This window comes from Urocitellus parryii, chromosome 8, assembly GCF_045843805.1.
Source record: "Urocitellus parryii isolate mUroPar1 chromosome 8, mUroPar1.hap1, whole genome shotgun sequence".
Lineage (NCBI taxonomy): Eukaryota > Metazoa > Chordata > Mammalia > Rodentia > Sciuridae > Urocitellus > Urocitellus parryii.
In genome coordinates, this window is record NC_135538.1 from 115,710,121 (window position 1) to 115,826,007 (window position 115,887).

The window sequence follows — 115,887 nt, forward strand, 5'->3', positions numbered from 1 at the left end:
AAGAAACTGCTTCCAAATGACCTTTAGGTCACCAGGGTGGCACGCCTCTGTTGATCACTTCTCTGTTCCCAGCATGGAAGAAATACCAGCCAACTGGTGTTGAGCAGCCGGCAGCCATTGCGTAGGCCTGTGTGCCCAGCGCATGGCATAGTGAGATGGCAGAGCAGATATCTGGGCACCTTGCCTATCCGAAGAGCAGGCAGGACAGGGCTGTGGAGTCCTTGTCCCCACCTGGGCCCCTGGCTTCCTAGGTGAAGGTGGAATGCATTTTACCTGGTCCTGCAGTGGCGGGGTGTAGTTCCTGGGTGCTTAAAGGTCTCCTTGTGGGTTCATGACGGACTTGGGCTTTGGGGGGTCTGAGAGATTGAGCCCACATTCTCGGTAGTTGACGAGCCCACCCCACGTACTTCCCTGAGACAGCTAGACTTTATGGGGTTCAGGGAGCAGCCTGGACTCAACTTTATCAGCCAATACACGGCACATGGTGGGCTTCCTCACTTCACCCCTCCAGGTGGGTGGTATCTTCAGCGTCACCCCCTGTGAGAAGGAAGGAAGGGAGTCGGCCTTGGTCTCCACAGCTCAGGGGAGTAGGCAGGCTCAGACCATGGCCTCTCGGCTGCTGGCATCATTTTCACTGATCAGAAAAGCAAGACATCCACCTGCAGGGTCCTGGACTGGGCCTCCCCCTGCCTGGCAGAACCGAGTTCCAAGTGATGATGTTCGCTGGGGGCCTGTGGTGCAGGAGTTGAGGGAGGAGGTGCCTTGGCACCTCCCGGTAGGCAGCTTAGGAACTTCTGGCCGCAGAGCGCAGAGCGCATGAAGGAAACAGGCCCCACAAGGAGCCTGCCCCAGGGCCTGAAGGCAGGCCTGCTGTTTCTCAGGGAGCAACCTGATACAGAGCCCTGGGTGAGGAGCCTGGAGACCCGCCCGGAGACCCCCCCGGGGCAAGTGCCCTCCACCTAGGGCAGTGCACCTGCATCCTGCTTCCTTCCAGGTGCCCACAGCTGTTTGTTCTCTGCAGGGGAGGGACCTCCACCCAGTCACCTGGGTCTCCTGGCCGCTCAGGCCCACTCCCAGGCCTCCCAGCACCCCCACTGCTGAACAGTTATTTGCTTGGCAGAATCTGTTTGTCTTTGGGGCTGTAACCTGTCAAGAAGTCACTGGGCCCTGGGAGAAAAGAGCAAATTTGGTGGTAGCTTCTGGCCTGAGCCATTCCCACGGGGGCTAGGTGACAGGGAGGGGGCTCTCAGCTGAGTCTGGGGGACGGGAAGGGCAGTGGCAGTGGTCTGGGCCCAGCCCTCCTGGCAGAACAAACCTGCTCTCGGCTCCCCTCCCTGCCCAGCTCAGGCTGTGCCTGGTGCCTCCCACCCTGTTCCTGGGAAGGCCCTCCCTCACCTACCTGCTGTGACCCAGCCATTTCCCAGACGCCACCTAATGTCCAGCTCTGTCTGGCTGCCAAGAGAGTAAGCTCTGGGGCCACTCACGGTAACCCCAGCTTTCAAAACTGAGAAGATTGCTTTGAGGCAGGGGAGACAGTGTGTGAGTTCCAGGGTCCAGGGGTGTTCAGAGAGACAGCATCATGTCTGACAGGTGTCTGTCAGATGAAGATAGAAACCAGGACTGCACTTTGTTGTTTTTAAGCCATTGGTTCTGAGATTGTGTGATCTGGGACAATTCTTAATTGAACTCGAACGTATTAAAATGCACATTTCCAGTTTAACAGATCTTGGGGGAAGGGCAAGATTGTACATTTCTAGCAAATTCCCAGGTGAATGGATGCTGCTGGTCCTGTGGACAGCCCTTGGTGCACAGGGAGTAGGGGTGGCCTGAGACTTAGCCAGTGCTGCAGTGGCCGGGCCCTCTGCAACTGGCAGGAGCTGACATCATCAGAAACAAGTCAAGTTGTGGCCGGGGCTCAACCAAGCTGTACAGTTCCTGGTTGAGCTCTTCCTTCTCAATGATGAGCGGGTGTCCACTGTAATTATGGTTGACACCAGTTGACTGATCAGCTCCTGCTAAGCGATTTATTTATGTGAATGACCTCATTTAATCCACAGCCGTCCACAGGCGGCTGTGTGGGGCAGGCAGGCCTGGTGCTGAGCTTGTGAATACCTAGCTCCTAGGGTCACAAGTCCTGGGGGACATGGAGTCAGGGACCATAAGTCAGGCCAGGAGGAAGTGCCACTTAGCTGAGACCTGAAGAATGGGGAGGTGGTAAGGGGGCGGAGGAGACCCCCTTGGCCAGATGGGAAGATGGTGGCGGACTGGAGACCCTGGTGGAGACCTGTGCTTCTGGGGAGTGTTTGTTCCCTCCCAGTGGGCCTGGGGCTTGTCCCTGGGGCTGTTGCCTGTCAAGAAGGCACCAGCCTAGCCCCAAGGAGCTCCGCTCGCCCGACCACCCCTTTGCAGTTCGTTTGTGTTTATTGAACATCATTTATGTACCAGGCTCTGTTTTTGGTATCAGGAATCTAGCAGTGACCAAAGAGACAAACCCCTGCCCTCGTGGAGTTAATCCTGGTTGCAGTTGACAGATGCAGACATCATAAGTCAAGAGATGGCAGGTGCTGTGGGCACAGGGCGCAAGGAGGGTCGCGGTTTCATCCTGGGCAGGAGCAGGCCAGGGGTCTGTGGGTGTCTGGGTGGGAACACTCCAGGCAGAGAGAACAGCAAGCACAAGCACCAGGGTGGCGGGAGGAGGGTCTGATGGTGTCTGAGAGCTTGGCTTCCTGCAGGATGGGGAGGGAAGGACTGAAGGACCGTGGGAACAGGCATCCCTGCACCCAGCGTCCCCACCAGAGCCCTCTGGCCAAGGTGCTGAAAGTGCACTGTTGGGGGCCAAGGCAGGAGCTGGGAACCAGAGAGGTGGCTACTGGCAAGTGGCGGAGGGGGAGGGTTGGATCCAGCGAGAAGAGGGATTTGGGCCTGAGGGTTACCAAAGCCTGAGACGAAGCCTGAGATGGTGGGCCACATGGGTGGGCTGGGAGGCAGAGTCTGAAAAATCTGTCTGGCCCTCTCCCTGGGCCATAGCTCTCTCTCTTTCCCCCCAAACTCTAGCCTTATGAGTATTTCTGGGATTGAGGTGGGAGCTGGGATGCAGGAGAGGACCGTCCCGAAGAGGCACAGTTAGAGGTCTCAGCTAAGCCCCCGATCTCCTGTGATGCTGAGGAGAGGCGCTGCCCTGCGGCCATGTGCAGGGCTCCCCCATCCGACCAGGTGGGGTCCTCCTGGGACCTGCATCTAGGCTGCCAGAGGAGGTCCTGGTCCTGGTGGGTCAGAGCTGCAGTCAGGGCTGTGGGGAGTCAGCAGTGAGGTGGAGCCTCGAGGCTAGTTGAGATTGTCACAGGAGGGAATGGTGGCCCTGGTCTGTCACCAGCAACCCCAAAGTCAGCTTTTTGTCCCCCGCCCTCAGACCCAGCATCAGTGCAGTTGGCCTCTCTTCTGCCCTGGCGACCCCTATCCTGTCCCTAGACCCTGTGCCCCGGACTTCTCCCTGCTGGTCACAGTGGGTGGCTGTGGAGAGGATGAGGGCTGGATGCTGCCCAGGCCGGGGGTGGCCCCAGTCAGGAGCCAGCAGCCAGGGCAGGGAGCCAGAGCCCATCAGGTTGCAGCAGTCCCCGTGGCCCTGTCCTCCCAGGACAGTCTGGGGCAGCTGGCAGGAGAGAGGAGCCCTGTCTGACTTGGGGTCACCTGTACCACGCCCAGTCACATCAAGAACCAAGACACCAAGGTCACTGCTCCGTGCCTCAGAGCAGCCAAGGCCCACCACCCCTGTCCTCTTGTCTCCGGGGACAGCTGCCCTGAACCAACTCATGGGTGGGACAGGGATCTCGGGCTGGAGAGCAGGGGTGGGGACGTTGACTGGGAATGAGACGCTCAGCTGGTACAGTGTGTGCCGAGGCCAGCAGAGGGCACCAGGAGGCCCGGCCTCCCCAGCTATTTCCCACACTCGCACCCAGGACAAGCTCCCGGCTCTCAGGTGGGCAGGCTTGGGCTTGACCTGAGTGACTGTTGTCAGGCACTCGGGACCTCAGTGCCCTCATCTATAAAATGGGGACAAATCCTACCCCAGAAGTATTATGAAAATTCAAACCATCATAAAAAGTTTAGCATGATGGCCTGGCCCCTGGTAAGCATCCAGTATGTGGTGACCTTTGTTACACTGAGACCTGCTAGATGGCAGGGACCCAGGGACCCCAGGAATGGAGACTTGGGATATTGAACATTTGGGAGGCAGAGTCTGAAAAATCTGTCTGGCCATCTCCCTGGGCCATAGCTCTCTCTCCTTCCCCCCAAACTCTAGCCTTATGAGTATTTCTGGGATTGAGGTAGGAGCTGGGATGCAGGGGAGGACCGTCCCCAAGAGGCACAGTTAGAGGTCTCAGCTAAGCCCCCGATCTCCTGTGACACTGAGGAGAGGCGCTGCCCTGCGGCCATGTGCAGGGCTCCCCCGTCCGACCAGCATGGAGGAGGGACCAGGAACCTGCCTCCTGTGGGAAGGAGCTGATTTCTGGAGACGGCACTGCCCAGCCCTGATCAGACAGCAGACAGTGGCAGGCTCCTGGACAGGGAGGGTGTCACAGATGTGCCTGCGGTTGAGAACGACAGCCCAGAATCCCAGGCACAGGAACTGGTTTGGCCACTGTGGTTGACCACTTCCGAGGGTGGAGACGGGCGACACGTCTGCAGCCAGGTGCCCACAAGGAACCACACGGGGCCACAGCCAGGGCAGGAGGCCAAGGCCACAGGTGGGCACCAGGGTGGCCGTTGCTGGGGGCTGATGGCACCCAACCCTGCACATCCCCAGCTCTGCGTGTCCTTGCTTGGCTCACTGGCTTTCCCCACCACTGTCCCCAGACATCGGTTCCTGTAGTCGAGGACACCTCACCCAGGCACCCTGGCCCGCCGAGATGGAGGTGTGGGTTGGGGCCCTTGGTGCCAGGCTTGTGAAGGAAGTCTGTTGAGCCCCCTCTGTGCCCCCTGGTAGGGATCATCCGGGTCTGATGAGGGCCCCTGTCTCCGATGGAGACACAGAGCCTCGAGATGGGACAGTGAGCACTGTAGGGCGAGGTCCCAAGTGAGCCACCCTCCCCAGCACATGGGAGGGGACCACAACCAGAGCACACTGCGTTCCCCAGAGTCCCACCGTGTCAGCCACTTCCTGCCCTGGTTCCCTCCCTGACACCTGAGCCCGTAAGGAGAGCCAGGCTCCCAAGGGAAGAGAAAGTCAGTGCTTGGTTGGGAAACAGGATCCCCGAGCCAGGCCATCGCTGGGGACATGCCACGGGGTCCGATCTTTGTGGTGGTGGTTGGGCCCGAGGGGCCACACTGCTGGCTCTCGGGATTGGTCTGCCCGGTGCAGGGGGGTTGCACCTATGGGAAGTCAGCGTCGGGGGGAGGGGTACGGGGAGCCTCCACCAGGTCTTCAGCCTCTGGCCTCCTCCAGTGGGTGGTCCTGTGGCCACTGGACCCGGCCTTCACTCTCGTGGGTCCCTGGGCCTCCAACTCCAGGGACAGTTTTGTCCTGGTGTAGAACGTGTTGGTTCCTGAGCGTGGATTCAACACATCTGAGCTGCGCATCCATGTGTCCCGCTCCCGAGGACCGAGGCTCATGCAGGGCAAGGTCACCCCGCGCTCCTTCCCTTAGTTGGTGCACAGAAAGGCTGCAGGGCAGGAGATCCCACACCTGCACGGCCTCACAGGCAGCCTTGCCACGGATCGCTTTTACTAGATTTTTCTGTAGATCACGTTTGAATTCTTTCTGTTCCGTCCTCACAACAAGGTACGTGCTAATTTTGTTCTGTTTTTGTACTGGGGATTGAACCCGGGGCTTAACCACTGAGCCATATCCCAGCCCTTTTTATATTATTTAGAGACAGGGTCTCACTGAGTTGCTTAGCACCTCGCTAAGTTGCTGAGGCTGGCTTTGATCCTCCTGCCTCAGCCTCCCAAGCCTCTGTTATTACAGGTGTGTGCCACTCGTTTTCTGTTATTGACGTTTCAGTTACATATAGGAAGGAAGGCAAGGCGGTGACTCAGCCCAATGGCCTCTTTTCTCCACCTGGGCATACTCACGGGTCATCACCCAGGTCTCAAGGTTTGGAATGTGGTCCAGGGTCCCAGCCCGCGTGTGCCTTCCAGGAGCCCACGCAAGAGCAGCTTAGCTCTGGACACCTGAGTGCTGCCGTCATTCCCATTTACCAGGTGGGAAAACAGGCGAGGCCCGAGTCACCCGCTAAGAAATGGCGGCCTGGTAGCTCTGTGACTCTGGAGCCGGCAGCCGCCACATGCATCGCCCCACGTGAACAGAGGACGGACCGCCAGGGGCCTGGGGCCTGTTTGTCATGCTGCGAGGAAGGCAGCAGAGGACCGCGAGCTCCACTACCAGCCCCTGTGCCAGGACCTGGCTTCGGTCCCCACCCAACTTGGTCCACGTCCTCTTGGCCAGAACGTGGCTCCCAGTCCCTTCCGTCCCCAGGGTCCTGGCTTTACTTCCTCCTGGAAGAGCTGGCTCCTGTGTGAGGGAGGACCCAGAGCAGCCGCGGCCCGGGAAGCTGAGCTGAGCCGCAGCATGGAGGAGCCCGCCCTGTGACATGCTGGTGGGGACAGGGACGTCCCCGAGCAGACCCGAGCTGGAAGAAGGTCATGGCTCCTCTGATGCCAAGGGGATGAAGGAGAGGCAGCAGGTGCCCGGAGCCCCCAGCAGGAAGCCCTCAGGGCGGTGGCCCCTCCCAGGACCCTGAGCCCAGCTCCAGACACAGCAGGTGTCGGGAGGTGCACGGCCCAGGAGGGGACCAGAGGGTCCTGCTGCAGCCCCAAGGTGCTCAGAGGAGCAGGTCCAGGGCGGGTCCTCTGAGTGGGCCTCGCTCAGACCAGGCCCAGGCCTGTGCGCTCCACCAAGTGGAGTCCCCTGGAGGAGGCCGGGCCTCCCAGCCAGGCCGCCACAGCTGTCCATCCCCTGAGCCAGGCCTGCGGGAGAAGCGACCCTCTGTGGCCAGGGCGCCTCAAGCCCTTCTTGGGGAAGAAAGCTGCAGAGTGCTGGGGAAGGGCCCGCCTGTCCCTGGGGTGTCTCAGGCCCTTGGGAAGGTCACATTGTCCCTTCCCTCGGGGCTGCCCTGGCCGGGGCTGTGTTTGGAGTATGGACGCCTGCTGCTCGGCCCCGAAGGCCTCAGACAGCCCAGGGATGGCAGAGGCTGAGGCCGAGGCCGTGGAGGACATGATGCAGAGGACCTCTCGTGTGGGGTCGCTACGAGAATTCCCGGGACAGAGCCCACCCCACCCCATCCCTGAGGCCCGGAGGCCCACAGGAAGCGCTGCGCCCACTTTGCAGACAGGAAGCTGAGTCTCGGGAGGCCCGGCCCCTTGCCCAAGGTTTCGGGATGCCCCTTGCAGCCAAGCCTTGGTCCCAGCACCAGTGTGGCAGGGGGCAGGACACAGGCTCCTACGTGACGTCACGACTGCCTGAGCGGACACCCAGCCCCACCGATGGCTAGCTGTGACCGGGGCAGGTGGCCGACCTGCTGACCTCAGTGTTCTTGGCCCTGACGTGGGGCTCGTCCCCACCTGGCCGTGTGGACTCCGGCTCGCCCCGGGCCCCGCCCTCCGGAGGGCCAGGCAACAGCTGGGGGGCAGCCCTCGCTGTGCAGTGCCCCTTCCCCGCCCTGGCCCTGTGCCAGCCGGGCCCGCCCCACCACATCTCCCAGATGGCACCATAAAGCCACCGAGCCTGGGCGGCCCGGGAACAAACAGCCCCTCCCCGGAGCCCCACCTATGAGAGCCCGGCGCCCCGCCAGCTGTGGGGCAGCAGGGCCAGGGCCGGCCTCCCCCATCCCTGGGCCTCTCCTCAGCCTCGGCCCTCCCTCCCCCTGCCCTCCCTCCCCCTCGTCCACGGCCCGAGGACAGCCGCTCCTGGGCTCGAGTTTTCCTCTGTGAAATGGGGCTGAGAACCCAGCACCCCCCGGACTGGCCCTGGACTGCAGGCTGTCACCTGTCACCTGAGGCCCCTCCCCTACGGGTGCCAAGAGGGTGACTCTCCAGGGCCCTGGGGTGGAGCCCCAGGGAGCGGGGGCCCGGACCAGGCACAGCCCGCACCCCGACCTCTGGCCCCAGGAACTCACTGTCCTGCAGCCCGATTCAGCGCCCTGCTTCTCCGGGGCCCTGCGAGGTGGGCCTCAGTTTCCTGTCTGTGCAGCAGAAGCAGCAGGACAGGGAGGGGGTGGCAGGGGTGCCAGCTCCCTGGCGGCTGGACCCAGATAGCAAGTGGGTCAAATGCCTTGACCAGGGTCAGGCGCAATGGCACACGCCTGTCATCCCAGGGGCCCGGGAGGCTGAGGCAGGAGGATCTCAATTCGAAGCCAGCCTCAGCAAAGATGAGGTGCTAAGCAACTCAGTGAGAGCCTGTCTCTAAATAGATAGAAAACAGGGCTGGGGATGGGGCTCAGTGGCCGAGTGTCCCTGAGTTCAATCCCCAGCACCAAAAAGAAAAAGCCTGACCAGGAGGGCTGAGCCGCTACCTGCCCGTCCTGAGCCCAGGTGGCCCCTGCTCCCTGTTTCACGGGATGGGGGATGGAGGAGCCCACAGGGGTGTCCTGCTCGCCAACCTCCCCTCCGCCTCCGTCTCTTCATCCACAGGATGAGGCAGGGCCTGCCGGGCTGGTCCTCGGGCAGGAGCCCCCAGGAGGACGGAGCCCCCAGGAGGAAGGTCTCCAAGGAGCTGTGCCGAGGAGGTGGCCTGGGTGACTTGTTGGGGTAGCTGCCCTTGGCCCCTCTGTGTGAATTGCCAGCCGTGCAGAGGGGAGCTCGGGGGCCCCAGGTGGTGTGCCGGCAGAGGGCAGCCCGCGTAGTCCCCCTGGGCCGTGACCTTGGGGGAGAGGCAGGGCCTGGAGCTCTGGGCTTCTGAGCCGCTGTGCGCAGCCTGAGCCCCGCCGCCTTCTGTCCCCGTTTTCTCTTCTGTAAACTGGAGAAGAGGCCTCCTCGCGGGGTGCAGGGAGGAGGCTGCAGATGTGAAGAGCTCTCCCAGGGAGTGACCTCCGCGTTGCTGGGGTGGCCTGCGGGCAGCTACTGGAAGGGCCAACCAGGGACCTCATGACAGTCTGTCGCTGCTGCCCAGAGAGGGAAAGGGACTTCCGGGGTTGCACAGTAAGCCCAACACCGCTGAGGCTCCCCAAAGACACCCAGACGTCCCACTCTGACCCCGGATGCCCTGGGGCACCTGGTCAGGCAGGGCCTCTCTAATCAGCTCTGCCACTGCCCGGCTATGGCGGCCACCTTGCACGGAGCCTGCCTCCGTTCGTCTATCTCTAAAATGGGTCGTTGGGAAGACTGTGGTGACCCAGGCCCCAGCACACAGCCTGTGTCCCCAGGGAAAAGAGGTCACGCCAGCTGTCCACCAAGGTGTGTGGAGCGGTGCCCACAGGAAGCTTGGCTGCCTCCCTGTCCCCGGGCCTGGCCCAGTCCTGGGAGCCACTGTCCCCAGGGGAGCCCCCCAGCCCCAGCCCCCAGCCTAACTGGACAGAGAAGCAGCTTGTGGGCATGGGAAGGAGGCAGGGCGGGGCAGTGACGGGCAGTGACGCTGGACGGTTCCTGAGTGACACCTGAGATGCAGGCAGGTCCTGCTTCCTGCAGCTGCTGCCAAGAGCAACCCAGGCTGGGTGCTGATCCTGGCTCCTCTGGGTGACGCAGGAGCCACGTCAGGGAGCTGAGAGTTCAGGGGTCACCAGCAGGGGGTGGGGCAGTGTCTGGAGGCCACTCAGTGCCGCTGGGACAAGGCAAGAGCACCGGGGGCCAGAGATGTCCAGAAGTGGAGGAAGGAACTGGACAGAACAGCTTCCCCAGGGGCCAGCTGACCCTGTGACCCCCCTCATCCAGGGTCAGCTCATGATCACCACAGAGGGCTGGTCACCGCATGGGCAGGACTGGCTCGCTCCTACTAGCTGTGTCTCCCTGGGCAAGTTAATTAACCTTTCCGTTTTCTCAGAGGTAAATGGAGACTGTGATACCCGTCTTGTAGGGTCATCCTGAGAATTAAGTGACATTTGTAGGAAAGCCTTAGTCCACTGTGCTTGCATCAGAGAAAGGGTTCAATAAATTTAAATCGTGATATTATAATTCTGTCCTATGAAGGCATGGAGACCATGAGAGACTGCAGTGAAGCCAAGAGCCCAGGCAGGAGCCAAGGCAAGACAAGATCCATACTAGGTGACTATCGCTGGAGCCAACAAAGCATCACGTTACTTAGAAGGCTTTGGAGCCAGGCTGCCTGGGCTCATAAGCTGTGTGACCTCAGGTAACTTCCTTGACCCCTCTGTGCCTCAGCAGCTCCATCTGTAAATAGTGATTATGTACTGCCTCCTAGGGCTGCTGGAAGGATTAGGAGTCAGCATGTGTAAGGCACTTGGAAGAGTGCCAGGCTCAGAGAGCATAAGCCCAACGGCCATGGGGCTGCGTGACAGTGAGCAAGTCCCTTCCTGTCTGGGCCTCTACCCAGTTCTGGAAAATGGATCATGAATTTAAAAAGCTCCTCTGGGTCCAGCCCCCAGCCCTGGGAGCTCCGCTCGGGGCTGCCTTGGGCTCGGAGGTCCACGGCTCTGCGCCAAGGAGTCACGCAGGGCTCCTACCAGACCACGTGTGACAACCTCCAGATGCCTGAGGACAGGGCCACTGCCCAGCCGCTGCCTGTCGTCCCCACAGCAGGATGACCAGGATCAGCCCATCAGCCCAGCAGCTCAGGGGCCTGAGGCAGGGGGCTCAAGTTCAAGGCCAGACTCGGCGCCTCAGCCAGATGCTGCTCGCGACCTGGACGGGCCAGGGCTGCTGCGCAGCGGCCACCCCCGTGGTCCCCAGCTCCAAGAAACCCGCCAACGGGGCAGCAGCTGAAGGAAGGGGCATCGGCCAGGGAGGGCTCGGTGGTCACAGAGAGGCCGCTGCTCAGGATGGACAGTGGGGCCGTGGACAGCCCTGTCCTCTGTGGGACCCGTGGGCAGCACTGTCCGCCGTGGGCCTCAGGCAGACCCCTCTCTGAGCCCGCCTGGGGGCCTGGGCACAGTGCTGGCCGCATCTTAGCCCCCCCCCTGGAGCTGGTGACAGGTGACAGAGGTCACCACTCTGGGAGGGGGACTCAGAGCCCTCTTCGGGCCTGGCTTGGGGGTCAGCCTCGCCCACTCCCACAGGGCCACAGGGCCCCGAGGGGAGCCTGGGCCACCTGGGGACGTGTCCTGCCTGGAGCGCAGTGGGGGCAGGCGGGGGACACCCCCACCAGGAGGCAGACACTCCCTCCACCCTCCCTGTTCCCACGGTCATGGCCACTGCTGTCCAGGTCGTGGGTCCCACGGGAACCAGGAGCAGGGAGGCTCCCCCAGCCTCGGCCCTCCCTGGGGCCATCCCACACCCTCCACAGATGCCCCGGCCACCGCCCGCCTGCCCCCTGTGACCCTGTCCCGGGAGGAGAGGGCCGCTCCTGGGCTGGGCCGCACGCATGGCGGTGAGATGGCACCCGGTGGCTGAGTGGCTTCTGTGCCCCGTGAGCTCTTCCCCCTCCCATGGGCCAGTGGGAGCCACGGAGGGTCATTGGTGAGGGTCGGCCCCACCCCAGCCTCCTGCCTGCCCATGGACCCTGGCTCTGTCCTGCACAGTCCCGCCCCGGATGCCACCTCCTCAGCCGAGCTTTTACCTGTTGATTGGTTGAAGGAAGCACATATTGAGCACCTACTCTATGCTTGGCGGGAGGGAACGCAACTCAGAGGTTGAGGCCGGTGCCTGGTGCAGGGCTGTGTGTGCCTTGGGTCTGAGGCCCCTCTGTTGCACCCCTGCATGTGTCCCCGGAGGGGAGGGGTCTGTCCTGCTTGGCAGACCCTCCGGGGTGGCAGCACCTTGCAGGTCCAGGTCGGCAGTGGGGGAGGCTGCTCCACTGCCCGGGCCCCGCCCTGTCCTGCCCTGCAGGGGATCTGTCCCTTCCTGGCCACAGGCGAGGCCACAGGCCAGGTCTGGGAACCCCCAGGCTGTCACTGTGTCTGGGAAGTTGCCTGGGGAGGCCAGGGCGGGGCGTGGGAGCCGAGGGCCAGCGGACCTGCCCAGGGCTCGGGCTCCTGTGTGGCCAGGGCTCGGTCTCCCCAGTCACAGGAGAGGACCCCCAGGTCCCGGGTGCCAGGCCCAGCAGGGGGCTGCCTCTGGGCTGGAGGGACCCAGCCTGTGTCGGTGACGCCCTCTTCTAAGCTGTGGCAGAGAGCAGGGGGCCGCTGGGGCCCACGGGGACGTCGTCATCCTGGGCTCTGCCGGGACTCCCTGGAAAGGCCCCGCGCATCTCCAGCGTCCTCTTCAGGTGGACACTTGTCCTTAGGATGGGACACCCAAGTCCAGGCCCTGCACCAGCCAGCGCAGGGGGGACGACGGAGGGTCAGTGCTGCTGTTAGTGGCCCCCCACCCGGCTGGCCTTGGGCTCTGTGTTGTTGAACATCTCGAGGGGGCCGTGATGGACCCTGTGGCCGTGTCACAGACCAAGGACCCCAGTGGCCCTCTGTGCACCGAGGCCCTAAAGCTGTCCCCAGAAGAGCTGGGCACACGCTGAGGGCCAGGCCGTCTGCGCCCCACGCTCAGCCACCAGCTGGAACCGCCTGGCCCTGCGCGCCCCGCGTCCTCCCCCACGACGCCCCTCCAAGGGAGGCTGGATCCTGCGCACGAGAGAGGTGACGGAGGGCAAGGGGCCAGCAACCCGCCGAGGACACGCAGCAAAGCTGGACTCTGTCCCCAACAGCCCCGCTGCCCCAGGACCTCAGCTTCCTCAGCCCAGCGGAACTTCCACTCTGCGGGCTCCGGACACATCCCTACAAGGGCCCCAAGGCCACCACCCACCGGTGGCCCAGTGACTTGCAGGCCACTTTCTCTTTGGTACCAGGGATGGAGCTCGGGGCTCTCGGCCACTGAGCCACGTCCCCAGCCCCACTTCGCACTGTATTTAGAGACAGGGTCTCGCCGAGCAGCTGAGGCTGGCCTTGAGCTCCAGGTCCTCCTGTCCCAGCCTCCTGAGCCGCTGGGATCATAGGCGTGGTCACCGCGCCTGGCCCCGCCCCCTCTCCTCTACCTTAGAGCTCACCTTGGTGGCCCCCAGCCGGTGCCCACGGGCCTCACAGCCCCCCCCAAGACAGCGCCTCCTCCCCGGCTCCTGGTCCCCTTGCAGACAGCACCCTGCATGGGGCCACGTGAGGCGAGACAGGGGCTCCCCCGGAAGAGCAAACCCTGGCGGCTGTCACCGGTGGACCAGCGCGCCCATGGGGCACCTGGAGAGCACGGGGTGGGTGGGGGGGTCCAGGCGACAGGGAGGGGGAGGGGGAGCCTGGGTTGCTGGAGTCAGGCCGTCACGGCCCCCTGCAGCCTGGAACCTGCGCCTGAGCCTCCTCTGCCTCGGCCCCTCCGCGGGCTACGACCCAGGCTGCACTCCCACCCTGTCCCCACTCTAAGAGTGACCACAGCTGTGCTGAGCTGGGACCTGGCAGTGCCTCAGCAGTGCCCCGTCCCTGCCTTTGGGGCACAGGAATGGGGGAAAGGGTCCTCACAGGGTCACAGAGCTCCTAGGTACCAACTCCTGCTTTGCTGTCACTGTGCTGTGTGACTTTGGACAACTCACCACCCTCTCTGAAACGCACAGAAAAGGGAGTCTGTTGGGGGCCGAGGGCTGTGGCTGGGGCAGAGCGCTGGCGTCACATGCATGAGGCAGGGTCCTGAGCACCACGTAAAGACAGAAAACAAATAAAATAAAGGCATCTGTCCACTCACAACTACCAAAAAATAATTTAAATAAAAGGTGGGGGAGCCCGTTGGACTCCACCTTCCCCCTGGCTCTGCCTCCTGGGTGGGAGGGGGTCAGAGTCCCTCAGATCTTGATTCCAATGCGGCCTGAAAAGGCAGGGACCCCCTGGGAAGCGCACACCTCCAACCTTGTCCTCGGACCTCCTTCCTTTCCTGCCTGACTTCTGCCCACAGTGGCCCTGCTCACCTCCTGACACTCTGGATCCTGCTCACCGGGTGTTTACCGTTGGTCCCCGGCCCGAGAATGTCCGCTCCACGGGGGACCAAGATTGCTGGGTCCCCGGCCCTGCCAGGCCCCCATACCTGGTGTGTAGTAGGTGCTCAATAAACATTTGCTGAAGGTGTGACTTGGCCGTGGGGGGCACATAACAGGCCTGGGCTCGGCGGGAGAGAAGCTGGACTGTCCACCGGGCCCCAGGGAAGGAGGGCCCAGGCTGAGGGTGACTTGCTCAGGCGGGAAGGGGGGTGCCTGCTTGGCAGCGACTGTGCCCCGGTCCCTGCGTGTGACTGGGGGTGGCCTGCTCCCCCGGTCATCTCCTGGGTCAGGCGGAAGGCAGCGGCTGGACACAAAGGCTGGGCCCTCCTGGGGAGCTGCCCACTGCTGAGGCCCTGATAAGGTGGGTAAATTTCAAAGGGGCTCCCGGTGAGGCGAGAGCTGCTGATAGCAGGGCCCAGGCTGCGGGGCCTCCCCCACTGCCCGCCACCAGGTGGCCCGGCCCCGCCACCACCGCGGGCGCAGAACAGGCTGATTGTGCTCTTATCTGGGCTGTGGTTTGCGGCCCCGCTGCTCTGCGCTAGTGGGGGAAAGGCGGCGGCCGGCTCCCGGGTGTGTGCTGTGACGTGGGCCCCCCACCTCCACCCCCCATGGCCAGCCTGGGGGACACCTGGTGCCCTGGGGGGCCAGGAGGGGGGCTGTCCCAGTGCCCATGCGGGGTGGGGCTCTGTGGCGGCCCAGAGCAGCGCCTGGTGCTGGTCCTGCTCCTCCCCTTGCAGGGCAAGCCCTGAACCCCCAGGACCTCAGCTTCCTCACGAGGTGGCACAGGAGGCTGTGGCGGCCACGCCCGTAATCCCGGGACTCAGGAGGCCGAGGCAGGAGGCTCACGAGTTTGAGGCCAGCCTCAGCAATTTAGCGAGATCCTGTCTCAAAATGAGAACTAAAAAGGTCTAGGACGTGGCCGGCGGTGAGCACCTACGGTGGCCAGGGAAGGGTGCAGCCTTGGAGGGCCGCTGAGACATGGGAGGAGCTGAACCTGACCCCTCAGGACCCCGGAGGGCCGCTGGGCTCAGGCCGTGGCCCCTGCACCATCCCGGGGAGGCCCCCAGCCGCGGCCTCCGACATCCCTTCCCCGAGGCTCCCTGCTGACCCCAGGACCTGGGCCTGACCTCAGCGGGTGTGCAGGGCCCTCTGGTGACAAGGCCGAGTTCACAGGGGCAGAGCCCAGGCCAGGGCCCCTCTGTCTTGGGACATGCCCCCCCAACATCGGAAGGGGTCCCAGGAGGCTGTGTGTTCCCTCTGTCCCCCCAGGTGGGCCTGCAGGGTCCCCTGGGATAGCCCTTATCTCGGGCAGCAGCCCTGTCTGTCCAGGTCCCCAGGGAGCCCTAGCCCTGGGGAGGGGCAAGGCCACCTCAGATGGCCTCCCAGGTGAACGGCCAAGGGCGTGGGCAGCAGGGCCCAGCGAGCGCGTGAGGTGGACACAGCCAGCCTGGGCCACAGGGCACCTCCCCGGGGCGGGCCTGGGTCCCTGTCCTGGGTCCCTGTCCTGGGTCCCTGTCCTGTGGCTGCCATGGCCCCAGCTGTGGCTCCTCGGAGGATGGGACCAGGGAGGAGGGGCCCCGGGAACTGGGAGATGCGCAGGAGGTTAGGGAGCAGTCGGACAGACAGTCGGCTCTCCCCAGGGTGTCTCCACGCCAATGTCATTACCTCGTCACGACGGCCGCTCTGGTGGGCAGGGCTGGCACAGTCTCTACACTCACAGGGAGGTGACAAAGCCCAGGGGGTGACCTGCGCTCACACCAGTGACCCTCGGTGGCACCAGCGCAGAGCGGACCTGGCTTGTGTCCCCTGCTCTGTGGGTCCCCACTGGTGGGCAGGTGGCTGGACAGAGTGGACATGGCAGGGCCCCACTTACCCCCTCAAGGTTTGGAAGAGCCCGTCGTTGAGAAAGGACGTGTCACCCGGGGAGGTGGGAGGAAAGTTCCAACACAGAGTCACCTGAGGCCCGTGGGTCTGGAGGGGTGGCCGTGGGGTCTGGGGGGAGGGGACTGGGGGCAGCACGTTTCACCTGACGGGGGCTGGCCAGAGAGGCCGAGAGAGGGGACCCGCCTGGGGAGCTGCGGGCTGGAGGCCGGAGGCCTGGTAACCCCAGGTCCTGGGCCTTGACCCTGGGGCACAGCGGGGGGCACAGCGGGGACACAGCAGTCCTGACCAGGAGGCTGAGGTGCTGTGAGGGGTCAGGTGACAAGTGCCACACCCGTGGGCTTTGCCGGGTGGACAGTGGGCGCTGGGCCAGGGCGTCCGGGTGCTCCGAGCACCTTCACCCCGTGATCTTCCTCCTCCCGCAGCCCTGAGGGGCCTGGGGTCCCGGGAGGGGACCGTCCAGCAGGCGTCAGACTCTTGCCCAGACTCTCAAAGCTGGAAGGTGACAGAACCCGGGTGTGAGCTGGGCCCGACCCGGATCTGGAGCCAGGACACTGGCTGGGTGGTCCAGGTGTGAGCAGCCTCCCCTCGGGGGCCGGGTGGCATCCGTCCGTGCTCCTCCCCTGGTGGCCCCAGCCCGCCATGGGCTCATCACTGGTCCATCCCAACGCCCAGGCCAGCACCTGCTGTGCGCAGGAGTCCCCGCCTCGCCCCCTCCCAGTGGGTCCTCTCCCCTCCCAGGGGCTCCCAGTGCCTCCCCCGCTGGTCTGGGTGTGGAGCCCTGGCACACCCAGCATGGCCCTGGCCTGGGCTCCCTGGGGGCCCAGCCTTCCAGGGGCAGGTTTCTCAAGGTCAAGGTCTTCTGTAAAATGCCCAGGCCCCTTCCCAGGCCACCAGCGTGGCAGATCCTCTGACTGCAACAGTGTTTTGTCTTCGTATCCGTCCATCTCTGAATAACAGACCACACTTAACCAAAGGACAACCCGTGTCGCTCTCAGTGCCAGGTGTGGTGGCCCACACCTGTGATCCCAGCAGCCGCTCAGGAGGCTGAGGTAGGAGGAGCACAAGGTTGAGGCTACCCTCAGCATTTTTTGTGAGACCTTATCTGAAAATTAAAATGAAAAGGACTGAGGATGTGGCTCAGGGATAGAGCGCCCCTGGGTTCCATCCAGTGACGGGGGCCGGGGGAGTCCTGAGGTGGGCATTCTGAAGCTGCTACAGGGGTTTCATATAGTCCTCAGTGAGACCCAGGCTCATTTCAGCTCATTGCTCTACCATCCTCATGGTCTAAGATGGCAGCCACAATGCCAACTATCACAGACACATTCCAGGCAGCAGATGGAGGAAGGATAAAGAAAGAAAGAATGAGCCAAGTGTGGTGGTACACGCCTGTAACCCCAGCTAGTTGGGACACTGAGGTGGAAAGATCACCAGTCTGATGACACCTGGGTCAATTTAGTGAGACCCTGTCTCAAAGTAAAAATTAAAAGGCCTGGGGCGGTAGCTCAGGGGTAGAGCACCCCTGGGTCAATCCCTCGTACAGGGGGGCAGGGAAGCTGGAGAGAGGGCGACAAACAGGGCCGCTTCCTTTAAGATTTTTTTTTTTTTTTTTTTGGTACTGGGGACTGAACCCAGGAGCACTCGACCCCTGAGCCACGTCCCCGCCCTATTTTGTATTTTATTCAGTGACAGGGTCTCACTGAGTTGCTTGGTGCCCCACCATTGCTGAGGCTGGCTTTGAACTCGCGATCCTCCTGCCTCAGCCTCCCGAGCCCCCGGGAGTCCAGGTGTGCTCCACCAATTGCTTTTCCTAAGTCATTTTCTGTTGGTGGGTGACCGGGTCGCCTCAGGATGGGTCCGCTGCGGAGCTCACGGTCTGCTCTGATTCGTCCCCTCATACTCATGTCCCACGGTGGCGTTTGAAGTTAGAGAGTGGCAGTGAGTAGGGTCTGAAACTCGCTGACCCCCCGGAGCAGGGAGGCACTCAGAGGTGGCGGGTGCTGGAGTGGGTACCCTCGGCCTGCACAGCCGTCCAGCTGCCACCCCGCAGGGACTGTGGGACAGCAACCTGTGCTGGCTGACCCCACCTGGGGACTGGGGACGTGGGCTACAGACCCTTCCTCACCACGGCAGCGAGGGGCCTGCAGGAGGCCACCCAGGGCCCAGGGTAGCAGGGGTCTCCATCTCTGGTCCCCCAGCCCCCTGGAGCCCCTCCGTCCCTGGCCCAGGAGCCGAGATCACCTCCTCCAGGAAGCCCTCGCTGACCTCCCGGGCCGTCCCCACTCCTGGTGCCTGGCAGCCCCCATCAGGGCTCCGGTGGCTCTGGATTGCACTGCTGCTGGCTTGGCTGTCCCTTGGCTGTCCCTCTGAGAGCCCCTGCCCTGGGGTGCGGGTGCGTGAGCGGGTCCCGGGCAGGGCGCGGGCACAGGGCCAGCGGGGAACGGCAGGGGTTAACGGTGGCCTGCGTCTGAGGGAGGCGGGCACGTGTTTGTTCAGGTAAATCAGGAAGGATTACAGGGTGGCCGCTGGCCGCTCCTCACCTGCACACTTCCTCTCGGCACATTCCTGCACTCGCTGGTGTCCACGCTGCCGGCCACCGTCCCCGGTCCCCCGAGCAGCTGCCCATGCCTTCCACCCCGTGAGCCCCTCGGGCTGGGGTGGTCACAGTGTCAGTGGGTGCCCGGGGCCGAGGCCAGGGAACCTCCTGCAGGTGCGTGGCCCTGAGTCCTCAACCGGCTGCCCCTCGAGGGTGGCTGGGCCCTGGTGGCCACCCGAGGGCCATCTCTGCCCCAGCTCTCCTGGCTCCTGGTCCCCCTGGCCCCGCGAATGCCTGGCTGAGACACGGCGGTGGCCCCAGCTGCCCACAGCTGCTCCTGGCCCCGAGGCTGGCACTGCAGTGGACGACTCCTTGGGCACCGGGAGGCTGACGGGTGAGTCTGGGAAGCAGAGCTGCTGCAGGGAGGCCGGGGACCCCGGGGGACACTGTGCGAGCTCAGGACGCATCTTCCAGGGGGCAGTGACCTGGTCCCTTTGCCCGCAGAATCCCCTGTCCCTGTCCACATTCTGCCCTCCTGGCCTCCCTGGGCCCAGCCAGAGCCTGGGGGAGCCTCCTGGCCTGGGATGCCCGGGGCATGGGCTCTGCACTGAGGGCGGGCAGCGGGGCAGGTGCACAGCCCAGGGAGGGGGGTGTCTCTGTCACTGCCAGCCCAGCTGCTCTGCCCAGGGAAGGGTGTCCCTGGCCACAGTGGGCCTGAGGCTCAGGGCCAGGGCTGGGGTCCAGGTGGGGCAGGAGGGACAGGCCTGGAGGGACCGGGCAGCCTGGGGTCCCTGGGGAGCAAGCCCCTGGCACTCGGGGTCTGGGGAGGCTGAGTCTGGGGCCTGGGGGACAGAGAGAGCAGTCGGGTGGGTGCCTTGAAGGTGCTGGTCCCTGAGGTGTGCCAGGCGCCTGGAGGAGGGAAGGGGCGTAGGATGGCCAGGTGGGGACCTGGGGCTGAGGCAGGGGTCCCTGAGGCTGGCCAAGCGTGTGCGCAGCGGTGCAGCCCCCTCAGAGCCACCCAGGTCCCCTCCCCTCCCCTGCCAGCTGCAGCCACCCAGCAGCCCAGTCCCCAGGCCACAGTCCCCTCACGATGGTCGCGTGGTCCCCCTCCTCCCTGGCCGGGGCCGGGGCTCATTTCCGGCCCCCACCTCCAGCCTCACAGCACCCCAGTAAAGCCCCGGCACCAGCTGCTCGGCTGAGTGACAAAGCAAACAGGCCCGAGCTGCCCCGGCCCAAGGTGGAGGCCCAGTGGGGCGGAGAGGCCTGGCCAGCGCAGAGCCTGCCACCGGCCGCCACAGGGGGCTGACGGCCAGGGGCTCAGCCCACGGGGCACTGGGTGTGGGGAGCAGGCGTCCCTGGCCGGGGCCTCCCCTGTGCGCCTGGCGAGTGCGCCAGGGTCTCCTCAGGCCAGGCACTAGGGGACATCCAGAGGCCAAGACGGGCTCCTTCCAGCCTGGACCTTCTCCTGTTGTCCGTTCTAAAACGATGACACTCATTCCCGGGAACCCTCTAGAGACGGGGTTCCTGGTCAACCAAGAGGGGATAGGGCTGCACCCAGTAGGTGCTCAATGGAGGCGCAGAAAGGGTGGGGCTGGCAGTGAGAAGAACCAGGAGAATCCACTTGTCGCTGCGCGTGCAGCATCAAGGGCCCTGGAGCAGACAGAGCCCAGTCTGGGGCCCCATGGCCTGGGGTCAGCTGGGGGGGCCTGGGGAGGTCAGTGGAGGCCGATGCAGACAGAGGCCCCCTGAGTGGGGCCCTCGAAGGCTGAAGGGCTGTGGGTGCCCTGTTGAAGGGGGCTTCGCGCAGGGCACAAAGGGACGGGGCTCTGCAGGCTGCGTAGGAGTTGGCTGGGGGCAGCCGCGTGGCCAGGGATCTCCTCACTGATGTGGGTGAGTGGGTTAGAAGCTTCCGGTCACACGCCCTCTTGGTCCTCGCAACCCCCGCAAGCCAGGCAGGTGACAGCCCATCTCACAGGCAGACCGCCCCAGGTGGAGGGACAGGAGAGCAGGAGGCAGGCTCCAAGCGGCTGTGGGACCCTCCCCTTGTCCCCACCCTCTTCCCCACCCCCACCCCTGCACCAGGGCCAGGTGAGTGGACCGTCAGGTGGAGCAACTCTTCCCAAAGCAAACTGTGCGCCGGCCCAGCCGCGTCGCCCTGGGCCCTTCCTGACATTTATCGCGGTGCGTGGCTCCTTTGCATGTTCCCACAGGAGGCCTGGCGCCCCCCACCGTCTCCTCCCACCTCTCAGCGGGGGGTGGGCCCCTCTTCCCACCTCCCACCCTCCTGCCAGCCAGGGACCTCTGTGTGCCCCCTGGAAGAGAGGGACAGCGAGGCCTCCCTGGACTCTGCCAGGATGGCAGTGCCCCTGCCCCCCACCCGGGCTCTGGGACTGGGGAGAAGGGGCTGGAGGGACCGCCCTGGCCGGGGTTCCAGCCCTGGGACTTCAACAGGGCCGTGTCTCTGGGGCTGCCAGGATCCAGCTCTCCCACCCACACTTCCAGCGCAGCCACCCCCAGGACTAAGGGGATGTGTCCGCCTCTGCTTCTTGGCTCGGAATGGGTCCTAGTGCCACCCCCAGTTCTCCCCTTAGCATCTCGGGGACAGTTCATTCTGGACTCTCCGTGTCCTGCCATGTGGCCTTCACCTTGCTCAGTCGCCCTCCAGGTCAGGAGGTGAGGTGGCCCTGGGCAGGCTCCGGGCTCCTTTCCTCCTTCGACCCGCAGAGGGCACAGCCCCCCGCCCCGTCCCCCCTCTGTGCTGGGCCTGGAGGAGGAGGAGAGCGGACTCCCCCTGCGAATGTGCCCCTGAGACAGTAGAGGCTCCCGCACCTCCTGCTGCCCCGCTGGGCCATGTCCCTGGGGGACACCCGGGGGACCTTTCAGCCCTGGTGCCCGAGCAGCGTGGGGGAGAGGGAGCTGCCCCCCAGGAGGGCTTGTGGGGTTCAGAGCAGAGGGGAAGTGGGACTGTGCTAGAGACAGGAGGGACAGCCACATGTCACCAGGGCATGGTGGACCTGGGGACCCAGGGGTCTGACTGGGAGGCTGGGAAGAGAAACAGAGTCACACACGGTCTGAGCTCAACCAGAGCAGAGTGAAGGAGGGAACTGCAATTTCTGGAAGATTCCAAGGGTCAGGAAGCTGGGTTCTGTCTCCACGCGGCCCCTCTCCTCCCCCAGCACTCTGGGCGGGGGTCCTGGCTGACCGGAGCAGGTCGGGGGCCGGTGCTACTGGGGGGGAGCCGGGCTGACAGGCCTCCGTGGGCACAAACTCCAGGGACACGGGGATCCCCAGCCCTGAATCGGGTCTCTGACTGCAGGGGAGTCCCTGGTGCCCGCACCCTGTCTCCACCATCTTCCTTCTAAATCCCCAAAGTCAGGCCGAGGGGCACGGTGGGCGTCATGGGTTGGAGAGCCCAGTCAGGACCAGGGCCAGAAAAGTCCCAGGAGATGACCCACCCCCTCAGAGCTCAGAAGAGGAGACTGAGGCTCAGAGAGGATCCGGGACCCACCCAGGGTCCACACAGAGTGGGTCACAGCAGGACATTCCTCGTCTCCAAGGGCTGAGGTCACATCCGATCTTTGGAGCAAGCTCAACATGAGGGTGTACTTGGATGAGGTGGGTCCCTGTCCCTCAGGCTGCAGGCACGTGTGCCACCCAGATCCACCAGTGTCACCACTGTGGGGCTGTGATTGCAGGGGCCGGTGGGCAGGTGGCGGGAGGGGTGAGAAGTGCCCGTCCACCCGTGGCCTCTGAACAGAGGCAGACCTGAGTCTTCAAGTCCCTGCTCGGTGGCACATGGCCACATGCCCACAGCAGGTCACAGCGCCCTTGTTTGTCAGGTGGGGATGATGCTGGCTGCCCGGGGACGTTTATTTGGCTTGGCCTCCGCCTGACCCAGAGAGCTGGAAGCTGGGTCAGCAAGGGGGTGCATAGGGGCCAGGGACGTGCAGAGAGGTGGGACCGGAGAGTGGTGGGTGCCACAGAGCCCTCGTGGGAGCTGGAAGAGTGGACGCGGCCAGGTCCCCCTGCTGTCCTCCCTGCCCCCTTCCACCTTCTGGGCCCCAGTCCCTGTGACCTGGCCCTCCCCCTGGCTCCCACCCACCCTCCCGCCCCGACATGGCCTCTCTGCACACCCAGCCCCAGGGGGACGCTCCCACGGAGCAGGACTCCTGCAGGACACAGTCGGTGGCCTGCCTGGGGTGCAGGTGGGTGGCTCCAGGGCCCAGGGAGAGCCCCCGCCCTCCTCTCCTGCGGTGTCCAGGGCAGGTGAGCCCCTCCCCGCCCCAGGGACCCTCCGTCCCCTCTGCCCTGAGGCCCTGAGGACAGGCAGCAGGAGTGTGGGGATGGCCGCAGCGGGTGCTGGAGGGAAGGCCCATCCTGGACCTGCCCAGGCCCCAGGGCGCCCTCCCCAGTGAGCAGAGGCTGGCACCCGGGCAGCGGGGCGGGTGCTAAGGTCTGGGGGTCAGTTCTGAAGGACCCTGGGGCACCCCGGGAGGCAGGGCCTCGAGGAGCGGGGGTGGCAGGAGGGTCAGAGAAGCCGGCGGCCACCCAGTGGGCTGTGGGCAGTGGCCTGGGCCACGCCGGCTTCTCTCCAAGGTGCTGACCAGCTGCAGGGGGTGCGTGGAGTAGGGGCGCAGGCCCAGGCACCCCCTGCCCAGGCGGGCCGTGTGGCTGTTGGCTGGGCCCCAACCCCAACTCGAACCGCAACCTTGGCTCAGGGGCTGAAGGGGGGCTGCAGAGGGAAGCCAGGGGACCCTCCCTTCCACCTGGGCTGGCTGGGGGCTGAGCAGGGAGCCAGAGGGGTGGGTGGCTGTCACCTGCCCCGCCCATGCTCCTGAGTGCCCTTCTCCAGGGGCCTGGGGCTGGGCTCCAGTGTCCTGGTTGGGCCCGGGCACCTCCAGGGGACTGCAGGGGACTCCAGGGGACTCATTCCCAGGAGGGGGGCAGGCTGTGTGGGAGGTGGGGACCCACAGGCAGGGCTCCAGGGCACACTCTGGCCCCAGAGAGTTGGCAGAGAGGACACGGGAAACAGCCACACAAACCTGCCTTTGGGCCCCTGGGCCTCCTCCTTGGCCTGGCTTCCTGGGGGACAGGGAGGAGCAAGCCAAGGGGCTCAGGGGCTAATCCCCCTGGCGGCCACCCTGCCACTGTGGGCGGCAGATGGACTCAGGGGTGGCCGTCTCTGGGCCTTGGCCTCCACCAGCTGTTGCCACACTTTCTTTGTCTCAGGGGGGGCGGGGGCTCAGGGGCAGGAGGGGGCCGGACACGCTGATCCTTAATCCTGACGGTGGCTTCATCCACAAGGATCAGCTCGCGGTTTGGGAACTGGAGGCATCGCTCAGGAGACGCGGCCCCGGGCAACTCGGGCAGCAGGGAGGGCTGGGCCTGTGTCCCCAGGGCCTGGCAGACACCAGGACCCCAGGCCCATGGAGCAGGGGCCCTGATGTCAGGAGGCCCCTGGTCTGGCCCTGGCCCTGCTGTGTGACCGCGGGCAACTTCCCACCACTCTCTGGGCCCAGCTTTCTCCCTGGACGGGGAGCTCCACTGGGGACCTACCCTGAGGCCAACCTGCCCCACCCCACGGTGCAGGCCCGGGAGGCTGGAGGGGGCTGTGAGGGGCTCCGCGGGAGGAGCGCTGCGGCTGACGGTGGTGGGAAGGAGGGGCACCCTGGTCGGGGGACAACGACGCAGGTGAAAAGCGCCAAGTTGTGCCCGGAGTGCTGGGACCCGTGGGAAATGCCTGGAATCTGAGTGTGGGGTCGCCATGTTGGCCCCTGGTTCTGGACCAGACCCTGCCAGAGACCAGCACCGGGACTCCTTCCCCCTGGGGCCGGATGGTTCCCACCTGGAAGACATGTGACAGCACGTGGCCCTCGGCTCTGAGGCTGGGTGAGAGGTGACTCAGAGATGGCCCCAGCCCCTGGGCCAGGCGGGCAGTGGGGAGCCAGGTCAGGGTCCTGACCAGGGGAGCAGATGACCAAGGGTGCTGGAGGGGGTGACCTTGACAGTGAGGTGCAGTGAGGGGCCGGGGCGGGATGGAGGTGATCAGGAGGTGAACAGGACCCCACAGGGGGGGGCGGGGACATCGCGGCAGGAGCTGGGTCTCCTCATCCAGTGGTCAGAGTCCCCGCACGACCACGCAGACCTCAGGCCAGCTGCAGTCCCCCAGCCTCACTGTCTGCGCCTATGGGTCAGGGTCCTTGCGTGTGTCCCCAGCTTTGGGTAGTGAGTGGACACCCTGGGGACAGCCCTGGGGAGGGGCTCCCTGTGCAGCAAACTCCTCTCCCGAGCCAGCCTGCAACCTGGGGGTGGGGGCGCCAGGACCCCAGCGGGGCGCATCAGCCCTGCCCCCTGGCCAGCCAGCCCAGGCCCCTCAGACCTGGACCGCCGGGGGGACCGTCCTCCACCGCAGTTTACCATCAACTTGGGTTTCAGCAGAAAGTGCTAGAACTGGGGCCCAGGCTTGGTGGGCAGCAGGTTCCTGGGTGGGTTCAGGGGCGAGGCGGTGCAGACCCCTGGCCGAGGTGAGGACGCACCCCCGACCCTCGCCACGGTGCCCTGGCCCCCGGCGCAGCCTCCCCTCCCACCTGCGGCTAAGGCTGAGCAAACAGGAGTCACGAGGGAAGAAGCCTCCTGTTTCTTGGGAAGGCCGCCTCCCTGGCAGGAGGCCCGGGGAGCTGGCAGAGGCTGCCCTAACGTGGCAGGCAGGGGGTTCTGGGGACGTGGACCGGGCGGGAGGCTCGCAGGAGGTGGAGGAGAAGGTGTGGGGGCTCTTCCGGGGTGGAGCTGCCTAGGGTTAGGGTGTGGGCACAGGCTGGGGTGGGGGCCCAGGGGCACCGAGGGCTGTTGGCGCGGCCTGGGTAAATAGCATGGGCCCATGGCACACAGGAGTGTTTGCACAGAAGGACTTGAAATGGTTCCAGACCTGCCCTCTGTCCCCCACCACCAGCCCCCCTGTCCCTGCCCACCCCACCCACCCTGACCTCTTCTTCCTTGTCACTTAAAGGAGCCCTTGAAAGGAAGAGTTAGAATCAAAGGGAACACCCTTCTCTCCTGTTGGCACTCTCGCTACCTCAGGAAACTGTAGGGCTGCCATGGAAGGTTGGGAAGGTTGGGCACTGAGTAAGAGGAATGGGTAGAGGGCACTGAAATTCTAGCTGGGCCCCATTCACCAAGTTTTGCTACCTGGAGAGGAAAGGACATCATTTCAAGCCAGGTTCTTTGCCTTGCTCCACCTGCAGGGGCAAAGGCCAAGCGCACACTGAGGTTGAGCAGATCAGTCCACAATGGAGATGGGCTGGGAAACACCCACGCCCTCCATGCTGTCCCAGCGAACTCCTATAAATTTGGCCCTTGAAGAAGCTATCAGTCCTCAGATGAGTCTCCTCTTCCCGCCGGCCAGATACCTTTAAAAAAGCAACTCAAGCCAGGTGTGGTGGCGCAGGCCAGTGATCCCAGCAGCTCAGGAGGCTGAGGCAGGAGGATCACAAGCTCAAGCCCAGCCTCAACAACTTAGTGAGACCCTGTCTCAAAATGAAAAATAAAAAGGGCTGTGATGTGGCTTGGTGGGTACGCGCCCCTGGATTGGCCCAGTGCAAAAAGAAAGGGCAACTCAAACTTGAACTCTGAGAGGCCCGGCGAGTGGGCATCCAGCTGCCCCAGGGCTCCTGACTCCGCCTCTGTGAGGGGGTCTGAGAATTCGGGGCTCCACCCAGTTCCCAGGCACTACTGCTGGTCCGGGCGCCACATTCCGAGACCCTTGGTTTTAACATCTGCACGGCCTGGAGGGAGGGGCGAGTCCCCCGGCCCTGGCCCATTGGCCATCTCTGTCCCTCCTGTCCTTTCCCTTCCTCCTCCGCCGCAGCACCTGGGTGACCTTCCGCCTGTGTCAGATGTGTGCTGAGCCTCAGGCCCACACATCACCCACTGTCCCCAGGAGCCTGGTGTCCTAGGGGACACTCACCTCTCCTGTCCCTGTCCCCCGAGCCGGGTGGTCTCACACGGCCCCGGCAGCTGGCCGTGGGGGGCTTCTGAGTTGGTGCCAAGGCCAGCGGAGGCTGGGGGCCCTGGGGCAGCAGTGAGGAGGGGGCATCAAGATGCCGAGGACCCTCTTGTTCTCTGGAGCCACCTGGTCACCCACCAGGAAAGCCCAGCACTGGGCACCACCCCAGAGGGCCGGGGAGCTGGGGGGCCCTGGGCAGCGCTTTCCAAGGAAGGGTGAGGCGGGGTGGGAACCAGGATGCGGGGGTGGCAACTTAGAGCTGCTCCCTGTGACTCCATCCGACAGCCCCTGGGAAGGGGAAGGGACAGCTCCCAATTTGCCGGGGGCTCCTGTGTCCACCCCGGGGAGGGAGTCTCTTCTTTCCCGGGGCTGGTGATGCAGGTAGCCTTGGGTAACCTCCTCCTTCCACACCCTGCCAAGGGCGGCATAGAAGGACGGGAGGTGAGGCTTGGTGGCAGAGCACCCACGTGGCATGGGTCCAACCCCAGCATGGAAACAAAAATCAACAAAATTTTAAAAGACAGGATTAAAAACAAAAAGAAAAAAAAAAAAAACACCTTGGCTACAGCAGGAAAGATTTAGGCTAGATGAGCAGGACAGGCTGAACATCAAGGGCTCCCGTCCAGCCCTTCTTTGCTCATCTGCCCGGTGGGGCTCCTCCTGCGCCTCCCACCTGGCCTCGCTGCCCAGTGACCCAGAAGCCCAGCCCCCAGGCCGGGCCCACTGCCCACCGGCCTCGTCCCTAACCGGCTTAGCGGCCCCGGGACGGTCCACGCTGACTCTGCCTCTCGCTCCGCAGGCGCCGCCGTCCGCCCGAGCCCCGGCGCCATGGGCAGCGCCAGCCCCAGTGCCGCGCCCCCCGGCTGCCTGCTGCTGCCCCCCGACGGCCTGGAGAAGGGGGCCGCGCCCGAGAGACGGGCCTGGAGCCCCCGCCGCCCGGCCACCCCCGACCAGGGCCTGTCCGCCTTCTACCTCTCCTACTTCGACATGCTCTACCCCGAGGACGGCACCTGGGCCGCCAAAGGACCCGCGGCCGGCGCTCGCGAGGAGCCGCCCGAGGAGCCCGAGCAGTGCCCCGTCATCGACAGCCAGGCGCCGGGGGGCGGCCTGGACCTGGGGCCGGGGGCGCTGGCCCTGGAGGAGCACTCGCTGGAGCAGGTGCAGTCCATGGTGGTGGGCGAGGTGCTCAAGGACATCGAGACGGCCTGCAGGCTGCTCAGCATCACCGCAGGTGAGTGGCCTCCCTGGGCAGGGCAGGGCAGGGTGAGGAGGGTGGGCACCACTGGCCGGGGTGAGGCCACCTGCCCCAGCCCCCGGCAGCCCCAGGGACCTGGCATTCCCCACACAGTCAGCCCACAAGGCACATCAGCTGAAGCCGGGTCTGGGAGGGTTTCTGCCCAGTGTCCCCAGTGGATTCAGGCTCTGTCACCTGGCCCACCTCCTCTGGGATTCATCCCTGCTGTCCCCTCATTCACTCTGCTCCAGAGACCAGCCTGTCCGCTGTTCCCATGACACTCACCACTTTGCACCTGCTGGTCCCTCAGCATAGAATACTCTTCCCTCAAATACCTACTGGGCTCCTTCAGGTCCTGATGACAGACACCCTCTCAATGAGGCCTTCTCTGGTCCCTCTATTGGAATTGTTGCCCACAGCCAGGTGCAGTGGCACACGCCCACAATTGCAGCAACTTGGGAGGCTGAGGCAAGAGGATTGCAAATTCAAGGCCAGCCTCAGCAACTTAGCAAGACCTTGTCTCAAAATTAAAAAAAAAAATAAAAAGGATAGAGAATCCGGGGATGCCGTTCAGTTGTAAAGCATCCTTCAGTTCAACCCCCAGTACCAAGAAAGAAAGAAAGAAATTGCTGTCCATGTTCTGGCTCTCCTTATCTCTCGTAGTTCTCTTTAGATCTCTCAAGGCGGGCCCGACCGTCTGACATGCTGCTTCTTTCCTCTCTCGTTGACTGTGTGTCCCCCACTGTGATATGCACTCCACAAAGGCAGGGGTTTTCCTCTGATTCTTCATTTCCAGAGCCCTAGTTCCTAGGATAGCACCCTGAACATAACAGATGCTCAATAAACAGCTGTGGAACAAATCCAACCACAGGTGCTTCTTCCCAGGCCAGCCCTGTTCTAGCGCTGGGGAACCGAGTGGTGCCGCAACACAGAGGTCACTATGTTCATGGACTGACCTTACAGAGAGGAAAGCAAGTCACAAATAGAATGTGTCCCCGGACTGGTGGCAAGGAGGCTCTGAGGAGGAGGGGACACAAGGGGCCGAGCATGTGTGTGCCGGGCCTGGGGTGGTCACCATGGGTCTGGTCCCTGGTGCATCGTCTCCCTGGCACTTCTGTTTGGGGGCTGGCGTTTGAGCGTCCCTATTCGCCCTGCAGCTTCCACAAGGGAAAGGGGTCGTCACACCCCTCTGACCCGGCCCTGCCCCCCAGTGCCCCAGGGGTGCCCACACTCAGGGGCACCCCGTCTTACTATTTCCAACACCTGTGCCAGCCCCAACACAGAGCCTCTCCCAGGACACCTCTTCCCCCACACTCGGCCTGGCAGGGACGGCTCTCAGAACAATGGGGACAGAAACAAATTGCTTTGACCTCGGGAGGAAAATGGGTTTATGAAGCCGGGGCAGCCTAGCCTGCAGGTCACCTGCTGGGGCTCGGCCTCGGGCCGTGGTGTTCCCCTGGATGCGCCCATCTTTGTACCCAGCCCGGGCTCCCTCCAGGGCAGCTTCCCACGGGAGACTGGGACCGAGCCAGTGTGCCCCGTAGCTGCCCCATCACCGCCCTGCCCCCGGCCACTTCTTTCTTCCACCCGTGTGCATTGAGCAGCTACTATGCAGCCCGCCTGGGTTGGGTCAGTGTCCTTCTCTGTAAGATGACGGGGATGGTGTTGGGGTTGTCACCCGCATTCCTGATTAGGTTCTCCTCTGGTCTGGGGAAGGCAAGAGGCGTCCAGGGAGTCTAGGGAGAAGCTCCGGTGTCTCTGGCTTATTGTCACCATCTCCGCCAGGGCTGGGGCTGCCCTGAAAGGTCCTCCGGAGGCCAGAGGGGTCCGGGGGGACCGAGGCCTGGGTGAGAGGCGGGGCAGAGGCCAGGCCCTTCCCTGAGCCAAGTTTGGTCCAGGGCCCAGCTCCTCCCCTCCGTCCCCTCCTTCCTGGGGTGCCTGCTTCCACAGGGCCCCCCCTCAGGCCCGTCTGAGTCTGGCTTGTCCCCATCCGAGGCACGCCTGGCCCGAGACCACAGTTTCCCATGGGTGAATCAGCTGTGGATGGGGCACCCGTGGGTGGGGGCACCCATAGGTGACGCCTAAGCAGGAGCTGAGGGGCCCTTCCCACGCAGACCCTGTGGGCTGGAGCCCCGGCAACGTGCAGAAGTGGCTGCTGTGGACCGAGCACCAGTACCGCCTGCCCCCCGTGGGCAGGGCCTTCCAGGACCTGGGCGGCAAGGAGCTGTGCGCCCTGTCGGAGGAGCAGTTCCGCCAGCGCTCCCCCCTGGGCGGGGACGTGCTGCACGCCCACCTGGACATCTGGAAGTCAGGTGCGTGGTGCATGGGGCCCCCCTCAGGGCTCCAAGCCGGGGGTGCCGAGTGGGCGGGTGAGGCCAGGATGCTGGCCAAGAGATGGCCCTTGACCAGGACCGCCCCAAACCAAACCCCCTCTCTGAATCTCTACCCAGGGACAGCAGCCTCCCTGGACCTTGGGCATCTCACCAACTTAGCACCCCAGCCTGGTCCAGGGCAGAGAACTGTAGCCCACGGAAGGGAAAAGGTAGAAGGTTAGACTTTTCCAGGGGACTTTTCCAGGGGACACGGAGTATCAGAGCCGAGGGTGACTAAGGGCAGCAAGAAATCCTTCTTTTTCCTTTTTAAAGTTTGTTTATTTTGCTTTATTTTCCATTAGAGAAGTCATGAAGTAACAAATATGCACATTTAGAAAAAAAATCGCAGTAAGGCGGTGGGGTGGGGGGTGGTAGCACATGTCTGTGATCCCAGCGACTCCAGAGGCTGAGGCAGGAGGATCGAAAGTTTGAGGTCAGCCATTCAGGAGGTTGAGGCAGGAGAATGACAAGTTTGAGGCCAGCCTCAGTAACTTAGGGGGACCTTCTTTCAAAATAAAAAGAGAAAAGGTCTGGGGTGTAGCTCAGCAGTAGAACATGGGCCTAGCATGTCCACAAGGCCCTGGTTCCAATCCCCAAGCATCATTGAAAAAAAGAAAATAAAGGCTGGGGCACAGGGGCAGAGTGCTCACCTAGCACGTGCAAAGCCCTGGGTTTGATCCTCAGCACCCCATAAAGATTTGAAAAATAAAATAAAGGTACTGTGTACAACTACAACTAAAAAGTAAACATTTTTTTTTTAAAAAAATCAAGACCATGGTGAGAAATAGTAAATAGTATACTTTGAGCATAAGCCCCCCCCCACCCCCGGCCTTAATGCTAAGTGCTTCCCAGTGGCAGCCACTGTCACCAGTTTCCGGGGTGTCTTTCCTGAGAAAGTCTATGCATCTTCAAGCAAATGTACGAACGTAGTTTTAACTCTCAAAAACCAAACCAAGGGGCTGGGGCTGGGGCTCTGTGGTAGCACACTTGCCTGGCATGTGCGAGGCCCTGGGTTCGATTCTCAGCACCACAGATAAATAAATAAGGTCCACCAACAACTAAAACAATATTAAAAAAAAAAAAAAAAACATAAGGAGTCCTGTGGGTCACGCTGCTCTTGGCTCCAGTGTGTCGGACCTGCTTCCCATCAGCAGCCACACAGCTGCCCTGTTCTTTTGGTGGCCATTTGTCAACCCCTGCGTGTTTAAATTGTCCCCATCTCTTTGGACACCAGTGTGTCCTGTGCAGATCGGCTCTTTGGAGGATGTGGTTTTAGCTCAATAGTCCCGACCCGTCCGTCCCTAGGGACCTGCAATGAATACGGGGACAGGCCCCACGCAGGATTCCATCAGAGACCCGTGCCTGCCCAGCCCAGGCCCCTGGTGGGTGGGTGGTGACCTCCTGGTCACTAGCCAGCTGCCTCACCCAGGAGAGACCAGAGGGCCAGGTGGAGAGCTGGGGCGGCTCTGCTTGGTGCACTTGGCAGCTGGAGGGCAGGAGCTGGTGTTTACGATGCCCTGCGCTGAGCAAGGTGCAGACCTCACACCCACTCCAGGCCAGGCCTCCGCAGGGGTGCCCCGCCCCTCCAGCGAAGAGGGGGTGCCCGCAGGGGTGCCCGCCCCTCCAGCCGCTTCCCCCAGCGGCTTCTGGAAAAGCAACCTGACTGTGCACGTTGGCAGGAGGCAGGGAGCCGCAGGGACCCCCCATAATCCTACCCACACGCCTCCCTCCCCCCTCTTGGGGCCTCTCCTGGGTCACCAACCTCCTCTCCTTGTCCCACAGCGGCCTGGATGAAAGAGAGGACCTCCCCGGGCGCCGTTCACTGCTGCGGTGAGCCAGGCAGGGCAGGGAGGCCAGGGCGCGGGCGGGTTGAGGGGCCGCAGAGGCACTGACGGCTGCTGCTGCGGCTGCCCACTCATCGCCCCTCCCCGGCCACCAGCCTCCAACAGCGAGGAGAGCTGGACCGACAGCGAGGTGGACTCGTCCTGCTCCGGACAGCCCATCCACCTGTGGCAGTTCCTCAAGGAGCTGCTGCTCAAGCCCCACAGCTACGGTCGCTTCATCCGGTGGCTCAACAAGGAGAAGGGTGAGCGAGGGGGCGCGGGAGGGGGGAGGGGCTGCCCCACGTTCACCCTGGATACCAAACTTGCCACGGAGGGTCTGGTTGCCGTGGTGACCTCATCTGTCTCCTGGTTAGACTCTGTCCTGTTTAGGATTCTCAGTCTTTGTCCTCAAAACATCACAGCGTCACTAAAGGAGACTAAAGATGCCCAGGAACAGACACAATGTGAATCCCATGTGGAACTTAACCCCTGAGCCTCGTCCCCAGCTCTTTTTCTTATAGTTTAGAGACAGAGTCTCACTGAGTTGCTTAGTGCCTCACTAAGTTGCTGAGGCGGGTTTTGAACTCAAGCCCTTCCTGCCTCAGGCTTCTGAGCAGCTGGGATGACAGGCATGTGACACCCTGCCTGGCTGTCACTTAGATTTTCTTGCAGCTGCATTTTGGAATATTTAAAAAGATGTAAATTTGGGGCTTGGGATGTATCCGATGTAGCTTGCCTGAGGCCTGGGTTCCATCCCCAGCTCTGCAAAAAGAAAAGAGATATATATATAGAGAGACAAGAAAATAAAAACAGATTTAATTTTAATAATGGAGGTTGTGCATCCCTAATTCAAAAATCTGAAATCTGCTCCCTCCAGGCCACTGTGGGACAAGGAGAGGAGTTGGTGACTCAGGAGAGGCCCCAAGAGGGGAGGAGGGAGGCAGATTCGGGGTTTTCAGATGAGGGATGTCCAGTGGGGAAAGCGTGTGCCAATATTCCAAAATCCTAAAAACTCCAAAATCTGGAACAGTTCCCATCCCAAGAATTTCGCAGGATGCTCGGCCTGGATTTGATCTGCTGATGTAAATTACTGTGATTTCATCGTGTAGCAAACAAGCAGCTACTGAGACATTGGACTACGTCTTAGAAACCTAGTGTGTCCTTCACACTCTGGGCACATCTCAACGTGGACAGCCACATCTCAAGCGCTCAACAGCCACCAGTGCCTGGTGGCCACCATATTGGACAGTGCAGGGCTAGATGGCGAGTGCGAGTTTCCATCAAGACCCAGAACCAAGGAGCCTGACTGTGGGAGGCTGGGCCTCACGGAGGCCTACCCCGACTGTGCCTGGGTGTGGGGCGGGCACAGCCACACTCTGTCCTCAAGGGACCCACAGTCTTGTATGAAAAATAGCAGTGAAATGGGCTTTGTGGGGACCTTTTGGGGACTGTTAAGAAGGAGGGGATCGGCTGTGTCGGTCAGAAAGACTTCAGAGGAGGGCAGAGGGACAAGCCGTGGGGGCAGTGCTCCTGCGCAGGGTGTGTGGGCCTCCGTGTGCACTGGAGACCGAGGGACGAGGACTGAGGGTGGTGACAATGGAATGCTTGTCCCGCGGGGCCCTTCCTCAGGCTCCTCTCTAAACACCGCTGTAACGACTCCACCCCATGGTGGCCACTGCCACCCCCTCCCAGAGACAGGGCAAAGAGCCTCAGCAGGGCCGGGGCTCCAGCCTGGGGACTGCTCCAGACCTGCTCTCTGGCCACCCTGGTGTGGAGGGTCTGCGTGGCTGGGACATCAGAGAAGGGCCGAGGTCGTTTCAGGCGTGGGAAGTCCAGGGGTGCGGGTGGCAGGGGCCCCGAGATCTTGCCAAGTGTGTCACAGACACAGAAAGGGGCCCAGCAGGGCTTCCAGGATCCTATGCCATCTCCACAACAGGAGTGGCCGTGTGACAAGGGCCAGACCCGCAGATCCCCAAAGACCCCACCAATTTCCCAGGCCACACTGGGAGGCTGGAGCCTGCAGAGACTCCTCGGCCATTCGTGGGGGCTGTGGCGCCTGTCCTAGGCTCCTTTAGTCCTCAGCACATGCAGGGGCAGGGGTGTTACGGTCCCCGCAGCCTGCCCCCCCCCCCCGGCCTGGAGCTGAAGGGGGCCCGGGCCCCATTCCCTTGATTTGCAGACTGACCTGTTGATGTGGTCTTTTGCTGCTGTCCCCACACTCACACTGACTCTCCGTGGGCCCTTCTGCTCCCCCAGGCATCTTCAAAATCGAGGACTCTGCCCAGGTGGCCCGGCTGTGGGGCATCCGCAAGAACCGGCCGGCCATGAACTACGACAAGCTGAGCCGCTCCATCCGCCAGTATTACAAGAAGGGCATCATCCGCAAGCCCGACGTCTCCCAGCGCCTCGTCTACCAGTTTGTGCACCCCATCTGAGGGCTGCGGAGGGCCCAGGCCTCACACCACCCTCAGGGCCCTCTCGCCCGCCGGCCTCTGCCTGGGCCAGAGCCTGAGCCTGGGGAGAAGGGCCGGGCAGCGTGCTGCTGGCCTGCAGGAGTCCAAGGTCAGGGAGGGGATGGCCCGAGCTCCCAGGGCCACGTGAGCTCTCCTGGACCCCTGGGTGGGGGTGCTTCCTCCTCGGGCCTCACTGCTCACGTGCATCCTCCTCTGGAGGACAGAGGGAGAGGGAGAGCCTCCCTCCACCCAGCCTCTGACCCCAGAATTGCGGAGCAGAGCCCACAGAATGGCAAGGACTTGGCCAAGTTCACGGGCAGGGCCGCGCTTCTCTCTGCCACATCCCCTGCCACACCCCCGCACCGTGCCTCTGTGGTGCGCCCTGAGTTGGGGGGTCAGATGTGACCCCAGGAGTGGATAATAAAGACATGAGTGAACTGACAGGTCCCCAGTGTCCTGGCAGTGAATGGCGCAGCCTGGAGGCCGTCTGCAGCCCAAAGGCTGTGGTCCCAGGGGCCTGGGGTGGTGGGGGAGGCTTCCTGGGGGAGGTGGCATTGGGCTGGCATTGCCGGATAGAAGCTTGTGCGGGATGGACCGTGAGTCCCCAGGACCAGGGGAGTCTGGAACCGGCCACTTCATCTTTCCCTCCTGATGGGCTGAGGGCAGGAGGCAGGGCCGGGGCCGAGGGGGCTCCGCCTGTGTCCTGTGGAGAGGGGGGCGTCCTCTGCAGCCTGTGACGGTGGCAGGGAGCCCTGGGCCCTGATCTCTGCTAGGCCAACTGAGGCCACTGGACCTGCAGCGTGGTGGACAGGGGAGAGGGTGGGCACTTCAGTCCCCTTATGGGACACTGGCTCTGTGAAGATGGCAGGAGAGAGGTCAATTCCTCGAAGTTTCTGTCCCCTGAAGGCCACAGCAGTGCCATCCGCAAGGCTGTGAGTCCCAGTGAGAATGCATGAGAGCTGCACCCATTGCCGGGGAGGTTGTGGGCACCTGAGCTTATTTGGGGGGACACCAGCCTCACCGTCCATTCTTCTGAGCAAGTAGCTCCCTTAGCTTCTCTTTTGGTACCGGGGATTGAACTCAGGGCCACTCAACCACTGAGCCACATCCCCAGCCCCATTTTGTATTTTATTTAGAGACAGGACCTTGCTGAGTTGCTTAGCACCTTGTTTTGTTGAGGCTGGCTTTGAACTCGTGTTCCTCCTGCCTCAGCCTCCTGAGCCCCTGGATTACAGGCGTGCGCCACTGCACCCGGCTTCCCTTAGCTGCTGCTGCTTCTTCATATATATATGTGCTGTACTTGGACACAGTATCTTTATTTTCTTTATATGCTGAGGATCGAACCCAGTGCCTCACACATGCCAGGCAAGCACTCTACCACCGAGCCACAGCCCCAGCCCTTCCCTTAGCTTCTTTATGCTCTGCCCACATTGACTCACCAGCTTATGTGTCCAAGCGTCTACCATGTGCCACGTGTTCCCGCTGTTGTTGTTTTTTTTTTTTTTTTGTCATTGACCGTCCCAATAAAGTTTTGAAGCAGAGTTCATGCCCCCATTTTGCAGATGATGCAACTGAGGCTCAGAGCCATTAAGCCACTGGCTTGCAATCACACAGCTGAGTAGCAGCAGAACCAGAAAGGGAACCTTGGTCCATCTCTCCCCAAGAACAGGGCTCTTCCTGTCCCTCCATCCTCCTGTTCCATGACTGCTCAGCATCCTCAGTGTCCACAGCCTCTGCCTCTGAGGCCAGGTTTCCAGAAAGCAAGCAGGAAGGAGCGCCACCAGCCCACCAGGGTCAAGTCCTGCCCCGTCCCCTGCCTTCTGCCTCCAGCAGCTTCATTGTCTTCAGGAGAAGTTGACCTTGGCCGTGAGCAAACAGCACCCTGGCGTCTGCCAGCTGGGATGGGTCCTGGAGAAGGAGGGGCCCTGCCCCGGGCCTGTGCCTCGCTGGGCCCTGGCTGTCACCCATCCCTGGGGGAGGGGGCAGACTGGGGCCCTGGCCAGAACCAGGCTCAGCTCTGCGGAACTGGTTTTGTCTCCGGCCCGCCCTCCCCACCCCCAAAGAGTCTTGGAGCCACCTGCTTGGATGTCCCGGCTGGGCCAGGGCCTGGGCAGGCCTCAGCTCAGACGGGCCCAGGAGCAGGAGGGGTGGGGGAGTAGGGCTAGGAGTGGGGAGATGGAGCAGCTCCAGAAAGAGGGGTCCTGGGGGCCTCAGGGGGCAGCCCCAGCACAGGAACGCTTGGCAGTGACACCTCGTGAGGGGCCACAGGGGCCATGTGGGCTCCTCTTCCCCCTCCACACGCCACCCCATCAGCACCCCCCCCAGCCAGGGGTCTCCCTGACCTCTCCTCAAGGCGCGCGCCTCCAGGGCTGCCCATCACTAAGTGGAACAGTCTACACAAACAGGACAGTGTGACTTCTTGTCTTTACTGGAAGATTCCTCCGGCTAAAACCAAGGCTTCAAATGGAAGTAGATTAGGGAGTAAGGGAAGTTGGGCGGCCGGTAGATGCGATCCCCATCCGACCTCTCCTGGTCCTGAGCACGCCCCGGGGCAGGAGGCTGGTGGTGGTGATGATGGGGTGAGGGGCTGTTTCGGGTCCCTGCCCAGCTGCCAGGACAGAGGTGCCTCAGAGACCTCATTGGATGGGGGAGCTGAGACCCAGGGCGGGGGTGGAACACAGGGAACTGGTGGTAGAACAGGACTGGCCGGGACTCCTGCTCTGCCCAGAAGACACCCACCAGGGGTGCAGCTGGTGTCGGGGAGCTCGGGCTGGGGCTGGAGTTAGTGCTGCGGCAAGGCCTGAGGGTGCCTCTGAGAAACATCTTCATTCAGCAAACATGCTGTTAGGCCAGGGAGCCTGGGCCTGGGCAGCTAGAACCACAGGCCCCAGCCGGCACTTCCAGAATATTTTTTCTCTTTTTGTTTTTGGTACTGGGAATTGAACCCAGGGGCACTCAACAGCTGGGCCACATCTCCAGCTCTTTAAAACATATTTTTATTCAGAGACGGTCTCACTGAGTTGCTTAGGGCCTCACTAAGTTGCAGAGGCTGGCTCTAAACTCTCGATCCTCCTGCCTCGGCCTCCCAAGCTGCTGGGATTACAGGTGTAAACCACCATGCCCTGCTGGCTCTCAGAATTCTGCTTTAAAAATAAACAAACTATTCAGAGGCCGAGTTCACCCTTAGACCATGAGTTTGGGACCCTAAATGCCCCAACTTTCCCTGTCACCAGACACCAGTACCCAAGAACCTCCAGCATAACCTCCCTGAATAGACAGGATCTGAGACCCTGGGAGGTGGAGGGACCAGCCCTCAGCCCCCCAGCCTCATGGTGGTCAGCCAGGACAGCATGGGGGACCTGCTGGGGGACCGCTTCCCTGACAGATGTCCAGTACGAAGAGCCTTCACAACCCTCAGGACCCAAGATGCACGCAACTCAAGACGAGCACGCCCAGCCAGGTTGACACAGTTCTGGATTTTATCCACAGTCGGACAGTCACAACTTATATATATATATATCTTTGTATTTATATACCTTTAAATTACACAATCATGTACAAAACAGGTGCATTGCTGAGACCACAGCACTTCTCAGAGTTTCACAAGTGTTGAACTAATGGAATCAGGAAGCCTAAGTGGCAGACGGTGGGTGGCGGGCGGCGGGCAGCCCTGGCCCCTCACAGAACCAGGCTGTAGAATGGTGCTAACTGGGGACAAAACACATGACTCGCCGGGCACCCCCTCCCCCGGGCACCCGTGCAGCATCGAGGGTGGGTGGGGGCCATGGGAGGCGGCTGTGGGCACATGGGCACCCCAACACCAGCTCTGACAGGTGGGGCTGGGCCCCAGGGGCTCAGGGGGACTTCCAGGTGGGAGACCCTCCAGCGCCAGGGTCCTGAGGAGCTCGGGGACTGAGAGAAGGTGGTCCCAAAGGGGGCGGTGGAGGTGCTTGCCCCAAAGGGATGTTTCCAGTCCCTGCCCTGAAGGGGCAGCGGGAATGCAAGGGCAACAGCCTAGGGTCCAGCCAGGGCCGCAGCCCCTCCCCAGGTGCTGGGAAGCCACGGGCACAGAAAGGGGGAGCCCAGGCCCCAAGGTGCAGGTGTGCCAGTGCCCTGCCTTTTCAGGGTAGGTGGTGAGGGGCAGAGGCCCCGGCCCAGCTCCTGCCCGCAGGGGCGGCAGCAGCTTGGTCCCGGAGCGGGGAGGGCCGTGGGCTTCTGGAGCTGTACCCCAGCTCTGAGGTCCAGGGCACATCTCAGGCTGCAGCAGAGACTCAGAGACCAGAAGTGATAAGGAAGGGGTGCTGGCAGCTGGGGGGTGCCTGTGCCTGGGGTGCCTTTGCCCCTGGCCCTGAGGGAGGCTTGCCCTAGCTCAGGCGGCCACCACAGCTGTCACGATCCTCTGTGCCCACAGGAAGAAGAGCAGAGCCTCATGCCAGGGCCCACCACCTCCTAACAGTGGGCTTCTGGGAGAAGCAGCAGGAGAGAAAGAGGACTGAGGGGGTCTGAGGGGCTGGGGTAGGATGCCATCTTTACCTGGAGGCCCCGGAGGCCACCTGAGGCAAAAGGGAGGACCACAGGTGTCTGCAGTCCAGAGGCCTAGAAGTGGCACCAGCTGTGAGCAAGCCTTGCCCAGGGCAGCAGGACTTCTGAGGGCCTCGCCCCAGAGACTTCCAAGAGACTTTTCCTCTAGACTTTTCTACTCATCCAACTTTGGGGGCCTTGTCAACCTGGTCTTGTTCTCAAGCTCCCCCTACACCCCCACCCCAAGGGAGAGGCTGGCACTCTGCACCACTGCTCTCACTGAACAGATGGACCCTTTGTCCCCTCCCACACCCAGAGTCCTTTAATGGGGACCCGTGTTTGGACAGTTGGGGTGCTGCCAGCAGGGGGAGTTCAGGGAGCTGGGAGGACAAGGAGGAAAGACTGGAGACCATCCTGCTCCTGAGGGCCGGGGTGCCTCCTTCCTACCAAGCTCAGCTGCAGGCTTTCTCCTGTGAGTCTGAGGCTGGAAGCTCCCATGGGCCCCCAGTGTGTCTCCCCCGGCAGGACAGGAGAGGGGAGAGAGGGGTGGTTACGCCAGGAGCCTTGCAGGCACCAGCCTTGGTTTTACGGGGGCCCAAGATGAGCCTAGTGACCCTATAGTTTTGATGAACACGGAGGGAGGGTGTAGGGGCAGGCAAGATGCCCTTCTCCCCAGGAAATGGGAGGAGGCTGCTACTGTTGCTGGCTTTGCCCTGGATTGGGGGGCCCCTGCCCTGTGCCAAAGGACTTGTGGGAGGGGGCAGGGTCTTTGCAAGCTATCAAGGGGTGTGGCTCTGAGGAAGGGTGAGTGCCCACAGTGCTGACAGCCAGAAAGCCGGGCCCAGACAGGGTCTTGGTCCTCCAGATGGGCCCGGTGTTGGGAGGGCTGGCATGGGCCGGGTTGAGGGCCCACTCTCCCTTCACTCACCTTCCTGTTCTCCAGAGACAATGTCACTTCCTCCAGCTCACCCCTCTTCATGTCTGGGGGAGTCTGGGGACCCCTGGAAACCTCTATGGGGAAGGAGGGTGACCATTTCTCCAGTAGTCCCACTGATCCCAAGGGATGGGGCAAGGAGGAGGAGGGCACTCCTGGGGCACAGTGGAAGACTAAAGATTGGGAGGCCTCCCTTCTTGGGGTTTTGAGGGGAGGCCTTTGAGAGTGGGGTAGTGGTGGAAGGGGGTGGGGGTGAGGAGGAAGAAGAGGTCAGGAAGCCAGGCTCAGGGAATAAGGACAGTACTGGCAGTCTGGGGTGGGGTAGGGTGGGGTGAGGAGGGTAGAAGGGTCCAGAAGATGTCCCTCGGGGCTCAGGAGACTCTTTGGTGGACTCTGAAGAGCAGATGTTGTGATGCTGGGCTAAGTCCTAAGACCCTCACCCACCCTGGGGCCATCCTGTCCCAAGCCCCACCACCCTGGCCTCCAGGTGGCCCTGCAAATGCTCTGTCTCTTTGTATTTTTTTGTTTTGTTCTGTTTAGACTTTTAAAAAAATAAAAGCTTGATCGGAAAATATGTCTGGAACTCTATGGCGAGGGGGAGGAGACGAGAGTGGGAAGGAAGGGGAGGCGGTGGGTGCAGAGTGAAGGGGAGAGGAGCCAGCAGGGCAGCTAGATGGCCTCCACGTAGTTGGCGGGATAGAGGCCCAGCTGCCCACTGTCCAGACGCCCGCGGCACCAGCCCTGTTCATCCTCCTCGCCCAGCTTGGTGAGCTCGTCTCCTGGGAAGGGAACATACACGGGAGCTTGTTGACAAGGACAGGAGCTCAGAGAGGGGCCGCGCCTCCCTCAGTAAACTCGCGGCCAGGCGAGCCCTTCAGGGCCTCCACCCCACTATTGCTCCAATGCTCCGATTGTTTACCTGGGCATAGATTCTGGCCACGACCCCGCCCCTGTCCCCACCCAACATCCACGCGCCGTTCCTGGAGCGAGAGGCCGGGACCTACCTCAGCCACCACCTAACCCGCTCTCGACCCCGCCCCCGCGCCAGGCTCCGCCCCAGCGCACTTCTCGCAAATCCTGGCCACCCTGTCTCAGGCCCCGCCCTCGCCCCACCCAATCCAGGCCCAGGCTTCTTCCCAAGCCCCGCCTCCGACTTCAGGCCCCGCCCCCGCCCAGGCGCGCCCGCCCCGCCCACCGTACCCGCCTTGAAGCTGAGTTCGTCCTGCTCCTGGCCGTCGTAGTCGTAGAGCGCCCGCACGCGCACTCCCTTGGTGTCATCCTCGAAGGGGTTGGCGCCTCCGTTGGCTTCATTGCCCCCGAAGGGGTTCCCGCTCTCGTCGTCCGACCACTCGGCGGCGTAGGGCTGCCCTCTGTCGTAGCTGCTAACGCTGAGACGCAGAGGGAGGACCCCTCAAGAGTGGCCCCAGCTGCGTCCTTAGTGTTAGCCCCCTCCTCCTAACCAGAGCTGGAGCCCCATAGTCCACCAAGCCTGGAGCGGGGATTGGCCTTATGGGAAGGGGTCTGGAGCCGGTGACTCTCAGGACCGCTCAAAAGCGAACTGAGGCAGGGCCATCTGCATTATTATTTCGGCTCTTTTATTTATTTATTTTTTTCTAAAGAGGATCCCAGAAAAGTGGCTGACCCTTCATCTGAAAGGAAAAACACCTCCTAATGTTTCAAGAGCCAGGATGCTGAAGCCAAACCTCCTGGCATCATTTCCTGGCTCCGAGGTTTACTAACTAGCTGTGTGACCTTGGGTAAGTCATCTAAATTCTCTGGGTTCCAGGTTCTCCACCTGTCAAATGGGAATATTTACACACTTCCCAAAGTGGTAGAAGGCTTGAATGAATTAACATAAGGAAAATGCTTAGAGGAGTGGCCACTGACACCCAGCAGATATCTAGGATCAATACTTCTACATTATGTTTATTTATTTTTGGTACTGGGAATTGAACCCAGGGTGCTCTACCCCTGAGTTACATAGCACCACATAAAAAAATAAACAAGTGAAATAAAGGTGTTGTGTCAACTACAACTAATATATATATATATATATATATATATATATATATATATGTGTGTGTGTGTGTGTGTGTGTGTGTGTGTGTGTGTATGTGTGTTATAGTTGGAAACAATACCTTTGTTTTTTATTTATTTATTTATTTTTATGTGGTGCTGAGGATTGAACCCAGGGCGGCACATGTGGGAGGCGAGTGTTCCATCGCTGAGCCACAACTCCAGCCCCAGCCTTTTTTTTTTTTTTTTTTTTGAGGAAGGGTCTTGCTAAGTTACTGATGATAGCCTCAACTTTAAATCTTCCTGCTTCAGCCACCCAAGTGTCTGGAATAACAGGTGTGTGCCACCGTGTCCGGCTTGCATCTTCTCTTTTAAAAGAGACATGCTTGCTATGATCTAGACCATTTCTTGTCTCCTCAGGAGCTCCATGGGAGACACTCACCTGCCACGGTCCCCAGCCTGGGAGGTGGACTCCACTGCCCCCGTGGCATTGCTCGGTGCCACTCCGTCTGCCTTCTTGGGCTGCTTCTCCTTCTTGGCAGTGGTGTGGGGAAGGTCTGGGTTCCATTCCTGGGGGGCAGGGAACAGTTAGGCTCAGGGGTTATGCTTGAGGCCCCTTTTGGTCTTTCCAGGCTCCTCTCCCATATTCCCACACACCTCAAACTGGGGCCAGTTCATGGGCATGCCAGGGCCGCTGGTGCTGCGGAACCATCTGAGGTCCTCCTGGGCATCAGCCCCCCGGATGGCCTGCTCCAGTTCACGGTACACATGGATGTAGCTGCATGAAGGGAGATGGGAGAGGTGGAGGGCACAGGTTCACCATGGCCTTGTCTCGTTCCATGCAGGGGGCAGGGGCACTGGGCACGCCCCCAGTCAGGAATCAAGCAGGCTTTCCAGCAGGCTCCTTCCTCCACTCCACCTCGGCCACTCACCCGTCCACCCAGGTGTATGTTTCTTGGGTGCTTAGTACACATCTCTTCCGTGGCCCCTGCAGCTCTGCCCTCCCCTTCCTGTCACTGGGCCTGAAACACCCACATGCCAGCTGTGCTGTGCCCTGCGTGCCCATCCTGCCCAGGTACCTGCTGTTCTCAGCCAGGTTGAGGTGCCGTTTGATGTCCAGCAGCACCTCCTTGAGGAAGACCAGCCGCTTTTCCTCAAATTGCTGGCACTGTTCAAATACCTGCTCCATGCCCTCCATGTACTGGGGCGTGGTCTTGCCCACATCTTCCAGCACCTTCTCATACTTCTCCTGAGTCTGCAGGCACCCAGACGGAGGGTGGTGAGACCTTGCCAGATCTGCAGCTCCCAGCCACCACCCACTCATGGCCCTCAGGTCCCTGCTGCCACCCCCAGCCCAGCGGCACCTTCTGCACGTCCTGCTTGCACTTGTCCACTTTGTCCTGCAGCTTCTTTTGCTGCTCAGGTGTGACCGACTGCTCTGTCTTGCTGTTCATCTCCCGGGTCATGGCCAGCTTCTCCTCTTTGCAGGCCAAATGGTAGGCCTTCTTGGCCGCCTCCAGCTGTGGGCAGGGGAGGCAGGGGACAGGGCTCCCACAGGTCAGCAGGAGCAAATATGGTAAATCATCAGCTCCGCCCACTGCCCACTCCTGGGGAGCTGGGAGCACACAGCCCTGGCTCCAGGCATTCAGGAACAGTGTGTCCCTGCAGGCACCGTCCTGTCAGTCAGGTAATGCAGAGCACGCCCTGGATCTGTGGATCCAGGGGGCAATGCACCCTCTTACCCCTGCCTGAGGACAGTCTCCTTCTCCATGGGTCTCTCTACCCATTGGGCACTGGCCACCCATCTGTTCTTCCTGGACACGGGTGCTTCAGCCCTGTGCACAGACCCTAAGGGCAGTGCACTGCCTGCCCCCTGCACAGACACCCTCCCTGCGACCGGCAGCCCTGACCATGCTGCCCACCCCCACCCCATGTGGGCACCTCCTTCATCTTCTTGGCCCAGGGCTTCTGGGCCTTGCGGAATCCATCTTCAGCCTCCTTGGTCTCCTTGAAGCCGCCCATGATCTGCTTGTGATAGGCGTCCTTCTGCCAGTTCTTGACCTTCTCCAGGTCCTCGTTCAGCAGGTTGTTCTTCACCTCCTGGTGCAGTTCGCTCACCTTGTCCGCCTCTGTCATTATGGCACCCCAGGCCCGCTCCAGGCTGCCATACTGTGGGCCTAGGGAACAGCCGCACCAATGAGGACCCATCACCCTTTCCCTGGTGGCCCCCTCAAACCTTTGTCTAGGCCTTTCACTTCCTTCCTGTGGCTATGGAATCGCCCCCCTCTGCTCTCCCTACATTCTATCCACCTTCCAGGGCCCCAACACAGCCACCACCTCTAGGACGCCATCTTTGATTCTCGGCCTTCACACCCCTCTGTAGCCCCACTGGTTCCTTGGGCAGCGTCTGCCCTGTACCCACTCAGTGTCTCCTGCATCAGCACATGAGCCCCACAGGGTGGCCAAGGCTCCCCAAGTGTTCAAAAGCCCCACACAGTGCCAGGCGCACAGCAGGTGCTCTAGAGGGTTGCTGAATGGGAAAATCAAGAACCCACTGTGACAATGCCAGAAGGTCACGGGGACCAGGCATTCACCTTTGTTGCCTGCATACTGGCACCAGCCAGGCACTGTACTATGGGGTACAGGCTCAGCCCTGCCCTCAGGAGTTGAGAGCCTAGTAGGAGAGAAAAATACTAACAAATGTGTGTAAACCTCAACTTGAAACTGTTCTGGGTGACGGGAATCTAGACTCTAGAGACTTGACAACTAGACACAATGCGTGATTGTGGCTTCCACCGTGGACCAGCCTGTACCATTGCTATAGTCAAATTTACTTAGGGGCTATTAAATGTCCCAGATTTGGTAACTGGACAAACAAGAATATTCTTGTTCTTAGGCCCTACATGCAGAATTTAGGGGGGATGATGGCTCCAACTTCCTCTCAAATGGTTCAGAAAAAAAATATGCAGGGACTGGGGTTGTAGCTCAGCGGTAGAGCACTCGCCTAGCATGCTCCAGGCCCTAGGTTCGATCCTCAGCGCCACATAAAAAATACATGAATGAAATAAATGTATTGGGTCCAACTACAACTAAAAATATATATATATTAATTTAAAAAAAAAGAAATACAAACCAACAGATCGGCAGAGAGGTGGTGACTACACGAAGGGTGCCTAGGATTTCTCTGAATTATGGTTTGCAACTTTTCTAGAAACTTAATACAAAAGGTAACTAAAAAGAGCTGAACCGGGAGGCCTGGTTTGGTCTAGGAGGTTACAGCCCTGAAAAGGCCCTGGTGGCTAGAGGACGTAGGGCGCCTCCAGGTGGCTGCTCCCGGGACCCGCCCTTACGGGGGCGGTGACCAGGGTCTGGAACTGCGCTGGGGACGGTCCTAGAGGCACCTTTCTCGATGAGCTGGCGCCAGCGTTTGGCCCAGTCGGTGAGCTGCTGCGCGTACGCCTTCTCGATTTTGGCGCGCTCCTGCACGCAGTTCATCAGGTCGTTGCACAGACGGTGGCCGTCGTCGATGCGCTTCACGGTCCGCTTGTAGTTCCCCACCTGGCAGTCAAGCAGCGCGCGTGACTCCCGCCGCTCCTGCCACCTCGGCCCTGCCCTGCAGGGGGCGCCCGCCTCGCCCCAGCCTCCAGCAAGGTCGCGCCCGGGGCTCCGGACTCTCTCACTTGCGGGGGTCCCAACACCCGCATCACACCCCGCCAACCCTGCGCACCCGCATCCCACTTCAAGCATAATCTCACTGTCACGAATGCAGAAGGAATTTTATAATTTGGACTTGGGCTAGAATGAATTATTCATTTTGCTCTTGCGGAGCTAAATCTATTATATTTATACAGAGTCATATAAGCATTGAGTTGAGCTGCAGCTTCTTGACACAATATTATGTTTTGTAGACATCTCATTAAACACTTATTAATTTAGGTCTGGCAGTTTCCTTTTTGCGTTTCCGGAGCCAAAAGCAGTTTTTTTCCCCCCAAGTATCACAGACTTCTGGAAGCTCCCGAAACCTGGAGCCCCCAGAGCAGAGAGTCAGGAGGAGCCTGTTTCCACACTGTGAAAGGTCACCGGGTCCCTGGAGGTAGTGCCAGAGGGCAGAGGGGCTCTGGGATCCATGAGCAGCAGTCTCACCCCACTGTGTGGCCTCAGCTGCCAGGTGAACACTGAGGGTTTTGGAGGAGTCTGGGGGCTAGGGGCCAATGCCGGAGGCATGGGCAGGGGCCTGGCCTTCCACATCCGGGTGGTCTGGTCCCCAGGACATAGGGATCATCAAACACTCACCTCCCAGAAGCTATCAGTGGTCTCCTCCGGAGCCAGAGAGGCCTCATCGTAGGAACCGGACATGGTGTGGCCGTGGGGAGATGAGCAGGTGTGACACTATGGTTAGCGGGCTCTGCGGCTCATGCACTGGAGGGCAGAGGGGACACAAGGGGGTAAGGAAAGTCCCCCATCCCCCCTTCCAGACTCCCCAGCCTGCTGAAGGATGCGGGAGGGCAACCTTGGGTTGAAATGGGGGCTTCCTGCCCAGCAAAAGGTTCTCCATCCCTAAGGTAACCCCAATATTCAACTTGTAACGCCCTGTGCCGGCCTCCCCATCTCCCCCACACCTGCTCCATCCTCCTCCCCAAGTCCATCCAGCTCCTCTGGGTGGTCCTCTCAGAACCCCAACCCCAGAACCAGCGCCTGTTTCCCTTCCTAAGCTCCTGGACCCCTGCAGTCAGTGACAGCCACATACTGTGTATTCGTGCTGTGTGAATCTGTGGTTTATGTCACAGACAGCACAGCTCCTGGCAGCCAGCCTCAGGCTGATCTTTGTGCATATGCCACAGGCTGTCCCTGAGGCTGGCATCCTGCAGGGCCCCCTGGGGATTCCCAGCGGGCTTCTCAACCCTGCCCTCTCAGATGGGGCTGCTGGGCTCTGTGTGGTCCTACCAGCTTTCCCCTCAGCGTTCCCACAGTGACCCAGCTGGGTGGGTCCCTGCACTAGGCCCAAAACCCCTCCCCAAAACCATCCCCCTGGGCTTCAAAAACCCCTCCAGCCAGTGCAGTGCCTGGTCTTGGCCCTAAAGCCCCCCAACTCTCTACCGGCAGCTAGAACCCACGCTCCCCGGGAGGCTGGCAGAAGGCTTTCTCTCACCCCCCGGCAGGGCCACCAGCCATCAGCACTCCCCTGGTGGCCTTCATACCAGCCCCCGCAGCCCCCATCAGCAGCTTGTAAGTCTGAGCATCTAGGGCGCAGAACCCCTTGGCCCACGGGTCAGACCACTGTGATCTGTACAGTGTCTGGGGCGGCTGTGGCTGCCCTGGATCTGTCAGCTGGCATCACCATTGTCCAATCTAGGCCATGTGCTGCCCCGGGGCCGGGGGCACTCCCCTCCCCCACCAGGCCTTGCTGCCGCCCCAAGCAAGCATGGCTCAATAGTGAGAAGACAGGACACGGAGGACCAGGCCCTGGTCTTCCAAGCCAGGCCCTCCAGCACTAGGAGCTGCTGGCCTCCAGCTGGACCCTGGTTCTGCTCTGGGTCACCTCCCCATCTCTATGCTGCAGATCAGGGACTGAGGATCCTGACCAGTGAGGTTGCTCAGAGAGGGTGGGGTGTGCAAGATTCAGTCCAGCTAATTAGTCCAAGAACCCACAGGCTCAGGCTCAGGGCTGTGGCTGTTAAAGAGGCTGACCAGGGGAGCCCTGCCCCTTAGCAGCAGCTGGCCCTCAGGTTCAGGGCAGGTGGTACCCACCCAGGAGGATCATTGCCAAAGATGTGCCTTTCCCTGGCCTTGGTCTCCCTGTCTGTCCAGGGCCTGGTGCTCTTTTCCCGGCGACAACCCTGTACGGCCTTCTCGTGCCTCATGGGAATGAAGGTGAACCCCAGCAGCGTGCCTCCCGCCTGTGGTAGTGGGGAAGTGACTTGGCAGAACACAAGGGATCAAGTTATTGGTACAGTTTCTTCGGCACACACTCCGCCCTGCAATACCACTTCTAGGAATTTCCCGCCCAGTCGCAGGGCGCACCGAGATGCACAGGGTTATTTACTGCAGCAGCGCTGGTCAGCGCCGAAGGCTGGAATCAACCCAAGTACCTGCCTCCAGGGCACCGGCTAAGTCAAGTGCAGGCCTGTGCCAAGTGCCCTGGCACTGAGTGGAACCCTCCCCACGTCACACCACTGAAGCAAAACGAGTGCAGTATGCAATGGATGGACCAACAGAGAAGATTTAGAAGATGGCAAAGCAAACTGGTAACGGTGGTCACGTTCAAGGGACTGGAGCATAGGGGACAGGGTAGGAGGGGCACTTCTTATTTTATATCATTCTGTGCTCTTTTAATTTTGCCTGTGGAAGTGGAGCATGTGCTTCAAAACCCCCTCCAGCCTGTGTCAGACGAGAGGAGGGTCAGGGACCAGGAAGGAACATGCACTCTCAGCCTGGGGAAGGGGCACCATGCAGCTAGGATGGGGCATGCAGACCAGAAGGGAATGCCCCGTGGCTGGGACCACTCTCCTCCTTGTCCAGACAAGGAGTCCAGGCACAGAGCAGGTGGGACCTGCTGGGGTCGATCCTTGGGGTCAGCAGGTGACCAGCTTCCCGGCTCTCAGCTGAAGGAGCACGTGTAATGAAAACTGCTCCAGCTGTCACTGCTCCAATTCTAATCTGCTGTGTGACTGTGGGTAATTCACATAGACTCTCTGGGCCATTCTGTGAAATGATCTGACTTCAGGATGAGATGAGATGTGAATGTGAAGCCCACAGTAGACTCAGGCTCTCTCACTGCAGCCCTGGGCTGGGTCTACACAGGGACGGGCTCAGGAAGGTAGGCAGGCAGGGTCCGAGAGAAGAGTCAGGGAGGCAGGCTGTGTATCCCCAGTGCCACATGGCCAGATGCATCATCCCACCCCTGCCTCCTCCACCCTGGGAGCAGGCGAGAAGCTCCCTCTGGTCAAATGCTGTGTCCTTCTGAATGGCAATCAACAGCTGTCCCTGAAGAGCTGCACCTGATGTGGCTGGCATCTGGCACTCCCTGTGGCCAAGTTGGGGACACAATCAACTTTCTTCAGCTCATCAAGTGGGCACAAAGCCCATCTGATTTTTCTTACCAGTGGTCATAAGGCTATTGTGACCCTGGAAACCTTTACTTTTATTAAGCAGCTGGTGTTCAACCAACCCCGTCCGGCAGGTTCTACTGTAGACAAGAAGCCACAGGCTCAGGGATGTGATTGTTAAAGAGGCTGACCAGGTGGCACGGGAAAGCTAGCCAGGGCAGTAGGACAGGAGGCCACCCGTGTGCTAGTAATGGTGGTGGCCAGCAGGTGTCGAGGGCTGGACTGGTCCAGGCACTGTGCAGAGCACTTCATGTGGAACTCGATATCACAACAGCTAGGGGTGTGGCTCAGTGGCACAGCACTTGTGGAGCATGTGCAAGGCCAGGGTCTGATCCCCAGCATGGGATTGGGGGTTCCCATGGCCAATCAAGGAGCCCCAAAGCTACCTGCCCAAGGGGGCTTAGTGACAGTTAACGTTAGGTGTGGACGTGGCCTGGGTGAGGGACACCCAGATGGCAGGCAAAGCAGTATTCATATGGAGGACTGAAGCAGAGGACTGGGAAAGGAAGATCTGTCCTCACCCAGGGTGGGCCCAGTCAGCCCAGGGCCCGGACAGGACAAAAGGGCAGAAGAAAGGCAAATCAGCTGGCTCTCCTGCATCTGGAGCTGAGACCATTTCTGTCCTTGGACATGAGAATTCCAGATTCTCTAGCCTTCTGGCTCTGGGAGGCACACCATGGGCTCCCCTGGTTCAGAGCTGTCTGGACTGGAACTGAGCCACATTACCCACTCCCCTGCCTTTTCAGCCTGTCCTGTCCTGGGACTTCTCAGCCTCCAGAATGACATGAGCTGAAGTCCCCTAAAAACTTATCCCTATCCATCCACCCACCCATCCATCTATCCATCCATCCATCCACACATCCACCCACCCCCACACACCCACACACCCATACACCCACCCACTCATCTATCCACCCATCCATCCACCCACCCATCCATTCATCTATACATCCATCCACCCATTCATCTATCCATTCACCCATCCACCCATCCATCCACCCATCCATCTATCCATCCATCTACCCACCCATCCATCCACCCATCCACCCATCCATCCACCCATCCACCCATCGCCTGCTGGTTCTGTCTCTCTGAAGAACCCTGATTGGTACCCCTAGGCAGGGAAGGTGGGACTGGGATTTGATCCCAGAGTTCAGAGGCAGGAATTCAGTCCTCTTTGGGGGCCATGGCCCTTTCTGCACTGGTCTTTTCTGATCCTCATCCCCCAGAACCTCTGGCAGGGATCAGGACGAAGCAAGAGGCAGGGAAGGAAAAGAGAAAACAGGAACAGAGGGAACCAATGTTTTATGTGGCAGTCACTGGGTGCCCTCCCACCCAGTGACCCCAGAGGAGAGGGCAGGAAGACTGCAAGTTCAAGGCCAACCTCAGCAACTAAGTGAGACCCTAAGCAACGTAGCAAGACCCTGTCTCAAAATAAACAATAAAAAGGGCTGGGCATGTGTTCAGTGGTAAAGCATCGCTGAGTACCAAAATGAAATAAAATAATAAAGAAAAGAGCTTTGAGGGGCAGGGACCTTGTCCCATCTACCCCTGGCTTGAGAAATTCTGTATCCCAAAGCCAAATCCAGTTAACTGCACATTGTGGGCACTCCATGATCTAGAGCCAGCGTCCCTCAGGAGAGGGAATCCAAGTTCCAGGAGAAGCCTCCTGCCCTTTTGGTCATCCCTGGGGTCCTGTGCCAGGGTCTCCTCCTCCCCTGTCCCCAGGCTGTTCTGTCCTCAGCATAGCCTCCTTCCCCCGACTCAGAGCACAGTAACCACAGCCCAGTGACCCCCTGGCCCCTCTCCACTCTCCTTTTGAATCAAGTACAACCGTTTTCGAGCACCTACTATGGGGCAGCCGCTCCATACACATCAGCTGTGATTCTCACGACAGTCCGCAGCAATGGCGGGGACAGCCCTGTTCTACAGACCGGCATCTGTGACTCAGAGCTCAATAACCTGTCCAAGGTCACACAGCGGGGAAGAGGTGGAGCAGGTTCTGGACCCAGGATTGTGTCCTTCCCATGCCATCCTGCCAGGCACCCAGTCCAGCACTGTGGTCCCTCCCATCCTCCTGGCCTCTGGCCTTCTCCCAACTCATCCCTAGGCAGGGCCATGGGGAGCCAGCATGGCCTCCTCTGTCCAAGTTCCCACACACATTCCAGCGCTCCCTGGTCCTCGCTTCCCAGAGAAGCGCGGGCTCATCGAGTTGAGGTGCGGCCACACGAGACCAGCCTTGGTTGGGACTCCACGTGGAGCAAGGACTGGGGTTAGCTGTGAGGTGCTGTCCCCGCTCCTCCCTGTGCCCCTGTGCCTGAGGAGCCCCCTGCCAGGCTCCTCCCCGTCTGGGGTGCCTGCCATCCCCTCTTCCATCACCCTCTCCCCCCAGAGCCCTACTTCCGGTCAGGGGCCAGCCCTCTCTAAACCCCAACCTGGCCCACCCCTCCCTGCCGCCTGGGGCCATTCTGAGTCACACCCACCGGCTGGGAACAATGCCTCTTGGGCTCCCGGGTGGCCACTGCTCTCTCTACAGCCCAGAGATGCCCCAGATTCCCAGGGTCATCAGGAGCATGGCCCACGGGCCCAGAGAGGAGGACTGGACACTGGGTTCACATCCTGGCTCTGCCACTTCCTGGCTGCGCCCTCAACAAGTCATTCAAACTCCCTGTGCCTCTGTGTCCCCTTGTGGGGGGGCAGACGCAGAAGGCAGTGAGTGGCCGTGCACAGGAGGCCGGGTCAGCCTGGCTCCTACTGCCCACAGCAGAGGCCTCGGATGGACAGAGGCTCATCTCTCCTGGGGACCCACTGGCCCCTCGGCTCACACCCCAGGACCCCTTCAGGGCTGCTGGACCTTACCTGGGATCCCCAGCCCCCAGGTCCCCTGCAAAAGGAAGACCCCAGGCCTGGCTGCCTCTTGTTTTCTCTCTGGTTCTAAAATCAGGCGGGGACCTCCACCTCCTCTGTCCTGAAGCCCCTGGAATCCCCAAGGGGACTCCCTTCAGCAATGGTAAGGAGGACAGGGAGGACGGAAACACAGACGGGAGGTGGTGTGGGGCTGGGGGTCCAGGGAAAGCCAGGGCACAGCCAGAGGGTGGGTTCAGGCGTCCCAGTGAGGAGAGGGTTGATGGCTGCCCACTGTGACCAGCCTCACGGGCTCAGCTGGCAGCCCCCCGGCTGGCCTTGGCCCTGCCCTTCACCCTCCCACCCTTAGCAGCCCAAGGCCGCAGACTCACTCTCGCCCCCTCTGGAAATGCACCCCAGGGGCAGCTCCTATGCCCCCTGCTCCCAACCAGGGGACCCAGGCTCTGCTGCCCACAGGCCTTAGGGGACCCCCAAGGCTGAGTCAGTGGCCACAGGCTACAAGACACCTCCTTTGGGGACCTACATGTCAGAGCAGGCAAAGCCACACAAGAAATATCACCAAGCTATGGGGCAGGGCAGGAGCAGCCCGGCCACTGACCTGCCGTCATGAATGGGCACCAGCACCCGCCTCCGGTTCCCAGTAGGACGAGGCCGTGATGCCCAGGGTGACAACCTGCTGGACAGAGGGCCCTCTGGGCGGCCTTCCCTCTGTCTCATTCTGTTGCCACTCCCAGGGGTCCTGCAGGCACCTCCCACAAGAACACACCCTCCTCTCAGGATGGCTTCTGGGGGCCCGAAGTGAGACACCCATAAATTCAGAAGCAGGAGAGAGGCCCCCCAACTTCTGTTCTGGGCGTCTCCTTCCTCAAGACCAGCGGTCACTCACATGGGCCCTGTGCAGGGCTCTGTCTGTCTGTCCATTGATTCTGTGGCCATCTAGAGAGCAGAGCAGGCCTGGGGCTCTGGGGGCCCTATTGGCCACGCCCCTGTCGGGGTGGCAGGCAGCATGCTTTCCCCAGAGCAGAGAACCAGGAATGGCCAGAGGGGGCCATTGGCCTCTCCCGTCAGTGGCACTGGGAGAAGATGCCAAGGCCAGCTCTCCTCCCGCCCAGCCTTGCAGAACTGTTCTGGCCGGAGCAAAGGCAAGAAGCAAGAGACCCAGGCCATGCTCAGTGTCCCCTTTGACCCCATGTCCCTGGGTACTGCCTGGGGTTGGCATCCTCCATGAGGAACAAATTCCAGGACCCCATAAGAGCACAGGCGCTGAGAGCCAACCCCCAAGGCCCTGGTTTACCAGGCAGCCCCGGTCCTCACCTCAGAGGCTACAGAAGTGAAAGGGTGAGAACATTCCTGAGCCTCGGCACTTCCATGCTAAAGGGTCTGGACCGACAAGAAATCAGGTAAAGGATAAAGGGTGTTGGAAGGTGACAGGACTATGGAGAAAAACAAGACAGGGAAGGAGTCTGGGAGGGGTGGTGGGGGCTGGGAGTGGTGCTCTTCTATGCAGGATGGTCAGAGAAGGTCATTCTGAGGTGACATTTGAGCAAGCACCTGAGGGAGCCTTGCAGAGCATGCAGCCAGAGGACACTGCCGTGAAAAGGCCCTGGGGCAGAAGCAGGACTGACACAAAACAGGAATAGGTGGGTGCAGGCAGGAGGAGGGGTGAGGTCGGGGAAATGGGGGGAGCTGAGGATGCAGATGATGACTTGGGCCTCACAGGTCAGAGGAAGTGCCATGACTTTCTCCCAGTGAGATGGGAGTCACTGTAGGGCCGGAGAAGGGGGATGGGATCTGGCTTCAGTTTCCCAGGCTCACCTGCAGCTGGGGAGGACAGTCTAGAGCGGGTGAGGAAGGCAGGGAACTGAGGCCCTGGCTGCATTCTCCTGGTGAGGGCAGACAGGGCTCAGCCAGGTGGTAAAGCCAGGAGGGGGCAGCAGGGGGTGGGGCTGGATGTGCGGGGACACCTGAGCCAACAGGATTTGCCAATGGTTTGGAGGTAGAGAAGGAGTCGGGGGTGGCTCTGGCCTGAGCAGCTGGCAGATGGAGTGGCTGATGGCTGGCATGGGGGAGGGCCAGCTTTGGGGGAGAGGAGCCCAGTTTTGGAACCTTGAGATGTCCATGAAGAGCCTCATCTCTGAGCTCCTGCGCTGGGGGTACAGAAGGACAGCCAGACTGGGGCCAGAGTGTTCTTCCAGTCCTGGCCCAGGCCTCCGAGTTACTCTGGGCCTCCCTTGGGCTCGCTGTGAAGTGGGGACCGCTGGTGGGGGAGGCAGGTGCCCTGGGCTGTGTGCACATGAGTGTGAGAGAGAGACGGGGACAAGAACAGGCCTGCTCCAGAGTCTCGGAGAACAAGAGTAGGGGACGGCCAGCAGGAAAAGACAGAGCCTGACAGGAGCAGGGGGCCGTAAAAAAACCAAGGAAGGCAGAGATGGCTTGGAGCAGGGAGGGCAGGAATGGGACGGTGGCCTAGAGGAGCTTGCTAAGAGGACCTACCCCAGGCCTGACCAAGGCCCTCCCTGGGGGTGGAGGCAGCACCTGACTCACACAGGCCAGGGAGCCAGGCTGCTGGAGGGCAGAGGGCGGTGGACAGATGTCAGCCCCAGGCCTGGTGGAGGAGGGCCATGGGGTTCAGAGCAGCAGGACTTGGGATCGAGGGTGTCAGTGTGCACAGGCAGCTCTGTATCCCCCCCTGTCCTCCACCCCCCAGGCCTGCCCTCTCCCCTTCAAGGCCTTGGACCCCCAAAGTGGGAGCCCCCCGGCCAGCGCTCAGCAGTGTGCACCCAACATTGGCAGAAGCCAAGCAAACCTATGAGCTGCTCCATAGGTGTCCCCTACCCATAACAAGACCCCCTTGGGTCCCTTATCACATCCTCTGACCCCGAGTGCTCAGGGGAAGAAGACGCCTCACTATGGTGCTGGGGCTTAGTAAAGGACTCAGCCAAGCTCTCAGGGGTGCTGGGGGGAGGAGACCGGTGGAGAGGGGGTAGGCTCTTCAGCTTACCACAGCCGCATGCCAATGATGCCCTCAGGCGGGGATCTCCTGCCCCTCATCGGCCATGGCCCCAGAGCTCCAATCAGGGCCAAGCCGGCAGCCCACCTCCCACACCTGCAGCCCCTCCAGCCTGCTCCTGCCCAGTGCGGGGGCAGAGCGCCCAGTTCCTCCCCAGCCCCACCCCACCCCTCCAGAGCAGCGGGCAAAGACTCCTCCGCAGTGCCCGAGCTCCCCTAGCAGCAGGAGACTGTCCCCAGGAGCAATGCAGCAGAGGGACAGCAGAGAGAAGGGGAGGGAGGGCCAGGCACCCCCACCCCACCCAGAGCCCGCTCTTCTGTACCCAACATGAAGACCCTGGGGACGGCAGAAGGGTCCTTTTGGGGACCTGGGGTGAGAAGAGTCCGCTCGGTTTGGGGGGAGAGCAGAGGGGGAGGGGCTGAGCTTGGAGCAGGAGAAGGTGTCTCTTGCCTGAGTAGGGGGCTCAAGTCCAGTGCCAAGACCATCCAGGGTCACCTGAGAGGGTGGTCAGACCATTCAGGGTCACCTGTCCAGGGTGGGAGGTGAGTCTATTTGTTCCAAATGTCCAGAACCTAGCAGAGCCCTGAGTGGGGGTGGGTGACCACTTCTCCCTGCTCCTGCCTCCGTCCCTGGGGAAGGGTGGCACTGTGGGTCCCGGGAGGTTCCAGCCCTCCTCCGCCCACTGCCCTCGGGGCGGGTTGGGGGCATGTCTACAAAGTCAGGACCTGTGGCTGTGGTGGAAAGGCGACAGGGGACAGTCCTCCTGATAAGACCCGGGTCCTGACCAGAGCCTCTCCAGATGCTGGTTGTGTCCCAAGCCCACTCCCCAGCAGGTCACTGGCCCCTGTACCTCCCACCTGCTCGCTTCCTACCAGGTGCCGCTGGCAGGAGGACAGGGACAGCCCGCGTCCCCACTCTCCGCGCAGCCCCTTCTGCACGCTAAAGCCTACCTGAGCAGGTCCGGGCACCAAGCCTGCGGCAGGTGGGACCTTACTGCCCCGGCTGGGTCGGGCCAGGGCCGGAGGAGCTGGCCGTCCTCCTTCTGCTCCGTGGTGGCAGGCGGGGAGGGGGCCTGGCGCCGGGGTGGGGGCTCTGTCCTCTAGGGTCCCCTCCGCCGCTCGCTCGGGAAGGCAGCAGCGCCAGAACTGCAGGAGCCAGCTCCCCGCCCCCCACCGCCGCCTCCTCCCCGCTCCCTCCTCCCGACCCGCCTCCTTCTCCAGCCACCCACCTCCTTCTGCTCGTTTCTATGGCAACTGGGCAATGCTCCGCAGCGACAACCTCCCTCCGGTGTACGCCAGGGGACGCCCGCCCTCCGCACCGCGCGGCGTCTACAGGGGCGCACACACCTCCCTTTACAGACAGGCTGGCGGGGACGCGGCTCGCCGCCCTTTCCTCCATCCCTACCCCCAAGAGATCCTGGCTCCCAACTTCCCTCCCGGACAGCACCTTTTCATGCACTCCCTTTGGGTGCTTAAAATCTTAGGGCATGCTGCTCTGTAAAACACTGCTATTTTCTTAATTATTTATTCTCTCATTCAGTTATTTTGAGTCTTTTTTATTCTAAGCCAGGCTGACTGTGACAGGCTCATCTACAATTTCATACCCATTTTACAGATTGGCTCTGAGGCCCACAGCAGTAAAACGTCCAGAGTGTTTGAACACTCGGGGTTCCTCAGGACTGGCCACTGTGGGACCTGAGGCCTTGTGATTGCAACTCTGATGCTCCTCCCACAGGACATGGCTGCCACACATCCCTCAGAGCTCACATCTGGGCTTGCACTGCTCATGGGTGTCAGTGCCTGTGTGCACCCCACAACACACTTGAAGATACAAACGCCATTACACGTATTTGCACACATGCATTTCCAGTCTGTGTGTCTACCTACACATGTGCACATAGCACACATACACATGTAGCACTAACATCCACACACAGAGATCTTTAAGACCCCCACACACACACACATCTACAGGCATCAGAACAAATGCACACAGTTGCACACACACACACACACACACACACACGCCCTTGGGAGGGACCCATAGGAGTAAAGTGTCCTGTGGCTTCCATCTTCCCAGAAGAGGATTTGACTGTCAGCTCCACCCACCCCGGATCAGGCACTAATCTGCCCAGTGCAGTGTCTCAGGCTGCTGCTGGCAGGCGAACTGGGGGGAGTAGAGAAGGGCTCCACCATGACCCCCATTCTGAAAATCCTCCTTCTGCTCCAAACTAGATCCTGCTTAGAGCCCCACACCAGCCTAGGGGACTCACACAGATCCCCTCCACCTCCCTCATCGCTGGCCAGTCCTGGCACTTGAAGTTATGACGGCGTAGAGTGAAACAGCGCCTCTCCCTCTTCAGAGGGAATTCTGGAATTTAGACAGCCCTGCTACTCCCTCATGAGGGACAACATATACAAGGGGGGAGAGCGGCAGGAGACTTGAGATGGGACTGGGATCCAGGGTGCACAGAAGGACCCAGCCCAGCACCACCTGGGGGCCTCAGGCAAGGGGCAATGCAACCCCTGTGCCCCAGGGCAATTCTAAGGACATGGCCACCCCCAGAGAGGGCAGATACTGCAGAACAGAACCAGAAACTCTCCCAACATGAAGCCAAAGCATGCCTCTGAATAAAAATGATAGTCTCATCCATATTCATCACATCTAAGATCCTTCTCAATCATAAGATTGCTGCCAATTAAACTAAGACAGCCGTGCATGGCAAGAAGCATCCCAATATCGGAGATGTCAAAATGGAAGGGGAACATCATCTTGGAACAGATGAAATAGGGAATTTTGTTCATTCAACAAGTGCTGACTTGGCACCGCTGTGTGCCAGGAACTGTTCTAGGTGCTGAGATGCAGAGTACCAACACAAAGCCCAGACTCAGGGGCTGGGGTACAGCTCAGTTGGTAGAGTGCTTGCTTCGCATGCACAAGGCCTGGGTTCCATCCCCAGCACCCCACACACACACTCACAAAAAAGCCCCGCCTTTGGAGGGGAGTTACTGAACGCTGTCCCAGTTCCTGGCCTCTCCTGCAGTCACAGCAGCTCAACATGGTAAGGTCACTGGACTGACTAGAAACAGGCTTAGAGAGGGATCAATCATCCCTGGTGAGGGAGTCAGTAAAGACCTGGGCTGGGATTTGAACCCTCGGCCTGACAAGCCTTTTCCATGTGCCACGGAAATTCCATTAAGAAAGACCTCATGGGAAACATGGCCACAGCCGCTAGTGTCTTAAGGTTTCACTCAAATTAACTTCTTATCCTTGGATCAAAGGCAGGATAGGCTTTATTTTATTATTTAATATTTTTTGTGGTGCTGGGGATTGAACCCAGGGCCTTGTGCATGCAAGCTCACCCAGCCCTATCCCCAGCCCTCAGAATAGGCTTGTTTGTACTTAAAAGTACCAGTCAAGTTGTGGGAATGAAGACCCCCCAAATGACATCAGAGATGACTTCTAGCCTTGAGAAAAGACTAACACCAGTTGTCCCCAGGTCTGTGGGTGCTCAGCAAGGTTCAGGAAGAACCCAGGACAGGATGGTGGGGAGGCCAGGCACCCCAGAGCAGAGGCTTCCTGGACAGGGAGGAGGCCTCAGCCTGGGTGGGGAGGAACTGAGTCCCCAAGTGCTGTAACAGAGCCTGTGGCCCACCTGCCGACCCCAGCCCTGGATCATCTTTCTCCTAAAGAATGGGCTCCTCTGGGGACACCAAAGATAGCCCACCCCAGTGAGCCTGGCCCAGCCCCATCTGCCATCTGGCAGAGCCAGAGTCCTGTCCTTCCACTCTGGGATTCTAGAAAGACCCCATGGGAGAAGCTGACCCCTTCTGTCACCCTCTCCTTCCTCAGCCCAGAGAGCATCCACCCCCACTGGCAGCCTAAGCTGGCCCCATCTGCTGCTGGGAAGGCCCTGAGTCACTGCAGCCCTCTGCTCCCCCACCTGCAGGCCAAGGGACAGCTCCTGCCCCATGCCTCACCTCAGCCCCTCTTTGTGCAGCTTAGTCATGCCCAGCCTCACAGTGGGATTGGCCCACACAGGAGAAAGGTGTCAGGCTCAGGCCACCGAGCAGCTGCCCTCATGCCTGCCAGCTCTTCTTTGCCTACCCCAAATTCACTGCCCTCCCCCATCTCAGCACAGCTATCCACGTGCTCCCCACCACCAGGGCAAATGCAATCAGGGCTCATTAGATGCTGCTTTGCATCCTATTTGCATAATGTTCCATGACTGTCAAAATGCCAGAGTCCTCCCCAATCCCTACCGATGCATGACGGGTGGGACTGGCCAGCTCTGGGCAAATAAAATGGACAGGGCTCCCCTGAGGGTCTCAAAGGGGGCTGAGCAGATGGGTGGGTGCTAGGGGTGGGCAACTCAGAAAGAGAAAATGTCAAGTGGCCCTACAGGACCCAGAGGTGGCCAGGGATCCTCACAGAGCATCTGCTGAGTCCCTGCCGGGAAAGCATGCATGGAGATTCACTGTTTCACAGTGAATCGTTGTATGGTTGTGGAGACTGAGGCTCAGGACAGTTAAGGCCTTGACACTCAAAGCTTGGGTCCAAGGCTGGGCACATGGCTTCGTGTTAGAGCTCATGTTTAAGTGTGCACGAGGCCCCTGGTTCCATCCAGGGCCAGTACTGCAAAATAGACAAACAAGCCAGCAAGAACCTGGATCTAAGGAACAGCAGTTTGGCATCACCTGTTATCTGGTAAGAAACGCAGAATCTCTGGTCCCACCCCAGATGTCCTGCATCAGAATCTGCATGTTCACAAGATCCCCAGAGATAGGTGTATGAGAAGTACCAGGTTGATGGGCAGTTGGGTAGATGAATGGATGGCAGGTGGAGTAAGCTAGACAAAGAGGTCTTAAACGAGGCAAGGTAGTCAAGAGGAAGGAGGGAGCCAGAGGATTACATGCTGGTAATCCCAGTGACCACGGAGGCTGAGGCAAGAAGATGGCATGTTCAAGGCCAGCCTAGGCAACTGATCGAGATCCTGTCTCAAAAAGTAAATAAAAAGGGCTGGGGTGTGGCTCAGTGGTAGAGGAACCCTGGATTCAATCCCTAAATACACCCCCCAAAAAGAAAGAAGGCAGGGGCTAGATCCTGTAGAGCCTGGGAGCCCATGGCGAGGACTCTAAATTTGACTCTAAGTGTAAAGGGAAGTCACTGGTATTTTATTTTGAAGTTCATTGGAAGGGCTTAATAGCAGAATGGACATAGGAAAGGGAAAGTCGGTGCACTTGAAGTCGAACAGTAGAAATTACCCAAGTCAGAACAATAGTCAGAAAATGGACCAAGTGTGGGGGAGAACAAAGCCTCAGGAACCCGTGGGACTATAACAAAAGATCTGACATCCGAGTTTTCAGAGTCCAAGAAGCAGAAGAGAAAGAGTGGGGACTAGAAAAGTATCAAAGAAATAGTGGCTAAAAAAAGTATATTCTAAATTTGGCAAAAGATAAACAATGGATGTAAGAAGTGACAAGGAAACAATCTGTAAGCAGAGAGAAAAAGAGAGAGAAATGACACCTTATCTAAAAGGGTAAAATGAAAGACAGCGGATTTCTCACCAGAAACAATGGCAGCCAGGAAGCAGTGGCAGACCCAGGACCCTGTATCCAGAGGAAATATCCCAGGTGCTCCCAGAGGAAGGTTGCAAGATAATGGTCTTCAGCAGATTTTAGAATGGCTGAAGGGAGTTCTTGGAACAGAAAGGAAACGATGAAAGAAGGAATCTCAGAGCATGGGGGGGAGTGGAGAACAACAGAAAGAGTAAAAATGTGGGTAAATAGAGATCTATGTTATGTTTGAGGATTGAAGCAAAAAACGAGGATGTGGTCAGATGCAGAGGGAATAGTCAAGACAATTAGATTTAAATGGGGAGGATACAGGGGCTTAGAGTGTGAGTGAGTCTCTACACTTCACTTGAACTGGTAAAATGTTGACACCAATAGACAGATGGACAGATTGGATGGATGGGTGGGTGGATAGATGGACAGACAGATGGACTGATGGTCAAACTCATGGATGGATGGGTATAAAGACATACAGATATAGGTAAATATATATGGTAACACCTAGAGTAACTACCAAGAAGTTTATACACACACACACACACACACACACACACACACACCACACACACACACAAAAAAAAACTGCAGATACATCAAGAATAGGCCAATGTACTTTTTAGCGATTAAGGTCAGAACAGCAGTTGCTTCCAGGGGACCCAATAGGAGGGAGCATCCCTCTGGCCACTAGAAATGTCTTCTATCCTACTTCATTTAAAAAATATATGTAAACTTATGTTATATTTCAATTAAAAACAAAACAAACGGCTACAGGTGTATCTCAGTGTCAGAGCCCTTGCCTAGAATGTGTGAGGCCTGGTTCCAACCCCAGCACCACAACAAATAAAAATAAACAACAAAACCAAAAACCAAAGAGGCTCTTGTAATAGTCCCGGTGAGCCAGAGTTGGGAGACGGCAAAGGCTGGGAGCCAGGCACCCGCTAGAGGTGGAGCGGCAGGACTTGCTGTGGGTTGGAGGGACTGTCCCCCACCACTAGCCACAGGACAGCCCTAGTCCACTTCCTCACCTCTGGTATCTCAGGGAACCAAATTGGGCCAAGATGCCAGAATCACAGTCCCATAGGGTCACAGGTCAGCACCAGGCAGGCTGCAGTGTCCCGGGCCTGCTCCAGCACAGCCGGCAGGGCTAGCAGTGACCTGTCCAGCTAAAGAGCAAACAGATTCTCAAAGATCGTGTCTCTTCCGGAGCAGCTTGACGGCACTGCCATGGGAATATGTGTGCCATGGTAAGCTCTGTGCTTACTCAGGGAGGCTGAGGCAAGGGGACCTTTTTTGAGATGTGTGTATGATGCTGGGGACTGAGCCCAGGGCCTTGAGCACGCTAAGCAAGTGTTCTGCCACTGAGCAACATTCCAAGCTCAAGGGGGATGTTTTTAAAGGCAAGAAGAGAGAGATTACATCAGATATTTTGAAACAGTATTCCTTGGCCAGAGGATTATTACACGGGTGGTGGCGGTCTGAGGCTGAACAGTCAGCTGCTGGGTGGACGTCTTTGCAGAGTATTTTGTGTGTGAAGTTGTCATTCTGGCAGAGTCTGTGGCTAGCCCTGGTTAACAGGCACACAGGCACGTGGTCCCTCCCTTTGGAACCTCCCAGCTTTATCTATTATTGTTTTGTTTTTTGGTATTGGGATTGAACCCAAGGGCACTTAACCACTGAGCCTAATCCCCAACCCCTTTTATATTTTGTTTCATTAGGGTCTCACTGAGTTACTCAGGGGCTTTTGCTGAGGCTAGCTTTGAACTCTTGATCCTCCTGCCTCAGAGTCCCAAGCCACAGTAATGCCACTTTGACTCTTACAACTTTTGCAACTCGAAGCTCCTCATTTCTGTCTCCCAGTTCCAATTCACGAGCACTTTCTCCCCCTGAATCCCTAGACTCTGTCCTTAGCTCTTTATGACACACAAGGACATGGAGCCAGAAAGAAGCTGAGAAACGTCCAAAGACCTAAGCTCATGGCTACTCGAATCCGGCCTTGGGATTCCAAATGCAGCTCCTCTTCCAGGACTCCACGGGCTTTAGGAACACCAGGACCTCCCGGAGGTTTGCTCAAAGTATAAATTCCGGCTGCAGCCGTGTGGATTCAGATTCAGCAGGGTTATCAGTCGTCTGTTGCCGATTAATAAAGCTCCCAGAATTCAGTGACGTAAAGGGGCAATGATTTATTATATTTTATTCTATGTTGCCTGAGCTCCGTTGGATGGTTCTGCTCTTGCCTGGCCCCAACTGAAAAGTCCAAGGCGGCTTCTTTATTCACACACATGACTGACCCCCAGCTGGGACGGCAAGGGTACCCGGCTGGGTGCCTGTCCTTGTCGCTCTCCCTTCCTCTCCTGGTCTCCCTTTCTCCATCACAGTCTCTGCAGCAGGGTGGCTGGACCCGAGAACCAGCAGCCAAATGACACGTGCCAGCCCTTCTCCAGGAATCCTCTGCAGGTCAGGTTTTCTGATGCCCCCATTGGCTGGAAGAACTCGCAGGGCCACACCCAGATGGGAGGAGCTACACCAGGGCCTGAAGTCTGGAGAGCTGTGGGCCCAGGGACGGCAGGAAGCACTAGGTACTCATCCACCCCGGGTCTGGGGGGTCCCAAGAATTTGCATTTTCCCCATCGTGATGCCGGTGCCAGCTACCCTACAGGATGGCCATCAGAGAGACTGTTCCCCTGTTCTGGATCACAGAAGACCACAGACACCATCACCATCACCATCCTGGGAAGCCGGTGCACCTGGAGCAGGCAGACAGACAGACAGACAGACACACACACTCACACACTCACTCACTCAGTCTCAGATACTGGATATTTTTTAAAATTTTTATTTTATTTATTTATTTATTTTTTGCTGGGGAGCAGTTTGAACCCAGGACTGAGGCATACTGGGCCCGGGCTCTACCCCGAGCCCCCTGCCCACACACTGGCTTCTTGTCCAGGCCTGGGCTCTGACTTTCAGCCCTGTCTCTGTCCACCTAAGTTGCTTTCCTCTGGGTGTCAGTTTGAAACTAAGCAAGTTGGGCAGATTAGCAAGTTCTAACCTCTTCACCACCAAGGGACTCTATGTATACAAGAACCCCAGGTCTTGGAAGATTTCTGCCTACCAAATAACCTGCGTGCTAAGTAGTTTTTTAAAAAACTGGAAAACAAACAACATTTTTGTTGTTGTCGTTGCCATATTGGAGATGGAATCCAAGAGTGTTCTACCACTGAACTACATCCTCCGACCTTTTAATTTTTTACTTTAGACAGAGTCTCACTAAGTTGCCAAGCTGGCTTCAAACTTGCAATCCTCCAGCTCAGCCTCCAAGTTGCTGAAATTACAGGTGGGCGCCACCACACCCAACAAATGACTCTTCACTCAATTAATTATAAGATAGAGTTTCCGGGAAGCCTAGGATAACCAATGTTTCTACACTGAATTGAGAAAGTTTCCATCAAAGCAAAAAGTCTGAGTTTCTACATGGATTTGACTACCCCAGCTTGGAAAATGTTGAATTTGGATACAAATTTTTGCAAAATTCAAAATACTGAGCCCCTCTCTGGAGCTTAAGGGACCTCCTACTGAGATTAACAGGACACATCATCCTCTAAATCACAATTCATCCAGCTCTACGTATCCTGTGTGCTGAGCCCCTCTTGAGGCCCCCCTGGGCCAGGAGACTGCCAGGGGCCATCGGGAAAGGCTGTGTGGCCCATTATAGAAGCCCCTCGTGTAATGGGACTATTTAAATTTAATCAAAATTGAATAAAATTGGAAATTCAGTTTTAAAAAAATCAATTCCTCAGTTTCATTAGCCAAATTCCATGTGCCCAATAGCTGGTGGCCACTGACAGAACAGCACTGATGTAGAACATTGCCACCGTCACAGGAAGTGCCAATGGACGGTTCTAGAAGGTATAGTTGAAAAACACCAATGCAGGCATACCCCAAAGGCAGGTCCTGCACATCCCAGTCTAATTCTGTGGCTGCCTTTCTTGGAGGAAAAAAAAAAGCCCAAACGGTACAAAAATCACACTTCGGGAAGCAGCCAACCTTTCAGATCATGTACTAAATTTAGAGAGATGATTAAGCTCTTGATAAAACAGCATTAACAATAATTCTTAAGACTCAGCCAAACTCGACTCCTGCCACGGCCCGGCTCCCCCTCAGGACTCAAGGCCGAGGGGTGAGGGCTGGGCTCGGCCTCATCCTCACACTCAGAGGCCTCAGACCTGCAAGTCCCGTGCTTAGATTTTGTGCTATTTCTGTGTCTATTTCTGAAGAAAGAGCTCACCCAGCAAGAAGGAGCTCACTGTGCAGCAGATGGTGGGGATGCCTGGTCAACGTGGAAGTTTGGGGGGCAGGCTCTGTTGGGGCCTCACGACCAGCCCCTTTGCCCTGGTTAACCAGGTCCTGGTTGATACAGACGGGATGTGGGGCGCGCGCCCCTGGAATGCCAGCTACTCAGGAGGCAGAGGAGAGGCCACCACAAGCTCAAAGCCAGCCTGGGCAACTAGCAAGGCTGTCTCCAAATAAAAATTTAAAACTGGGCTGAGACTGCAAATTGGTGCAGCCATTGTGGAAAGCCGTATGGAGATTTCTTGGAAAATTGGGAATGGAACCACCATTTGACCCAGCTATCCCTCTCTTCGGTCTATACCCAAAGGACTTAAAAACAGCATACGACAGGGACACAGCCATATCAATGTTTACAGCAGCCCAATTCATAAGAGCTAAACTGTGGAGCCAACCTAGATGCCCTTCAGCAGATGAATGGATTAAATAAATGTGGCATATGTACACAATGGAATATTATTCAGCAATAAAAGAGAATAAAATCATGGCATTTGCAGTTAAATGGATGGAGTTGAAGAAGATTATGCTAAGTGAAGTTACCAATCCCCAAAAAACAAATGCCGAATGTTTTCTTTGATATAAGGAGGCTGATTCATAGTGGGATAGGGATAGGGAGCACGGGAGGAATAGACAAACTCTAGATAGGGCAGAAGGGTTGGAGGGGAAGGGAGGGGCAGGGGGTAATTAATGATGGTGGAATGTGATGATCACTATTATCCAAAGTACAGGTATGAAGACACGAATTGGTGTGGGTATACTATGTATACAACCACAAAGATGAAAAAATGGTGCTGTATATATGTAATAAGAATTGTAATGGAGCTGGGGTTGTGGCTCAGTGGTAGAGCACTCACCTAGTACGTGTGAGGTTCAATCCTCAGCACCACATAAAAATAAATAAATAAAACAAAGGTATTGTGTCCAACTACAACTAAATAATAAATATTTTTTAAAAAAGAATTGTAATGCATTCCACTGTGATATATAAATAAAAAATAAAAATAAAGAAAGACAGACAAATAGATAGATAGATAAATAAATAAGGCTGGGCTGGGTGTAGCTCACTGGTAGAGCACCTACCTAGCATGCATGAGGCCCTGGGTTGGCTCCCCAGTACTGGAAAAAAAAAAAAAAAAAAGGTAACTCAGGGCAGGCACGGTAATCCCAGTGAGTTCAAAACCAGCCTCAGCAACTTAGGGAGGCCCTAAACTACTCAGAGAGACCCTACCTCTAAATAAAATATTAAAAAAGGCTAGAGACATGGCTCAGCAGTTAAGCACCCCTGGGTTCAATCTCTGGTACCTAAAAAAAAAAAGTAACTCAGGGTGGGGATGCAGCTCAGAGGCAGAGCGTGGACTTAGCGTGTGCCAGGCCCTGGGTTGTATCCCCAGCACCAAAAAAAACAAGGCTCGTGGGAAATGCTACTCGGTGTAAACCAGGGTTTCTTAACTTGGACACCATGACACTTGGACTGGCTGCTGCTTCGCTGTGGGCTCTCCTGCACGTCACGGGTGTTTAGCAGCACTGGCCTCAATTCACTGATAGAAGCAACACCCACCCCCAGTCGGCAGACATGCCAAAAAAGTAAACAGACATTGAAATCAGCTGGAGGACTTGTTAAAACACAGATTGCTGGCCTTGTTCCAACATTTCTGATTCAGTAGGTCTATTACAGGGCCTAAGAATTTACACTTCTATCAAGTACCCAGGAGATCCTGATGCTCTTGGCCAGAGACCCCATTTTGAGAACTGTTAAGCCATTTGAGGTACTTCTGATCTTTAGACTAATCAGACCAAAGTGAAAGTGCTGAGAGACTTCCAGAAAGTTTCCTTGTTGATGAAAAGAGACACTTGGGAAGAAACAGTCCCTTATCTCTAGACCTTGTGGAGTCTGCACATGATATCCGGTGCCATGGCAGCCATGTTGTAACGCCAGGGGGAGCTAACTTGAGGGCCAAACCTCCTCACTGAGGAGGAAAAGAAGTTGGTTCTTTGAAGTTGAGTCACAGAGTTAAACAACTGGAAGCCATCTTTCTCAGGAGATCCTTGTAAGAGGGATGACGAATCTTTCTTCTTGTTTAAGCAAGTATTTCCTAAACTTTCTGCCTAGTTACCTAGGAAACCCCACACCAACTAAATCAGAAACTCTGAGCGGTGACCCAAGCACCAGTCATCTAAAACATGTTTCCAAGTCTCACAATGGAGGACCATGTTTGAGGACCCTCACTATTGGAATTCTGGTTGTTAGATCACCCACACCAGTGCTACCCAAAGCCTGTTGGAAAGGGAGAATCCCAGGCCTCTCCTTACTCCGGACCCGCTGTCGGGGAGTCTGTATTTTAACAGGGGACATGTGATCCAGGTATGCAAAATTTGAGAAGTGGTTTAAGCCGTTCCAAGTTGATTTTTTTTTCTGGTTTTGGCCTCCTTACCACTACCATCTTTATCAAGTCTGTAGGGTGAACACATCGGAACCCAGAGGTCACGTCTTCCAACTGTTCCAGAGAATTCTTTCAAGAGAGACCTGAATACTCTTTCCAACACTGCAGAGCACGTGGCATGTCTCATAAATTCGACCACATCCATGATGCTATGTTCACACCCGGATCTCATGAGCTGACACTGACGGAGTGGATGCGGTTCCTATAATCTTACCTGGATCACCCAGTTTAGCACCCAGCACACACCTGCCCCAGGTACTGCACAGAACTCCACGAGCCAAGGTGGGGTTGGAGCCCAGCAGCCGAAGGACCTGCCAATCACTCCACCAGCCTGCCTGCTTCATGGGGCGGGGGGCATCCTCCCTGACCCTGACCTTTCCATGCAGATGTGGCTGTTCTCCCCCCACGGCCACACCTAGGACACTGAGCTCCAACAACTCTTTTCACACCAACACGCTGGCCTCTCTCAAGCCACCCGGAGCAATTTTCTTTTAATCAAGGTAAAATATGCATGACACAAAAAAAATTTTCAATTTAATCATTTCCAATTGCACGATTCCGTGACATTAAGTACATCCATGGGGCTCTCCAACCATCACACCCCCCGTCTCCAGAACTTTCCTTCCTCCCAAATAGAAACTCCGTACCCATGCAAAGCCAACTCCCCGTCCTCCCCCCGCCCCGCCCCGGCAGCCACCGTTTTATTTTGTCCCTGTGGATTTGCCTCCTCCAGGTTCCTCACGTTAAATGGAATCACTTATCCGTCCATTTGCCTCCAGCTTCTTTCCCACAGCACAGAGTTCTCAAGATCATCTGCATTGCGGCATCTCTCAGGATTCTCTTCCTTTTTAAGGGTGAGTACCTTTCCATTTTATGTCTAGACCACGCTTTGCTTATCACTCATCTGTTGGTGGCTCGTCTTGACCTTTTGGCCACTGTGCCTAATACTGCCATGAACACTCATGTTCCAGTGTCTGAGTCCTAGTTCTCAGTTCTTTTGGGCAAAAGCCAAAAGCAGGATTGCTGGATCACACTGTGATTCTACGTGTAACTTTTGTTGTTGTTGTTGTTTGTTTGTTTTGGGGAATGAACCCAGGGGCACTTAGTCATGGAGCCACATCCCCAGCCCTTTTTAATATTTTATTTAGAGACAGGGTCTCACTGAATAGTTTAGGGCCTCAGTTGCTGAGGCTGGCTTTGAACTTGCTATCCTCCTGCCTCAGCCTCCCGAGTTGCTGGGATTACAGGTGGGCACCACTGCACCTGGCTCTATAATTAACTTTTTAATGGACCAACAAACTTCTCCACAGAGGCTTCTCTGTTTTACATCCTCACGAGCAATGCACGAGGGTTCTCATTTTTCTCTCCAACACTTGTTTTCTGTTTTTATAATAATAGCTGTGCTAATGGGTATGCAGTGGTATCTCATTGAGTATTGATTGGCATTTCCCTAAAGATTAGTGACACGGGACAGTGATTTATGTGCTTGTTGGCCATCTGATTATCTTTGGAGAAAGAGCTATTCTAGTCCTTCGCCTATTTTTTAAAACTGGGTTGTTTGGCGTTTTGTTGTTGGATTGTAGAAGTTCTTTATTTATTCTGGATAATAATCCCTTATCAGATATATGATTTGTCAACATTTCCTTCTATTCCCTGGGCTGCTGTTTTGTTCTCAACAGTGTCCTGTGATTCACAAAAGCTTTAATTTTAATGAAGTCCAATTTATTTTTTTCTTTTGATGCCTATGCTTTTAGTGTCATATCCAAGAAACCACTGCCAAATCCAAATTCCTGACGATTCTCTTCTATATTTTCTTCTAAGAATCTTATAATTTTAGTCCTTATATTTAGGTCACTGGTCCATTGAGTTAACGTCTGTGTACGGTGTGAGGTAAGGTCCAACTTTATTCTTCGCATGTGGCTACCCAGTTTTCTCACCTGGGAGACTATTTTTTTTTTTGCAGTTCTAGGGCCTCACATGCTTGGCAAGAGCACTACCGCTGAGCGCCAGCCCTTACTTTGGACACTTCAAAAAATCTTCAGGTCCAGGCTGTACCCCAGGATCTCTGTGGTGAGTCCAGGCATTAACTCAAAGTTCCCGGGGTGATTTCCATGAGCACACTGGCTGGACACCCACGGTCCACTGTCCTGAGATCTTAGTCTTGGGGCCGTCTAGTCCTACCCTCTCCGTTCCCAATCTCTAGCCTGAGGAGTCACTCAATATGCTGGGCACAGGGGTGACTATGGGAGAGTCCAGCCCTGAGATTTCTCAAATAAACAGGCTACCCCACCTTGACGGGTCGTGCTAGGTACATCTGAGGGGCTGAATGGGAATCGGCCATGGTTCAGCTCCAGGGCCCCTTGGGAGGCCTAGGGACAGACCAGAGCCCACTGGAGACAAGGGGATGGCAGCCGTCCACGCTGCAGAACTGCAGAGACCTGGCCCCCAGGGCAGCTGCAGGACGGGCCAGATGCAGCTGTGGAGCAGAGGAGGGGAAGCTCAGGAGGGGGAGCCGGGGGTGGAGGAGAGCAGGCCTGGAACCTCGGGAGGCCAGGCCCCTGGGAGAAGCCTCCCAGGGAGCAGGAGTGACCTCAATGTCCGTCCGCCACGCTCCCCCCACTCTCACCCAGGGATGCCTGCAGTACCTGCCTGGCCGGCTGCTGGGAGGGAGGGTGGCAGGATGGGAGGGCCCCAGGAACAGGCCAGGATGTCAGCCGTGTGGTCCAGCGTCACCACCTTTCACCTCAACAGTCCCCAGAGAGATGCACACCACCATCTTTACCTGCCAGCTGACGGGGAGAGGAGGCCAGCGCCTCTGTGCCAGGCCCTCTCCACCTGCCTCCCCATCGCGCTGGCAGAGATCACCTGAGCGGCTGGAGCCTGGGCCTGCAGCCCAGAGACCCCCGGACAACCCGCCAGTGCCTCCTGGCTCCCAGGGGGGACGTCGGGCGTTTCCATGTGACCTCTGCAGGGAGCAAAATGAGCACGAGAAGCCGTTGGCCGCCATGGCGCTCCTCATAATTACCCAGCAATTATCGCCATGAGCCACTGGCCAAGCTTCAGCCCAGGTGCCGAGTCCTCCCCGTCACAGGCTGTCCTTTGTCCCAAAGCCTAATCACTTGCATCTGGATGGCTGTCACTTGCCAGCTCCAAACACAGGGCTGGGCGAAGGGCAGTGGGTTCAGCCCCATCGCAGAGATGGAGAAACCAAGGCTGAGCCCCAAGGACGAGTGGCCAGTGTGCAGCTGAGCTCCCCACCTGGGCCCCACCTCAGACTCCCGGGCCCCAGTGAGCCACAGGGGTCCCTTGAGTAAGTTCCCTTTAAAAAAGGGGGGGGGGGTGGAAACCACTAGAACTTGGGTGTGATTTACAAAACAGCTTCTAAAACCAAATGTGCAATAAAATCTCCTTTTTTTTTAGAATTTTTTTAAATATTTATTTTTTAGTATTTGGCAGACACAACATCTTTGTTGGTATGTGGTGCTGAGGATCGAACCCGGGCCGCACACATGCCAGGCGAGCGCGCTACCGCTTGAGCCACATCCCCAGCCCTGGTTTTGCTTTTAAAAGTTCCCTCGTGTGAGTTCAATCACCAACCCAGGTTTGGAGAATGTTAGGGGTCACAGGAAAGAATTCCTTAATTTTTCTAGTTCCTTCTCTCATTAACATTCCCAATGACAAAAACTTCCTTTTCTTGCATGTCTAAATAGTCACTGGTACAGTTAAGAGATGGGAGTCATTCACATGTTGGTATAAATAAATCCACTCAGTGAACTTTCCACCTAATACCTCCCTGAGATCCTGCATGTTTGGAAGGGAGGAGAGAGTGGACATTAGGAGCGTTGACAGAGGAGAAGAGAGAACGGAGCAGGGCAAGCGAGGGAAGAGAGGCGCTCCTGACAAGTGTTCAAAGTGAGGGGCGTGTTCCTGTAGTCCCAGCTGCGTGAGAGGCTGAAGCAGGAGGATCTCTGGAGTCCAGGACTCTGACACCAACCTGGACCACAGAGCGAGACCCTATCTCCCTGCACACTGACTGCAGCTGGGGTCAGGAGAGGTTTCCGGAATCCGTCTCTGAACACTGGGACCTGGACCCTGAGTCCCACACCTGGCACCAGGTGAGCCACCAGTCCCCAAGCAGCAGAATGCAACTGTGAACTTTCCCCAGATCTCAGTGGCAACACCTCCCAAGTTTGAGAGGTGGGGGGCGTTGTCATTAATTATGGAGCCCCAGGATGGGGTGGCTGTTCTGGGGGCTCACATACAAGGCTGCAAGTTGCCCATCACGACTCGAAGGCCAGGTGTGCATCAAGGGCCTCCTCGGCCCCAGATGTTCTCCTCCCCTGCAGCTGCCGGAGGGTGGGTGGGCAAAGCTGGGAGCAGGCCTGGGTCCCATCATGAGAGGCCGCGACAGAGAGGCGTGAGTCTCCGCCCACCCTGAGTCTGCAACTCCCCAGGAAAGCTCGAACCTCGGAACTGGCCCTCGGAGCCCAGCTGTCCCTGTTTAAAGATGACGCTGAGGATCCTCCTTCAGATCCAGAGTCACCCGCTCCTGGCCACCACCAGCCTCCAGGGAGAGTGACACCCTGTCCGTGCCAGAGCTGGGGAAGGAAAGGCCGCCACAGGACTGGACCATGGCAGAACTGCCAGCAGAGGCGGGAGCCACGGGGAGTGAGTGGCCTGGCTGGACCGAGGTGGGGGAGGACACGAGGCGGGACACCCTCTGCCAGCTCAGGTGGGGAGGGGGTCAGAAGGCTGGGAGAAGTGGGCCTGCTCAGAACCCCATGTCTGTCCAGCCTCTGCAGGCAGGGTCCAGGACACTCAGCCAGCCACCAGGACAGCCCTGCGCAGCTCCAGGTGATGCTGAAGCCTGAGCTGGGAGTCCCCACAGCTGCGGAGGGGAGGACCCCATGGGAGGGGCCAGGTGGCAGGGCTGGACTGGCAGAAGCAAGGTGGGACAATGACCCTAACTAGCCTCTAAAACTGCATCCAGCAAAGGGGGTGTGGCTGTGGGAACAGGACACCAGCACCACCCGGAACGGCCACCCAGAGGGTAGGGCACCGCCTTCTGAAGATGCAGCTGACCAAGAGACCTGACTGGACTGTGGTGAGCATCAACATACTGTATTCTCGAAAACTGTTTTCCCCACATACAGAAGTATGCCATGTGAAACGTGTTCATCAGCTCGACTCAGCCATTCCACAACGCATATGAATTTGGGAACATCAGGTTGGGACACCCTAAATATATACAATTTTTATTTGTCAATTAAAAATAATGAGGATAATAAAAAGAAGCCAGGGCCTGCCTATAATCCCAGCGACTTGGGAGGCTGAGGAAGGAGGATCTCAAGCTGGAGGCCAGCCTGGGAAACGTATCAAGATCTTGTCTCAAAATAAAAAAATAAAAACAACTGGAGCTGGGCGCAGTGGTGCAGGGGCACGTACCTGTACTCCCAGGGGCTCCAGAGGCTGAGCAGGGCTATCTCAAGTTCAAGGCCAGCCTCAGCAACGTAGCAAGACCCTGACTCAAAGTAAAAAATAAAAGAAGGAGGAGGAAAGGAACAGCTGAGGTGCCAGGTTGGGCCGTCCCCCGCGAGGCCGGAGAGCCCTCTTTGGGGACCTGGTCACATTCTAAATGTGGGATCCTTGCGTGGTGCTGCACCCTCAGTGGGTGGAATCTTGGCTTCCAAGAACAACAGGGCGGAAACAGCAGAGGTCCCGCTCACTGTCACACCCTGTGACAAGTCTGGGCCCAGAAATCCTGCTTCCCACAGGGGAAGGGCTTCTGCAGGAACCACCAAGAGACCCAGGAAGCCTTCAGCTACAGCTGCCCCCCCCCCCAGCCCTAGGGTTCCTTATGGCAAAACAAACAAAAGGCGTCACCACCCTGTCATCCCAAGGGGCCACACAGCGCACACCGAGGGGCAGGGAAATAGCTCTGGCACCCAGGGGGCTCCCAGGTGTCTCTTGGCACCCTCTGTCCGTGTGGAGGGTGGACAGGTGACTCTAGTGCTCCAGCTGCTGGCCAAGGGCAAGGAGGAGCTCGGGCAGAGGTGGCCCTGACACGGGTGGTCGTGAGCCTGGGACCCACCTTGCTGGCCCTGCCGTCTCACCCTCCCCAGGAGGAGACCAAACAGAATTCCAGACGGTGAATTATTACCAGGGCGCAGACCTCTGGGTGCTCGAGGGGGACGGCAGAGGGTGCTGGAGACACCCGGGCACCCCCACAGCTCCGAGGGCACTTTGGACCTGGTGGTGGGAGTGTGGCCTGCTGATGGCATTGTCCTTGACCTCCGGGAGCCGCCTCCCAGGATCACACTCCTCCCTGGAGACAGCCTGCATGAGTGACAGGTCAACAGGGGGTCACAAAGGCCTGAGCCCCCTGCTCCATCCTGGACAACTCTCAGAGCCAACCCAGCCTGAGGGCTTGTGGGGGTGGGCGGAAGCCTCTGGGGTGACCTCTTCTTCAGCCCGGTCCACCTCCCTGAATCCTGCCTGTCCCCAGAGCAATCTCCAGCCCCCAAACCCCTACACCCACGTCTTCTGCATCCAAACCCCCTACACCCATGTCTCCTGCAGCCAAACTCCACTCTGTTTCTCCAGGGGCCAGACCAACAGCTCCCAACAGTGAAACAAGGGAGAACAATTGTCACCTCCCAGGTCATGGATGACCTCACATGGAGCAAAAGAGCTCATTCCACAGGAGGCTCCAGAACAAATGTGATCCATGGTGACAGGAGGTGGGACCATGGCTAGAGGGACAGATATTCCCCAGGAAGGGGCATGAGGGAATCTTCTGGAAGTGTTCTGCATCCTGTTCCATGAACACCCATGTGCATGCACGTTAGTCCTCGATCCAAAAATTCACCAACTCCCAGGCCGCAGCCCAGTTAAATCAGAAGTTGAGAAACCCCTGGCTGGGGTCTGGGGAAATGGAGAAGAGACGCTGTCCCAGCACGTGGAGCAACTGAACCAAGGCTCCACGGCAGGAGGAAAGACAGGGTCACATCAAAGGGACCCACAGAAGACAGCGCCCAGGGAGGCTGCAGGTGGGAAGGGAACAGGACAGCCCAGTGTGTGGTACCTATTAGATCTGAGGCGAGAGCTTGGGAACAGGGAGGCCTTGGACTCCATCCCCAGCACTGTAGGTGGGGTGGGGAAGACCGTAGGCAGTAATGTTACCTTGCTGTGTGACCCTGGGGCAGTCACCTCCCCTCTCTGGTCCCAGTGTTCTCCCTGCAGTTGAAGGGCTAGACGAGGCCTGGGGCTGGAGGGCAGGCTGCCTTCATTCATGTGTGTTGTTATAACAGATCCCACAGACTGGGTTATTCACCATGAACAGGTCCTGATTTCTCACAATTCTGGAGCCCGCGAAGTCCATGATCAAGGTGCCAGCAGCATCGGGTGGGGACTTGGGTGCTGCCCCATCCCATGGTGGAAAGCAGAAGGGCAAGAGGCTGCGGGCTCACAGCTGGAGCCCACTCTCGCCATCAGGCACCTGCCTGCAGCCCTTGTGGACTAATGGCCTCGGGCCGCCCCTCAGTGCTGTTCCAGTGGCGACTGGAATTCACCGTGGGTTTGGAGGGGACTTCGTCACACCCTGACAGTCACACACCTGGGGCCACGGGCTGCCCCAGGGCCCTTCACACCCGAGTCCTGCGCCTTCCTCCAAGTGACCTGCGCTCAGTGTTCTTACCTGCAAGGCGGGGATGATGGCCCCCATGTCCCCAGAGGCTGGGACACGGCCTCCTTCCTCGCTCTCAGCTGAGGACTGTGCTGAGTCTCAGGACAGCACCACACTGTCCCAAAGCCCTGATCCCCTGCACCGTGCTCCCCGTCCCCCGTCCCCCCAGGACCAGGTCTTCCTCACCGCAGAGCCTTTCTGTCAAGTGAGACGCGCCGTCATTTCCCTCATGTAAGAGAAACAGCCCTCCCCAGACTGGGGCCCTGCCCTGGCTCAGCCCTGGGTGGCGGAGGCTGCCCTGGAAGGCCCGGCCTCCTCCCGGCCTCCACTCCCTCCTGGGCCTTTCCAGGCAGGCTCTGGCCCCCCAGCCACCACGACCCCACAGTGAGTGCAAGTCACCAGGCCCCTGGCTGGTCTCCACTGCTCCTCCTTGCCAGGCACCCTCCGCCCTGACCACGGGGCCACCTCACGTCACTCCTCTGTGCCCCCAGGTGAGCCTGCAGGCCGGGACTCGAGTCTGAGGCCTCTTCCATTCTCATCCCATCCAGTCCTTGGTGACATTGGGGCACTGACTCTGGCCATGACAGTCCAGCCGCCTCCTCAACCGTCCTTGGAAGAGGACAGGCAAACCTGATGTCCCACGCAGCGCGCCAGCTGCTCCAAGCCGGCCTCCTCCTCAGGACCCGCAGCGTCATGTGCTCCGGTGTCTTCGAGACCCACACCCCGTCCACCCCACACCCCGCCCACCCTCCTCCACCTGGAGTCAGATTCCTGCCATTGTCAGGCCTCGCCTTAGAAGCCACCTGTCACAGCCCACCTGCCACCACCACCTCTTCTGGCTGATGGGACTCTGCCACCTCCTGCCAGGTCTCCCTGCTTCCCCCCTCACCCCTGCCATCTGTTTGGCAGACAGTGGCTACAGTCACCTTTTAAAAACATGAATGTTTATTGATGTGTCATCTACCACGCGGCCTGCGCAGTGGTTTCATTAATGAGGTTCTAGGCATAAAGTTAGTTAGACGAGATCGAAATAAAAACACAAGACTCAATTACCTTAATTCTATTGCTAGGTCCGAGACGGCTCCCCTCTCCTCTCTGGTTCGCTCCTCTAGCCGCCCAGCAGGGCAGCAAGGATTACTCAGGGCTAGCAGGAGAGAGAGAGCGAGCACGCCGGGGAGTAGCCTTTTATTAGGGAACCAGAGATTCAGGGGAGAATTCCATCCAATGAAGGTTGAGGGGGGGGCTGCACTCCAAGGTCAGGGTCAGCGATTGGGTCCCCGGGGTCAGTGGTCAGGCACACCCCCACACGGATGGGCTCTCTCATCAGGAGAGGGCCGGGAAAAACTTCCACTTATGCCAAAGTGCCTCAGACCCTCAACGGGAGGCACCCGATCACGTGTGAGAATGGCGTCCCACAGTGTCACACCCCTGGGACTCATCCTCACTGAGAACAAGATCCCAGTGCTTTGGGCTGTCTTACAGGTAGCTACAGGAGGGCCCCAACCTGTTCATTATCCTCACCTCTGGCCTCTCCCCCACCCCCCTGCTCTTCTCTGGGCACTGTGTCCTTCCTGCTGGTCCTCGAACACATCAAACTCTTTCCTGCCTCAGGGCCTTTGCACTTACTGTGTCCTGTGCCCCACAGTTGACATTAGTGTTCACTCTCGGTGTTGTACATTCTACAGATCCTGAGCAATGCAAGATGACGTGCGTCCAGGATTGGAGTGTCATGCAGAACAGTTGTCTTGCTCTAAAAATCCTCCGGGCTCCACCTAGTCACCCCTCCCTCACCATTAAATCCCTGGCAACCACTGATCCTTCCACCACCTCCATTTTCCGCCCTTCCCGAGGTCAGCAGTTGGAATCCTGCCACACGCAGCCTTTTCAAATCACCCTCTTTCACTCAGTGCTATGCGTTAAGGTTCTGCTGGTCGTCCCTTGGCTGGATGGTTCATTTCTTTTCAGCACTGAGGAACACTCGATTGTCCGCACACACTAACCGTTCACCTACTGAAGGACATCTCGAATGCTTCTAAATTTTGGCAATTAAATTCCTTGACATTTGGGCTGGGGGTGTAGCTCAGTGGTAGAGCATTTGCCTGGCACGCACAGGGCCCAGGTTCACCCCCAGCACTAAAAAAAAAAAAAAAAAAAAAACGAGAAGAAGAAGAAGAAGAAGAAATGTCCTTGACATTGACAACACACAACAGCATGATAATGGCTAAAGAAAACGCAGTCTGGGTTGAACCCAGCCATCCACAAATTTGACCATGCACAATTCATGTGCCACCCCCTACCTCCTAGTCCTAGGAGGACTAGCTCTTCTCTCAGTTGGGGCAACCAGTAAAGGATTCTCCTTGAAGAAGAGGAGCTGAGGACACGGGGCGGGTCCTCAGGTTGGTTTCTAGAATTCAAAATGTCTACTGCTCGATACTCCAATTGCAGTGTCTAAAGACATCCCCACACAGCTCCACAGGGGAAAGGGCACCTGCAAAATGACAAACTCATCTACAGCCGGGAATGGTGGCACATGCTTATGATCCCAGGGTCTCGGAGGACTGAGGCAGGAGGATCTCCAGTTGGAGGCCAGCCTGGGAAAGTTAATAGAGCCTTTCTCAATAAGAAATCAACAGGGGTGTGGATGAGGTTGAGTGATAGAGCACCCCTGGGTTCAACCCCAGTACCCCTCGACACACCAATTACAAATCATATATCCAACAAGGGTCGGACATCCAAAATAAATAACTAAAAATTCAACAATAAGATAGTTATACAATTAAAAATTGGGCACAGACTATGAAAAGACATTTATCTAGAGAAGATACACAGCCTGCCCGGCATAGAGGAACATGCCTACAATCCTGGCTGCTCTGGAGGTTAAGGCAGGAAGATCACAAGCCCCAGGCCAGCCTGGGCAACTCAGAGAGACCCTATTTCAAAATAAAACATGAACAAAGGGCGGGGGATGTAGCTCAGTGGTGGAGCACCCTGGGTTCAATCCCTGATACGGGGCGGGGGGCGGGGGGGGGGAGCCTGGTGCGGTAGTGCACACTTGTGACCACTCAGTGACTCAGGAGGCCAAGACAAGAAGACTGCGGTGGCCCACGCCTATGATCCCAGTGGCTCAGGAGGCTGAGGCGGATCGTGAGTTCAAAGCCAGCCTCAGCAACTTAGCCAGGCCCTAAGCAACTCAGCAAGACCCTGTCTCAAAATAAATAAAATTGGCTGGGGATACAGCTCAGAGGTCCAGTGCCCTTGGGTTCAATCCCTGGAGAAGAAGAAGAAGGAGAAGTAGAAGGAGAAGGAGAAGGAGAAGGAGAAGGAGAAGGAGAAGGAGACGACGACAACTGGAAGTTCAAGGCTGGCCTAAGCACCTAGTGATGCCCTGTCTCAAAATAATAATGATTAATAATAATAAAAAAAAGGTCAGAGGATGTAGCTCAGTGGTAGAGCACTTGCCTAGGATGCTTAGGGCCCTGTGTTCAATCCCCAGCACTGGGGGGGTGGGGGACTTGGCAAAGATGAGGAGAAACTGGAATTTCAATGCATCCTGGGTGAGAATAAAGAACCATGCAGGCTGTAAAACCACCTGCAGCCCCTCACAAGGTTAAACACTGAGTGACCATAGGGCCCAGCAATTCTGCTCCTAGGTGTGAACCCAAAAGAAATTAAAAGATGTGTTGACACAAATACTTGTATATAAATGCTCTGTAGAAGCATTATTCATAATAACCAAAAAGTAGAAACAACTTAAATGTCCATCAATGGATGAAAAGATAAGTAAAATGTGGTATATCTACACCATGGGATATTATGCAACCATCAAAAAGAATGAAGTAGTTACATGCTACCCATGCACAAACCCTAGTGACATTATACTAAGTGAAAGAGGCCAGTCTCAAAAGGCTTATATGATTCCACTTATATGAAACGTCCAGGAAAGGCAGATCTATAGAGACAGAAAGTATATTTGGTGGTTGCCTGAAGCAAAGAGTCTATTTAGTTTCCAACCTATACAAAGTAAAAACAAACAAACAAAAAAAAACATCAATATCTTTTAACCCTAACTATTTAGAATTGTGGATACCTTTGCAGGTAGCAAGGGGCTTGTGGTGGGGAAGGGCCCCAGGGTCTTTTTTTTCAAGTTTGTTTTTTTTTTTCTTGTACTGGGAATTGAACTCCAAGTGCTTTACCACTGAGCAACATCCCCAGCCCTTTTATAATTTGTTTATTTTGAGTCAGGATCTTGCTAAATGTTCTAAGCTGGTCTCAAACTTGCTATTGTCCTGCCTCAGCCTCTCAAGTAGCAGAGATCACACACTGTGCCACTATGACAGATCAGAGGTCTTTCAGACGTGTGACAATCACATGATTGAGATATATGGTGGTGAGCTACATGGTGGTGACTTGGGTGTGAGCTCTTGATTAATTTGTTAAGATGTCTAAACTATTTTATACAGGTTTATATTTTTTAAACAGAGAAAATACTCAATGGTCACCTTTGGAGGTTGCTAGAGCATCAACTCATTTCTCTAAAATTGCTGAATAAAAAGAAAAACTGGCCAGGCACAGTGTGCACGCCTGTAATCCCAGCAGCTCCAGAGGCCGAGGCAGGAGAACACCAAGTTCAAAGGCAGGCTCAGCTATTTAGCGAGGCCCTAAGCAATTTAGCAAGACCCTGTCACAAAATAAAAAATTAAAAGGGTCGGGATGTGGCTCAGTGGTAAAGCGCCCCTGGGTTCAGTCTCTAGTACCAAAAAAAGAAAAAAAGAATAGAAAAAGAAAGACCGGAGCTTTTGTGTTATAGGCACCAGATGTCAGAATAACAAAGGGAATTTTTTTTTTTTATTATAAGTCTAGCTGCTAAACAAAATGACCAAATTAGAAAAAAATTGCCATCTGGCCCGGAGTTTAAATGCAACGGAAATCAAACCCTAAGTTGCAGTAAAGGGGGGTGGCCGCAGCTCTGGGGCTGCTCGGTGCCCTGCGCCCCCGCACCCCAGCTGCCACCTGGAGTACTGAGGGCTCGGGCCACCGCCTGGGCAGCTCCCACGAGGCCGGTCGGTGCAGGAGCCACGTCCGCAGTTTCCCGTCTAAGATTCACACCAACGTCCCCGAGTTCTACCGCGGGCACAACCGCTCCAGCGCGGCCCCCGGAAGAAGCCTCCAGACCGAGGTCCGGGAAGGGCTCGCAGCCTCCGCCGCCGCAGCCCCGCTGACGACGGTGCGGATCCGCCGGCCGGCGACCGGGCGGCCTGAGCGACAGCAGGGACCGTCCCCGCTTCGGGCCTCACCCAGCCCCCCGCCCAGGCAGTCAGGAAGGTCCCCATCCTACGTCCCTCAGGAGGCAATTCTTGACTTGGTTCTTCCGGTCGGGCTTGAAGGCTACTGTGACTGTGGCACAGGCCAGTCCCGGGCCTGGGCAGGGTCACCGGAGCCCAGTCAAGCCAGCTCTGCGCTTACCAGGCCCGCAGGGACCCGGGGGCGGAGCCACCAATGCCCAGGCCCCGCCCAGCCATCCCGAACCAATAACAACGGGCGGCGGGGTGGGGCCGGAGGCGGGGCCGAGCCGGGGCGGGGGCGGGGCCAGGGGCAGGGATCAGCCCCCTGCAGAGTCCGTCTGGGGCAGGGCCAAGTGGGCAGGTGAGACGGTCCCCGGTCACCCAACACCCGGGAGCAGACAGCTGTGGCAGCCTGGCGTCTGATGGAGATGCTGATAGAGGTGACACCAGATACTCTGCTGTGGGAGGGGTTGGGAAGGGGAAGCAGAAGGGGAAAGAACCTCGTTCAGACCCACAGATGAATCACACACTCACAGAAGGACGCGGCTGGAAGCTTTAAGCCCCTTTGCAGCCTCAGTTTACCTACCTGTAAAGGGATCGCTGTGAAAGACGAAGGAACCTAGCACAGTGCCCAGCACATAGTATGTGCTCAACAAATATGGAAGTTGAGGCTGCCAGGGGCTCTAGGATAACCAGGGTGGTAGGCGGCTAAATGCTGTACAGACCCATTGCTGGAAGCTCGGAGGCAAAGGGACAGAGAGTGCTTCCTTCACTGAATGGCCAACGCTCAGTTCAGGTCGCAGGACATCACACCCAATACGTACTCAACAGTCAACGGAACAAATGATGAGAGTAAATCTACAAACCAGCAACCCCCAAGTCCATTTATCAGCTAAGCAGAGGATCCCCAGCAAGACTCTGAGCTCAGTCTGTCCCTTTCCTGGCTGTGCAACTGAAAGCAACTCACTTCGCCTCTGAGAACCTCGGTTTCCATCTGCGAAATGGGAATATTGATAATTAATGATACTCTTCCCATAGGCTTGTGACCAGGCTCACAGCAGAAAATGGGCAGTGCCCTATTATCAGGTGGGGCCCCAATCTCCCAGCAGCTGTGGGTGCTCCTCTGCGGCTGCTGGCCGGAGGCCAGTGGAGGCTGCTGGAAGACCCAGGAGCATGATGGAAGCTGGCAGCGGCGGAAGTGGAAGGAAGGAGGCAAGTTCTGGGTACTTTGAAGGCAGAGCCAGGAGGATTTACGGATGCCTAGATAAGATTCAAGAAGACAAACTAATCCAACTACCAATTTATAGAGGGGACAGAGGAACGTGCCTAACTACACCACGGGGATGTGAGCAACCCAGGGAGCCTGCACATCTGTTTTCCCCAGTAGACAAACTGCAAAGAAATGAGAAAAAGAGCTGGGTGTGATGGCCCATGCTCCTAATCCCATCAACTTGGAAGCAAGGCAGGAGGATCACAGGTTTGGGGCCAGCTTTAGCAACTTAGTGAGACACTGTCTTAAAAAATAAAAAGAACTGGGGACCGGTCGCAGTGGTACACGCCTGTAATCCCAGCAGTTCGGGAGGCTGAAGAAGGAGGATGGAGAGTTCAAAGCCAGCCTCAGCAATGGCAAGGTGCTAAGCAACTCAATGAGACCCTAAATAAAATACAAAATAGGGCTGGGAAAGTGGCTCAGTGGTCGAGTGCCCTGAGTTCAATCCCTTGTGCCAAAAAAAAAAAAAAAAAAAAGTGAAGACAAAGCTACAGATTGCAAGAGACTAGAGCATATCAAGCAATCAATCACAATGTGTGGACTTTGGATCTTAGCTTAAATGAAACACACACACACACACACACACACACGAAGACATAGCTGAGACAGGAGGGAATGTGAATAGTAAGTGAATATTGGGTGATATGAAGAAACTATTACTTCCTAGATACAATAATGGATTGTGGTTATGTTAGAAAAAGTCTTCATCTTTTAGGTATCTTTATATCTAGATATATTTAAGGTGAAATGATATGAGATTTGGTTTGAAATATTGGGAGCAAGAGAAGTGGAGATAGAAATTATACACTATGTTCATAAATGTTTATATTTTTCCATAATAAAAAAAATTACAAATAAGAAGTACATGAGGACCTGGATTCAATCCCTAGCACACACACACACACACACACACAAAAATCAAAGGCAGAATGGGAAATAGAATCCAAGAGAGGCGCTAAATGGCCCAAAGCCCCATGGTGAGTAAATATCGGGGCTGGGACCTCAGCTTGGACCCCAGACCCCTGCACCCCTCAGCTGCTTCTCTGGTCTGAAGGCAGATGGTCAAGGTGCAGGCAGCCCAAGGTGCACCCAGGCAGGGAAGCCCAGAGGTGGCAAGCAAACTGGGTATGTGCCATGCCTGGGAGGAGTGGGAGAGCCCTGGGCCACCTGCCCCCAGAGGTCCACCGATGTGGACCATTTAAAATGCCAGCGTCAGCAATCCAGGCTCCTAGCCATGTCCTCCTTGTGTTCCCACACAAGTCTCCTCCCCAGCCCCTGAGCCCACCCTCCCAGGCCAACTTCGCCCGGCAGTCACTCCACCCGGAATGCCACCTCTGTTCCTCTGAACCCAGCCATCCTTCCAGGCCCATCGCCTGCAGAACAGCCACTGGGTTTTCTGGAGCACAGACTCCAATCCCTGAGACAAGCGACGATCTCCACCCTATGGATGTCTGACAGCACTGAGGTCCCCGAGGAGGAGCCAGGCTGCACAGCTGCGGCTGGTGGCTCAGTCCTGTGCTCACTGTGACCTCAGGCAAGCCCTTTAACCTCAGCTGCCTGGGGGGAACTTCATGAGGTTACTATGAATGCGGAGTTAATAAATGTGGGTAAATTTTTTGTTTTTGTTTTCTACCAGGAATTGAACCCCAAATCACGTATTCACTAATCCATATCCTCAGCCATTTTTAAATTTTTATTTAGAGACGGGGTCTCACTAGGTTGCTTACAGCCTAAGTTGCTGAGGCCAGCTTCAAAACTGCAATCCTCCTACCTCAGCCTCCCAAGCTGCTGGGATTACAGATGTGTGCCTCCATACCCAGCTGCCTGAGCCTTCTTTTGTGTCCCCTGGACACCCCACATTCCCCATGCTCCTTTCTGCAGCCCCCTGACACACACTTTACTGTCCCACCACAGCTTTTGGGTGGGAGATGGGGGGACAAGCCCAGAAGGGACCAGTTAGAAACCAGTCACTGATTAAAAACTCTCCAAACCCAAGTTAGCAGCATGTGATTCAAATGAGAACATTTATTTCTCAAATGGGTTAGCATTATTTACTGACTCAATCTTTGACCATTGAAGCCTCCTTCGTCTCACGTAAGTAAATGAGAAGGACCATCATTTTATCATTCCTCAGCAGCGCTAGGGAGCCCAAATCCACAAATGTATGACCACTGTCTAAGCAGCATTCAGAAACAGCGCACAGATGCAAAATTCAAAACATCCAATTTCTAAAAATGCACATGCTAATGTTCTAAAACTGTCGCCTTCAAGCAACATCCACTGATCCCTCCCCCAGCACAAAAGAAGAGAAAATTAGGACCCCCTACTGGCTCTCCCTCTCTCTCCACCCCTCCTCATCCAGCCTAGAGTGGCCAGACCAAGTCAATAAAAATGTACGACACCTAGTAAATCGAGTTTCAGATAATGACAAATTTTTTATTTGTGCTGGGGACTGAACCCAGGGCCTCAACCATGCTAAGCCTGAACTCTGCCACTAGCTACACACCCCAAATAATTTTTTTTTAGTACAGGTACATCCCATGTACTATATACTTATGTAAGTATATAGTATAAGTATATACTTATACTAAAAAACAAAAATAAATGTTTTTATTTATTTGAAATTTAACTGTGCATTCAGTGTTTATTCGGCAAGCCTACCCCAACACCCACCATGCATTTTAATATCAAGTGATGTTTAAATAATAGCCAAGGTCTGCTGGGTGCGGTGGTGCACACCTGCGATCCCAGAAGCTCGGGAGGCTGAGACAGGAGGATCCTGAGTTCAAAGGCAGTCTCAGCAACTTAGCAAGGCCCTAAGGAATTCATCAAGACCCTGTCTCTAAATAAAATACAAAAAGGCTGGAATGTGCCCCTGGGTTCAATCTCTGGCACCAAAAAAAAAAAAAAAAAATGTAAAACCAAACCTAGCAGCCCGGCTCCTATCTGGGGTGCTTACTTCTCCCAGCCCCTCCACCTGCTTCCCCTGGAGGGAGTACCCCAGCCCCCTGCAATCAGTGAACTCCCCCACTCCTAATGCCCCCCCCTCCGGTCCCTTCTGTCCTGCCAGGCCCACAGTCAGTTTTACTTCCCCAGTGAGGTTTTCTGCCACCAACTCATTCTTACTGGGGGTGCATGGAAATTTCGGAAGGGACTCCTCATCTTCCGTTGGGAGAAAACTGCTAAATATGACCTGAAATTGGCTAGGGAGAGCAGTGGTCACTCGCTGCACAAGTACAAGCAAGGGCTTCTCTGTGCCTGGCCCTGGGGACATGGGGAACAGGACGCGAACCATGGACTCCACAGCCCAGGGGGAGACAGCAGTGGTCCCAGGAGAGGAGAGCAGGCTGTGGAAAGCAGCTCTGTGGATGGGGCTCCCAGCCCAAGCTGCAGAAGCTTCTGGAAGGAAAAGAATCCTCAGGAGATGAGGGTGCAGCCTGTGCAAAGGCCTGCAGGCGAGAAGCATGGTTGGGGGAGGAACTGAAAGCAGGTCAGAGCAGCTGAGGACGGAGGGAGGGTGAGACCGAGGGAGCCCGGGGCAGGGAGGGGAGCACAGACACATCAGGGAGACTGCAGGGCTGTCAAAGGAGCCAAGCGGGCCAGGAAGGGCTCTGCAGATGGTGATGCCCTTCACAGGCACAGGCCTGTGGTGAGGCAGAATTCTTGGTGGCAATCCCTTTCCCCGCTCCTCCACACAGCAGGTCTATGAGACTTGCCCAGAGCTCACTGGGAGGACCCCAAAAGCTGAGGATACCCTGGCTTGAGCCTCCCCAGTCCGTAGATGCTGACCTGGATTTCTCGCTCCAGGGCTGCCACAGAGGTGAAGAACTCTGGTCTTAACATAGCATCCCAGGAAGACTGGGCCACCAGGAGGCCCAAGGAGAGCAGGACTGCCCACCACGTGCTCAGGCCTAGGTAGGGGCCCTCACACCACCGCCCGATCAGAATCTCTGGAACTAGCAGGCTTGCAACACTTTTTTCCCAAAACCATGGCTGTCCATCAGCCCCAGGACTGGGAAGGGTTAAGTGAAACTGTCAGGTTTGGGTAGCTCTTTGGTCCTGGGGAATGTAAGGAAAGTTCAAGGGGGGCTCACCCTGCTCCTTCAGTCACCCACAGTTTCCCAGAGACCCCATCCATTCATTCCATCTCTCATTCATTCTGCAAAGGTTTACTTGGTGCCCAACCCTGGTCAGGTGCAGGGTGGTGACAGAGATGAATCAGAGTCCTAGCCTGCAGGCACTCCTGTCCAGAGCACCACAGTCAAGACATAAATAAGCAAGCCTCCAGGCAGGCTGGGTCCAAGAGCAGAGGGCAGGAGGGAGGATCTCACCTGGGGTATCAGGGAAGCTGGGGGGGGGGTGCTGGTGAGAGGTGATTTGGACACTTGATAAGAAGGGCAGGAGGGGGGAAAGACTTCCAAAATCATTGAGAGACAGTCCAGTTTGCACTCCAGCTGTGCCAGGGCCCCTGGGCCAGGAGGGTTATTTATGGTTGTACCTAGAAAAAGGCAGCTACCTGTGTCACTGCCCACGGGGTGCAGAGCTGGGTTTCAGAGGGTAGAGGACAGCCAGAGCTTAAAGCTCAGGTTTGAAGCTGGACCTGGCCAAGCTCTGGGGTCTGCCACAGCGTTCCTCATGTCCCGATGACCTGTAGTCTGTCCTTAGCCTCGCAAAACGCAAAAACAAGGGAGAGAGTGCGGCTCCAACAGGCAGCCTACAGCCTGGGGCCGAAGGCGGGCAGAGTCCCGCAAACCAGGCTCCTGCGGTATCCGCCGGCCTTTTAGCTTCACCTCCTCCTCTCTCTTTCCCCCTCCCGTCCCGTCGGTGGGGGAAGGGGTGGAAGGACAGAAGGAAGTACCTGTAATCTAAACCAGACAGGCGCGGGCGCATCAGCGCTGTGTTTCTCCCCGGCCCACTCTGATCCATAAATAGCCTACGCACCCAGCCGGCACCAGCCCACCCACCCCGGCTGGTACCAAAAACATCAGCACCCCCTACGCCCCAGCCCCCGGGGCCAGGAGGCCCCCGCGGCCCCACAGAGCTATTTCCTGAGCTCTCCCCCGGGCAAAGGCCTCCGCCACCAGCTCCCTCTCCCGAGGGGTCCAGAGTGGGGACCTCCTGGCACTGCCTGGGTGATACCCGCGCACCCCGGCGCCTGCAGAGCATCCCAGCGCGCCCACCTCTCTCCAGGTACCGGCTCCACGCGCCCCGCGCCCCCGACTCCCGCCCGGCCACACGTCAGTCGCGGCGCCCGCCGCCCCCAGCACCCGGCAGCCAGACCCGCCGCCGCCACCCCCGGCCTCTCTCCCAGGTCCAGACCCCTACCTGGGGGCAGGAGCGCCGGGCACCATCGGCCGCGCCGCGGGGCGAAGCGGGGCGTCTGGGGCCCGGCCTCAAGCCCGGACGACTTCCCGGGGGAGGAGGAGGAGGTGGCGCTGCCGCCGCCACCGCGTCTCTCCGGGATCTCTCGGGGCTGGGGAAGGAGGAAGGTCAGAGCCCGGGCGGCGGGGAGCGGAGGGCGGCGGGAGCCGAGGGCGGGGGCCGGCGGGCGCGGATTAGAGAGGCATTTTTAGCGAACCAATGGCAGCGCGGCCGGGGCGGCGCGGTGGCTGCGCAGGTGGCCGCGCCGCGGTGCTGAGGAGGCAGCGCCCGGCTTAGCGGGCGCCGCGGGAGGGGCCGCGGGCATCGGCGACCCCGGCCTGCAGCCCGGCCCCCGGCCCCTCCCCGCGGCCGCGCTCTGCGCCCCGGTGTCGCCGCCCGCCACCTTGCGGTTCCCACCTCCCGGGCCTTTCCTCCGGCCTTGTCCGGGGGTCTCCGGTCCCTCCTAGTCCCCGCGACTCCTCCCGTGGTGGGTGGACGATGAGAGTGTTGGAGGGCTCGGGTGGCGGAGGGCTGTGGAGTGACGACCCCCTCCACGCCACCCCCGCAGGCTCCACTCCCGCCCTCGGACCCCTGGGGCAGAGTCCCTAACCCTTAGGCCATGGTTCCTCTGGATCTGGTGTCGCCACACCAAACTCTGGGCCATCTCTTTGGGATCAGGCGGTGTGGGGCCTAAAAGGTAACCCAAGGCCTTCACTCTTCCTGTCTTGAACCCTCAGTGCCTCCCAGGGTCTGAGCTCTGCACCGGGGGAGGGGGGCTTCGAGGTGATTCATTCATCACAGGTCCATCCCAGAGCTCGCCTGAGCTCACCGAGCGCTGGGCTGCAACAGAGTACAACCAACCAGGAGCTCTGCCTTTCCGTGGTTGACATTTATGAGGGAAGACCGATCTCAGAGGTATAGGAGAATATTTAAAAGTGGCATGCACAAAAGAGAGGCGGAGGCAGGAGAGGGAAGAGACAGGGAGGGGTTCGAGGCAATCTGGGAGGCTTCCCGGAGGAAGCGTTTGAACAGGGTGCTGAATGATAGCTGAGATTCCGATGAGCCAGATGATTCAGGAGTTAGGGAAAGGTTACTAGGAAAGGCAAAAAAAAGTCAGGGGACATTTGGCAGGAGCTGCGATCCTGGAGAATTTCTAAACACCCTCTGGGCAAGGGGTGGGCTGTAGTCTAAAGCTAATGAAGTCCCCCCCCCACACACACACACACACACACACTCCTACCCAGGTCCCAGCTGTCCCAGTTCCAGGTACCTTTTGTCCTCACTTCAACCTGCAATTTCCTGTTGGCCCCAGGAGGAGGCAGTGATGAGCATGGGAGGAGTGGACCCAGAATTCACTCAGTCTCTTGCTGAACACTTGCCTCCTCTGGAGTTCAGCTTCCTTGTCTCCTAACTGTGTGGCAAGTTGCTTAACTGATCTGTGCCTGGGTTGCCTCGTTGGAAAAGGGCATAACAATGGCACCTACCTCTCGGGACAACCTAGGTGAACTGATTAGTATATTAAGTGCTGTTAACTTCGTTGCATCCATCATGATGATAACTATGCTTGCTACATAGAGTTATTGGAATTAGACAAAGAGTATAAGGCCTGGAGCCTAGTAGGTGTGCAAAAAAAAAAATGGCACCTAGTATTATCACAGTCACTAATTGCCTACACCCCAAACCTCTCCCCCTTTGGTTTAACATAGTGCTGTGGAATTCCCCTCTTTAGACAGAGCTGTCTTAATGGAAAGAAGCTACTTCCCCTAAGAGGATCTTAAAGTGCAATCCAGGATGGCTAGAGCAGAAAATCTGTCCTTCCCCTTCTCATGCTTCAGCCCTGCTCTGTGTCGCATCGAGGGCTTTGATGGAGGTGAGATGAGCCAGGATGGGTGGGTTTTAGAAGGCAGTGAATCCAGAATGTAGACACTTGCTGGTGGAGGACACTGCGTGCCCCTTGGCAGCCAGGCGTTTGGTGGAGAGTGGCAGGAGCAGGAGGGGGGCATTCAGAGGAGGAGGGTAGTAATGCCTAGAGCAGAGAGAGAGGCTGGAGGCTCCAAAGCAGGCCCAGGAGCTGTGGACAGGATCAGGCATGCGGGAGGCCAACTGGGAGGCTTCCTGGAGGAGGCAGTGTTTGGAGAGGTGCTGATTGACAGCTGAGATTCTGATGAGCCTGATGACTCAGGAGGCAGGGAAGGTTACTTGGAAATGCCGGCAAAGTCAGGGGACATTTAGCAGGTGACTGGAGCTGGGGTCCTGGAGTATTTCTGGACACGCTTTGTGCCAAGGGTGGGCTGTCGTCTGAGGCTACAGGAGGCAATGGAGCATGCTCAGTCTGAGGCTGGGGAGAAGAGCACAAGCTGGGCGAGCTCCGTTACCAGGCAAGGTCTGCCCGGGATGGAATTCAGACCTTGTCCACCACAAGCCTGGAAAAAATGAGAGGGGAACACACACACACACACACACACACACACCTGCCCTGTGTAATCCAAAATAAAATGTTATTTTAGGAATTGACACAGAACTTGCACGCTTCCTAAAATAAAACTAGCTTCCTTCCACACTTTTTGATTGCAAAGCTTATGTTCATCAGAGATGAGTTTCCCAGCGCCCAGGTCGCCCTCTCTCTCCTTTATTGTTCAGGCCCTACCCAGAGAACAAGGCTTTCTCCCTTTCCCAGGGCATTTTGCACTTTTCCAAGAGTTTTTCCCACCTCTTCCCTCCCAACACCTCTCCTTTCTCAGTCCCGTTAAAATCTGACCAACCGCGGTTCTCATGGGTCCCTTCTTCCCAGTGTGACCTCCAACTTCCCACAGGCAGGAGCCTCTTCCCTTGGACTCTGCACCGGGCCTCCCTGAGGAGTTTCAAATGCTGACAAGACACAGAGGACATGTAGACAGAAGGACAAACCAGCACCGAACAAGCATGTGAAATAAATCAATCAATGAATGAATTATGGATTGGTAATTAATACTGCATGTCTGGCCTGGAGTGATGGAGGGTGATGGGGAGGATCTGGATTCTCTTTGTTCCATCCCACATGGAGGTTTCAATGAGGAGGGAAGGTTTTGAGGAATTTCTCTATTATAACCCACCTCCAGTTGGAAAGGAAGGGCAGGGATCATGTCCCAATTTTGGCAGAACAGGACTCTGGGAGCCCAGAGAGGGAAAGTGACTCATTCAAGGTCACACAGCACGCCAGTGACAGAGCTGGGGCTATAAACAGATCTCCTGACTTCTGGTCAGGTGCTGTCGTCACCCGATTCTTCTGCCTCCCCCACAAACCTGCATGGAGGTTGGGCAAGGCCGAGCAGGAGAGCGATTGGCCCTGATGCCCATTGCAGGGTTTTATTTTCTGAGCTGGCTTTCGGCAGCACGCACAGAGGGGAGCAGGACACACCTGACTGATAAAAATACTTAAAAACAGCCTTACAGGTCCCCTGCCCTCGCCTTATCCACCCACCAGCTGGCTTCGCACTTGCAAATTAGGCTCCGTCACCTGCCTGGTGGACACAGGCTGTTGCCAGCTGTGCCCTGAATCCGGAGACCAGGGTGTCAGGAGCCTTGGAATTGTGGCTTTCTCTGCCTCTGACTCATGTCTGGGAGTTTAACATGCCCTGGAGAAACACCACCTTGACAGAACCCTCAATCTTGGGAGGTGCCCAGATTTAGGACCCAGACCTAGCTTACACTCAAGACAGGGTTCACCCCAGGACATACAGACTTGCAGACACAGAGCCCTTTTCCCTGGACGAGGCACTTTCTAAGCTTCCTGCATGTAAATTATGGGGATAGGCATGATTACTAACCCCCTGTTACAGACAGGGAGACTGAAGCCAGAGAGGTTAGGTGACTTGCCCAAGGTCACACAGCTGGTAAGCAGTGGAGCTGGGATTCAAGGCCAGGCAAGCTGGTTCCAAGGGACATGCTCTTAATCCCACAGAAGGAAAGGAACTAGCATGGGCGGAGGGTCTTACTATGCACAGGAGGATTTGACATACGTGATCGCATTTCGGTACTCTTAAACCCATTCTACAGATGAGGAAATGGAGGTAAGAGGGTCCTTTAGAGAGACCTCTCTCAAGGCATAAAAAGGACATTTGATACTGTCCTTAGGGTCTCCTCTCAGGGCTGGGCCTCCATGGCCTGGACACCATTGCCACCTAGTGGCAGTGTACCTTAAATACCAGCAGAACACCTGTGGCCAGGACTCTGTCCTGAACAGGAGAGCAGTGTGGCTCCCTAGTGACCATGCTTTCTATCTGGGCTGTGGCCCTGGGCTGGGTTCACGTTTGTAATGTCATCCTCAGAATTAATGATTGGGGGAAGGGAAGTGTGCGCACTGGTTTTTCAGTGTCCCCAGGGCTTTCGCTTGGTTTTGTCGTGTCACCACACAAAATGTCACTTTGATGCCCACATTAAAAAAAAAAAAAAAAATGTTTGTAGTTGTAGAGGGACAGCACACCTTAGTGGCCGAGTTTTTTACGTGGTGCTGGGGACGGAACCCAGGGCCTCCCACGTGCTAGGCAAGTGCTCTGCACTGAGCCCCTGCCCCAGCCCTGATGCCCACATTTTTTTAATGAGGAAATTAGACTCATCTAAAAAGCATTGATTAAAAAAAAAGAAAAGTTGGGGGGTGTTGATGGAGTTGGAGTTGAACGGAGCTCGCTGGCTCCAGAACCTGTATCGTGGCTGGAGAGGCCCTGGGGTGAAGCTCCCCGACGCCAGCCCAGAGAGCTGGGGTGACGTGCCCAGGATCCCAGGGAGCAGGTGACAAGGCTAGGTCCGCAGCCCCACTCTGCTGAACCTCGGGCTGAGGACTCCATTTGTGGCTGTGACCCCACATGACACAGAGGGGCTGCTGCCCTCCTGCCTCCTGTCCCCTTCTCAGGTGCCCTGCCTTCCCAGGGCCAGGAGGGCTGGGCCAAGATGAGATGGGGGTGCACCATGGGGCTAGGGTCAGAGCCTGCCATCCCACCTTGGTCCTCCCAGCCCACCTTGAGGTGGGGCTTTGCTCTCAGACCTTGATTTCTTCATCCACACAGTGGAGCACGGCATGGTGTGCAGAGCTGAAGGCCCAAAATCACCTAAGTGTCCTTCCACCGGTGGCTCAGTGGACACAATACCACACCACAGCTGTACAGTAGAGTATTATACAGTTGATAAAAAGGAGGCGGCTGCTCTCAGTGCTCTGATATGGAACAATCACCAGTGTCTGCCATAAGGGAAAACAAGTGCAAAGTTGTGAGTCACTATCGTGTGTGTGTGTGTGCACATGTATGTAACAGTAATACCCATGTTTGCTTGTAAGTGTGGAGGGTATTTTGGGCAGGACCCTAGGACCAAGGAAAAAGTGGGTTTCCTACAGGAAAGAGGAGGGAAGGCAAGGAGACTCATATGCTCCTTCACCTTCCCTTTTTTGCATTTGAACTGGGTAAACGTATTACCTATCCAAAAAAAAATTTTTTTTAATTCTTTTTCGGGGCTGGGGATGTGGCTCAAGCGGTAGCGCGCTCGCCTGGCATGCATGCGGCCCGGGTTCGATCCTCAGCACCACATACCAACAAAGATGATGTGTCCACTGATAAAAATAAATAAATAAATATTAAAATTCTCTCTCTCTCTCTCTCTCTCTCTCTCTCTCAAAAAAAAAAAAAAAATCTTTTTCAATTAAAAAAAAATGTTTTTAGATTGGAACTTGAACCCAGGGGCACTTTCCCATTGAGTTACACTTTCTGTTTTTTTTTTTTTAATTTTTCATTTTCAGATAATGTCTCACTAAGTTACTGAGGCTAGCCACAGACTTTCCATCCTCCTGCCTCAGCCTCCCAAGTCCCTAGAATTACAGGCATGCACACCCCCACACCTTTTTAGAGGAGGCCAGTGAATGTCCCGGCGGCATCAGTGATACAACATAAAGATGACCTAAAATTTGAAAGAATCAAAATTTCTTGACGGGGTCTCTTTGCTGGTGTCAGAAAAGTCTGACTAACGTGGCACAGGGGGTGCTCCGCCAACAGCAGTGGGGACCGTCGGGACCGCTCTGCTGGCCCATGGTGACGGGTGCTCTTCCCCAGAACATCAGGATCCTCGCTGGGAAGAGGACTCCGGTGCTTCCTGCAGAAAGGAGACTCTCCTGGTTGTCATGGCTCCTCTCTGGCTCCTCAGGCGCAGAATCTGCGGTGGCCCTAAGCGGCAGGCAGGCCTCTGTCCCCTTCAGCCCTCTGTTTCCTACTTGGCCCCCTCCTGAGGCAGGACGGAGGGCCCCAGGCCCCCTCTGCACACAGGCTGCCCCTTCCCACAGGCCTGAATGCAAATGCAGGAAGGAAGGCCACCGCCTGACTGCAGAACTGCTCAGGGCAGGCAGAGTCCCTGTCCCACCCTCTGTCACATTACAACACATCCCCAACCTAAGCCCCTGAGCCCTGCTGCCGGGCCTGGCCGATACCTGAGCTCAGGTGGACAGAGCTGGGGGCTTCCTGGGTGGACCTGCGGCCTCCATCTGCAGCCCCTCTCCTGGGTGACGGGGGGTCACGGGTGCAGGCCGCATCGTCCACCGAGGACCTCTGAGTGGGGCGGTGGGATGGAGGGCAGGACTCCAGTGAGGTGACCTGCCGAATGGTCTCTCTAGATGCCCTTTATGACCCCATGTTGACAGTGGGGTTTGTTGAGGGCACAAAGTATGTTGGAGATTCATCTAAGGCTGAAGCCAAACTGAGCCAGACCAGAGATGTGCGGGGGTTGAGTCCCCAGCCACGTCACACCTCGAGAGGCCGAGGGCGGCATGTCCCACCAGGCCCCCATCCTACGCTCAGGGGAAGACTTGGCCTGCAGCACCCCAGAGCCCTGCGCCCACTCCAGAAGCGGGGCCCCTCGCCCTGCCTGGCTCCCTGTCGTCCCTCATGCTGGGACACGGGCCTCCCCGCTGAGGCCCCCCCACACACTCTCAGCCCAGGGACCTCCCTGTCATCCCTGCATTGTCACCCAAACTCACACAGCAGATACCGACTGGCCACTTCCACGTCTGAACGCAGCCCCTGCATGGGACAGCCCTGTCATCACCCCTCTTTACAGATCAGGACACTGATCACGCCAGCCGCTCACCACCTGAGGCTGGAGCATAACAATGACCGCTGCCTTCTGCTAGTTCCTGGGTAGAAGGCCGATTGGTCAGTCTCCAGGGATGTCCAGGCCTCAGTCTCCAGACGCTGTGTATGTCTGTGGGGAGCCACTCCAAACGCACGCACCTGTCAGTCCTGGTGCCCCACGGGGATCTGAAAGGTCACCCAGAGGGGCTGAGCTACACTCGCCTGTTCCTCTGTAATCCTACCCCTTTGCCCTTTGGGGGTAGAATGTTCCGTGGAAACTCCCCTTGTGTGTCTATATAACAATAAAGGATTCCAGTGGCTCTCCCTTTCCAAGCACCCTTAAGGTCACAGAGCTGTCTCCGGATTATTGAAAAGGTGATTCTGTGTGGCTGCGTGCTTTCTTTGTTGTTTTCTTCAGTTATTGGAATAATCAGATTTTGTGAGCCCAGCATTAGGTCGCCGGCAAGGAGAGATGGCGATATACCTTATATTATAAAAACCTATAATCCAAGTGGCCTGGGAGGCTGAGGCAAGAGGATTGCATGTTCAAAGCCAGCCTCAGCAACTTAGTGGGGCCCTAAGCAACTTGCTGAGACCCTGCCTCTAAATAAAATATTAAAAAGGGGGGCTGGAGATGTGACTCAGTGGTTAAGTGACCCTGAGTTCAGTCCCCGGTATTAAAAAATAATAATAATTCCAGATGTGATAAGTTATAGATTTTGAGAGATTATCCTAAATTATCTGGAAAGGCCTGATTTAATCACAACCCAGCCCTGCTAGCAACTTGACTTTAACCCTAACTTATCTCAGACTTCCATCCTCCAGAACTGTTAAGAGAACAAGTGCATGATGTTAAGCTGCTGAACATGTTATTGTTATTACAGCAGCAGTAGGAAACTGATACACACCACTAGACTCCAACTCAAGGTTACTATTTCCATCTAACAGAGTGAGAAACTAAGACTTGGGAAGCTAAGTGACTTTCCCAAGTCCACACAGATAGTAACAAAGCCGGGATTGGGATTTGGACTATTCTAATAGACCCTGTTGCCTCGCTGCCCAACGTCGGAACCCAAACCCATGGCTCTGGCTATTTCTACGTCATCTGCCGCCTGGCTTGGGGTGCATGAGTTACACTCTTGGTGTCTCAGGGTTTTTATTTTTTTCTGTAAAATGGTGCTGTAACCATGACAGAGCTGGCTCACAGTAAGTAGGCAGCCATTTTATCCATTATTGTTCTTTCTTATCCTAAATGGCCAGTAGGTTGCCCTGGTTCTTCCAGTCACAGGGCCGGGGACCTGGTCCATCTGCTTCTGTGCCAGCACCATCATCACTGCTGACACCCTCCCCAGAAGCCAGAGAGATCAGGGGATCAAAGCACAGGGTTGGTAATAGGAGCTGACAGCTCCCAGCCCAGACACCAAGTGCACCTTCCACCCCCAGCCTCGGGCCCGCCTCCCGCACGCAGCCTCTGCTCTGTCTGCCCGCGAGGTGGATACTGCAGGGAGACGTTGGAGACATCCTAGGGAAAGGCGAGTGTGCTCAGGCTCTCGTCCCTCTCCAGAAAACAGACCCAGGACAGCACACACGGCAGGTGAGTCATGCCTGTGACCTGGTTCTCCCGTGAATCGGGCAGGGCACTGGTGAGTGAGCGTTGGCAGGGCCTCTCCGTCTCTGGGTCTCTTCCCTGCTCTGAGCACAACCAAGCATTTGATTCTCACAATGATCGCATGAACATGAATGAGGTGCTCCCCGATTCTTGAATTTTTATCCCTGGAACACTCCTATCTCTGAGTGATGCTGTTATCTTTCCCATTTTGCAGATGAGAACAATGAAGCCCAGGGCGGGGTGGTGGGGGAGGGGAACAAGTTGCTTTCTAGATGGTTCTGGTTGCCGGCCATTTTGTGCAGTTTAGTTTCAGAACCTGATTTCTGAACCACCTGAGACAAGAAGCCTTCTTGGGCCTCAGAGTCGCCAGAACCCTCTTTGAATATGCAGCTTCCCGCGCCTCTTCTTCACAGCTTGTGATACAGCAGGGCTGGTGACACCCAGGAACCTGTCACTTTTAAAAGCTCCTCAGGGGACTCCCACGTGGGAGCTCAGCTACACTTAGAGAATCAAAGCTGTAAGATGTTTACAAGTTCAAACAAATTCCATGACATCAAGTAAGGCAGGAAGAGACCCTGAGATGACAGTAACTCCAACATCCGGAGCCTGCAGCTCTTTGTCACCCTCCACCATCGGGGCTGTGGCCCCAGCCCCCCCTTCGTCACTCATCTTCGAATCCTCGGAGCCTCTGGGGGGCTTGCAGAGGATGCAGAGCGGCAGGCAGAACTCAGAGCTCTGTTCCTCCTTCCCAAGACCGAAAGGCACAGCTTGTGGAACTGTCTGGAGGCAGAAAATCCACTCTTCACCTTGAAGGGAGAAAGCAGGGCACAGAAGACAGCTGGAGTGGGCCCAGGGCCGGCCCTCCCGTTTGCAGTCTAGGGCTGGGGAAGGGGCACTGCCATATGGCCACAGCCTGGCTGGCGCTCCCAGCAGCCCCTAAACAAAGCGGAGGCATCCAAGAGGACAATGTCCTGCCCTTGACTCCATCAGAATGTCACGGCCCCAGGCTCAGCACACTCAGGTGGGAACCAAAGAATGGCTTTAGGAGTGACCCCGACACCTGATCTGCCTTCCCCTTCCGCTGTCCTGCAGGCTGCAGGGAGCAGATGACGGCTTCCAGCCGAGGGGAGGGGGCCGCCAGGAGCCTGCAGAGCAAGGCACCCCCAGGAGCGCTATTCATGTTTGGGCCTTCTTCCTGCTCCATCTGGCCCTCGCTGGCAGAGCTCCCGGCTCGACTTACCCCTGGCAGGGCCGTGTGTCCTGCCAATCCTCCGAGGGCCCGGGAGGGACGGGAAGAGACGGGGCGGGGAGCGGAGATGGGAGCCAATTCTTTCCCACGGTGCTGGACCACACAACCCGGAGCCCCAGGTGGACACTGCACATCTGGGCCGAGGCGGAACCCCAGGATTCTTTTGTCTCCCCTACCCACCCCTGAGTGACCGTGACGGTGCAGCCCTCAGCCTGCACGGGGATGGCGCCTGCACGGGCCCTGAGAGGGACCAGCCTGAGCTGGAATCTCTGGAGGTGGCACCAGCCATGTCCCCTCTCTGTCTGTACCTGTCACTCCCCCACCAGGGACTGGTGTCTGTTTCTCCTAGAATCTGGGCTGACCTTGTGACACTTTGGACAACAGAAGGGCTCAGGGGTGACACCTGACCCTTCCTCATTGATCCTTAGGAGGCTTAGTGGCCCCTGCTTTAATGCTCTCTGGGGAAGCCACCTCTATGCTTTAAGGAAGCTCAAGTTACTGAGAGACCTGTCCCTGTGTAGGGAGGGAGTGGCCACCCGGGGGTGGGGGGGGGACTTGGAGCCAAGTTTTCTTGCCCCTCTACCTGCTCAGTAGTGACCTTAGGGTCGCCAAAACCACAGATAAGGCTTACAACACAACCAGCGATCAACGGCCAGCAAGGCCAAAAATCCAGATGGATGAGGACAGGCTACTGACAGTCACAAGACCGTGCATCTGTGGGGGAGGATGCAGAGGGAAGCCACGGGGCAGCATCCGGTGGACAGGAAATCAGGGGACCTCAACAGGCAGCAGATATTTACCAGAAGGCAGGAGCCAATTTAAGGACTCCAGAAACTGGTGACCAAGCACAAGGGCCAAGGGGTCTGGAGGGTCTGGGGAGCTCACGGGGCTCTGGAAACAGGCATGGCAAGGCCACCTGCTCCGCTGGGCCAGGATCCACCCTCGGGAGACACTGCCGGGCATGGCATAGAATTTGGAGTAGAATAGGGACAACAGAAATGAAGGATGGAGCCATGTGAGGTGGGGCACGCCTGTAATCCCTGGGACCCGGGAGGCTGAGGCAGGAGGACCCCAAGTTCAAGGCCAGCCTCAGTGACTTGGGCCTTCAGCAACTCAGCAAGACCTTGCTTAAAAAATAAAATAAGGGGCTGGGGATGTGGCTCAAGCAGTAGCGCGCTTGCCTCGTATGCGTGCGACCCGGGTTCGATCCTCAGCACCACATACCAACAAAGATGTTGTGTCTGCCAAGAACTAAAAAATAAATATTAAAAATTCTCTCTCTCTCTCTGTCTCCTCTCTCACTCTCTCTTTAAAAAAAAAAAATAAATAAAATAAAATAAAATAAAATAAAACTAAAGGGCTGGAGATGTAGCTCAATGGTAAATACCCCTGGTTCAATCCCCAGTATCAAAAGAAATGAAGGACAGGAAGAGAGTCTGAAACAAATGGGAATGGCAGTTTCTAATTTATTGTGTCTCCTCTCTGGCCCTCCCTTAGTTCCTCATATCAGATAAGCTCACAAAGATCTTCCTAGTACTGCCTCCTAGAGGCTCAGGAGGCTGAGACAGGAGAATTGCAAGTTCAAAGCCAGCCTCAGCAAAAACAAGGCTCTCATCAACTCCGTGAGCCCCTGTCTGTAAATAAAATACAAAACAGGGCTGGGATGTGGCTCAGTGGTCGAGTGTCCCTGAGTTCAATCCCTGGTACCAAATAAATAGAAATAAAATAAAATAAAGGCATGCTGTCCACCTACAACTACGGGGGGGGGGGAGGGAGAGATTAGAAACAGTCATCAACCTAGTAACAGTGAGGATCCTAGATCCTGAATTGGGTGTTGAAATATCATTTCCCGTGGAAAGAGGTCCGGCTTCTGGAGAAATGCCTTGTGTCAGGTCCAGATCAGAAAAGTGCAGGATATGAGGTGAGCAGATCGGCTAGACGGACCCGCCAGCAGGAAAGCTCCCGAGGACTAACAGGATCACGACAAAGAGACCCAGAAGCCCAGTGGAAGAGGCTCCAGCTGGAACATGGAGCTTAACATGGATAAGAATCACAATGGATTTAAATCAATCAAGTCGATTTAAATCTATGGGTTCATAATGCTATTAAAAGATAATTGCCAAGAATTTATTAATCTTGAAGAGTGGTAAAATTTTTAAAAATGGATAAAGAATTTATCCTGCTTTAAATATATATGTCTATATGTGTGCATGTGCCTGTGTTTAAATATAAATGAAGCGAGGCAGCTCCTTATGGAAGTGTGACAAGGAATAAATTAAAGAGAAACAATAGATTAGATAGCACCTTTTTTTTGGGGGGTATGGTGGGACCAGGAATTGAACTCAGGGGCACTCGACCACTGAGCCACATCCCCAGCCCTATTTTGTATTTTATTTAGAGACAGGGTCTCACGGAGTTGCTTAGGGCCTTGCTTTCGCTGAGGCTGGCTTTGAGCTCGCCATCCTCCTGCCTCAGCCTCCCGAGCTGCTGGGATTTCAGGCATGCGCCCCGGTGCCCACGGGGATATCCTCATTTTGATGTCTTCGGTGAATTGGCTGGTACATGGCACCAACAGCTGCTACACAGAAAAGAAACAGCCAGAAATTCAGTCCCTCCTCAGGGAAGGTCACACCGCTGCCTGATGTACTGCCAAAGGGATCTGACCTGAATCTGATAATCCCCTGGAGCCAGCGGCCAGTGTGCCAGAAATACCGGGAACTGAGGAACACATCGAACTGCACCATGTGTGTGTGACCAGCGAAACCCAGACTGCAAGACATGACCACAGGAGCGACACCCGTCATGCCCCTGTTCTACTGGCTGGAGCAAGTCACAGGTCCTGCCCACACTGAAATAGATAATGTTATCCAAGAGCATGACTCGTGGGTATGAGTCACTTAGGGTGTGTTGGTATCTGTCTCTGTCTGTCTGTCTCTCTCTCTCCATTTTTTTTTTATACTGGGAATTGAACCCATGGGCAAATAACTCCTGAGCCCCATCTCCAGTCCCCTTTTCTTGTATTTTATTTAGAGACAGGGTCTCCCTATGTTGCTGAGGGACTCACTAAGTTGCTGAGCCTGGCTTTGAACTCTCCATCCTCCTGCATCAGCCTCCTGAGCCACTGGGATTATAGGCCACCATACCCAGCCAAAACTAGAAAAATTCTAAAGGAAAACAGGAAAAAAAATTCTTGTGGTTTGATATAGGCAAAGGTCTCTTAAGCAAAGAAATTGAAGAAAACCTCAGAAGATAGAGAGATCTCCCATACTCCTGGACAGGCAGAATTAATATTGTTAAAATGGCCATACTACCAAAAGTGTTATACAGATTTAATGCAATTCCTATTAAAATCCTAATGACATTCTTCATAGGAATAGAAAAAGCAATCATGAAATTTATTTGGGAAAATTAAGAGATGTAAAATAGCTAAAGCAATCCTTAGAAAGAAAAGTGAAGCAGGAGGGATCTCAATATCAGACATTAAACTATACTACAGAGCTATAGTAACAAAAACAGCATAGTATTATCACCAAAATAGACTTATAGACCAATGGTACAGGATACAGGACACAGAGACTAACCCACATAAATATGGTTATCTCATACTAGACAAAGGTGCCAAAAACATTCACTGGAGAAAAGATAGCCTATTCAACAAATAGTGCTGGCAAAACTGGAAATCTGTATGTAGCAAAATGAAATTAAGCCTCTCTCTCTCTCTCTCACCCTGCACAAAAATCAACTCAAAGTGATCAAAGACTTAGGCACTAGAGCAGAGACCCTGCGGCTACTAGAAGAAAAAATAGGCCCAAATCTTCACCATGTAGGCCTAGGATCTGACTTCCTTAACAAGACTAACAAGACTCCTAAAGCACAAGAGTAAATCAAGAATCAATAAATAGGATGATTCAAATTAAAAAGCTTCTTCTCAGCAAAGGAAACAATCAATAACGTGAGGAAAGAGCCTACAGATTGGAAAAAAATCTTTACCATATGCACCTCTGATAAATCATTAATCTCCAGGATATATAAAGAACTCAAAAAACTTAACACCAAAAAACAAATAACCCAATCAATAAATGGACTAAGGGACTGAACAGACACTTCACAGAAGAAGAAATATAGTTGATGAACAAATATATGAAAAAAGTGTTCAACATCTCTAGCAATTTGAGAAATGCAAATCAAAACTACTCTAAGATTTCGTCTCACTCTTGTCAGAATGGCAATTACCAAGAATACAGGCAATAATAAATGTTGGTGAGGATGTGGGGGAAAAGGCCCACTCATACATTGCTGGTGGGACTGCAAATGGGTACAACCACTGTAGAAAGCAGTATGGAGATTCCTCAGAAAACTGGGAATGGAACCACCATTTGACCTAGCTATCCCACTCCTTGGTTTATAGCCAAGGACTTAAAATCAGCATACTATAGTGACACATCAATGTTTATAGCAGCTCAATCACAGTAGCTAGACTATGGAACCAACTTAGATGTCCCTCAATAGATGAATGGATAAAGAAAATGTGGTATATGTATTCAGTGGAATATTACTCAGCTTTAAAGAAGAATGAAATTATGGCATTTTCCAGTAAATGGTTGGAGTTGGAGAATATCATGCTAGTGACATAAGCCAATCCCACAAAACCAAAGACCGAGTGTTTTCTATAATATGAAGATGCTTATTCACAATAAGGTGGGGGCGCAGGGGGCACTAGGGAAGAATAGCATTATCTTAGATTAAGTAGAGGGAAGTGATGTGGGGGGAGATGTGGGGATAGGAAAGATAGTAAAATGAAACAGACATTATTATTGTTTGTATATATGTGACTGCATGACCAATAGGATTCTGTAAAACGAACACTCAGAGAAATGAGAAATTATATCCCATCTATGTATGATATATCAAAGTGCATAAATGCATTCATTCTACTATCACATAAAGCTAATTAAAACAAATTTTAAAAAATTTTAAAGATCTCCTAAGCATGGGTCATTAAAAAATTAATAAATTAAATGATAAAATATTACAATTTCTGGCATTCAAAAGACACTACCAAGCTGGGTGTGGTGGTGCACGCCTATGATCCCAGCAGCTCAGGAGGCTGAGGCAGGAGGATCAGGAGTTCCAAGCCAGCCTCAACAATGACGAAGCACTTTAGCAACTCAGTGAGACCCTGTCTCTAAATAAAATACAGAAATAGGGCTGAGGATGTGGCTCAGTGGTCGACTGACCAGTACCTACTCCCCCCAAAACAAGGGCAAAAAAAACGAACTATACACTTAAAAATGGCTAGGACAGCTCTCTCTGCTTTCTGATCACCTTAATGTGAGCGGCTTCCCTCCACCACACTCTTCCACCATGGATGTTCTGCCTCACCTCGAGCCCCAAGGAATGGAGCTGGCCTTCTGTGGACTAAGACCTCTGAAACCGAGAGCACTCAAACTTTTCCTCCTCAAAAAATAAATAAATAAATAAATAAATAAATTTTAAAAAATGGCTAGGACAGAAAATATTATGGGGTATATATTTTAACACAATTAAGACTTTTTTTTTTTTGATACCAGGAGTTGAACCCAGGGGCACTTAACACTGAGCCATATCCCAAGCCCTCTTTAAAAAATTTTTATTTTGAGAAAGGGTTTTGCTAAGTCACTTTGGGCTTCTCTAAGTTGCTGAGGCTGGCTTTGAACTTGTGATTCTCCTGCCTCAGCCTCCCAAGTCCTTGGGATTACAAGCATGCACCAGTACACCTGGCCAATGAAGAGATTTTTAATGAATGAAAGACTTGAAAGGACCTTTCCACCTGGTGCGGTGGCACACACCTGTAATTCCAGTGACTCTGGAGGCTGAGGCAGGAGGATTGCAAGTTTGAGGCCAGCCTCAGTAACTCAGTGAGACCCTGAGCAACTAAATTAGTGAGACCCTGTCTCAAAGTAAAATGTGAAAAGGGCTGGGGATGGGAATCAGTGATGAAGCCCCACTGGGTTCAATCTGTGGCACAAAAACAAACAAACAAACAAAGGCCTTTCAGAAAAGAAGATATTTGAATTACCACTAAACACATGAAAAAATGATTAACATTATTGGTCACTAGGGAAAACTATAAAAAGATCCCACTAACTACCTATTAGGGCGATTTTAAAAACCGACCTTTAAAAAAAATCATGACAACTTTAAATGCTAGTGAAGATGCAAAGTAACTGAACTCTCATCTATTGTTGGGGAGAACATCCAAGGATTCGGCCACTTTGGAAAACAGTTTGACCGTCTGATGCCTCCTGTGCAGCTGGCAATCTCACCCCTGCCTATCTACACCCAAGAGAATGAAAACAAATGTCTATTTAAAAGTCTGCCATTTTGGGGGGGCTGGGGATGTGGCTCAGCGGTAGCGCACTCGCCTGGCATGCTTGCGGCCCGGGTTCGATCCTCAGCACCACATACCAACAAAGATGTTGTGTCCGCCGAAAACTAAAAAATAAATATTAAAAATTCTCTCTCTCTCTCTCTCTCTCTCTCTCTTTAAAAAATAAAATAAAATAAAGATGTTGTGTCCACCCAAAACTGACAAATAAAAAGCACCCCAGGTGCTGGGTTCGAGTCTCAGCACCACAAATAAATAAATAAATAAAGGCATTGGGTCCATCTTCAAATTAAAAAAATTAAAAAACAGTATACTGAGGAAAATAATCTGTAAGCAGGAAAAGAGTACTCCACATGACTTTATTTATATGAAATTGTAGAAAGGATAAATTTTCAAAAAATTTTTTTCATTAAAAAAAATTTTGAGATAGGGTCTAGCTAAGGTAAATTGCTGAGACCAGCCTCAAACTTGGGATCCTCCTCCTCCTTAGCTTCTGCAGTGGCTGGGATTACAGCCTGAGCCACCACACCTGGCTTAAGGAAATCTAATCCACGTAACAGAAAGAAGATCAGAGGTTGTCTGGGGCCAGGAAGAGGGAGGGATTGAGTATAAATGGCACAAGGAAAATACTGGGGAGTCGTGAAAATGTTCTTAATTGCAGGAGTGCTATTTGTCAAAACTCATTAAATCGAACACTTAAAATGGGTGAGTTTTATTTTATATAGATTTTACCTCCACAAAGTTGATTTTTTAAATGGGCAAGACTGAACTATGGCATCTAGAGACGCCATAATGAGGCAGGATGGTGGGTACCATGGAGGGATCTGGGGACCATAACTGGTGTGGGACAGGGGGGGACTTCTGTAGAGGTGGGGGATTACAAGGGTATATGCATGATAAGTATTCACCACACAGGGGCTGGGCTTGTGGCTCAGTGGTAGAGCACCTGCCTAGCACATGTGAGGCCCTGGGTTTGATTCTCAGCAACACATATGAATAAATAAAGCAAAGCTATTGTGTCCATCCACAACTAAAAGTGTTTTAAAAAAAGAATTCACTGCACAAAAAAGAAAATTCACTAAGTTATACCTTTGTTTTCTGTGTTCACATATCTGTTTTTATTTTATAATATTTAAAATGAATTTAAAAATAAAAGTAATACCAATCACTAACATTTCTTGAGTATCTTCCATATGCAGGGCACTGTCCTAAAGTAATCCTTCCCTCAAATCCATGGGGTTGGTATTGCTATTATCTCCAGAAAAAAGGGCGAGGAAGCCGAGGCCCAGAGAGGCCAAGCAATTTGCCCAAGGCCCCACAGCCAGAGTGGCAGAGCTGGATTTTGGTGTAGGCCATGTAGCTCCTAAGTCCGCTCAGAGGTAAAAGGAGGCTCTAATGGGGGTTAGGAGTAGAAACTCAGGCAGAGAATGTGGCCACCTTGCTCATCCAGCCAGGTTCTGCTGAAGAAGGAGGCTCCAATAGGAAGAGGATACCGAGGTAGAAGTTTCAAGCCAAGATGTACACAAGCTTCGCTTGTTTCTTTTTTTATTTTTTGCTTCTGGGGATTGAACCCAGGGTTGCTGTACCCCTGAGCTACAACCCTGATCCTTTTTATTTTTTACTTTTGAGTCCCATCAAATTGCCCAGGCCGGCCTCAAACTTGGATCTTCCCCACTCAGCCTCCGGAGCCACTGGGATCATTGGCATGTGCCACCAGGTCCAGCTTCACTTGTGTCTTTAAGAAATCTTTCCCGAGTCCCTTTGTGTGCTAGGCACTGCTTCAGGCTGCTGGGGCCCGATGGTGGCTGTTACGGGCAGAAATCCCTGTCACCCAGGCCCTGACATTCCAAACTGTCCCATATCTCAGTTTTTCCAGCTGTAAAACAGGCACTTGAATACAGTGGCTCACGCCTGTAATCCCAGCAGCTCCGGAGGCTGAGGCAGGAGGATTGCAGGTTTGAAGCCAGCCTCAGAAATTTAGGGAGGCTGTAAGCAACCAAGTGAGACCCTGTCTCAAAATTAAAAAACGAAAGGACTGGGGATGTGGTTCGATGTTTCAGTGCCCCTGGGCTCAAAAAATAAAAAGTGTGGTTAGACATTCAAACCGAATATAAGGGAGTGGGAGAAATGCTCCAAGGTTCACAGGTGGCAATAGAGGACCCAGATCTGACACCAGACCTGGTCACCTCCAGAGTAGATCACCCCAGCAAGAGCAGGGACAACAGGCAGCCTATGTGCGGCATTTCCTGAGTCCTGCTGTGTTCATCTTGACCCTGATTAGAGTCAAAGTGACAAGAATAAGGCCAGTAGGTGAGGCCAGAGTAGCCGCCCTCAACAGTGACAGCCAGAGATACAGTCACCTTGCAGAGGTCGTGCACGACTTGCCCTGGTGCAGGGCACGGCCAGGCTCCACTGGGAGAAGAAATCACTCCTCTGTCCCCTGGCTCCAGACTCGGGTGACTCAAAGTGCCCATGTGGTGTGCCTGGGTGTACAGCAGCCATCGACCCACATTCCCAACTCACGTGTGTCGGGGGAGCTACAGAGGGAGACTCGCGACACAGATGGCTCTTTTTAGGAGGTTTGTGCCTGAGTGGGAAGAGGGAATGTGCTTAGAAAGCTATTCTAGGTTTGGGGAAGGGGGATGTGGGGAGAGGTGAGGCCGGGGAGTCTGTGGAGGAACGTCTGGTTCATGGTCACAGCCAGAACCTCGCTGCAGCTGGCCTGCCCCAAAGCCCCCAGGAGCTACCCCACATGGTGCTGCTGTTGGGGCCACTGTTCCCCTAGGCCCTGCTCCATTCTTGCTGTGACAGAAGAGGTACTTCGTTTGTTTGTTACTGGGGATTGAACCTAGGGATGCTTAACCACTGAGCCACATCCCCAGCCCTTTTTAAAATGTCAGTTATTGATTGATGATTGATTGATTGTTGTAGATGGACACGATTTATTTTACTTATTTATTTTTATGTGGTGCTGAGGATCGAACTCAGGACCTCACCCATGCTAGTAAAGAGCTCTACCACTGAGCTACAATTCCAGACCTTTATTTTTCATTTTGAGACAGGGTCTTGCTAAGTTGCTTAGGGCATGGCTAAATTGCTGAGGCTGACTTTGAACTTGAGATCCTCCTACAGTAGGCAGGGGTGGCAGAGGACAGGAGCAGCCACTGCCCTCACCCCCTCTCCTCTCTGTAATCCCCTGCCCTGCCCTCCCAGGGATTTGTGAGCCTTTTCCCTCCGTGGTCCTTGCTCTCCTCCTTCCAGTCCTCTCCCTTCTGTCTGCTGCCCCTCCCTGGGGAGTTGGTGCTTTTTTTTTTTTCTTTCTTTTTTCTTTTGTTTTATTTTCCAGGGGGAGGGAGGAGAGGAAGGAGGGGAGTCAAAGATTCTGTCCCAGAGAAGGAAAAAGTTGAGATTAGAGAAGGGGCAGAAGCAGGGAAGGCAGAAGTTCATTAGGTAGGGTTGTTGGGGTTAGTCCCTAAACGTCATCCTACTTGAAAATCTGTGGAGGTGGGGAAAGTCAAAGGGGGCAAAAGAAGGAGCCACTAGCGCCAGAGGCAGAACAGGAGATGGAATCTGAGGGGCCCAGGGTAAACAAGGGGAACCAGGGACTAGAGGTGCTTCCTGGGGGCGGGGGGAATGCAACCAGTGTCTCCCCCTTCCCTCTTCCACCCCAGCTCCTGCCCTGGTCTTTTCTTTTCATCCCTCTTCCCCATGACAGAAGCTGTGGCCCTGGCCATGTCATCGTGTTCCTATGTCCCCTGCATGTTCCTCACCCTCCACCCCCCTCCTTTTGCGAAGGCCCTATTACAATAAATTTTAAATAAAACCTGAAAAAAAAAAAAGAACTTGAGATCCTCCTGCCTCAGCCTCCCAAGCTGCTGGGGTTACAGGTGTGCACCAGGCTTGGGTTTATTTGTTTTCTTTTGAACTCGCTGCAGGTGATCATACCTTTATCTCCTGGGTTAGATCTCATAGCAATAGAGTGGGGTGGGGTGGGGTGGGAGGGGGTTGGTCTGTAAACCGCACTGCACTACTGCTTAATTGCCTCTGGGGCTTTTTGTTACCTGTTGAAGAAAATTTGACCACCTCCCTGAGGCCACGTGCCTGTGGGACACCAGTCCTAGCCACTATGGCCGCCTGTCAGTCAAGCTCTCTGTGGCCCCCAAGCCTTTCAAAGACATGTTTCCCCTTCCCAGTTCTCATCCGGAGCCTGATGCCTGTTCTGGGGCTCTCGGCTGAAACTTCACTCCTCACTTAAATCACTCTCTGCCACATACACTCTGACCATGTTCTCTATAGGTTTTTGTTTGTTTGTTTGTTTTTTGTACCGAGGATTGAACCCAGGGGCACTTAATCACTGAGCCACATCCTCAGCCCTTTTTAATATTTTATTTAGAGACATGGCCTCCCTGAGTTGCTTAGGGTCTCACTGCTGAGGCTGGCTTTGAAACCCCAAGCCTCCTTCCTCAGCCTCCTCCGATACTGGGATTACAGGTGTGCGCCACGGCTCTGGCTTCTCCATAGTCCTTGACAAACAACAGGAATATCCGTTGCTTGGGGTGTGATCTGTATATGCACCTGTCCCCGTTTTAGCCCCACCACATGGGCCAGTGCCAAAGCCTCAGAGCCTAACTGTTGAATGCAAGTCAGCGAACCCCATGCCGCGAGCACTACCATCTGAGAAGGCTTCTGAAATGGGGGGTTCTATTATTCATTCCCTTCATGACCGCCTTCCATTCCCTCTGCTCTCCAGGAGGCTGCTGTTTATCCCTGAAACGTTTAAGCGCAGCAGGCCACTGTACTAAAGGCTAGAGAGGCCACCAAGTGAGAGGGCACAGTCCCTGCCCTCAAGGTAGTGCACCCAGGGATGGATATGCCCCCAGGAGCAGCACCAGAAAGGGGGAGGTGGAAGTGCTGTGAGTTCTTCCTCCTTCTCTCCCCTCTCCACATCCTCTCCAGAGGATCTCAGATCCTCACAGCATCTTGGATGATGTCCTTCCCTAGCCTAACCCAGCTCTCTCCCACAGGACACAGGCTTAGCTCTATCTGAAATCACCCTGAGAACCTGAAAAATCTGTGATGAAAGGCTAGGGTTGTAGCTGGGTGACAGCGTCTGCTTAGCATGCACTAGGCCCTGGGTTCAATCCCCAGACACAGATACAAATGTGACATGAGGTGAACAGCTTTATTGTGTACAGAATGAGTCATACCAAAAAAAGAGGAATCAACACTGAAGAGTAAGTAGTAAAAATGAAAAGACAATTTATAAAAGATGGAACAAATATTCTAAAAAGAAAAAAATGTTTAACCACATTAGTAATAAAATAAATATATATATACATTTAAAAAGCAGGAAAATTAGCATTTCACTTTTTAGAATGGCCAAAAAGCATAAGAATGATATCCTTCAATATCAGCAGGGATAATGAGAGTGAGCTTTTTTTTTTTTTTTTTTTTTTTGATGCTGAGGATTGAACCAAGGGCCTTGTGCATGCAAGGCAAGCACTCCACCAACTGAGCTATATCCCCAGCCCCCTAATGAGAGTGAGCTTTAATAACTGCTGGCATGAGTGTAACCGATAATGCTCTCTGTAACTCAACACCGTGCCTGTAAGAAGCCTGAGATGCATGCTTTCTCACTCAGTAGTTATACATTCAGGATTAAGCTAAAGAAAAATACTGGGCAAGGGTGCAAATATGTGTGTAGCATTGCTTATGATTGCGATTTTTAAATAAATGGTTATAAAGCGTTTATTCAACAGTGGATTACTATTCAGCCATCAAAATTGTAATTTTTAATATGAAAAGATTCATGACATTCTTTTAAGGAAAAAACAGCTTGCAAAACATATCATGCATTACATACAAAAATCCTATTTTTGTTAACTTTTTTTTTTTTGTACTAGGGACTGAGCTCAGGAACACTTACAACAAAACGACGTTTCTAGTCCTTTTTATTTTGAGTCAGGGTCTCCCTGATTTGCTTAGGGCCTCATTAAGTTGCTGAGGCTGGCCTTGAACTTAGCAGTCCTCCGGCCTCAGCCTCCCGAATCACTGATATTATAGGCGTGAGCCACTACGCCGGGCTTGTTAAAAGTTTTAAAAATAATAATACATTTGTGTGGGTGCATGTGAGTTTGGGAGAACATATACTCTAAACAATGATTATCTTTTGTTGGGGAACTATTTTTATTTGTGTATTTTTTTTATTTACCTGTACGTTTTCTCTCTTCCTACTCAAACAGCATATAAAACAGCATATACCACTTGCATAAGTTAAATTACCGATGGGAAAGACACGTGTTTCTAAAGACACGGTCTAAATACAAGCGACCATTTATTTATCTGTTCATAAAGCACGCAGGCTCCCGAGCTCCCGCCCGGCGGCGGTTTCCTGGCTCCTGAATCCGAGAAGCCGACACTGGTCGCCAGAGCCTCCCACTCTTCAGGCACCGCCAAGGACACCCCAGGCCGCGCGCGGGTCCTGGCTGTGGGCGGGGCCGCGCAGCCCGGAAGAGACGCTGTGCCGCGCATGCCCCTTCCTTTCCAGCCTCGGCCTCGGACCCTGAAGCCTCCGCGGTGAGTTCCTCTGGCGTTCGGGTTCCATCTGCCACCATCGGGCCGTCCTGTCGTCATAGCGGCCGTGTCTCCCTAGGGCTTGGACCGAGGACCTCTCTGCCCCTCTTGGCACTCCCATTTCTAAGCGGCGAGAAGGGTTGGGGGGTGTTGTTTAGGGAGTTAGAGGGGTGCTGGTAGGCGAAGTTCGGCGTCCTGATGGCGGAAGACGGAGGAGGGGAGTTTGAAGCCCTAGTGTGGCGGGGACCAGCCAGGCGAGGCTAGGGAGGCCGTACCCCACCTGCACGCGTTTCCTTCGCGGGAGGATCTTTCGCCTGGCCCTGGAGCTCTAGTTTGGGGTAGGGAATTTTAGGGGATGACGGTTGCGGGAACCTTAGTCCTTCTGTTGGGGGTCTGATCTGTGAGGCAGCGGTGGGGGGGGCTTTTCCACTTCCGGGTCCTGCTGTGCGCCTTAAAGTGCAGATGGGAGAATCCCCACTGGGTCGGTCTTGATGACCCCCCAGTACCGCTAGAGTACCATGTCTGCGTACTCCCCACTCCCTGTACCGTTGTGGTTGTCAGAGCTTGTGAAGTTGGATCAGATACGTGTCCATGTCCCTGTTTTAACCTCCTGGCCAGTATTCCATCTGAAACATTAGGTGGTGGGGGAGAGGGCTGGTCTCCAGGGAGTTTATTCTGCTGTTTTTTTTTTTTTTTTTTTTTTTTTTTTTTTTTAGCGTGTCTTCTATGGTGTGTTTTGAATTTTCCATCCACTGGCAGTGATTTTGTGGTCACTTAGGGTCATCAACTTGGTTACTGGGATCCTAGCTACATTGCTCAGAAACGTTCCTCATGATCACTTTCTTGCAGATGTTGATGCCCAAAAAGAATCGGATTGCCATTTATGAACTCCTTTTTAAGGAGGGAGTAATGGTAGCCAAGAAAGATGTCCACATGCCCAAGCACCCAGAGCTGGCAGATAAGAATGTACCCAACCTTCATGTCATGAAGGCCATGCAGGTATGGACTGAGATGGAAATGGGGAGATTTCCCACTAATGTTCAAGGTAGATTCCAACAAGAGATCAGGGTAGCTGCTTGCTTCCTTGAAGGACACTGATGTAGATAAATGCTGTGAAAACTTCTTTCTTTATCCCCTTTGAAGTGCAGAGTTTCCAGCTTCGAATTATGTTCTTTGTTTTGTTTTGAGATGGGATCTCTCACTATTGCACAGTCTGGCCTTAAACTCTTGTTTGGAGGGGATTTCTAAACAGTAGTTTTCTGCCTTAGTCTCTCAAGTCTCGAGGCTACGTGAAGGAACAGTTTGCTTGGAGACACTTCTACTGGTACCTTACCAACGAAGGCATTCAGTATCTCCGTGATTACCTCCATCTGCCACCTGAGATTGTGCCTGCCACTCTGCGCCGTAGCCGACCAGAAACTGGCCGACCTCGGCCTAAAGGTAGGTGCCTAATAAATGCCACCAAGGGCCTGCTCTGAAGCTGCTCTTTTCTGAGGGAAACAGTGTATGTGAAATGGTATGATCTTTTGTGTGGGGGACAGAAGTGTTATTAAAACTTATCATTGGTGTTAGCTTTAGAGGGGATGGTGGCAAGGGCCTTTGGTCAAGTTCTGGAGCCTTTGAACTGAACCCAGGTCTTTGTCCATCCATGAAATTACATTAAACATGAGTAGAATTTTGGTCTTTCTTCTCGAGTGACTGCAAATATTCAGATACATGGCAAGTCATTCAGTGATTATTTTCTAACAGAATGAGATTGTGCTCAAGAAGTCCAGAGCAAAGCTCTTTACCAACATGTAAAAGAAATTAATGGTTTCTTGGCGAGGGGGGCAAAAATTTTAAAAACGGGGGAGAATGGATATGTATATAATTTGGGTGTGAAATAGGCTCCCTTATGAATAAAGTTATCTTCTGGCTCCTGAGATCCTTACTGGCTCACAGTTAGCATTTTTGTCAGGGTTCTGGTTACTTGTTATGAACTTGGTGACAAGATGGACAGATATCCAAAAATGATCTGCAGATTCTCTAGGTTCCCCTGGAGAGTGACTTCATGGAACTCAAGAACCTGTTAGGTACACTTAAGGGATTTTAATGGTTACGTAGAGTTATCTTCTTTCTTTGTTTTGTGCCTGAGATTGGACCCAGGGCTGCTTTGCTGCTGAGCTACTTCCCTACTCCTTTTATCTATTTTTAATGTTATTAATTAGGGATTGAGCCCAGGGGTACTTTGCCATTGAGTGTGTGAACAGCCCCCCCCCCCTTTTCCTTGGGGGCGGGATACCAGGGATTGAACCCAGGGGTGGCTTAACCACTGAGCCACATCCTCTGCCTTTTTAATATTTTGTTTGGAGACAGAGTCTTACTAAATTGCTGAGGCTGTTTTTGACCCTGCAATTCTTCTGCCTTGGCCTCCCTGGTCACTGGGCTTATAAGAGTGCTCCACTAGGCCAGCCCAGCCTTGTGAATACTTAGAGCAAAGGTTCTCTACCTAAGAATGAAAATGCTGTGTCCTTCTGTAATCCACAAATTCTGATTTAGTCAGTCTATGTGGACCTGATGTCTGCTTTTGCCATTCACTTAAGAGTCAAGTTTGTTTTTTTCTACTTCAAAAACAGTTTGTTTTTTAGTTATACAGATTCCATTGGCTAGAGAGAATGCTGAATTAAATTTAATATTTCACATGTTTGGGAGAATTTTTAAAGGTAGACTATACCTTAAACTTCTGACTGGGAATGTGGCTAAGGGGTCGTCTAGTGGCACAGGATCCTGTGTTCCACCCCAAGCATAACATGCAAAAAACTGTGCCTTAGCCCATGAAGTCACAAGTTTTCAATTCTGCCAATATAATTATGTTCTTGTTATTATTTTTTTTTTTTTAAGAGAGAATGAGAGAAAGAATTTTTTAGTTTTCGGCGGACACAACATCTTTGTTTGTATGTGGTGCTGAGGATCGAACCTGGGCTGCACGCATGCCAGGCGAGCGTGCTACCGCTTGAGCCACATCCCCAGCCCTGTTCTTGTTATTATTACAGCATAATGATATATCATAGATTTCTATAGGTGTTCCACATCTGGGACAATGGGGGAAATAATGGGTTAATATATATACCACTTATGAGGTATGTATAGAAGCTCAAGAGGAACTAAAGGATTCTTGGTGACTTCTACATTGTATAATTACTTTTCCAGTCATATACTAAACTTCTCACTTGGAAAGATGGGGAGAATTCAAAATTTGGATATTTGTAGCAATATTTCTAAATTTGCCAAGTGATTGGAAAATGCCTTTATGTGGAGAGACTCAGTAGAAGAAAACCAGTTTTCTTGCAGTTCACCAGAGATGGAAGAGCCATGCCTGTTTTCCTGACCTTCAAGAAATAGTTCCCATGCTGCTGTGTGTTCACTGTGTGGTTTAATTTATAGGTCTGGAGGGTGAGCGGCCTGCAAGACTCACAAGAGGGGAAGCTGACAGAGATACCTACAGGCGGAGTGCTGTGCCCCGTGAGTAATGGCATCTTCTGTATCTGGGCTGTTGGGGAACTCAAGAACTGTTAGGAACACTTCTTAAGGGATTTTAATGGATTCTTCAGCCCTTATGCGTGCAGGAGAGATGCTTGATTTCAGTCTCCACATCATCAGAACAGCAGGAGTCCGTTGGAAATCAAGCCCTCTCAGTTGGGGGACACTAAAAACCTGTGACCAGAAAAAACAACTCTCAGGAAAGCCACATGCTTTCCTTTTTCCTATTTGCTTTGTTTTGTAAGCTCCTTGAGGGCAGCGCTCACTCAACTGTTTTTGCAAAAATAATGTGAAATTAGCAAGTGCTTACATTGACCCAGAATGACAAATTCACTGGGTTGGGTGCCTTTTGCATGCCAAGCACTATTATAGGGACATGTCTGTATAATAGACAAAAGGCTCAATTCTCATTGAGCTTTCAGTGCTAGGGAAGATGGGTTTGTGTTAGGTGGTCTGGGTGCTGTGTGAGAAAATTAAAGCAGAAGTGGGTGGGTGTTGATGATATTCAGTTGGGTTTTCAGAGTCTTTGCAGAAGTACGCAGATATCTGAAGGATAGGACAGAAGGGGAATCAGCCAAGGGAGCGTCCCAAGCAGAGTCCCTCAGAGGGCACCTAGCTTGTCAAAAGAGGGAAGATAAAGATGTCATATGGGAAGAATTTACAGTCATTCACTCTGTTGCAAAAGGCGTTGTGATATAAAAGCAAGTTCCAAAAAGAAGTTTTTACTTCTACCACTCTTACCTGCCGCCTTGTCATCTTTTCTGGTTCTTCGAATGTGAAGAAAAGAGCACTTGGCCTGAGCGCCTTACAGGGGAGAGGGTGAATTCTTCCAGCTCTTGGTTCAGAGGAAGTCATGCCACATGGGGAACTTGGGAACTGTTCTTTAGAGAGTGAGACAGTTGAACTTGAGCCACAGGGTCCTCCCTTAGAGTGAGCATAGCTTGGCGAGTGCAGAGGTGGGGAGAACATAACATGGTGGCTAGTTTGGTGAGAGGGCTGGAAGTGAGCAGTCAGGACCCTGAGGTGGAAGTGGGCTGAAGGGAAACTCTGCTTTTAGTGGTATTCATTGAAACCACGTTATTGGCCCTGGCTCCCAGCCCCCCATATTCTCCTTGTGACTTACATATGAAATACACATTTCCTAGCCATACAATTTAAAAACAGGTGGAAATGGGTTGTGTGTTATTTTAACATGAAACCCTTATAAACATTGGTATTTTATATTGTTTTGTTCCCAAATCTTTGAAATCTAACGTGTGTTTCGTGCACATCTTGACACAAACTCCTTGCTGCCTGTAGGATAGCCAGCACAAGATCGTTGATCTTGTCTTTCCCATTTTGCAGCTCTGGGCCCTTAATTGTCCTTAAAGTTTTCCCTTATTGAGCTCCCTCTACAAGCTTAGTGCAGGATGGGAAGTGAGGGTCCTTTGTGACTACAGTGGCCTTCCTGGAGAGGTGGAAGCTTTGAGCTGAGTTTTGAAGGGTGGTATAGTGAAAGCTGACTGTGCCCCAGGAGAGGGAAGGTAACAATGACTTCAAATTGATGTTTCTCTTTCCAGCTGGTGCTGACAAGAAAGCTGAGGCTGGGGCTGGGTCAGCAACTGAATTTCAGTTTGTAAGTATTCCCCCATTTGCTACTATAATAAGTTTTACATTGAGGAGGACCCAGTATGCAAACTTTAGTAAATATATGTTGCTGATGTGAGTCTCAAAAATCAGTACCTGTGACATGCTGGTGTTCTGTTTTATTAATGATGGTCATAACTCCCTGAATTTTTAGAAAGTGAAATTTGAAATTGAACAAAACACTATAGAGATTGAGTGAACTCCAGAATAAAGTTGGTCTGAAATCTAATCATGTAATCTAGGGCAGGTTCTTTCCTTTTTTAAAAATTTCTTATTTTAGTTGTCGATGGGCCTTCGTTTATTTATATGTGGTGCTGAGAATCGACCCAGTGCCTCACAGACGCTAGGCAAGCACTCTTCCACAACCCCAGCCTTTGGGCAGGTTCTTTTCTGCTTCACTTTCTCATGTGTGAAACAGGGGTGCTAATAGAGCAATAAAGGTACTGTGAGGTTAGTTGATCCAGTTGAAATGCTTAGCAGGTCCTCCTGTGGCAGGTCTTCTTGTGGGTATGAATGAATATACTGGCTGGGTGGCCACATGCCCATTCTACCAGTGAGGAAGTAGGCTTAGATATTGAATGGCCCCATAGCAATAAGGGGCAGGGCTGGGGTTTATGGCCTGCACTCTCTTGGCTGTTGGCTTCCTATCTCTCTCCAGTGATAATGAAGCCAGAAAGCATGAGAGGTACAACCCTGCATGCTACTAATGCTGACTTCATGTTATTTCTCTTGCAGAGAGGCGGATTTGGTCGTGGACGTGGTCAGCCACCTCAGTGAAGTTGGACGGGATTATTTTGTTTTGAATAAACTTGTAGCCAGAAAAATAACTTGTGTCCATTTTTTTTGTGTGTGTGTTATAGCTTAAACAGAAATGGCTTAAGGGTCTGAATGTAAGTGGGGCAAGATTGGATTGGTTTGGGGAGTTGTCCTGTCTGGCATGACATCATTGTTGCTGATAGGGCTGTTGTGCTTGGCTTTGCCTTGTGCCCTCTGCTCTATCCAGCACCCTCCTGCAGAGTTGTGTTCTATGGAACCCACGCCTCCCTCACAGCAGAGCTGACTCAGTGCTACAAGTGGGAAAATTGCTCTTTGTTG

At 55.8% G+C, this 115,887-nt stretch overlaps 3 protein-coding genes across 4 annotated transcripts; 2 read left to right on the forward strand and 1 right to left on the reverse strand.

Moving 5' to 3' along the window:
• Nucleotides 1-27,300: 27,300 nt before the first annotated feature.
• Spdef (SAM pointed domain containing ETS transcription factor) lies at nt 27,301-34,336 on the forward strand. Of its 2 annotated transcripts, XM_026383723.2 has the most exons (5): nt 27,301-27,703; nt 29,821-30,018; nt 31,861-31,908; nt 32,018-32,164; nt 34,158-34,336. In XM_026383723.2, exons 1-5 carry the CDS (start codon nt 27,301-27,303, stop codon nt 34,334-34,336), a joined length of 975 nt encoding a protein of 324 aa, XP_026239508.1. The 2 variants fall into 2 exon arrangements, with proteins under 2 accessions (XP_026239508.1, XP_026239509.1); XM_026383724.2 differs by lacking the exon at nt 31,861-31,908.
• Nucleotides 34,337-37,825: 3,489 nt separating this feature from the next.
• On the reverse strand, nt 37,826-86,890 carry Pacsin1 (protein kinase C and casein kinase substrate in neurons 1). Its single transcript, XM_026383696.2, has 10 exons — nt 86,729-86,890; nt 46,119-46,244; nt 45,227-45,383; nt 43,767-44,002; nt 43,190-43,345; nt 42,905-43,080; nt 42,483-42,603; nt 42,268-42,395; nt 41,010-41,197; nt 37,826-40,588 (listed from the first exon to the last, which is right to left on the reverse strand). The coding sequence occupies exons 2-10, from the start codon at nt 46,179-46,181 to the stop codon at nt 40,479-40,481; spliced, it is 1,335 nt and encodes a 444-aa protein (XP_026239481.1). The 5' UTR covers nt 46,182-46,244; nt 86,729-86,890; the 3' UTR covers nt 37,826-40,478.
• A 22,654-nt stretch (nt 86,891-109,544) lies between these two features.
• Rps10 (ribosomal protein S10) lies at nt 109,545-115,619 on the forward strand. Its single transcript, XM_026383399.2, has 6 exons — nt 109,545-109,650; nt 110,497-110,646; nt 110,916-111,087; nt 113,071-113,148; nt 114,726-114,781; nt 115,528-115,619. The coding sequence occupies exons 2-6, from the start codon at nt 110,497-110,499 to the stop codon at nt 115,567-115,569; spliced, it is 498 nt and encodes a 165-aa protein (XP_026239184.1). The 5' UTR covers nt 109,545-109,650; the 3' UTR covers nt 115,570-115,619.
• The last annotated feature ends 268 nt before the right edge of the window (nt 115,620-115,887 follow it).

Coding starts and splice junctions, on each gene's coding strand:
- Spdef (XM_026383723.2), top strand. CDS start 27,301: ATGGGCAGCGCCAGCCCCAGTGCCGCGCCCCCCGGCTGCCTGCTGCTG. Junction 30,019..31,860: donor CCTGGACATCTGGAAGTCAG/GTGCGTGGTGCA, acceptor CTTGTCCCACAG/CGGCCTGGATGAAAGAGAGG. Junction 31,909..32,017: donor GGGCGCCGTTCACTGCTGCG/GTGAGCCAGGCA, acceptor CCCGGCCACCAG/CCTCCAACAGCGAGGAGAGC.
- Pacsin1 (XM_026383696.2), bottom strand. CDS start 46,181: ATGTCCGGTTCCTACGATGAGGCCTCTCTGGCTCCGGAGGAGACCACT. Junction 43,346..43,766: donor GGGCCAAGAAGATGAAGGAG/GTGCCCACATGG, acceptor CCCTGCCCACAG/CTGGAGGCGGCCAAGAAGGC. Junction 40,589..41,009: donor CGAACTCAGCTTCAAGGCGG/GTACGGTGGGCG, acceptor TTCCCTTCCCAG/GAGACGAGCTCACCAAGCTG.
- Rps10 (XM_026383399.2), top strand. CDS start 110,497: ATGTTGATGCCCAAAAAGAATCGGATTGCCATTTATGAACTCCTTTTT. Junction 111,088..113,070: donor TGGCCGACCTCGGCCTAAAG/GTAGGTGCCTAA, acceptor TTTAATTTATAG/GTCTGGAGGGTGAGCGGCCT. Junction 113,149..114,725: donor CAGGCGGAGTGCTGTGCCCC/GTGAGTAATGGC, acceptor TTCTCTTTCCAG/CTGGTGCTGACAAGAAAGCT.